The following is a 141,501-nucleotide window of genomic DNA, read 5'->3' as shown; positions in this document are numbered from 1 at the left end:
AGAGGAGAGGAATATGGTAGAAGATCGAGAAGTCTTTAGCTACGAAGAAAGGTACAACTAGTTCTTTAATTCTGCTGCGTAATTAGTTAGTTTTCTTTGTATCATTTTTGGAATACCAATACAAGAGGCCAACGATCTTGTACTTCGATCAAGGTATGCTTTGATCCGTCAAGAACTTGCTTGATTGATCAAACACATGTTTGATCGAACATGCGGGTTGCTAGGAAAAGTTCTGTATTTGTACAATTTTTGTATAGGGAAATTTAAACAGAATGAAATTCCAGCGCCTTCATTTGGCTGGTAGGCCTCTTGAGCTGCTAGCTAGAATATGGACTTTTCGGGAAGCTCATTTATGTATATGGCCTAACTGGGCCGTAGCGATATCCTCAAAGGAAGCCAAGTATTATAGGCGATCTAGCAAGTCAACATTGACTTTTTTAGGGCTCGTCGGATCGGTAAGGCCAATCAGGAGAGTAGGAACAAAGAATCAAGCAAATTCGATCCAAGCCAAGAATGAGGCTCAAGGATAGCATTTTCGACAGGGCCTATCGGGAGAGAGGGGAGCTGAGTCCCAAGTGAGTCCGGTCCACGCCAGGAGTGGGGTTCACATGGAACCTATCCGATTGGCAGGGGCAAACGAGAGTGAAGAGAACTGAGTCCCGAGCGAGTCCAGTGAGTGCTAGGAGTGAGGTCCACAGAGAACATGTCCGATCGGCAAGGCCGATCAAGAGTGAGGGGGAGCTGAGTCCTGAGTGAGTCCGGTTCGCACTAGGAGTGAGGTCCACAGAAAACCTATCCGATCAACAGGGTCGATCCAGAGTGAGGGGAGATGAGTCACGAGTGAGTCCGGTCCATGCTAGGAGTGAGGTCCGCAGGAACCATTTCGATCGACAGGGTCGATCGAGAGTGTGGGGTCCTACTAGTCCAGCTATTCGGCTTTCTGACCTACCATGGACTTTGATCGCCACCTATGTAAGCTGATTGATCCTTTTTCTTATTCACAGTGTCACAAGTCACCCCTTCAAATCTAGTCGAACGAGGTTCACGCCAACTGACTAGACATTATTTTAATTTTGTCTATCCGATTGGCAATTTGATACCTTTTAATCAAGCTTACTTTTGCCGCCATCTTCCTCGAAAAATAGGATATTAGGCCTCATAAATGCTTTGGTAATGGGAAATAATTGCTTTGCAGGTGTCATAAATGCACAGTAAAATGTGACGATATGCGTAAGGGTGTATCATGGTTTTGATGCGTCCGTCACATCCATCATAAATGCTAATTCTTATAGTGCTATCACATGACTCACCCACCTTGCTAGTCATGATAGGTTTGTTGAAGAGACGTTTAATGGTTTGAATTTCTTTGTCTCCCTAATCAAACAATGGTGATCTTTTAGTCCGCTTTTTGTCTACGCAATCGAATGGTGAGTTTAGGAAAATCCTAGGGGGTTTATAAGCCATGGCGGCTTAGAGTAAGGGCTTATGCATACATCTTCTCTAGTTTCCCTTGCTGTCTCTCATCGGTTATTTTTTCTTCATCCTTATTCTTCATTCCACTCTAGCTTTCCTTCGTAAGTTCTCATCATTTTTCTTGTTCCTTGTTTGAATTCTATGGTCCTCATGATTCTACTTCACATCCCCTCCCTCTAGTACACTGTCATCCTCTCAGATATTAATGGTGAGGAGGTGGATCAGCATAGACTAACTTATGATTTTCCAGCGAACTTTCATATCATCATTCCCAACACACTCGGTCGTCCTCATCTTCCTCCTCCAGGATATGTCACATTCTTTAGGGATCAGTTCATAGGTGACCTTCGTTTTCTTGCCCCTAGCTTTTTCACTGAGATTTTTCAATATTTTCACATCCCCTTTAACAATTGGCCCCAAACTCAATTCGATTACCGTATGGGGTAGTTATTTTTTTAAGCTGTGACGAATCCCCCTGTCTCCTAGCATGTTTTTTTATTATTATTATTATCCAAAAAAAAAGCACAGGCAAAGGTTTTTATTTTCCAAACTCGACCGAAGGCTATATTTTTTGACAAGATGTCTTCTTCTAATAAGCAATGGAAATCCTACTATTTCTTTGTTCGACCAGACTCTCTCTTTCAATGGTTGATCGGCTGACAGATGGATCTTCCTCCTCCGAAATTGGGTGTTTTTCGTTGAGAGCCCAATTATCTACTTGTTCAACATTGTCAAATTGCTCCAAGAGGGCATTATGTATATATTTGGACTGAGTCTAATCGAAGTTGGATTGCCCTTTTCTTTTGGTAAGAAAAATACAAACTCCTCACTATTGTTGCTAACTGAAGTTCTCTTTTTCTTTTGCAGGTAGAACCATGTGAAAGGCGATCGTTAGTAGCATAATGAGGCTTGATGAAGCCAAGTTGAATATGCGTGGCGAAGCCATACTGGGTGAGCAAGAAATCCAACTAACTAGCTTTGGCAACCAGGGAGCCAACGACGAGGTCGTGGCTAGTAGGGCAGCTAGTGATGCAGTTGCCGGTATAGGAGAAATGTTGTTGCCCAACCTTCCATGGTGCCTGTCAGAGTCTCCTCCAAGTCCATATAATTCAATGAGATGTTGAGGGTTTATCGTAAAAGATGTCAACTGACGACTCCTATCAACCGGATCTCTTCGATCCTTCCCCTGTCCATTCGAGGAGAATCCTCTGTGGTTGTTCCAGGAAAACAACAGGTGGATGAGACAAATCTAACTCTGGTGAATTCCCCAGCGGCCAACTTTTAATTGACCCTCCTCAACCGACCGACCCTATAGCCGCTCGACCAATCTCTGCTCTCCCACCACCTCCAATTGACACAGTACAAGGGCTATCCTCTTCCAGGATCAATTCCTCTCAGGCGACAAGAACTCACTTCAAAATCAATGCTACTTTTGCAATTCCCTCCCAAAGGGGTCTGCCCCGCTCCCTTTCAAATCCACCCTGCTCAACCATATTGTGCGACTGAAGGGCAAATTGGCTAAGGCCTGGGAGCAAGGCTTGGATCGGCCCATTAACCAGATGTCGACCATATTCATAAATGTATTTGCCTAGGACGTAACTATAGTAAGTGTTTTTGTAACATTTTATACTTTTTAAAGAGATTTTGACGTTTTATCATTTTTTTTACTAATTTTTGTCCTCGAGGTTATCCCTCTGCCAGATTCTATCAGACTTGGATCACATGAATCCGACATTGAAGAAAAAGGTTGAGGAGTTATAATTTGCTCAGGCACCTGAATCATAGGAGGTTCAAGGGGAGGTGGTCAAGTTGAAGGCGGAAGTGGTGATCCAGTCAGAACTTACTATTGAAAGTTGAGAAGGCTCTTTTAGAGGAGAGAGAAAGAGAGAGCAGACAGCTATCGATCGTGCAAAAATTACAAACTATAAGACCCTCGACGACCAGCTAGACAGGGGTGAATAGCCCTGTAAAATAAAACAAACATTCCTTCAACTTTACAGCTTAATAAGAGTAACACTTGCATAAAATAAATAAAAAACTAAAATGAAAAGGCACAAATGATTTACTTGGTTACAACCGGTGGCGTTGTTAATCCAAGAAAATTAAAGCTCACTAAACTCTCCTTCAGACGGATAAACCTCTTTACAACAATTAAAGCACTAGATCGGAAAGCTAAATCGAAAGAGAAATGATTAGTAGTTGATCCGGCAGTGAGGATGGGGGACCCCCCTTTAAGCAAAGTCAACGCCACGTGGAGGTTGAAAGGTAAAAGGTCAACCAGAGGTTTGGCCGAGCGGATAAAGATTGGGGCGACTGATCGAAAGTTCTGAACGGAAGCAAAGACACCCCGACGGGGAGTCGGGGTTCCGACGCTCATGTTGAACAGGGTCGTATGGCCGAGCGGGTAGCCCGCTCGGCCGAAGGCATAAAGCAGCAATACTGTGAACAGCCTTCGCCGAGCGCACGACCGGGAGTCGATCCGGTCAGACCAAAGGTACCTGCCGAGCGGCCGGACGCTCGGCACAAGAACAGAAAAGACAAGGATTAAGGGACATCGGGAAACATCTTCTGACAGCAGGCATGTTCGACGACTAGGCCATACGCAGAATCGTACGATGGAAGGTTCTGTTGTCCCATCAAAGAGGTGCTCAGACTGTAGCAGTATGGGGTCAGGCAAGCTTCTCTGACAAGGCCATACCGAGGTATGGTAAGAGGACACGTATTCACCTCGGTATGTGTGCATGAGCCTCTCCACAGCTCTATATAAGGGTCCTCATACTTCGCCGGAGGTACGCATTCTCTGGGATTCGAAGCCACTTCTGCATTTCCTCTTGCCTGACTTGAGCATCAGAGGGTCGTCGCCGGGAACCCCTTCCCGGCCTGACTTCCTTGCAGGTTCGCCGGAGATCTGTACGGCCGGCCGGAGATCCACGTCATCAGTTCATAGAGAGCCACGTGCCCAGCGTCCGTTGATTCAGCGTTCGGACAGGATCAATTTGACGCCGTCTGTGGGAACGCACCTGCATCCGAGCGGAAGCAATGGACAAAGCTGGACGACCGCACACGGTGATGCTCTCCACGGAGGAGCTCGACGCTCTGATCGAGGCAAGAGCCACTAAGCTTGTGGAGTAAAAACAGAAGGCACAAGCCGAGCGGATGGAGCAACAAGCGACGTCCGCATCGGGAGGCCGAGCGGAAGCACTACCGACCACGGTTCCATTTCATCGGGCCTTATTTCGTACGCCTCCTGAAGCCGCAACAGTTAATCGTGACCGAGGATCTTCATCCGACGAGGCGCTTATGCGAGACAACAGAAAGGGCAAGGCCCCCCGAATGGACGCCTCCCCCGAGCGGATCAACCGGCAATTTTCAGAGGCCATCCTGCGGGACCCTCTGCCAAAACATTATGTGCCCTCGGCGATCGGGGAATACAACGGAACCACCGATCCGGACGACCATCTTGGTAAGTTCGACAACACGGCTACCCTACATCAATACACAGATGGAGTAAAGTGCCGGGTGTTCCTTACCACCCTCTCGGGATCGGCGCAACAGTGGTTTTGGAGGTTGCCGGACGGATCCATTACAAGTTTTAAGGAGTTCCGCACGGCCTTCCTCCACCATTTTGCAAGCAGTCGGCGTTACTAAAAGACTAGTGTCAGCTTATTCGCCATCAAGCAAGAGCCTAGGGAGTCGCTCAGAGCATACATCCAACGATTCAACCGAGTGGCCATGGATATTCCAACGGCCACCTCAAAAACGATGATGAATGCATTCACGCAAGGCCTCGTGGACGGTGATTTCTTCCGGTCACTCATTCGGAAACTACCTCGAGATTACGATCATATGTTACACCGGGCTAACGAATACATTAATGTGGAGGAAGCCCAGGCGGCCCGGAGAAAAGAAGTTCCAACTGAGCGGCTAGCCCCTGCCGAGCGGAAGCCTGTCAATCGCTAGGAGCTGCCTAGAGGACCGAGGGCCGAAGCAGTCCACCCTCACCATGCGAGGTCCCAAGCAGTTCAAGAGGTATCTGCCGAGCGGCCCAAACCAAAGAAGAAGGTATGGACCCCTATGTTTTGCTCCTTCCACCGGACCGATATGCATAACACGCGGGATTGCCGAAGCCTTCCCCTGATCGCCCACCCCGCTCCTCGGAGTAACCGGCGTCGATCACCATCATCCGACGGGAGACAACGACATCATGAGGCCGATCGGCGGATACCCGACAGGCGACAACATCAGTCTCCCGAACGGCATTACCCACAGAGGCACGAGGACAATCCTCGGGTGTCTAGGGAGCGGCCTAGGCCGTCCGCTCGGGAAGAAGAAAATAGAAGTAACACTTCCTGAGGCGAAATCAACATCATCGCTGGCGGGCCGACCGGAGGCGACTCCAACAGAGCAAGGAAGGCGAGCGTCAGGCAGCTTCAGATCCATGCGATCGGCTGCAACCAAGAACGGGCGAGCGGTCCCGAAATTAGTTTCGGGCCCAGGGACTTGGAAGGAGTCGAAGTGCCACATGACGCCGCTCTCCTCATCAAAGCGGTAATAGCTAACTATACTATTCACCGCATTTTCATTGATACAGGAAGCTCGGTTAATATTATATTCAAAAAGGCCTTCGACCAACTGTAAATTGATCGAGCCGAGCTGCTGCCCATGACAACCCCCCTCTACGGGTTTACGGGCAATGAAGTTCTGCCGGTCGGATAGGTCCGACTGGCTATTTCGCTGGGAGAGGAGCCGCTCAGAAGGACGAGGACTGCCAACTTCATCGTGGTCGACTCTCCTTCAGCATACAATGTTATCTTGGGGCGACCGGCGCTCAGTGAGTTCCGAGCGGCTGTCTCCACCTTCCACCAGAAAATCAAGTTCCCGGTGGAGGATAAAGTGGGAGAAGTACGAGAAGACCAGCTGGCGGCTCGGCGATGCTACGTCGAGATGGTCCGAGCTGAAGCTAACTCCGCTCGGAAGACGTCATGGATCTAGGTGAATGCCATAACCGAAAAACCACCCTCTTTGGTTTATGAAGAAAAAGAGGAAGTATAGATTCACCCGACCTGATCGGAGGCTAACACATTCATTGCGGCCAATCTGGAGGCAAGCCAGAAAAAGGAAGTGATCAAATGTCTCCAGAAAAACTGCGATGTCTTCGTTTGGTCGACGCACGAGCTGCCGGGAATCTCGCCAAGTATCGCGCAGCATGAGCTCCACGTCCGACCGGACGCTCGGCCGGTGAAGCAGAGGAAGAGGGACTTCAACGCCGAACAAAATGCCATCATCCGAGCGGAGGTCGAGAAGCTCCTGGAGGCCGGCCACATACGCGAGGTCCAGTTCCCGAGCTGGCTGGCGAATGTGGTACTAGTCTCCAAGCCGGGCAACAAGTGGAGGGTTTGCATCGATTTCCGGGATCTCAACAAAGCATGCCCAAAGGATTTTTATCCTCTGCCCCGGATCGATCAACTGGTGGACTCTACAGCCGGCTGCGAGCTAATATGCATGCTCGACGCCTATCAGGGCTACCATCAAGTGCCGCTCGCCCGAGAAGATCAAGAGAAGGTCAGCTTCGTTACAGCCGACGGCACTTACTGCTACAATGTGATGTCGTTCGGACTGAAGAACGCGGGGGCAACCTACCAGCGATTGATGAACAAAGTGTTCAAGGAGCAGATCGGACGAAATTTGGAAGTGTACGTGGATGATATTCTCATCAAGTCCGTCCGAGCGGCCGATCTCTTTAAAGACATGGAGGAGACTTTCCGAACGCTGAGAAAGTATGGAGTTAAGCTGAACCCTCAGAAGTGTCTGTTCAGGGCAAAAGGCGGGCGTTTCTTGGGCTATATAGTGATCGAGAGGGGCATCAAGGCAAATCCCAGCAAGGTGAAAGCATTTCAAGATATGTCGCCCCTAAGAAATCTAAGGGAAGTACAGCGCTGGACCGGTCGGATAATAGCATTGTCAAGATTCATCTCGAAGACGGCTGATCGAAGCCTCCCGTTTTTCGAAATCTTGCGCAAAGCTACTAAGTTTCATTGGGATGAAGAATGCTATCGGGCGTTTGAAGAACTGAAGACATATCTGAACTCTTTGCCCGTGCTAGCCAAGCCAGCTGTAGGTGAGCCGCTCTGTATTTATTTATCTTCAACCGAGCAGGCAGTAGGCTCAGCATTAGTGAGGACGAGCGGAGAGGAACAACCAGTGTACTTCTTGAGCCATATTTTAAAAGACGCTGAATCTCGCTACACTGGGCTTGAGAGGTTGGCTTTTGCTTTGGTCCTCGCCACTCGGCGACTTCGTCCTTATTTCTTGGCACATACAATCATCGTCCGGACAAATAGCCCATTGGGAAGAGTACTGTTGAACCCAGAAGCGTCCGGACGGCTCATCAAATGGACAACGGAGTTGAGCGAATTTGACATTCAGTATCAACCCCGTTCGGCGATAAAGGCGCAGTCCTTGGCAGATTTTGTCACCGAAGTGCAAAAGTCAGAGCCCGAAGCTATGTGGAAAATATTTGTGGACGGATCGTCCACTCGGCTTGGGAGCGGGATTGGCGTGCTATTACTCTCTCCTCAAGAAGAAAGGATGCACCTATCCGTCCGGCTGGACTACAAAGCCACCAATGATGAAGCGGAGTACGAGGCGCTCATAGCCGGCTTACAGGCCGCCCAGCATGTTGGGGCCGATCGGGTGATGCTCCATTCCGACTCTCAGCTGGCTGCCCAACAGCTCTTGGGCACTTTTGAGATTAACAACGCTCGGCTCAAACTCTATGCTGAAGCCTTCGAAAAGCTCAAGGCCAACTTCAGAGAAGTCATTATCCAGAAGATACCCCGAGCGGAAAACCAGGCGGCAGATGAGTTAGCCAAACTCGCAAGTTCAATATCATCGGTCGTCATCCAGCAGCCAATTGAACAAGTATCTTTGGTGGCGCACGTCGACCGGATGGAGGGCCTCACGTTTCTGAGCGATTGGAGGACAACCATCATGGAGTTTCTTCGATCGGGGGCAACACCATCCGATCGGGAAGCAGCCCAGCTATTAAGGAGGAGAGCCGGTCGGTTCACGCTCATTGGAGACCAGCTCTACAAGAAGGTTTTCTCCCGCCCACTGTTGAAGTGTGTGAACTCGGAGGATGCGGAGTACATCCTCCACGAAGTGCACCAAGGATCGTGCGGGGGACATCCGGGTGGACGATCGCTGGCCAGGAAGATCTTGCTGGCCGGATACTTCTGGCCAACCCTGCAAACAGACGCCGCTCGGACCGTCGCGACGTGCCTTTCCTGCCAGAAGTATCACAACATCTCCCACCAACAGGCGGAGGAAATGAAAGCATCTTCAGTATCATGTCCGTTCGATCAGTGGGGAATAGATATCGTGGGTCCGTTCCCTATGGCGACCGGTCAACGGAAGTTTCTGCTGGTGGCGGTCGACTATTTTTCCAAATGGGTGGAGGCCGAGCCACTAGCCAAGATCACTGAGCAGATGGTCAAGAAGTTTATCTGGCAGCATATAATCTGTCGGTTGGGCATTCCGCGCCGACTCATATCTGATAACGGACGACAGTTCGTCGGGAAGCAGCTCGAAGAATGGTGCAAAAGTTATGGCATTGAACAACACTTCACTTCCGTGGCGTATCCCCAGAGTAACGGCCAAGCGGAAGTAACCAACAGAGAAATACTCAGAATTTTTCGAGCTCGACTTGACCACATAGGAGGAAGTTGGGTGGACAAGCTGTCAGGCGTCTTATGGGTCATCCGCACGACTCCAAAGGAGGGAACGGGCGTCACGCCGTTCCATTTAGTGTACGGCGGTGAAGCGGTTATCCCGGTTGAAGTCGGCGTCGAGTCCGTCCGGATCCAGAATTATGATGATGATAACGCCGAGCGGAGGAACATGGAGTTAGACTTGATCGATGAAGAGCGAGCCAAAGCGTCCGTCCGGCTGATGGCGTACCGGCAGAGGATGAAGTAGAATTACAACCGGCGCGTGATCCCCAGAGCGTTCAGGTCGGCGACCTAGTGTGGAAGAAAGTAAAGCCGGCCGGGGATGTTGGCAAGCTGGAGGCTCCTTGGGCGGGTTCCTTCAAAGTCATCGAAATGCTCCGCTCGGGTGCTTATTATTTGGAAGATGAAGACGGACGGTGGCTGGATCGACCATGGAGCGCAAATCATCTCCAGCCGTACCGAGCTGGGTGAGAGGTGTGCTGATGTAATTCATTTTGTGTATCTCTTGGTCACCTGTGTTCTTTTAATGCAGGAAGCAAAATAATAAGAAACGCATTTGGCAATCTTCGCCGAACGACAGTGTTGAAATTAGCCTTAAAGGCCGTCGAGCTCCGACGTTAAAAATCGAGAGTCGAGCCGGCGACTATAAACCCTCCGAGCGGAAGACCGTCGAGCTCCGACGTTAAAAATCGAGAGTCGAGCTGGCGACTATAAACCCTCCGAGCGGAAGACCGTCAAGCTCCGACGTTAAAAATTGAGAGTCGAGCCGGCGACTATAAACCCTCCGAGCGGAAGACTGTCGAGCTCCGACGTTAAAAATCGAGAGTCAAGCCGGTGACTATAAACCCTCCGAGCGGAAGACCGTCGAGCTCCGACGTTAAAAATCGAGAGTCGAGCCGGCGACTATAAACCCTCCGAGCGGAAGACTGTCGAGCTCCGACGTTAAAAATCGAGAGTCGCGCCGGCGACTATAAATCCTCCGGCCGGAAGACCGTCGAGCTCCGACGTTAAAAATTGAGTCGTGCCGGCGACTATAAACCCTCCGGCCGGAAGAAGACAACAAAGAGGTCATCAAATGGATTGGCCGATCGTACAAGTAACCAAAAGTACTTTGTGAACATCTGGAGAAAATCCCGTTTGTGAAACAGGATATATTCCGCCGAGCGGACTAGCTACGCAAAATACTTCGTAAAAAACCCCTTTCGAACACGAGAAAGGCGGGATGAGAGGCGAATAACGAGGAGAAGCAAAGGAACATGAACGGTAGTTGGCGAGCCGAGCGGACAACACTTATATTGATTAGCAAACGCAAAAGCAAGTAAGAGGATAACATTAAAGAAATTAAGGCCGAGTGGCCGAATTACAAAAATGGATAAGTGTTTTGCCGAGCGGCCGAGTTACATAAAAATTTCTACTCGAGGAAATCATAAATGTCTTGGGGGATGGTGCCGAGGAGCGTCACCTGGTCTTGAGCCGGGATGAGGACGGAGTCGGCGAGATGACCCTTGGACTTTAAATAAGTTGTGGTGGCCGTCATAGCGAGCTCGAAGGCAGTGTACATCCGTTCGCAGACTTTCTCTGAGAACACTTCCGAACGGATGTAATTCGGCCTTAGGGCTGCGACTCGGCCAGGCTCAGCGTCTTGATATTCTTTAAAGGCCGCTTGGGAGGCTACGAGGGATTCCTGCAAAGTCTTCAATTCTTCTTTATATTTGATCACCTCGGCCGAGCGGCTCGCCTTCTCGCCGTCGAGCTGCTCCATTAGCTCCTTAACCTTTTGCTCCAGGCCCCGAGCCTCGACATTCTTCTTCTCCAGGTCGGAGATAGCCGTCTTCTTCCGCTCGGTCGCCAGGCTTATTTTTCGGTCAAGTGATTTGACCTGTCAATCGAGCTCGGATAAAGTATGCGCCTGGTCGGCCGTCTTCTTCAGTTCGGCCTCCAACAGATTTTGGGTCTTTTTGAGCTCCTTCTGCAGCTCGGCATAAGATGGGCCTTGGGAAGGGGCGCCGCCCGAACTCTGTAACCTCTTGAGCTCCTCGTCCACCATCGCCAGACGATTGGAGACAGCTATCTCCTCCACCCATCTCTGACAAAAGAAAGATTGTTAATGGCCGATCGGAAAAAATGCGTAAAGGACTTAAAAGAAAATAAACTTACCCCCGTGGCCTGCTGCATGTGGCTGTTGGCCAGATTGCTGAGGGGGATCATTGCGACGCGCGCCCGAACGTCGGCCCATATCTCGGCTAAGGGCCCCTTCATTGTGATCATGTGCTCGGGCGCGGTTGGCCGATCGGCCTCGGGCATTAATTCCTCGGTGGGGAGGTGCAAAGAGACCCGGATGGTGCGGCGCCGACCGGGGGTCGTCTGGGCAGAAGCCGGGGAAGGATCGGAGGCCGACGCAGACATCTGGGACAAAATTGCTGAACGTTGAACTTGGCGGGCAGCAGGCAGAAGGACGCTGAATGGAACGGCCTCGAGAGGGTCTGCGGGCGCGTCCAATTGCGAGGGGGTCCGATCGGATGAGATCGCCTCCACCTCCGGCGCTTTGCCGCGAGAATCGACGGTGGTCCGCTCGGATGGTTGGACCGCAGATGTAGCCGAGCGGAGTAGTGTCTCCGTGCGGCGCCTCTTTTGACGGAGGGGGGGCTCTTCCTCCTGAGCCGAGCCTTCCTCCCGGACGGAAAGCTCTCGACTAGCAGTTGCGTCAGCCGCTGGCTCCGGGAGAGAAGCCTGAGCGGCCGACTCCCCAGCATTTGTGTCTCTCTCCCCTTCATTAGAGCCGACCGGCTGAATGTCAAGCGTCTCCATTTCTTTGGCCGCCATGGCCTCGAGCGCTGCCGCCTTCCTCTTCAAAATTCCAGCCTTCACCGACTCCATGACAATGTTTGCTGCAAAGGAAAAAGGAGAAAATCAGTTAGCAATCAAGGCAAATGTACAAGCAAGATTTTTACCGAAGCCGCTCGGGAGGGGGGTCCTGATCGGACTCAGGCCGAATATATACATCACCCCTTCAGGCAGGAACTTATTGATGTCAAACCTCAGACCGGCTAGCATGTTGGCGGCATGAAGATAGTCCGGTCGGGTTTTGAACCTTTTGAGCTTTGGTGAGGTTGGTGGTCCGATCTGCCACTGCGTCCGGAAGGAGGCTCGCTCGGGCATACGAAGATAGAAATAAAATTCTTTCCAATGCTTATTAGAAGAGGGTAGTTTATTGAAGAAAACTAACCCGGGCCGAGCTTGGAACATGTAAGTGCCTAGCTCGGACTGTTTGGGGTAATAGAAATAGTAAAAGACCTCTGGTCGGAGGGGGATATTGTGGATTTTGAACAGGACGACAACGCCGCATAAAAGGCGGAAAGTGTTGGGGACTAGGCTTCCGAGCGGAATGCCGAAAAAGTTGCAAACTTCAATGATGAAGGGATGAATGGGAAATCGCAGACCTGCTGTGAACTGGCCGCGGAAAACGCAAAAAGCTCCGCGCGGCGGTTTGTGTGGCCGAGTGGAAGGAGAGGGTAAGATAATTTCGAAGTCAGATGGGATGTCAAAATTATCCATCAGAATATCGGCGTCGCGCCGATCGAAGCGCGACTCCATGGTAGTATACCATGGGCCGAGGGTTTGATCTTGAGGCTGAGAGGAACTAGCCATTGGCCGAGCGAATGAAACCAAAAAAAAAAGGCGAAGAAAGGCAGAGGATAGAAGAGAGAAGATGGCAAACGAAATAGTGCCCCGAGGACCAAAACTCGGGAAAAGAAGGGCAAAGAAAACACAAGAAACAGAGATAGAACAGAAAAAGAGCCTTACAGAGAAGAAGGAGGATCGACGAAGAACGCGGGATCACCGAAAAAAGAGAACCGAAGTTGCCGGAGCAATGAAACGCCGAAGCTTCTGGGCACGCGAGAGCAGAAATGCGGCGAAGGCGGAGAAAGCGAAGGCTTTATAGTGTTGAGCCTGAGCGGCCTCCACCGTTGGATTCAGGTCGTGAGAATCGGAGCACGCATCGCGCCGTCCATTTCAAACCGCCTCGATCTCATCACCCGAGGCACCACCACCGTACGATGACGGCAGCAATGCCACGTGGCGTTCCACCGCAGGAGAGCATTTAATGAGTGCCTTAACGAGGCGCAGAGCGCATGCTCGCCCTTAATGACGGAGATTGGCGCAAATTCCGAGGAGATCCGAGGGAAGGTGGCGTTGACTGAGGCCGTAGCAACCTCCACACGTGCCGAGCGAGGGATGGTTTCTTGGAGACGCCGCTCAGTGTAACTGGTGGTCCAGTCAGTCAGATTAATCACCTCCTTCGACTAGACTTGAAGGGGAGGCAAGTGATCCGGCAATGAGGATGGGGGACCCCCCTTTAAGCAGAGTCAATGCCACGTGGAGGTTGAAAGGTAAAAGGTTAACCAGAGGTTTGGCCGAGCGGATAAAGATTGGGGCGACCTGCCGAAAGTTCCGAACGGAAGCAAAGACACCCCGACGGGGAGTCGGGGTTCCGACGCTCATGTTGAACAGGGTCGTATGGCCGAGCGGGTAGCCCGCTCGGCCGAAGGCATAAAGCAGCAATACTGTGAACAGCCTCCGCCGAGCGCACGACCGGGAGTCGATCCGGTCAAACCAAAGGTACCTGCCGAGAGGCCGGACGCTCGGCGCAGGAACTGAAAAGACAAGGATTAAGGGACATCGGGAAACATCTTCTGATAGCAGGCATGTTCGACGACTAGGCCATACGCAGAATCGTACGATGGAAGGTTCTGTTGTCCCATCAAAGAAGTGCTCAGACTGTAGCAGTATGGGGTCAGGCAAGCTCCTTTGACAAGCCCATACCGAGGTATGGTAAGAGGACACGTATTCACCTCAGTATGTGTGTATGAGCCTCTCCATAGCTCTATATAAGGGTCTTCATACTTCACCGGAGGTACGCATTCTCTGGGATTCGAAGCCACTTCTGCATTTCCGCTTGCCTGACTTGAGCGTCGGAGGGTCGTCGCCGGGAACCCCTTCCCGGCCCGACTTCCTTGCAGGTTCGCCGGAGATCCGTACGGCTGGCCGGAGATCCATGTCATCAGTTCATAGAGAGCCACGTGCCCAGCGTCTGTTGATTCAGCGTTCGGACATGATCAGTAGTGTTCTATATAAGCTTCTGGGATCAGGGCTGTATTTACAGCCTTGGTCGGGGCGTCTAGAAAGGGTCCAAGTGCTTGGAAGGGGATAAACTTGTAGGTCCAAGTAGGTCGGCTAGAAGGGGGGTTGAATAGTCTGAAAAAATAAATCAAGGCCTTTCTCGTTCTTTGGACTCAGGTTAGCATCAATAGTATAATAAAAATAAACAATACAAAAATAGAAAGAAGAGACTCGAAATTTTACTTGGTTACAATCGAGGTGGTTGTTAATCCAAGACAATGACAGCACTAAAAAAACTCTTTCGTGTAGATGGAGAAACCTCTTACAATCTTTCAATGCTCAGACTATTGCTAGGAATTAAATGCTTGAGTTGATTGATTATTTCCTAGCTCCAGGGGCCTTTTTATAGTTTTTGAAAATTTTATCTACAGCTTGAGGGCGCCTCCCAAGGGTATGGAAGGCGCCTCCAGCGAGGCGGCACAGATAAAACTTTATCCACTGCGAACAACCACTTTGACTAGGTCTAGGGCACCCTCAATGTTATGGAGGGTCGGCTAGAAAGGGGTGAATAGCCATGTAAAATAAAATGAACATTCCTTGAACTTTACAGCTTAATATGAGTCAATACTTGCATAAAATAAATAAAAAAACTAAAAAGAAGAGGCACAAATGATTTACTTGGTTACAACCGAGAAAGTTGTTAATCCAAGGAAGTTAAAGCTCACTAAACTCTCCTTCAGATGGATAAACCTCTTTACAACAATTAAAGCACTAGATCGGAAAGCTAAATCAAAAGAGAAATGATTACTAGTGTTCTATATAAGCTTCTGGGATTAGGGATGTATTTATAGCCCTGGTCGGGACGTTTGAAAAGGATCCAGGTGCCTGGAAGGGGATAAACTTGTAGGTCTGGGTAGGCCGGCTAGAAGGGGGGTTGAATAACCTGAAAAAATAAATCAAGACCTTTCTCGTTCTTTGGACTCGAGTTAGCAGCAATAGTATACTAAAAATAAAAAATACAAAAACTAAAAGAAGAGACTCGGAATTTTACTTGGTTACAATCGGGGTAGTTGTTAATCCAAGACAATGACAGCACTAAAAAACTCCTTCGTGTAGACGGAGAAGCCTCTTACAATCTTTGAACACTCAGACTATTGCAAGGAATTGAATGATTGATTCTTTCCTAGCTCCAGGGTCCTTTTTATAGCTTCTGGAAATTCTATCTACAGCTTGAGAGCGCCTCCTAAAGGTATGGAAGACGCGTCCAACGAGGCGACATGGAAAAAACTTTATCCGCTGCGAACGACCACTTTGGCCAGGTCTAGGGCGCCCTCAATGCTATGGAGGGCACGCTCCGCCTGAAGGCTGCGAAGGCGCTGGTTCGCTTCGGAGGCGCCTTCAACACCTTGTTGAGGGCGCCTCCATCAGTGTTCTCCAGGTCCTTTCATGCTGCTCCGATCGCCTGGGTGATTGCGGCCAATCGAAATAGGGCTCACTCAAATCTAATTTTCGGCCTTCTCCTCGAGCAAGCTTCCGCTATAGCTTCTTGTCCCTTGAACGTCGCGTATATTCTTTTCGTCCTCCGGTGTAGTATTTCGTGGCACCTCGTCCCTCAGACGCACCAAGCCTGTCGGCTCTCTCCCGTGTCGTTCTTTTCTCTAGTCGTGTATTCCGCTTGACTTCCTGTGCTCCTAAGCTCCTGCACACTTAGACACAGGAATTAAACCAAAATAGGACCTAACCTAACTTAGTTGATCACACCAAAAATACCTTGGGGTTCCAACAATCTCTTCCTTTTTTGATGTGAGCAACCCAAGTTAGGTTAGAGTAAAACAATCATAAGGTAAAGATAATAAAATAAATAAAGTTGTAATTATGCAATAAGGTGCAAAGATTTTCAAATTTTAAATTTTGAACTACCTCCCCCTAGACTTAATCTTCACTTCTCCCCCTTTGATCACACAAAAAAATTGGGGTACTCAATGAAAATCTAAGGGTAAAAATGTTTTAATAGAAAAATTTGTAATAATAACAAAAACTAAGTGAAATTTTGAAAAAAAAATTCTAAGTGAAGTTTGCAAGTTAAGTAAAAAATATTTTAAATGTTAAACTATTGACAAAAATTGAAATCATTTAATTAACAATTTTATGCTTATCAGTTTGTCAATTAAATATTTAAATAAAAAATTGGCTTCCAGGCTATAACGAGACACTAGACCTTCTTGGTTAGATCATCAACCACTTCTAGACAAAGTCACTTAATGAACTTAAACATTTAATCTACTATCTGAAAGCCTAACAAAATTTTAATTCAAATATTCTTTAGGAACCTAATATAGGTTCCTTCCTACTGGGTTAATTAGAAATTTGTGGGGTACATAATTTTTCAAAATTTTCTAATTTGACTTTTATGAAATATAAGATACCAGTTTAGATTTCTATATTTCCTAATACTTTCAGTGTATGAACATGCATGATTTTTTAGATTTTCTATCTCTGTTTTTAATATATCATTTTCTATTTGCAGATTATCATATAAATCTAGTGGACATGCTTTGGACAATTGTATTTTCATATCTGTGTTTTCTTTTTCTAACTTGTAACATTCTTTAGTTAATAACTTCACAAATTTAAATAATTTGTCAGGTGGGAGAGATCATACCTTATTTACCTTGTCGATCTCGTTGTCCGTTGTTCCCCCTAAACTACTGCTTCTTTTGTTGACACTCCCCTTTTATCGATGCTCTCGATGCTTATTTCGAACGAGCTTGCTTCATGTTCAACTTCTTGGTGACTTGCCATCAACGCAAGTCCAGAGAAAGCTTCGACCTCTGACTCGGACGACGTATCATCCCACATCGCCTTTAGGGTTTTATGTTTGTTCGTTTGGACAGGCTTCTTGTCTTTGCCTTTGTCCTTCTTCTTCAATTTAGGGCAGTTGTCTTTTACATGCGATCATCACAGTGATAGCATTTTGTTTTTCTTCTTCTACCCTGCACTTGATTAAATTGCTTAGATTTAAATAATTTTTTAAACTTACGTACCATTAGCGTTGTTTCATCATCATCGAAGGAGGATTCTGAATCTTATTCATCCATTTTTGCTTTTGAGAGCAATATTGTGCTTTGGCTCCTTCTTTGAATCTGCACATCTTGTTTCATGAACTTCAAATGTAGAGAATAATTCATCTAAAGTAACAGATTCTAGGTCCTTAGAGATGTAATAGGCATCAACTAATGATGCCCATTCTTTATTTCTAGGGAAAACATTAAGTGCGTACCTTAGCGAATTTCGGTTCACTACAACAAAAATATTAAAAGACAAAGGTTAAAAATCGTTGTCGTGGACCCTTTAAAATCGTTGTAATTGGTAGTGTTGTTAAAAGTAGGGGCTACGACAACGGTTTTAAACCGTTGTCTTTGAATGAAAATACAACAGTTTTGCAACGGTTTTAAACCGTTGTCTTTGAATGAAAAGACAACGGTTTAAAACCGTTGTTATTTAGAGCATTTTACTGCCAGTTATAATCGTTTTTGGGGCTACGACAACGGTTTTTAACCATTGTCTTTGAGGGTGATAGACAACAATAACAGTTTTAAATCGTTGTCTTTTAAATTATTATCTTTTAATACCAATATATCAGATTTCAATTTAAATATATAATAAAGAATCATAATCAAGAAAGAATATTTCCCACATCAATATCATTCAAAATGTTAATTATACAAGAATTACAATCACAAAAGAAGAAACATATCTCATGTTCAAAAAAAATTTATCCCAATAGTATGAAAAGACAATAGTTACTTCCTCGAGTTGACTTGGTCCTGTGCTTGTTGTAAACCTTGCGTTGAAGGACTCAGTCTTATAGCTGGTTAGGCTCCTATTTGCAGTTCTTCTATCATTGTTACTTCCTCAAGCTGACTTGGTCCTATGCTTGTTGTAATGATTTTTTCTTGCTTTGGGAAGTTGATGGTGATTCTTCTTCATAGTGTGTAATAGTAAGGTGCATGGTGGATCATAGACATCAGGAGCCCATTGTTGGGACCGAAGAGTAGCTAGAGGGGGGGGGGGGGGGGAATAGCTCTTCGCGCGCTTGATGCTTGACGTTGCTTGTTTCTTCAAAGATGTGCAGCGGAAATGTACAAGAAACAACAATAACAATGCTAACAAATGGATTTTACTTGGTATCCACCTCACAAGAGGTGACTAGTCCAAGTATCCACGCACACACACACACCTCCACTAATAAACACTCCTTTTCGGTAACTACCAAAAGCGGAGAAGCCCTACAAGTTCACACTACAAGAAGAAAGGGAAAGGGAAACAAAATACAGCCCAAGCTTACAAGGAACCCTAACCCTAGCTTTCTTCTTCAGCTATAGATCCGCCTCTTGACTTGGAAAACCTCCAAGAACCTTCAAGAACTGGCGATCTGAACTTTGTGGAGAAGTTGTGGAGTCGCTGAGATGAATCGTATGAAGTCTTCGAAGTTCTGCAGAAAAAGACGCACGCCAACGACCTTTATCTGCGCCAACGGTCGGATCATGATCGATTGAATTGATCCCAATCGATCGGGGAGGTTTTGGATCGATCAGTGGATCGATCTAGAGTGCCTCTGTGCTCTGGGAATTTGCCTGGATCGATCGGCTGATCGATCCAGGGCTTATCGCGACAAAATGCACCTTCCCAATCGATCCACTGATCGATTGGGACCTCTGGATTGATCTACTGATCGATCCAGCAGGCTTCTGTGTGCTCGCGACTTTCTCCCAATCGATCCACTGATCGATTGGGATGAAGGCTTCTCACGGGGACACCCCATTCGATCGGCCGATCGATTGGTCTCTAGCCAATCGATCGGATGATCGATCCAGCTTCTGGTTTTTGCCCAAAACCAAGTCCCAACGCCCCCAAACCAACATCCGGTTAATCCATGACCTGTTGGTTCATCATTCCTAGCATCCGGTCACCCTTGACCAGCTAGGACTCCCTCACCAAGTGTCCGGTCAATCCCTTTGACCCACTTGGACTTTTCTTCATCATGCCAAGTATCCGGTCACTTCCTTGACCTACTTGGACTTTCACCAGATGTCTAGTCAACCTTGACCCATCTAGATTTCTCCGATGCCTGGCTTCACTCACCAGGACTTTCACCTAGCTTCACTCACTAGGATTTCTCTTCTGCCTGGCTTCACTCACCAGGACTTTCACCTAGCTTCACTCACTAGGGTTTTCATTCTGCCTGGCTTCACTCACCAGGACTTTCACAGTCAAGTATCCAGTCAAGCTTGACCTACTTGACTCTTCTTCAATCAACCTGATCAGATCCTGATCAGAGGGGAATTGCTCCAAACAATCTCCCTAAATGAACAACTGCACCTGCACTTGTCCATATCATCGAAGTCTTGTATTGTCAAACATCGAAACCCAAACCAAGACTCAAGCTTGGTCAACTAGGTCAACCTTGACCTGAGGGATATTGCACCAACAATCTCCCCCTTTTTGATGTTTGACAATACCACATGTAAGTTAGACTAATCCCATAGCCCAAACCTCCTTCATGCCACTAGGTAATGAAGGCATAAGTTAAACCCTTCATTCTCCTCCTAAGAGGGCAAACTCCCTCTAGGTAATGAAATCCTAACTTAAACCCTTCATTCTCCCCCTATTGGCACACATCAACAACATGCCCCATCCTTGGGCACACATCAACAAATTCACTTGTTGAAAACTCTCCCCTTTGAAACTCTCCCCCTGAAGAGTTGTTCATCGTTGTTCACAACTGCACTCGTTGTGTTCAACACGATAATGAAAGTCCCATACCCTTCATTATCCTTAACCCTATATTCTTCCATTAATGTAGTCAAATGCCAATCCTAGAGCATTTCAAACTTAAACCACTTGAACAATGAGGATATCAACTCCCCATTAAAGTTCAAACGCTCAACCTTGAGCATTTTCTGAAAAGAAGGTTAACCACCTTCCAAGGTTCATGAAAAAATAGTGTTCATATCTTTAAAGAGTCCCTCCCCCTAAAGACATGGTGGTAACTTCTGTCATTGCACCAACAATGACTTGGAATCCCTAGACCTTTAGGAAACCCAAATTTAGAAGTTTTGAGGTTCAAAAATTTAATATTGAAACAAACCTCAACCTAAACTTCAATTTAGTCTTCCTTAACCAATCCATCCTTGTTTTCAACACGAAAACACCCTTTATATGTATACAAATGTATTTTTAAGGGTTTGGAATGGTTACCTAGACTAACCATGGTTCAAAAATGCTGAAATCAGGCTTTACCAGCCAAAATCAGCAACTTCGATTGATTGGAGTTGGGTTCCAATCGATTGAACCCTGCTGAATCGATCCACTGATCGATTCAGTCTTCTTGGATCAATCGGCTGATCGATCCAGTGAGCTTCTGCTCGCGAGAAATTCCTTCTCAATCAATCGGCTGATCGATTGAGGCACTCCAATCGATCCACTGATCGATTGAAGACCTGAAATTGCTGAAATTCAATTTCAGCCAATTTTAGAAACCCCTAGAAAATTCTACAAAATTAAAAAAATCGTAAAAATTTGTGTAGACATTATTTAGGGTATAATTTATCATGGAAAAATAGTTTTCTATGAAAATACATCATATTTTCAAAGATTGACACAAACTTGAGAACTTGCAAAAACTTTAGTGTTTTCTTCAAGTTTGTGTCTAACTATTCAATGGTGATTACTATCAAAAGATAGCCTTCACCAAGGTTTTCCAAAATCATTTTAAAAACATTTTCAAAACCAATATCCCACCATGTTCCTTGGGCTTAATGCACATGACTTGTACATTAGCTTTCCCAATGATGGGAAAACACATAAGTATGTGTTTTGATGAATTTAAAACTCAAATGAATGCACTAAATCAACATCTTGAATTTTGTTCATCATCCTTACATCTCACTTGTATCTAATGTGCACTAAAACACATACAAGTCATCTTATAGGTCTTTGTGAGATGTAAATTTTGGTTTCGCCCTAATCTAGGGATCATGCATATCTATCTAAGCATTTTGTGGATATTGAACATCCACCTAGGATGTCACTTGTTGACTTGTTGATTAATGTCATTTGTCCTTAATTTTAAGGAAATGAACATAATGCATGATAATGTTATGACATACATCAGAATGAAATAGCTTTCAAAAGAAAGATTCCTATAACTACATGATGTATGTATGACATGACATGATATTTTTGTATTTTTCATAGTAAGTCATGAATGCAAAATACAAAACTAAATATGATGTCATGGCATATAGTGAGCAAACAATCATGGCAAGGTTTAGCATAAATAAAATACCTAGATTACCTATCTAAGTGTCCTTAAACCTTAGCTAAGTTAAAACTTAACCCTAGATTGCCCTCTAAATGCTCCAAGAAAATGCCAAAGCCTAAATTGGCATTTCTAGTTCTCTTGATTAACTTATGCCAATTGAAATTAAGCTTATTCCTCAAATGTTGGCATATTTTGTTCTTCCACAAGAGTAGCACTCTAAATTAAGGCTTAGATTGGCCTTAAATTTTCTAAGACCATACAAAAATCCCAACTTGGTAGTTCTTATGATTTTCCCCAATTTGTGTCACTTAAAATATCATCCAATTTATCAAATTGTGACACATTTTACTCTTCCCAAGAGTAAACATAAATACATTTCATTTTCAAAGGTTAATAATAACCTTGAAAATGCTCCTTGAGTGTCAATTTCTTCAAAGTTGGGTTAACTACCCTTCTTCTTAGAGTTGACACTCTCTAACCCTTCTATGGGGTAGAGAAAATGCTCCTAGGAACCCAAAACCTATTGGTGCTCCTTGGATGCTCCAGGTATTCACTAGGGATAACTTCCCTAGATACCTTCCTAGTGACCTTGTTTGGCTTCTTAGAAGCCTTGGTCACTTTTTCTAGGTCAACTCTAGGGATAGCCTCCCTTGTGACCTTGTTAGTGACTTTCTTAGACTTCTTAGAAGTCTTAGTCACATTTGTTGTTGCAAAGATACTTCTAGGGATGACTTCCCTTGTATCCTTGACTTGACTTCTAGACTTAGGGTTGGTTCCATAGCTATATGGAACCCTATGATAAGTAGGTACATCCTTTTTGATTTTAGTTTTGTATCCCAAACCTCTATGGCCCTTGGATGACCCTTGTTGTCCTAAACCTAGATTTTGCTCATTTTGCCCTTTAAGGATATTTTTCATCCTTTTTAGGGTCTTTTCTAGTTTGTCAAGTCTTGACCTCAAGACTTGATTTTCCATCACTAAGTCCTTAGTTTTTGGTTTTCCATTAAATCCATAAGCATTTTTATTTCTAGGCTTATAGTTATTGACCTTAGTGTTCTTGCCTAGTTTTTTATCTACATTTCTAGCCCTAGGTTGAGAGGTTTTAGCATGATAAGCTACATGATTTTTCTTAATTTTATCATGCCTCCTATTTTCATGGTAAATAGCATTAAAATGATATAAGTTAGTACTAGCATGCTCTTTACCATAATTTAAAAGGGTAGGCTCAATAAAAGATACCTTCTTTTTTACCTTGGAGGCTCCCCCTTGAGTTGAGCTTCCTCCAAGAGCCTTGACCACCTTCTTCTTCCCCTTAGGGCATTGACTTCGGTAATGCCCCTTTTGATTGCAAGAGAAACACACAATGTGCTCTTTGCTCTTCTTTGTATTTGGGATGGTCTCCTTGGGCTTCTCCTTGCCCTTTTGTGCCACTTGGCCCTTCTTCTTGGCCAATTTAGGGCATTTACTTTTGTAATGCCCTTTTCCCCTACATTCAAAGCATATAATATGATTTTTATTAGTAATTGAAATTGTTATACCTTTGCTTGTAGGGGTGGCATCTTCTCCTTTTGATCCTGAGGTAGAAGCTTCCTCTTGATCCGAAGATGATACTCCTCCAATAGATTTGACTTGATTCGTGGAGGTGGAAGCTTCTTCATCCTCTTCTTCTCTTGACCCGGATGTGGAGGATTCTTCTTACTCTTGATCCGGTGTCAATGAAGATTGCTCCCCCTCAATCCTAGAGGTGGAGGCTTCACCTTCATCTTTATCCTCTTGTACATGAAACAAGGAATATACTCCTTCCTTGCTCTTTTGATTGCTCTCCTTTGAGGATTGATCCTGTCCGAATGCTGAATCAACGGACGCTGGGCACGTGGCGCTCTCCGCGTTGTTGACGTAGATCCCCGACCGGTCATACGGAGCTCTGGCGAACCTACAAAGAAGTCGGGCCGGGAAGGGGTTCCCGGCGACGACCCTCCGACGCTCAAGTCAGGTAAGTGGACAACAAAGAAGTGGCTCCCAATATCGTAGAATGCGTACCTCCGGTGAAGTGTGAGGCCCTTTATATAGAGCTGGGAAGGGGCTCACGCACACATATCGAGGCAAATACGTGTCCTCAGCCCATACCTCAATATGGGCTTGTCAGAAGAGCTTACCTGACCCCTTACTGCTACAGTCCGAGCACGTCTCTGATGGGACAGCGGACCCCTCTGTCATAAGATCCTGCGTATGGCCTGCTCATCGAACATACCCGCTGTCAGAAGATGTTCCCTTGTCCTTTTGTCTCCTTACTCCATGCCTAGTGTCCGGCCGGTCGGCAGTCCCCTTTCGTTCGGACGGTCATATGTGCTGGTCCACTTGGGAGATTCCCGGTAGTGTGCTCTGTGGAGACTGTTCGCAGTATTGCTACTTTATGCCTTCGGCCGAGCGGGCCACCCGCTCGGCCATGTGACCCTGTTCAACATGAGCGTCGGACCCTGACTCCTCGCCGGGTGCCTTTGACTCCGTTTAGAACTCGGTCGACCGGTCGGTCCATCCACGTCCGATCGGCCAATTGACCCTTTGACTTCCACGTGGCGATGACTTCCCCCGGATGGGGGTCCCTATTCTTACCGCCAGATCACTTGCCTCCCCTTCAAGTCTAGTCGAGGGAGGCGATTAGTTCGACTGACTGGACCATCGGTTGAGCCGGGCGGCGTCCTGCAACTACCATCCGCTCGAAAACAAGGGGGCAGCTAAAACGCCAGTCAACGCCAACCTTCCTCAGCGTCTCTTCGAATTTTCCGCCAATCTCCATCATTAAGGTCTAGCACGCGCTCATTAAATGCGTTCCAGTGGTCAAATGCCACGTGGCGGTGCTGCCGACATCGTACGGCGGCGGCGTGGTGTTCTGATGGGATCGAGGCGGTTTGAAATGAACGGTGCGATGTGTGCTCCGATTCTCGCGACCTGGATCCAACGGTGGAGGCCGCTCGGGCTCCACCCTATAAAAGCTTCATTTTCTTTCCTTCGCCTCACATCTGCTGTCGCGTGCCTCCCGATTCCTCTTGTGTTCCAGACTTCCGGCGATCTTGCGCTTCTGTTTCCGGAAGATTTATAGACGCCGGCTCGTCTCTCGATTTTTAACGTCGGAGCTCGACGGCCTTCCGCTTGGAAGATTTATAGACGCCGGCTCGTCTCTCGATTTTTAACGTCGGAGCTCGACGGCCTTCCGCTCGGAAGATTTATAGACGCCGGCCCATCTCTCGATTTTTAACGTCGGAGCTCGACGGTCTTCCGCTCGGAAGATTTATAGACGCCGGCTCATCTCTCGATTTTTAACGTCGGAGCTCGACGGTCTTCCGCTCGGAAGATTTATAGACGCCGGCTCGTCTCTCGATTTTTAACGTCGGAGCTCGACGGCCTTCCGCTCGGAAGATTTATAGATGCCGGCTCGTCTCTCAATTTTTAACGTCGGAGCTTGACGGTCTTCCACTCGGAAGATTTATAGACGCCGGCTCGTCTCTCGATTTTTAACGTCGGAGCTCGACGGTCTTCCGCTCGGAAGATTTATAGACGCCGGCTCGTCTCTCGATTTTTAACGTCGGAGCTCGACGGTCTTCCGCTCGGAAGATTTATAGACGCCGGCTCGTCTCTCGATTTTTAACGTCGGAGCTCGACGGCCTTCCGCTCGGAAGATTTATAGACGCCGGCTCGTCTCTCAATTTTTAACGTCGGAGCTCGACGGTCTTCCGCTCGGAAGATTTATAGACGCCGGCTCGTCTCTCGATTTTTAACGTCGGAGCTCGACGGTCTTCCGCTCGGAAGATTTATAGACGCCGACTCGTCTCTCGATTTTTAACGTCGGAGCTCGACGGTCTTCCGCTCAGAAGATTTATAGACACCGGCTCGTCTCTCGATTTTTAACGTCGGAGCTCGACGGCCTTCCGCTCGAAAGATTTATAGACGTCGGCTCGTCTCTCGATTTTTAACGTCGGAGCTCGACGGCCTTCCGCTCGGAAGATTTATAGACGCCGGCTCGTCTCTCGATTTTTAACGTCGGAGCTCGACGGTCTTCCGCTCGGATGATGGCATTTTGTTCGGCGCTGAAGTCCCTCTTTCTTTGCTTCACCGGCCGAGCGTCCGGTCGGACGTGGAGCTCATGCTGCGCTATACTCGGCGAAATTTCGGGCAGCTCATGCGTCGACCAGACGAAGACATCGCAGTTTCTCTAGAGGCATTTGATCACTTCCTCTTTTTGGGTCGCCTCCAGATCGGCCGCAACGAACGTGGTGGCCTCCGATCGGGTCGGGTGAATCTGCACTTCCTCTTTTTCTTCATAAACCAAAGTAGGCAGTTTTTCGGTTATAGCGTTCACCTCGATCCGTGGCGTCTTCCGAGCGGAATTAGCTTCTGCCCGGACCATCTCAACGTAGCATCGCCGAGCTGCCAGCTGGTCTCCACATACTTCTCCCACTTTATCTTCCACCGGGAACTTGATTTTCTGGTGGAAGGTGGAGACTGCCGCTCAGAACTCGCTGAGCACCGGTCGCCCCAAATTGACGTTGTATGCTGAAGGAGAGTCAACCACAACGAAGTTTGCAGTCCGCGTCCTTCTGAGCGGCTCCTCTCCCAGCGAAATAGCCAGTCGGACTTGTTCGACCGGCAGAACTTCGTTGCCCGTAAACCCATAGAGGGGGGTAGTCATGGGCTGCAGCTCGGCTTGATCAATTTGTAGTTGGTCGAAGGCCTTTTTGAATATGATATTGACCGAGCTTCCTGTATCAATGAAACCACGGTGAATAGTGTAGTTGGCTATTACCGCTTTGATGAGGAGAGCGTCGTCATGCGGCACTTCAACTCCCTCCAAGTCCCTGGGCCCGAAGCTGATTTCGGGGCCGCTCGCCCGTTCTTGGCTACATCCGACCGCATGGATCTGAAGCTGCCTGACGCTCGCCTTCCTTGCTCTGTTGGAGTCGCCTCCGGTCGGCCCGCCAGCGATGATGTTGATTTCGCCTCAGGAAGTGTTACTTCTATTTTCTTCTTCCCAAGCGGATGGCCTAGGCTGCTCCCTAGACCTCCGGGGATTGTCCTCACGCCTCGGAGTATGGTGCCGCTCGGGAGTCTGTCTCTGCCACCTGTCGGATATCATCCGATCGGCTTCACGAAGACGCTGTCGCCTGTCGGATGATGGCGATCGACGGTGGCCCCCTCGGGGTACGGGGTGGGCGATCAAGGGAAGGCTTCGACAGTCTATTGTATTATGCGTGTCTGTCCGGTGAAATGAGCAAAACATTGGGGTCCATACCTTCTTTTTAGGTTTGGGTCGCTCGGCGGACACTTCTTGAATGGCGGGGGATCTTGCGTGTTGCTGGGGGCGGGATGCTTCAGCTCGCGGTCCTCTAGGCGGCTGATGAGCAGTGTGCGGCCTCCGCTCGGCAGGGGGCGCCCGCTCGGTTGGTGCTTCCTTCCCTCGGGCTGCTTGGGCTTCCTCCACATTGATGTATTTATTGGCCCGGTGTAGCATATGATCGTAGTCTCGGGCCAGCTTCCGAATGAGCGAGCGGAAGAAGTCCCCGTCCACGAGGCCTTGCGTAAATGCGTTCATCATTGTCTCGGAGGTGGCCGTTGGAATGTCCATGTCCACCCGGTTGAATCGCTGGATATAAGCTCTGAGCGGCTCTCTGGGCTCTTGCTTGATGGCGAATAAGCTCACGCTAGTCTTCTGGTAGCGCCGACTGCTTGCAAAATGGTGGAGGAAGGCCGTGCGGAAGTCTTTGAAACTTGAGATAGATCCGTCCGGCAGTCTCCGAAACCACCGTTGAGCCGATCCCGAGAGGGTGGTTAGAAAAACCCGACACTTCACCCCATCTGTGTATTGATGAAGGGTAGCCGTGTTGTCGAACTTACCCAAATGATCGTCCGGGTCGGTGGTTCCATTGTATTCACCGATCGCCGGGGGCATATAGTGCTTTGGTAGAGGGTCTCGTAGAATGACCTCCGAGAATTACCGATTGATCCTCTCGGGAGAAGCGTCCGATCGGGGGGCCTTGCCTTTTCTGTTGTCTCGTATTGGTATTTCATCTGACGAAGACCCTCGATCACGATTCACTGCTGCGGCTTCAGGAGGCGTGCGGAATAAGGCCCGATGAAATGGAACCGTGGCATGAGGTGCTTCCGCTCGGCCCCCTGATGCTGATGTTGCTTGCTGTTCAATCCGCTCGGCTTGCGACTTTTGTTTCTGTTCCACAAGCTTAGCGGCTCTTGTCTCGATCAAAGCATCGAGCTCCTCTATGGAGAGCATCACCGAGTGCGGTCGTCCAGCCTCGTCCATTGCTTCCGATCGGATGCAGGAGCGTTCCCACAGACGGCGCCAAATTGATCCTGTCCAAACGCTGAATCAACGGACGCTGGGCACGTGGCGCTCTCCGCGTTGCTGACGTAGATCCTTGACCGGTCACACGGAGCTCCGGCGAACCTACAAAGAAGTCGGGCCGGGAAGGGGTTTCCGGCGACGACCCTCCGACGTTCAAGTCAGGTAAGTGGACAACAAAGAAGTGGCTCCCAATATCGTAGAATGCGTACCTCCGGTGAAGTGTGAGGCCCTTTATATAGAGCTGGGAAGGGGCTCACGCACACATATCGAGGCAAATACGTGTCCTCAGCCCATACCTCAATATGGGCTTGTCAGAAGAGCTTACTTGACCCCTTACTGCTACAGTCCGAGCACGTCTCTGATGGGACAGCGGACCCCTCTATCATAAGATCCTGCGTATGGTCTGCTCATCGAACATACCCGCTGTCAGAAGATGTTCCCTTGTCCTTTTGTCTCCTTACTCCATGCCTAGTGTCCGGCCGGTCGGCAGTCCCCTTTCATTCGGACGGTCATATGTGCTGGTCCACTTGGGAGATTCCCGGTAGTGTGCTCTGTGGAGACTGTTCGCAGTATTGCTACTTTATGCCTTCGGCCGAGCGGGTCACCCGCTCGGCCATGTGACCCTGTTCAACATGAGCGTCGGACCCTGACTCCTCGTCGGGTGCCTTTGACTCCGTTTAGAACTCGGTCGACCGGTCGGTCCATCCACGTCCGATCGGCCAATTGACCCTTTGACTTCCACGTGGCGATGACTTCCCCCGGATGGGGGTCCCTATTCTTACCGCCGGATCAAGGATGAAGCTTCTTCTTGGACTTCTTCTTCGGAAGTTGAGCATCTCTCAACTTCAGAGTCCTCTTCCTCTAATGAGTCGCCCTCTTTGGATTCCTCTTGATTTGGTATAGTGGAGGGGATCTCATGAATTGATGCCAACTTGCTCCAAAGCTCCTTGGCATCCTCGAATTCTCCAACTTGAGCCAAAATGTGTCTAGGCAATAAGTTGACCAAAAGCTTGGTCACTTTATCTTGTGCCTCGCTCCTTTGAATATGCTCTTTACTCCATTTGCTTTTCTTGAGAGGCTTGCCTTTGGAGTTTGTTGGAGCTTCGAAACCTTCCATAAGAGCAAACCATTGCTCTATCTCCATCATCAAGAAATTTTCGATTCTTGATCTCCAAGAATCGAAGCTTGTAGATGTGTACGGTGGAGCCACCCTTGTGTCAAATCCAAGTCCATCTTGGAATCGCATCTTGAAGTTGAGCCTTTTGATGAAGTCTTCGACTTGTAGGATTTCTTCAACTTCTTCACCCTCTAGCTTTGCTTGTTTTGTTTGCCCCTTCCGGCGACGATTCCGGTGAAGAGCGACCTCGCTCTGATACCACTTTTTGGGACCGAAAAGTAGCTAGAGGGGGGGGGGGGGGGGAGAATAGCTCTTCGCGTGCTCGATGCTTGACGTTGCTTGTTTCTTCAAAGATGTGCAGCGGAAATGTACAAGAAACAACAATAACAATGCTAACAAATGGATTTTACTTGGTATCCACCTCACAAGAGGTGACTAGTCCAAGTATCCACGCACACACACACACCTCCACTAATAAACACTCCTTTTCGGTAACTACCGAAGGCGGAGAAGCCCTACAAGTTCACACTACAAGAAGAAAGGGAAAGGAAAACAAAATACAGCCCAAGCTTACAAGGAACCCTAACCCTAGCTTTCTTCTTCAGTTATAGATCCGCCTCTTGACTTGGAAAACCTCTAAGAACCTTCAAGAACTGGCGATCTGAACTTTGTGGAGAAGCTGTGGAGTCGCTGAGATGAATCGTATGAAGTCTTCGAAGTTCTGCAGAAAAAGACGCACACCAACGACCTTTATCTGCGTCAACGGTCGGATCCCGATCGATTGAATTAATCCCAATCGATCGGGGAGGCTTTGGATCGATCAGTGGATCGATCTAGAGTGCCTCTGTGCTCTGGGAATTTGCCTGGATCGATCGGCTGATCGATCCAGGGCTTATCGCGACAAAACGCACCTTCCCAATCGATCCACTGATCGATTGGGACCTCTGGATTGATCCACTGATCGATCCAGCAGGCTTCTGTGTGATCGCGACTTTCTCCCAATCGATCCACTGATCGATTGGGACGAAGGCTTCTCGCGGGGACACCCCAATCGATCGGCCGATCGATTGGGCTCCAGCCAATCGATCGGCTGATCGATCCAGCTTCTGGTTTTTGCCCAAAACCAAGTCCCAACGCCCCCAAACCAACATCCGGTCAATCCATGACCTGTTGGTTCATCATGCCTAGCATCCGGTCACCCTTGACCAGCTAGGACTCCCTCACCAAGTGTCCGGTCAATCCCTTTGACCCACATGGACTTTTCTTCATCATGCCAAGCATCTGGTCACTTCCTTGACCTACTTGGACTTTCACCAGATGTCTAGTCAACCTTGACCCATCTAGATTTCTCCGATGCCTGGCTTCACTCACCAGGACTTTCACCTAGCTTCACTCACTAGGATTTCTCTTCTGCCTAGCTTCACTCACCAGGACTTTCACCTAGCTTCACTCACTAGGGTTTTCATTCTGCCTGGCTTCACTCACCAGGACTTTCACAGTCAAGTATCCAGTCAATCTTGACATACTTGACTCTTCTTCAATCAACCTGATCAGATTCTGATCAGAGGGGAATTGCTCCAAACAATCTCCCCAAATGAACAACTGCACCTGCACTTGTCCATATCATCGAAGTCTTGTATTGTCAAACATTGAAACCCAAACCAAAACTCAAGCTTGGTCAACCAGGTCAACCTTGACCTGAGGGATATTGCACCAACACCCATTTCACATGTAACTTGAAGTTCGATGGTGAACCATGCTGTGCGCGACTTCCCTTTATGGCAGAAATAAGCTTTGGAAGCATTTGGAGTAGCAGTCCAATAAATACATTAAGGAGAAGTATGAAATTTGCAAACATGAACGTGTATCACATATGACCAATCCCACTAAAGAAATTATAATCCAATGAAAGTAGAATCAATTCTTGCGAGTTGCAACTAACATGATCCTATTTTCTATAAATAGGAGCAAATTATTTTTGTAGACATGAATTTGCTGCATTTATGTAGAGAATGTAAATATGTCTTTTTTGGAGTAATACTAATTAAGGAAGTTCAATCCGTATGAAAAATTATAACGAGCTTATTTTCATATTAAAATTTTACAACAAGTGCATGTATAAACCTTATACAGCAAGTGCGTGTACCTTTGAGGATGATACTATTCCATGTAGTCTTGATTGTCAGTTGTCACACTATTTTGCAATGTTAGTGCTTGACAACACTAGTAACAAGGATCAACATGCGCATAAGAATTTCTGCTTCAAATAAAAGTGCAATTCATACGGGAACATAGACCAACATGTTCCATATAAGTCTATTTTAATTGTTATGTTCAACTAATGCATTTAATTAATTATGAAAAAAAATAGATAAAGAAATATAGAATGTTGAGTGAATATTACTTGTAATTGTCAAATCCTAGACAACATTTGATGTTACTTGGAACGTTGGTGGCACGCTAGGAAACTTTGTCAATAGAACTTGCAAAATATAAACATATATTAGAAGATAAAAATATCCAAAACAAGGTCATTATCCCCTCAACTAGTTAGGTTTTTTATTCTACTATGAAGCATTACAATACAAACATGTCTGAACTTTAAACAATGTAAACTAACCCTCATTTAAGTAATTATATTTGATAAAAAAGAGAAAGGATAATAAATCATGCAATTAAATTTGAATATAAAGAACAAACTTTACATTAAGCTAACAGAATTTTATATTGATTCTAGCAATCTCTTGTCTAAATGAAATATTAATACATTGCATGTGATAGTAATGATACATCAAGGCAACTATACATAGACTAAGAAATGAAGATTGACAAAATTACTTACAACTACGATAGAAGGACTAGAATCTTCCCAAGGATGAGAATGTGTTACGTCAACACCAAATATTATAGTCGGGCGGTCGCTAACAAGAGGAATGCGCCTTGACAATACATCAACAAGAATTGTGTCCCTTCCTCCAACCTATGAATCAAGCCTTAGTAACACAAAACAGAACAAGAAAAATAGATCCACCTTCCACGTACTCACCTTTCCATTGATCTAGAGACCAACATTGGCAAGGTACTATTTACTCATCCTGAAAACATGCTTTGTCAAGCAATATTGTGAAACTAAACCAAGGTCAGTCTCACATATCTGCTTTTGATCACTTGTAATAACTATGACATATAATAATAAAGCGAACAAGGAAAGGGAAAAAATTAAAGCTAAAAGGTTCAACCAATTGATATTTGTCAACAAACAAAAATATCAAGTTGTGACGAACAAGATCAAGTGCAAGAAAGACATCATACCATAAAGAGAACCATCATTATCATGCAATATTACAATGAGCAAATCAAGTTCCTTTCCCTGAGGTTGGAGTATAGTCATTGCATCATAAAGAATCATGAGTTCGGGATGAGAAATTGGTTGTTTTTAGAGTTGCACAACAGAGAAAGTAACATGGAGACAATCTGAGACTTAAAAACCTATTTAGAAGGTTAGAGGAAATGAGCAATCTGTACTTTCACTCTTAGTCAAAATTAGACAGCTGTAAGAAAAATCTCCATTGAACAAATATCAAAGTCTAATCCTCACAAGCATCCAATTGAAATGCAGCATGGTTGAAAAATTTTATAATTGGCATGGAAAGAGAATATGCATCTATAGCTTGTGACCACCATGCCAAGAGAATGAAATATTTTTACAGAAGTCAACAAACCACCACTATCGATACCAAATCATGGTCACAATTATAACATATCTCAAACTATCTGAATCTAAAGCAGGAAATATGGGTTAATCAGTTCCATGATTACATACATACATACAAGCAGATCCCATATGAAGAGAAATTTAGCTAAGAAAAAGTTACCTCCTACACTATGCATTCCCCCACCAGTAATAATGGAGAAAATTCTAGCTGCACAGATGTATCTCCACTAAGCAAACATGAACTCGACGTTAACCTGTAGATTTCATTTCCAGATTAAATACTCTTGAAATATTATTAGACTATAAGATTGTGCTGCAGAATATGATTTCTCAGTTACTGGTAAAAATCATGGGGCGTTAGTTATTTCTAAGGCAATAATAAACTTAATAAAGAATCATGAGTTCGAGATAAGATTATATTAAATGAAAATCTATTGGAATTTTTTGAAACATTCTACTTTTGGATAAACTGTTTCAAATTCTTCAACCACAGCAAATACTCACGACTGTCTTTATTTATCATGTACTCATGCAGGAAATTGGTTGTCAAAGGGGAAATTCCTCTTATCTCTAGATACTTGTGAAAGGATTTCTGCAGATTCTCATCCAAATCATTGCACAAAAAAAATGTTGTATTGTTGTTCCTTAGCATAATCATAAAAAATAACAAAATGAAGGAAAAGAATACAAACCTGAAATCAGATCCTTCATAGGCAAGCCATGATAGTTTCTCTTCATAGGCTAGGCATGGCAAGTATGACCTCGACACTCTCTCTCCATGATAGTTTCTCTTCAAAGTAACAGTGTTCATTCCCTTCTCATCTTGGATCTCAAAAAGAAAGCCACCTGGTATCTCCTCCACCTGCTAAACCCATGCGTATATCAAGAACAACATGAATTAATTGGCTAGAAAAGTATTTTTGTTTTCTAGCAAAAACAAAAATTATTCGATAACGATCACCAAAGAATCATTACTAAACTCATCACCAAAGAATCGTCGATAACGATCATTGTAGCAAAAAAAAAAAATCCATTCGGTATCAGCCAAGTGTCATGAAGTGGTTGCATACCCATAAATTATTCGATTTAACCGGAAAATATCTCATGAGAAAAGTGATCGGACAATAATGAAGGAGGAATCGATATACCAGAAAGGAGTTTCCTTCTCTATGGGAGACGTCGGGCTAGGGATGATTGGAGGATGCGACAGTCTTCCAAGGTCGTCGAGGTCGTCGTTGGTACGATCTGTGGTTGCAGATCAGAGGTACGCGATGAGATTTAGGATGCCTCGATAAAGATCGTCGAGCATTGAAAACCTCTAAGCCTTCTTCTATCCTTCCATTCTACTCCAATCCCACAGCCGCGAGCTCACCATCACCATAGAAAACGAGAGAGCAAGTGAGAGGTTTTAGGGATCGAGAAGGTAAAGGGGCAGAATGCAGCGACAAAAAATTTCAGAGAGAGGGAAAGACAAAACGCAACGGCAAAAAATTGTGAAGGGGAAAAAGCGGCGAAAGAAAAAAAAATAATGGTATTCAACAACACTTAATAGACAACGGTTTTCAAAAATCGTTGTCGTAATACCAAAAAAGCGCACATAGACAACAGTTTTCAAAAAATATTGTCGTAGCCTTTAAAAACCGTTGTCGTAGCTCCAAAAAAGCATAAATAGACAACGATTTTTAAAAACGTTGTCGTAGGCAAAAAAAATGATAAAAGACAAAGGTTTTTGTTAAAACCGTTGTTAAAAGGAAAAAACAGCGGTTTGGTATAAAACCGTTGTCATTTGAGTGTTGTTGAATGAGGATTTTCTTGTAGTGGTTGCTTACCTTTTCTCCGAGATTCGAAAGTCCGGTGATTAACTCCTTGATTCTTGAGTGAAGATGTGTTACAGTCTCGTCTTCTTCTAATCGGAGGTTGCTAATCTGGTTGTGAAGTAAGTCCTACTTCGCAAGTTTTGCCTCCGAGGTTCCTTCGTGAAGTTCCAAGAATTTTTTCCAGAGCTCCTTGGCAGACTCGTAAGCTCTGATCCGGTTGACTTCTTGTGGTAGTAGGATGCGTAGCAGATAAAATTCTGCTTTGCCGTTTGCCATGAAGTCGGCTTGTTCCTTCTTCGTCCAATGGAATTTATCTTTACCTTCGGGTGCTGAAAAACCAACCTCCATTATCAAAAATAAATCAAAATCAGTCTCGAAAATACCTACATCTTCTTTTTTCAATTGGTGAAGTGTTGGTCCCTTTGGAGGCCGGCAAGAGGGGAGGAGTGAATACCTTTTCTCGACTTATAGCTAAATTAAGAATACTTGTAATTAAAAAAAATAACGAGACTAATTTAAATAGGAAATAGATACAAAGGAGTTACTTGATTTGCAATCAGAAGATTGCTAATCTAAGGAGAATAAAGCGCACTATCTAAAGATCTCCTTCGGGCGGAGTAACCTCTTACAGTGTTAACAGTAGACAAAGAGAAATAGAGCAAACAGAAATGGATTACAAGTTGTTGTTCAGCTTCTTGGAACAAGGCTATATTTATAGCCTTGGTCGGGGGGCCTGGAAGAGTTCCAGGCACCTAGGAGGGGATAAAACTTTATCCCTTTTCGCATAGATCGCGTTTGACCATGATCTGGTTAGAATTCCGGTCCGGGTACCCGGAATGGTTCCAACCGCCCGGACTAAGAAATTCAATAGAGTTGACTTTTTCGGTCCGGACCCTCTGCTCCAGTTCAGCTCGCCTCGGTCCGGGTCTTCCGCTCCGGCTCCGCTAGCTTGGGTGATCTCGGCTATCCGGAATATGGCTCACTCAAACTCAAGTTTCGGCCTTCTCCTCGAGTAGCCTTCCTCCCCGATTTCTCATCCCTCGAACATCGCGTATGTTCTTCTCATCCACCGGTGTACTCTTCTGCAGCACCTCGTCCCTCGGACGCACCGAGCCCATCGACTTTCTCCCCGTGTCGTCCTTCTCGCTAACCGCGTCTTCCTCTCGACTTCCTATGCTCCTAAGCTCCTGCACACTTAGACACAAGGGTTAAACCAAACAGGACCTAACTTAACTTGTTTGATCACATCAAAACACCTTGGGGTTCCAACATGAAGTACCCCTCGAACTTTTGTGGGTGAATGCTTGATCCGACCATTTTGTATGCTTCGTTCGGTGGTTAGTCCTCCTAAAGCATCCTTGGCTCTAATACCACTTGTAGGTCTAGGTAGGACGACTTGAAGGGGGGTTGAATAGCCTAAAAAAAATAAATCAAGACCTTTCTCGTTCTTTGGACTTGGGTTAGCAGCAATAGTATAATAAAAATAAACAATACAAAAATAGAAAGAAGAGACTCAAAATTTTACTTGGTTACAACCGGGGTGGTTGTTAATCCAAGACAATGACAACGCTAAAAAACTCCTTCGTGTAGGCGGAGAAGCTTGTTACAGTCTTTGAACGCTCAAACTATTGCCTGGAATTGAATGCTTGAGTTGATTGATTATTTCCTAACTCCAGGGGCCTTTTTATAGCTCTTGAAAGTTCTATCTACAGCTTGAGGGCTCCTCCCAAGGGTATAGAGGGTGCCTCTAGCGAGGCGACACAGATAAAACTTTATCCGCTGCGTACGACCACTTTGGCCAGGTCTAGGGCGCCCTTCGCTTGAAGGCTGCGAAGGCGCTGGTTCGCTTTGGAGGCACCTTCAACACCTTGTTGAGGGGGCCTTCAGCAGTGTTCTCCAACTCCTTTCCTGCTTCTCCAATCACCTGGGTGATTGTAGCCAACCGAAATAGGGCTCACCCGAACCCAATTTCTACCCTTCTCCTCGAGCAGGCTTCCGCTTCGACTTCTCATCTCTTTAACGTCGTATACGTTCTTCTCGTCCACCGGTGTACTCTTCCATGGCACTTCGTCCCTCAGGCGCATCAAGCCCGTCGGTTCTCTCTCGTACCATCCTTCTCGCTAGCCGCGTCTTCCGCTCGACTTCCTGTGCTCCTAAGCTCCTGCACACTTAGATACAGGGATTAAACCAAAATAGGACATAACCTAACTTAGTTGATCACACCAAAAACACCTTGGGGTTCCAACAAAACTTTTATCCCCGTCGCAATGGGAGGCGCCACATTACGTTATGGATAATTTTTGGTTCTGATTGCCCAGGTTCTGATTGCCCAGACCAAAAAGTCAACTTTCAGTTGACTTTTTGGTCCGGGTCTTCCGCTCCAGTCTCGCTTGCTTGGTTCGGATCTTCTGCTTTGGATTTTCTCGCTTCGATGATCTCAACCATCCGAAATGGGGCTCACCCAAACTTAATTTTCGGCTTTCGAGTAATCTTCTGCTCCGGCTTCTCGTCCCTCGGAAACGTCGCACGCCTCCTTCTCGTCCACCCGTATACTCTGTTAGGACCTTCGGATGCGGCTAGAGAGGGGGGTGTGAATAGCCGACCCCAAATTCTCGTTTCTTCCTACAATTTGAGTTAGCGCAGCGAAAATAAAAGATAGAAACGAAACGGAAGAATATCAAACCTCAAACGCGGCGATATAACGAGGTTCGGAGATGATACTCCTACTCCTCGGTGTGTCCGTAAGGTGGACGAATCCTATCAATCCGTCGGTGGATGAGACCCCGGAAACCCGGCTAATAAAAAATCTTTCTGGGTGGAGAAACCTCGCCACAATCTCTCTTGCAACAGCAAGATCAGAGTACAAGAAATACAGCAAGAATGTAAAACACTGGTTTGCTTGCCTTCTCGTCGACTGTTGATGAAGCAGCAACTTCACGGATGTCAACCACAGCAGCAACTGATCAGTTGGAAACCCAGCCGAGGGAAGCTCACACAAAGCTTCAGTAATGGAGAGCTCAGCAAAGGGAAATCTAGTCGTTGTGTCTCAACGGCTAGGCCTGGACCGATCAGGCCATAGCCTGATCGGTCCAGGAAATCCCTGATCGGTCTGTGGACCGATCATGCCCTAGTCTGATCGGTCCCTAGACCGATCCCAACTCTTCACAGTGAGGTGGTTGCAGAGCCCTGATCGGTCTGTGGACCGATCAGGCCATAGGTGGATCGGTCCACAGACCGATCCCCCTATTGATCCCCCTATTGTTCTCTTCTTACTGATCGGTCACCAGACCGATCGGATAACCCTCAGAGAGCTACTGTGTGGTTACTGATCGGTCACGAGACCGATCAGATAACTAATGTATCACTGGATCGGTCGACAGACTGATCCAGATAGCCAAAGTATCACTGGATCGGTCAACAGATCGATCCAATGCCTCTGTTGGTTTTAGAGCTTCCCAGCCCTAAACCCTAATGTCTTCCTGGTCCAGAGAACGAGCTACCGAGCCCTCTCCGACTCCAACCAGTCCAGAGAACGAGCTACCGAGCCCTCTCTGACCTAGTCCGGAGAACGAGCTACCGAGCCCTCTCCGACTCCATCCAGTCCAGAGAACGAGCTACCGAGCCCTCTCTGACCTAGTTCGGAGAATGAGCTACCGAGCCCTCTCCGACTCCATCCAGTCCAGAGAACGAGCTACCGAGCCCTCTCTGACCTCCCATGCCAAGCTTCCATACTTGGACTTTTCCCGTGCCAAGCTCCCTGCTTGGACTTTTCCGTGCCAAGTCTCCATACTTGGACTTTTCCCGTGCCAAGCTCCCTGCTTGTACCTTTCCGTGCCAAGTCTCCATACTTGGACTTTTCCGTGTCAAGTCTCTATACTTGGACTTTTCCCGTGCCAAGCTCCCTGCTTGGACCTTTCCGTGCCAAGTCTCCATACTTGGACTTTTCCCGAATCAGGTCAACTCAAGTCGGGTCAACCAGGTCAACCTTGACCTAAGGTTGCACCCACAATCCCCCAAGTTCCTATTCTTGTCAAACATCAAAATATAACTTCTCTATTCTTGTCAAATATCAAAATATACCTCGAGTCAGGTCAACTCGAGTCGGGTCACCCAAGTCAACCTTGACCTAAGGTTGCACCAACATACTCTTCTACAGCACTTCGTCCCTCAGACGCACTGAGTCTGTCAACACTCTTCCGTGTCATCCTTCTCGTTAACTGCATCTTTCGTTCTATTTTCTGTGCTCCTAAATTCTTACACACTTAGACACATGGGTTAAATATCAATAGGATCTAACCTGACTTAGTTGATCATATCAAAACTACCTTGTGGTACTTACATAAACTGCGCACCTTGCAAACTTATGAGTCTTGGTTCAAATCTGAAAGGATGAGGAGATAGAGGACTATATCCAATCTAGACAAGAAAACGGATAAAGCCAAGGTCGTCACTCTAAGTTTAAAAGAGGCCAGTAGTCAGATCTCTGAGTTGACAAGGTAGCTGAGCAAGGAAGGTAGTTGAGCTGATGGCTAAGGTTGTATTAATTGAAAATCAATAGCAGGACCTAGATGCCCATATGGCTAAGCTAGAGGCAGTGAAGGCTGAGCTGGAAACAACAAAAGTGGAGCTTGCATCTTATAAGGTCAGAGAAGCAGGGCGGATGGAGGCTCATAGACTTGATTACTTCAGCTCTCCTAATTTTGACAGAAGGATTATGGAAATATTCTCCTATGGAGCTGATGGGGCCATCAAGCAACTAAGGGAGGTTGGATATCTGACTACGAAATTTCTTGAATGACTTATTGACCATTAGAAGATTCTTGATGATGTTCTTGATTATGCTTTCCTATATCCTACCTATGTTGTCTCCTTTTCTTGTTTTTTACTGGGATCGACCCTTGTTAAATAGGTTCTTTTTGTTATGGTACAAGGCCTTTTGTTTTTTCATATTTTTCCAGTTAACTTCAAATCTTAAGTGCCAATCTCCACTTTATTTTGAGCAACCAAATGTAAGCTGCAAAGATGACAGTAATAAAATGGGTGTTGTTTGAGCAGTGTGTGAGTGAGGTGAGTGCCGAGCTGAGCGAGTGAGGTGAGTGTCGGATGGTCATTGGAGCATGTGAGGAACCACACTTATAACTTAGTCAAGGACCAATAGTCTGAGAATATAGCCCACCGGATGGTCATTGGAATGTGTGGGGACCACACTTATAACTTGGTCGGGGATCAAGAGTCTAGAGTTTTGGTTGGGGCATATGGGGAACTACACTTATAACTCTGTCTTAGGGATGCGAGAGTTTGGATTTTTGTCGATCGGATGGTTATTGAGGTGTGTGAGGAACTATATTTATAACTTGGTCAATGACCAAGAGTCTGAGATTTTGATCGCAAGGCCGAGCAAGCATGTTTTTGCACTTTTCACTAAGAGATGGAAAAGGTACATTTTACAATCCACATCCTTTCAAGCAATCAAAAAAGTATTCTTAGGTACTGTAAGATTGCAAATAACTTGCATTCCAAGGTCTACTTAGCGTTTTACCATTTGCATCTTGTAAGTAATATGCTCCCGAAGCCAGCTTTTGCACCACTGTGAAGGGGCCCCCATTGGGGTTATAATTTACTGACATCTCTAACTGGCTTAATCCTCTTCCAAACAAGATCGCCTTCTTGAAAGGAATGGGGGACGACTTGCCAGTCATGGTTCTGTTTCATCCTTTGTCAGTATGCAGTTAGCAGAGTGACTATCTAATCGTAGGTTTCACAGATGAAATCTAGCTCTAGGAGATGCCGATCGACATTATTTTGATCATAGAGCAGCCATCGAGTGGACTCTTCGCCGACTTCGACCGAGACCACTGCTTTACTACCATAGACTAAATGAAATAGCTCCATTTCCGTGCTTTCTTGAGGGGTGGTTCGCTAGACCCACAATATGTTGATGAGTTCTTCTACCCAATTCCCGCCCATGTGGTTAAGTTTGGTTTTGAGTCCCCTAATAATTTTTTATTGGTAACTTTTGTCTGACCATTGCTATGTGGGTATGCCATAGAAGTGAAGGCTCAGGGAATACCGAACCTTTCACACCATTCTCTAATCTTGTGTCTTTGGAACTGTCACTTATTATCTGAGATCAGTTTGTGAGGAATTCTAAATCGACACAAGGTGTTGACCCACAAAAATTTAATGATTGCTTGCTCCATGATCTTGGCTAGGGATTCAGCCTCCACACACTTGGAGAAATAATCCATTGTTACAAATATGATTTTCTTCTAAGCTGGTACAATCAGGAAAGGACCCATGATGTTGTAGGGATTTTCGGACTGCAAAAACCGCCTTTTTACATTGCGAAAACCCCGAATCTCATGCCACCGGATTCGTGCGAAGTTTAAAATTCATGTACAAGTTTCTCTACTCCTAGATCTACATTAGATCTATAAGATCAGAAGGTATACCTTTGAAGCGATGTCCTTCGATTAATCCCGTTCGTCCAAATGATGTCGGATCTTGAGAATGTCAAAGTAGACACTCCTCTATGTGTATCCACACGAACAAGGAGATGGAGAAAAGACACTAGAGTGTGCTAGCACCCTTTGTGGCTCTCGACAATGGAGGAAGAGAGGGAGAGAAGAGAGCTTGAGGAAGAAGATGAGAGTTACACACAAAATGAAAAACTCCTCTCTTGAATAAATTGTGGCCGGCCACATTAAGAGGTTAATAACCTCCATGGAATACCAAGAGTCACAACTCTTGGTAACTCCTATGAGGTGACATCCCACTTAAGCAACCATGATGATGTGGAGCATCATCATTGGTCCACTCTTTGCCAACTCACCAATGAGGTGGCAAATAGTCAAGTCAAACTTGACTCTTCATCTTCCTCTCAAGTCAAGTCAAACTTGACCACTTCTCTCCCATGGTTGATCAAATCTAACCATTGGTTCAAGTCAATTTTAATTTAATGAATCTCTATTCATTGAATTAAATTGACTCAATGAGTCTAAGTCCAAATTAGACTCATCTAACACATGAACCAAATTGAGTCCAACTCAATTAGCCTAATTTGGATTACTCTTAATCCAATTTGGTTCATCACATGGACCTAATCCTTTAGGTTCATCAAATGAACCTAAACTCCATCTAATTACCCTTTGTGTATGACCCTATAGGTTCTTATAACATTGGCAATGCTCCTAAACCCATTTAGAAGCATAAGTAATTAGCGGTATTTAGCAACACATCATTACTACCCAAGTTATAAGAATGTTGAGATCCAACATCACCTTGTGACTACTAATTGTGACTCTTCACAATATATGACAAGTGTCCTTCTATCCTTGACATCTAGATTGACCAATGTGAGGCATAGACCGTGTCATCCTCTAATCAATCTAAATCTTGAATCCCAAGTAGACTCACTTAATCAAATGAGCTCAGCATCTCATATTGACTCATTTGGGCATGGTCATGCACTTAGTGGTCTCACTCTATCAAGAATATCGATGTCTCTCCCGTCATATAGGAGGGATAGATCCCATCTACATCACTCACATCCCTCCGCATAATTTGTTACATACCGAGTAATCGCATTTATAGTCCACCCAGTTACGGATGACGTTTGACGAAGCCAAAGTATGTAACTCCTTATGTAGGAAACCATGGTGACTTCAGGTCCAAGGACTAATATTCATACTAATAGTCACATGAGAAAGTATATGACACTCATATAACGATCCATGATACTTTCTCATGGCGGGTCATTCAGTATACATTCTCCAATGCATACCCATGTGTCAACTTGATATCTCCATATCCATGACTTGTGAGATCAAGTTATCGAGTTGACCTACATGCTAGTCTCGTCGCATTAAAATTGTCCCTGAATGTTAATACTTGACTAGGAATGATTAAGAGTAGTGTTCCCTATATCATCTCACTATCGATTCAACTAACCGATTGATATAGGTAAGAACCTTCTACTCAAGGACGCTATTATACTTAGTTATTTGGCACCAATACAAGTAAGCATAATAACCATAAACAAATGCCTTTATATATATAAGAATATGATACAACGAGTCCATACAACAATCATCAAATGATTGGCTCTAGGGCTCTAACTAACAGATGTCTATTCCCTATTGATCAAAAGGATAGGAGACTTGCGATGTCTTTAGGAATTCGGTTGACTGGTGGGGGGATATTTCGATGCTTTTGACAAGAAGTATAGGTAGCTACCAGCTGAGCGACATTGATCTGCAGGGTGGGCCAAAAGTATCTTTCCAATAATATTTTTTGGGCTAGTATTCGACCACTGGCGTGATTACCATAACAACCTTGATAAAATTCTTGAAGGATGTAGTTAACTTCATCGGGCGCAATGCATTTTAACAACGACTGAGAGAAAGTATGTTTATAACGATGATCACCTATCATGATGAATCGACTGGCTCTTCTTTTGACATCCCGAGTTTGTTCAACGTTGATAGGCAAAATGGTAAGCATAATTTCCTACTATAGATATGAAATTAATGGAGTTCTTTAATAGATAGGTTCTTTAGCATTGGCCTATAATTCTATCTGGGCCATCAGTATGGTTTGTGTAACGGACTTATCCAATACCTAGGTAGAGAGTGAATTGGTTATTTTAGCTAATTCTTCTGCTTTCTGATTGTCTGCTCGGGCGATTTTGCAAAGGGTAACCTCTAAGAAATTAGTCTTCAATATTTTATAGTCTTTTTGTACATTCTGAGCCACTCACTGTTGACTTCAAAGTTTCCTGCTAGCTGTTGGGCAACCAACTGCGAGTCCGAGTGGATAATGACTCGATTTGCTCCAATATGTTTAGCTACTTGGAGTTCGGCCAACAAAGCTTCATATTCTACTTTATTATTGAATGCCCAGAAATTTAGCCAGACAGACAATTGCATTACATCTTCTTGTGGCGATATTAGTAAAATTCCTACCCCACTTCCTTGCCGAGTCGAGGATCCATTCACATAAATTTTTCAAGTGCTCTCCTGTTAGGGATATTGCGGCCGGCTAGAACGGGTTGGAATAGGTGGTGCTCCCAATTTGATAACTTCCTACATATGTTAGCTTGCACAGCGGAATAATACAAATACTAATATGAATACGAAAGCTAAAGATAATGAAAAAGAACAAGAAAACCAATGCACGTCGATGTAACATGGTTCGAAGATTAGAGTTCCTACTCCACGACTGTCCTTGAGGTGGATGATCCCGATCCTTCGATGGATTAGCCCCCGGTAAACTCCGGCTACTCAAGCAACTCCTAGTGGGTGGAGAAACCTCACCACAACACCAACCAAGAACACTTGGATACAAGAGAACCTTGAGCACTTTGGTGAATACTAATTAGGCTTTAATCAAGTCTAATTTTGTCACCATGGCTAGCCATCCCAAGCTCCTTCTTATAGAGCTTGGAAGAAAACAACCCTGTTGTTTTACCGTTACCAGTCAACTGGTCCTTGCACAGTCGACTGGTGTCAGCCTAATGACTCTCTCAATGGTTCTCTACCAGTCGATTGGCGCCATGTACCAGTCGACTGATCCCGGCCATTTTAGGCATAGAAGCTCTCTGTGCTCTCCCCCAGTTGACTAATTCCAGTACCAGTCGACTGGTACAACCCTAAACCTAGGGTTCCCTTTTCCCGAGTACATTTCTTTCACACTCGGACACTCACAACTCACTTGACTCTTCTTGTTCGCAGCTTTGACCTCTTGCCTTCAACCTTACTTCCTTTGTCTCTCGTGCCTCGAATGCATCCAAGTCCATGGCTTGTCCAAATGTCATCCTTCGTGTATGCCTCGAAGTCGCTTCCATTGGCTCTTGCCTTCAAGCCTTCTTCCTTTGGGTCTCGTCCCTCGGATACATTCAAGCTCATGGCTTTTCTCAATGTCATCCTTCGTGTATGCCTCGAAGTGTGCTTCCCTCGGATTTTGTCCTTGCTGCCTTGTACACGGTCCCTCAAATGCTCCATCCTTCACCGGACCCGAAGCCATCAAATTGAGTCATATGTGTATCCTGTAAACCTGCACACTCACATACACATATCAAATAACGAGGGTAATCCTAACTTAAACTCTTTGCCCAACAACCAAAACACATGGTCGCACGGACCATTGAGATTGCTCCAACATCTTCAACACTGGATTATGAACTTCTGTTAGAAAATCGACTAAAACCTGAGATTTAATACTTATGTCATATTTTACCATGGAAAAATAATTTTCTAATAAAATACATCTCATTTTCAAAGAATGGCATAAAACTCGAACCCATTGAAAACTTCAATATTTTTTTCAAGTTTGTATCTAACTATTCAACGGTGATTACTTTCAACAAATAGCTTTCACTAAGATTTTTCAAAGTATATTTAAAATCATTTTCAAAATCAATTTCCAACCATGATCTTTAGGCTAAATGCACATGACTTGTACACTTGCTTTCCCCATGATTGGACAACACATAATCTATGTATTTTGATGAAATTAAAAATAAAAAAGATACACTAAATTAACATCTTGAGTTTTATTCATCCTCCTAGCATCTCGCTTATATCTAATGTATATTCAAATACATACAAGTCAACTTATAATCCTTGTGAGATGTAGATATTGATTTTTCTTAATATAAAGGATCATGTATATATATATAGGTATAGGTATTTTAAGTTTTGATTATCTACCTATGATGTCATTTGATAATTAATGTCATTGTCCTTAATTGTAAAAGATTTAAAATAATGCATGATAATTTTTAGCATAAATTAAAATGAATAATTAAAAAAATACTATAACTAGAAGATGTATGTATGATATGACATATGATATTTTCATAACAATAAGAATGTAAAATATGATGTCATGATATATGATAGGCAAGCAACACAAAGCATGACAACTTTAGCATAAAGAAAATACCTAGATTATCTTCTAAGTGTTTCTATCGTTAAACCATTTGCTAAGCCAAAAATAATCTTAGATTATCCTCATCTCATAAGAAAATATCAAAATCATAACTTGACATTTCTTTGATTTATCCTATTTTTTCTAATTTTAATTAAGTCTAAATCTTCAAATTTTGACACATTTTACTCTTCCAAAAAGTAAACATTAACTTCTCATTTTCAAGGAGTAACAATACCTTTAAAATGCTCTCAAAGTGTCAACTTCATTAATAATTGGGTTAACTACCATTCCGATTAGAGTTGACACTCTTTAAACATATCTGGGGTGCAGAGAACATACTCTTAGGAACCCAAAACCTATCGGTGTTCCTCTAGTGCTCTAGGTACTCATTAGGAATAACTTTTCTTAATCCCTTTCTAATGACTTTCTTAGACTTATTAGAAGCTTTGGTCACACTAGACTCCTCATGGTCAACTTTAGGGATGACTTCCCTTGTGATCTTCTTAGTGACTTTCTTAGTCTTCTTAGAAGCCTTAGTCACACTAGTCTTTTCAAGATTAATTTTAAGGATGGCCTATATTGTAATCTTGGCTTGACTCCTAGACCTAGGATCGATTTAATAACTATATGGAACCCTATGATATGAAGTCACATCCTTCTTAGCTTTAGGCTTGCATCTCAAAGCTCTACTACCATGTGATGGCTCTTGTCTTCCTAAATCTAAGTTTGAATTCTTTGACCCTTTGACACTAATTGTCATTTTCTCTAGGGTCCTCTCCAATTTTTCATGTCTTTATCTCAAGACTTATTTTTCACTCCTTAAGTCCTCAAATTTTGATTTTTCATTAAATCCTTCATATTTCCTTTTCTTAGACATATATCTAATTACCTTAGAATTCTTGTCTAAATTATTTTCTACCTTTATAATCCTAGGTGAGGTAGTTCTAGCATGAAATGAAACATATTTTTATTTAAACTTATCATGCTTATTTTTATGATAAATGACATTAAAATGATAGATATTAGACCTAGCATGCTTTTTATTATAAACAAAAGAAATGTCATTAACTAATGGTACCTTAAGGTTCTTCTTGGAAGTTCCCCCTTGACTTGAGCTTCCTCCTTTGACCTTATTCGATTTCTTCCTCTTAAGATATTGACTCCGATAATACCCTTTTTGGTTGCAAGAAAAGTACATAATGCGCACATTGCCTTTTCGTACAACAAGGGCGACTTCCTTGGGTTTTTCCTTACCCTTAGGTGTCAATTAACCCTTCTTCTTGATCAAATTAATGCACTTGCTTTTATAGTATCCACTTTTCCTACACTCAAAGCGAATGATGTGATCTTTATTTTTACAAATTAAAATTTGTATACCTTTACTTGTAGGGATGACACTTTCTATTTTTTATTCGGATGTAGAGACTTCTCCTTGATTTGACATCAATGATCTATACCACCTCAATCCTTTAGGTGGATGCCTCTTCATCTTAATCCTCAGATGTTGAGCATGTGTCAACCTTTGAATCCACATGCACATCAAACAAGGAGTATTCCCCTTTGTCTTTGTCTTTGCAATCTTTTGAGGATGAATCTTCTTAAATTTTCTCCTCGGATGTTGAGCACCTCTCAACCTCCGAATTCTCTTCCTCTTGGTCCATTGAATTTCCCTCTTTGGATTTTTCTTGATTTGGTATAGTGAAGGGATCTTCATGAATCTTTGCTAATTTACTCTAAAGCTCCTTGGCATCTTCATACTCTCCAATTTGACTCAATATGTTGCTAGGCACTAGATTGACTAATAATTTGGTCACTTTGTCATTGGCCTCGCTTCTCTTGATTTGTTCCTCACTCCATTCGCTCTTCTTTATGAGCTTACCTTTGTCATTTGTTGGAGCTTGAAAGCTTTCTATTAGAAAAAATCATTGCTCTATCATGAGAAAATTTTTTATCCTTGATTTTCAAAGATCGAAACTCCCAAATCCATATGGTGGAGGTGCTCGTGTATCAAATATGAGTCTATCTCAAAAATCCATCTTGAAGTTGAGCTTTTAATAAAGTCTTTGACTTTGTTGACTTTAGGCTTCAACTTATTTTTCTTCCTCTTGCTTTTACCCTTATTTATGATGAGTCAGGTGAAGAATAACCTTGCTCTGATACCACTTGTTGGAACAATTCAGGAGCTAGAGGGAGAGGGTGAATAGCTCACTCGCTTCGTCGATGATGATCTTGGAGTGAAAAATTGAAGAGAATACCCACCAATGCTAACACAAAGGTTTACTTGGTATCCACTTCAACAAGATAACTAATCCAATGATCCACATATAAGAACGCTCTCTATTATCAAAAATACTCCTTCTTGAAAACACTCTGGAGATAAAGAAATTTCGTACAACACTCTCAACACACTCGATAAGAATACAATACAATGCAAGAAGCAAATACAAGATTACAAATGAAAAATCTCTTCTTGCTTAGTCTCTTGTTGATGTAGAAGCCTTTTGTAAGTTTGGAAATATAGCAGCACTTTCACCCTAAGCTCACAAGAACTGGTGATGAGTTGTCGTGAAAAAATGGAGAGAAGAGCTCCTTAAGAATGGTCACAAAAAATCTTTTTCTAGGGCTTCTTCAAGCGCCATAATCGATTATGCACTCCTAATCGCTTACCACGTTAGTATCACAATATGAACCTGCAGAACGACTATGTTTTCGAACCTTAAATGATTACCTCAATCGCTTAAGCAGGGGGTAATCGATTACGCCTCTTTTTGTTCTATTGCTAAAGAGTCATAAGCGATTAAACTTTCCTACTTAATCGCTTACCAACCTTTTTATTTCTTATAAAAAGGGCCTTAAGCGATCAAGATGGTTGCTTAAGACATCCTGAATCGCTTAGCGTAAGCGATTCATGTTGCTTTTGTGGTCATGATTTTTGAGCCTTAAGCGATTAAGTTGGAGTTTAATTGCTTAAGCTCGACTAAATCAATTGTCCTAATTGATTTGGAAATCCTAGCTCTTAAACCTGAGCCCTAGGGTTACTTACCCAACATCCGGTCAACCATGACCTATTCAGACTCCTCATTGCCTAGCATCTGATCATCCTTGACCTGCTAGGATTTTTATCAATTCTTTGACTCACTTGGACTTTTCTTCTTGTGCCAAGTGTCAGGTCAATCTTGATCCACTTGGACTTACCGTCTCATGCCAAGTGTCCGGTCCTCCATGACCCACTTGGACTTACACTCATCAGATGTCCGGTCAGTCCTTTAACCCACCTGGATTTCCACTGATGTATCCAATCCTCTATGACCCACTTAGACTTCCAAACACTAGGTGTCCGATCAGTCCTTTAACCCACCTGGATTTTCACTATCTAACTTTACTTACTAGGACTTTCCATCACCTTCCTTTACTCACTAAGATTTTTCACCTGACTTCACTTACTAAAACTTTTCATCAGCTAGCTTCATTCACTAGGATTTTCCACTTGACTTCACTCACCAGGACTTCCATTTCCCTAGCTTCACTCATAAAGACTTTTCAATTGTCTAGCTTCACTCATCAGAACTTTCTTACTACCTACACTCACTATGACTTTCCTACTGTCTGATTTCACTCACTAGGACTTTTTATACCAAGTGTCCTGTCAACACTAATCCACTTAGATTTTCTTCTTATGCCAACCTTCCCATTGGTCTTGTCCTTACCTAACCTCCAGTTAAAAATTTTCTAGTCAAGTATCATGTCAACCTTGACCTACTTGACATTTGGTCAACCTTTGACCTTCAATCTCCCAAATGGACAATTGCACTAACAACCTCCATATATTGTCAAACATCAAAACTCAAATGTCAAGACTCAAGCTTGAGTCAACCTAGTCAACTTTGATCCAGGAAAAAATGCACCAATAAGCTAGTTTTATGGTGTCGTCCATCTTCACGTTCCTGATCAAGTAGAGAGGTTTCCATAAACGACGTCAAATTTGATCTTGTTTGGAAGCAATGAGACTGGATCACTAGTGATGTGGCGTGCAGATTGACTGGCTCTGAGAACTCCTGAGAAGAGAAGAAAATCATCAGTAAGAAGGTCGGGAGGTCCTTGGAGTAGCTACTCTGACAATTAAGTCAAAAAATAATGGTGGCTCAAAGAAAAGCAAAGATCAACAAAGAGGAAGAGATGTGTGTTGATGCAGTTAGCATTAATAGTCAAACTCAAGTTTTGATAAATAACAAATAGATTAAGTTAAGTGTTATATTATCTAATCTTATTACCAAGTGTGCATGAAATGATGGGTCTAGAGGATCTGATACTAAACTGAAGTCCAGTTAGGTCTGAGGACTTGATAACTGACACGAAGTCTAGATAGGTCAATGAGTGACCTGATATCTGGCAGGAAGTCTAGCTGTGTTTGTAGGATCTGACATCTAGCATAAGTCAGTTGGGTTTGCGAACCTGACAATTAGTGAGAAGACCTGATGAGTCAAAAGGTAAGTCAATTGACTGTAAATGGCAAGTGAGATAAGTTACTAGAGTAGAGAGATCTAGTGAGGACAAATCCCGGTGGGACTATAGGCGCGACCCAGTTTAAAGTCATTTTGGAAGTCTAAGATGAGACCATGACAAGATCCTGGTCTTGGGGAAACAAGATCTAATTAATAATTTTATCTCTATATTGTGATAATTTTATCTTGCATGTTATATTTTGTTATGCTAACCTTGTGATGTAAAAAATCATGTGGTTGAAAAAGAGGCTCCAAACACCCGGAGGTTTAGGTGCTCGGAGCTGGTCCAGGGACCCGTAAAGGGGTCGAATGGGCAATTAGTCGAGTTCAGTTGGCACACGTTGATTAGCTAGCCTATGTCACAATATGAGCACCCAGACAGGTCCAAGCGCTAGGAGATGGATAAATTTTTAGAGATATAGTTTCGTCGAGGTGCAACCTTGTCAGCGATCCAGGCGCCAGGACCAAAGGTGGTCCTGGCGCCTGGAGGAGGATAAGTCAGCGAACTCCCAGGCCTCGTTGGAGATGCCCAAGGGTGGTCTAGACACCCAGAAAGGGTCTATATAAAGGAATTCAACCAGAGGCTTCAGTAGATCATTTGCTTCGACTTTCATACTCGCGTGCTGTTTCGAGAAGACTCCGCCGACACCGAAAGGCTACTCCGACAGCCAATGCTTAAGCAATTACTTCTTTTGTTGTCAATATTTTTATTTAACAATTCTTTTACTTAAATTTTGTAAATATTTTTAAATTGATAGTGATTACCCAACGAAAGAACTCCATGAGTGCGAGCCTTGGAGTAAGAATCGTCGAATGCACCAAACTAAATAAAAAAACTTATGCTAGCGATTGTCTGTGTGTTCTCGTTTCTTTCTTTTCCACTGCATTGTTTTAACTCATTATTCTAGAAAAAGTGGCAAACGTTTTTCACCCCCCTCTAACATCTTTTTGATTCTATAATGTGTAGGTGTGTGTGCGTGTACCTATGCCAACGGAGAAAAATCCTCTTTTATAATGTCCCTCACAATCTCCATATTAATGAGGCATTATCCTGCAGCCAATCAATCTGTCCCATTGTTATGCTTATACTACATTCATCAATCACATCGGTTTGTAGGTGGTGTAAGTATCTATACATAGATATGATTCTCTGACAAACTCACGTGTTATATTAATGATAGTAACTAGACTTTTAGGCTAGGAGGTCTCTTGGGTTGCTAGCTAGAAAATGGGCTTCTCAGAGAGCCCATTTATGTATATGTCTTAATTGGACCGTAACGATATCCTCAAAGGAAGTAGTGGTTTATGGGTCATCTAACAAGTCAACATTGACTCTTTTAGGGCCCGTCCGATTGGCAAGGCCGATCGGGAGAGTGGGAACAAATAACCGAGCAAATCCGATCCAAGCCGGGAATGTGACTCACGGATAGCATTTCCGATCGGCAGGGCTGATCAGGAGAGAGGGGAGCTGAGTCTCGAGTGACTTCGATCCGCGCCGAGAGTGGGGTCCCCATGGAATCTGTATGATCAGCAGGGTCAATCGGGAGTGAAGAGAGCTGAGTCCTGAGCGAGTCCAATGCATGTCGTGAGTGGGATCTGTAGAGGATCTGTTTGATCGACAGGACTAATCGAGAGTGAGGGGAGCTGAGTTCCGAGTGAGCCCGGTCCGCACCAGGAGTGGAGTCGACAGAGAACCTGTCCGATCGACAGGGTCGATCGAGAGTGAGGACTAAGTCTTGAGTGAGTCTGATCTGCACCAAGAGTGAGGTTCACATGAACCTTTCCGATCGACAAGGTCGATTGGGAGTGTGGGGCCCTACTAGGTCAGCTATTCGACTTTCTAATCTATCGTGGACTTTGACTACCATCTATGCAAGTTCATTGACCCTTTTTCATTCGGGCCGATCCTTTCCCTATTCACCGTATCAATTTTTAATGAACTTGTTCATTTTAACCGGTTGTCCTTAGTAAAAGTTAAATAGGGATCATGTTGTAGGAGATATTTAATAGAGATAATAAAAATTATAAAATTTGAAATCTCTGAATGCAAACGATTTAGTCTTACATGATATGTTGAGATTGTTGACTTACATAACTCAAGCCGGGAAGGCTGGATGATTGTGCTGTCTACGAAGGCTCGCCCGTGAGAGAGAGAGTACATCTCTCCTCATACACGTTCATGACTTTAATGGTTAATTTACTTAGGAGAACGAAAATTAAGATTAAGAAAAAATATCTATGAAAAAGTTTTTATGATTTATTTAATAAAAGTTTTTAGATGGAAGAAAAATGTAATTCATCAATGGATGATTTTAAAGTCAAAATCGATCACTTTAAAATAGGATGAAAAATAACGGAGGGAAAAAAATGATGCATGTATCCCTTTCATTCACAAAATTATACCATATACTAAAAAAATAACGATAAAGTAGATAAAAATCCCTAATCATAATCACAACTTTACATGCAGTCCCTAATCACAAAAAACTTTGTTTCCACTCCCTGCATACAAAGTATTACTTGTTTCAACTCCCTTATGCAAATATTGTTACTAAATTGCCCCTTAGATTTTTTTAGGTATAAAAAGTCTAAAAACGAGTATATTTCTAGTTAAATTCAGCACTTTTCCGGTTAAATTCAGCACTTTATACTAGAATCCAGTACTTTATACTTGAATCGAGTATATTTTCTATCAAAATTAATCCTCATATTTTTTCGGTACAAATAGTCTAAAAATGAGTATAATTTCTATTAAATTCAGCATATTAAATTAGAATTGAGTATATTTTTTATTAAATTGAGCATTTCCTGCTTAATATAATTCCTTATAAATTCAGCATCATTTACTATTTAAATAAAATCTAGTATATTTTCCATCCAATTGAGTACCATTTAAATAAAAATTAGTATATTTTCCATCCAATTAAGGTGAAAAAAGGATCGTACTCAATTTGATAGAAAATATACTAGATTCTAATTTAATGTACTGAATTTAAGATAAATTATACTGATTTTTGGACTTTTTATACATAAAAGTATCATGGACAATTAGGTAAATATATTTGACTAGGTAGTGGAAACAAAGATTTTTATGGATGGGGAATGCATGTAAAGATTTGTTTACCAATAGGGAATGCATGCAATTTTTCCCAAAAAATAGCACATGTACCCTTTTTAACTCATAAAATTTCACCATATATCTAAAAAAAATGACGCTTACATCTTTTTTTATTTACAAAATTACGTTGCATGTATCCACCTTCCTCTATCAAGATAAATAAACATGTAAAAGAAGAGACTTCTTCACCCTTTCTCTTCTCTTTCTCCATGGATAATTTTCCACTATAAAATCTTTTTCCTTCCTCACTTTAGAGTAAATATAGTATAAATGTTACAATTCAATATAAACTTACCTCATACCACTCGTCCCTCAACGTGGGACTAAATTCCCTTGCAAATGTAAGTCCATTTTCATCCCTCTCTCTTATTTTCCATCAACCATATTGCACCTTTCCTAATTTGTTTATTATTCATCCACTTCAAATAATAGTGGTGATGGTGGATGAAGTGCATACTCCTATCCTATCCATTATCCTTACAATTGTTTTTAAACAAAACCAGGTGCTCATCTATTCAGCAATCCATGTGCCAACATGTGTTTTAATATGTATAATTGAGGAAGAAGATATGGCAAGGTTTATTTGGTACATGTAGAAATGGAGCTTAAAGACATCTAAAAGAAAGGGAAATGGACATCTTAAGAGGGAATATACTACTGCATTATTGGTAGATGTTGATAGTGCTCTCGAAAGAAGAAAAAACTATTAAACTGTCTTTTAGAGTTCTTTTGGGTACCCTTTTACATCTGTTGTAGAAACTTGTCATTTCTTCGTGAATAAGTGAGGTCTCAAGTAGGCATTTCTTGTGCCATGTTTGTGCAAGTATTCCTTAATTTCTTAATATACCATTTTGCATGTTTGTTCTAGTGTTTTTTGTCGTTAGCCATTTTGTGTTGAACCTAGAGGAAAATTTAAAGTATACGCTTGATTATAATATAATGTAATTAATAGCATGGAAGCCTCAAAAACTTCTTGCCTACTTTCTCTGGAGTGATGGAAACAGACAACATTTCAGTCAGAGTGCAATTTTTTTTTTAAAAAAAAAATGCATATTGTTACAGAGGCTATAATTGTTTGTTGTCGTCCTTCATTAATAGATTTCTTTGCCTTCTGGCAATTCACTTCTATTTTTTTGAATTTTTATTGTTAGAATTTAATCAAAATCTTATATTATGAAAGATTTAATAAAAATTATGGATTAAAAGGATATATGATATTTTTACTGGCATAAGGTCTTTTGAGAAAAACCTAATAGAAAAGTCATGAAACTTAGATCTAAAATAGACAATATCATATCATTATAATACTACAAAATTTCCTACAAATAATGACAGGATTACCAACTGAAGTTAAAACAGTCGGAAACATCCGACTGATTTAACTTCAGTCGAAAATTATCGATTGAATTTAAATCCGTCGGTAATTACCGACGAAATTGGTTATTCCGTCGGTAATTACCGACTGATTTTTAAACTCATGTGGGAGGGTCAGGGTCCAGACCAGATATCATGTGGGAGGGCCTTGAACGAAGTTGAGAGTGGATCCGGAGTAGGTCAAGATGATCGTATGTTCACGGGAAACTCGAAATAGGTCAAAGTGACCAGATGCTTGCGGAGAGGTTCGAAACAAGTCAGGGTGACCGGATACTCGTCGGGAGACCTGGAGTAGGTTAGGATGACCGAATGCTTGTGAGGAGGCACTGAAGCAAGTCAGGGTGACCGGATACTTACGGGGAGGCTTGGAGCAGGTCAAGATGACTGGATTCTTGTGAGAAGACCTGGAGCAGGTCAGGGTGACCAGATACTCGCGGGGAGATGAATAGGTCAGGAGCCCCGAAGCAGGTCAAGGTGACCGAATGCTCGCGGAAAGACCCGCCGTAGCTTAAGGTGACCAGGTGCGAATGCTTGTGAGGAGGCCCAAGCATGTCAGGGTGACCAGATGCTCACGAGAAGACCCGAACCATAAGAGTAAGTGTGGTCCTTCGTTTGAGGGGAAGATTATTGGGATTCAATCAAAATCTCATATTGGAAAGATTGTGTAAAAATCATAGAGTTAAAAGGATACATGATATTTCCATTGGTATGTGGTCTTTTTCAAAAAGTCCAAAAATAAAACCATGAGCATCTAGTTCTAAAATGAATAATATCATGTCATTGTAAAAATACATGACATCCTTTGACACAACAACCCTCTTATTTTTCACCATGGAATTAGGTCATGGGCAATGGTTCAGCTAGCTGTTTCTGATGCTGCGTGGAAGATGTTCGATAAAAAGGCCCAATGAGGCCTAACTAAATTACGGAATACTCCACTTAGTGGCGCCACCACCATGGTCGATCGATCACTATCTCGATGACGACCGGAGAATGACTATAAAGAGACCGCCGCACGGCGTGTGTCTTCCACACTGCTTCCCTGCTACTGCCTCCCCTGTCTCCACGCGGCAAAATTAATCCATGGCCAGCGTTGATGGAAGCGGCATTAAGCTTTCTTTTGAAAGTCTCGAGGAGGGGGCGGTCGTCGCTCCAGCCGGCGCCGTCGTCGAGGTCCGGGACGACTGCTCCCGGCGCGCACAGTGGCTGCGCGCGGCGGTGCTCGGCGCCAACGACGGGCTCGTCTCCACCGCGTCGCTCATGATGGGCGTCGGCGCCGTGAAGGACGACGCGAAGGCGATGGTCCTCTCGGGCTTCGCGGGGCTCGTGGCCGGCGCGTGCAGCATGGCCATCGGCGAGTTCGTGTCGGTGTACTCGCAGGTGGACATTGAGGTGGCGGCGCAGCGGAGGAGGGAGAAGCGGAGGGAGGCGAGCGAGGAGGGGAAGATGGAAGAGGAGGGGCCGGAGCAGCTTCCGAGCCCGCTGCAGGCGGCGGCTGCGTCGGCGATGGCGTTCGCGGTGGGGGCGCTGGTGCCGCTGCTGGCGGCGGGGTTTATAGGGAGTTACAGGGTGAGGCTGGGCGTGGTGGCGGCGGCGGCGAGCGCGGCTCTGGTGGCGTTCGGGTGCGTGGGTGCTTTGCTGGGGAAGGCGCCGGTGGCGAGGTCGTGCGCTAGAGTGGTGGCGGGCGGGTGGGCGGCCATGGCGGTTACGTTTGGGCTCATGAGGCTCGTGGGCGCTAAAGCGCTTTGAGCGTTACAATCACTAATCATCGTTATTATGAAGTAATAAGGCAGATCTTAATATAAAATAATACTAAAATTATATTTAAAAATGGAGTTCCATAATTATATATGTAGAAAAATCAATGCTCCCATGAACGTCTCAACTGAGAAATTGTAGTTTTAATTACTATTGCATCACTGGAGATGGAATTATGAAAGCATAATAAAATGAAATCATATTTATATTTTCTTTAATAAAAAGCAATTATGAAAGCATAATAAAATATAGCTTTAATTAACAAAATGAAATTTTCACTGTGCTATAGCATTAATTAGCAATCCAATCGTATGTTAGATGAAATGATAAAAAAAATAACAATTCAACGCCAAAAACTTCAAGACTGACAAGTAGTACAAAAGCTTCAAGACTGATAAGTAGTGCAATATCGTCGTTGCAACTCTTGATTCCAAAATAGAATATGGTGGCTTTGATTTGGGCTTTCACTGCCTCAGAGTTTGTAAGATGTATTCAGCGTAGAGATCCCTGAATAATTGCACATAGAATCATTCGATATCACTGTCAATGCTTCAATTCATTCGGTAGTTAGAAATTCAAGCAAGGCACGGAGAGTAACTCACATTGAGTGATGGATGGCTTCACGAGCACTTTGCCCCGGTAAGAAATCATTGACCGCAACCTCTTTGTTCTCATTCTTTTTGTCTGAACAGTTTCGTCAAGGTTGTTATCTGTTTTTGTTTTATTCTTGTGTATGTTCTTTTTTTTTCAAAAAAAATAAAAATTAAATCATGCATTGAACCTCAAGAATATGAAATCTAATATAACATCTCTTCGATAGGATACAGTCTTCAAAGAAGCGTCGGATCTCCGCGAGCCGATGAGGAGGTAGCTCACTGATATCATTGTAGTGACGGTATTCAGGATCGTCAGCACAAACTGCAATGATCTTATCATCTTTCTCTCCCTTTTAGAAAAAACAATAAGCATTAGTTGCACAACTTGAGGATTGGCATTGCATGTAAATTACTAATTATCTGCATTCTTGCCTGATCAATCATAGGCATAAGTCCAATGGCCTTGGCACGAAGGAAGCATCCTGGAATAACTGGTTCCTGTACAATCATTTGATTGGCAAAAGTTCAGTTATCTCTGTGATTATATTTCGTCCTTGATGGCACCAGGATGGAAAAAATATGATATCAAAAATTTCAGGCAAAGCAATCATAATGAGAAGCATCACCAATTTTATGAATCAAAGAGAAACATATAAGGTTTCAGTCAACCTGCATAAGAACCAAAACATCCATGGGGTCATTATCTTCACATAGTGTGCGAGGAATGAAACCGTAGTTCTGTGGATAAACAACTGACGAGTACAAGATCCGATCGACCTGTGAGTGAAGCCACAAAATGACATTAGAATGATAAGTTTACAGAAAATCAAAATTTTCTTGCATGCATTGTACAGGTTGTTTCAATTTTAGAATTAATAAGACAATAGGAAAACACACCTTAATCAATCCTGTCTTCTTGTCAAGTTCATATTTCACTTTGCTCCCTTTGGATATCTCGACAACCTTTGATGATTACCAATGAAAATAGCATCAATAATATTTAAAAGAAAATGTTTTTTATTTGTCATTACTCAAACTTATTATTAAGGTACAAATTCACATAATTATATTAAAATTAATCATTTACCAAATGAAAATTACATCAGAGAAACACTCATCTCTTTTTGCTAGAATGATTAACACTGATGGTGATTGGGATAGTTGCAGATGCAATTGATCTTATAGTTTGCAAATGATTAACACTAATGTTTCTTACTAATACATTTTTGCTAATCAAAGGATGATTGTCCAGAGAATACTTACAACATTGAAGATTGCAGGAGCAGCAGGACCTGCATGAAGCATCATGATATGGTTAATCCTTTGGTAATTTCAGTTGCAAAGAAATGAGTTTTGTAATATTAAATCACAGTACCTATTTCAAGATCATGCCATGGATGTGCAGCTACAGATCTCTTCGACAGTGAGGATAGGATTCTTTGATTCAGCCGTGGAATCAGGCTTTTGTGTGTTCCATTCGTTCCCTCTTGTGGATTCATAATTCTACAACAGGCCAATTAATGTCATTACTATGCACAGGGCTCTTGAGAAATCATAGTTAATTCAGTTAATGCTTGGCATTGAGTAATTTATATTAATGAACCCACAATTCCACATAGTATCATCATATTCATCACATAATGAAAATGTATTTCCATGTTCTCCCAAAAATTTGGGATCTCCTACATTAATCTTGTCCTCCATTGGGCTATAGAGTAGGTCAAATTGCTAATAATATTCAGAACAATTAATCTTTTTTATTACATTATTTTCTTTTAAAACTTTCTCTGAACCATGTATATATTTCACTCCAATCAACTCAATTTTTACTAATTAGATTTCAGATAGTAGAAGGTCGGGAAAGCAATGAAAACGGTAGAGAACCTAAATATTTAGACAAATCAACCTATACGTCTTTTACCATCCATTTATTTTCTTCATTTGTGTATTTGGTTACTTCCTTCAACCAGTTTGAAAAAAAGAAATCAGGAAGCAAAACTCGGGATTTCTCATTCAACGTGAAGAAGAATAACTGATAGTAATTCAACCTCTTGTCTCTTCAAACACAAAATTGAAGCACGCACCCTTTAAAATTAAATCCTATCATCAAATGGGATCTTTTTCCACAGTTAAAAATTGCTTCCAAACGAATTAATGCGGTATCCCCTTCGCTGAATCGGCTACTTGTTACCATCAAAAGTAACGAACAACTCGTGTGGATCATTGGATTCGATCAAAAAGTGCTTCCAAACGAGTCAGCGTGAGATCCTTTTCGTTGAAACATCTAGCATTTTATCAGACAACTGGTATTCCATTTCCCACTCAATACGATCAAATGAGAAGCAGATGTTTCTGTAGTCCGCAGAAACAGAAAGATAAAATATCTCGAGGAAAACGGATACAAATCCCCTCCCAAAAAAAACCATGACCGAGAATCTTCAATAAAATCCAGAGAAACTAATCAAATGGGAGGATGAATCGAATGCAATCACGAGAAGAGAAGAGAGAAGCACACCTCAAGTAAAAAGGCGACGGCGGCGGCCGGATCGGTGCACTGCGAACTGGAAGAAAGCCCTCGGCCGGGTACACGATGAGATGGGAGGCACGATCCTTCTTCTTCCTTTAAATAGAGAGCACAGATCGAGGTAGGGGTTTTCGGAGTGGACCCATCGCCAAGGGATTGACTCGGCCGACTCGTTCGGATATCCGAGTCAGTGACAGCACGAGGCGTGGAATATTCGGCAACACGTTGGTAGGAGATCGCCCCGTTTCTGATCTGGAACGAGACTCGACTACGGCCGAGTCTGGATGGCGATCGTGCTTGAGACACGTGGATCTTCGTTGGCGTGGACGGATACGATTCCCTGACGGTGGACTTTAAATTAAAGGCGATGAGTTGTTTCCAACGTCGTCGCATGTCGCAGTTGACGAAGAAAAGTAGCGGCAGGACGCGGGATTTCCTGTTCAAAAGAGCATAAATCAAATTGGAAGAAAATCAAGGTGACATCTGTTTTTTATTTGTAATAAAAAAACGTCCAACTTTTGGGACAAGAAGATCGTGTCTTCGTGTATCAACGTAGTTGATACTAGTATAAATTTTTTATTTTAATAAATTTTAAAATTAAATTTTAACTGATATAAATATTAAATGAACAATTATGAAGATGGGAACCCCGCATACACAGCACCAATGGAACAGACAGCAAAAAAGAAACGAGTGGCAATGAGTTGGGTTCCGTGATTTGCTGAAGGAAACGAACTGAAAATTGTTTATTTAATTCGTCTTTAAGCAAGGACTCTCAAAAAAAAAAAATAGTGATTTCTAATTGTTAAAATTTAAAATCGAACTTATTAATTCATCCCCTTTATTAAGATCAATAAAAATAGTTTATAGTCGACCAACAATTTAATCAATGGAACTAAACTAGAAGAGAAGTTGCTGAGCTATAACAATAACACAGAGGTATATTTCTCTGTTAAATTTTGCCAACCACAGTTAGAGTTTCCTTAAAATCCTTCAGTCTATAAATTAAGTAGCACTGCACTTGCTTATCTGTCTTCATTCCCTGGATGCACCATCCACAAGTTTATTCATGAATCCATGAAGCTGTAGAGGAAGTACAGAGGACTCTGCTCTGTCATCTAGCAACCTCTTACTTATGGACGTCGCCAACTCGTGAGCAATTCTGACTTCATTAATGGAGAGTAACTAGATACAGTGCTCGAACATGGAAGAAGAAAGGCAACGCCATAAAGGTCTGGCACCATTCAGTTCCATATTTAATTCACTGTTTTAACTCACAGAGCAATTGACAGGTCAGTGTCTGAACTCGATGAGTTCTCGAAGCACACGTACTTTTCACTTAACAGAGGGAGGATAAGATAAGCTTGAAAAACCTATTGCGACTTGTCCATCATTCTAAAGCTGATGATGACTTGAAAGCTGCACATAAATTTTTATATATCAGCTCGTTGAAAGACGTGCAAGAAAGCGATTTTCTTCCCCGAATTGAATAGCATCTGCGTCTCTCATGCATCGATCTGCTCCATTACTTTATCTGCAAGCATTTTTATATCTATTGATTGAGAGATTAACTTAGGTAGATTTGGCCCTAAAGTTGGCTCTTTTTCTGCGTTACAGAGTTTAGTAGAAGCCCTTTCCTTTTTGTTTTTGCCTGAGTTTCACTTCGCTAATATAGACGTGCCTGTTCTGACAAGGATAGTTGGCGTTAATTATGGGGTTTCCAGCAGGGCATGGTGTCTTATCAACAGGCTCGTGTGGTGGATTGTTTGTCAATTGATGGACTAAACCGCTCTTTAAAGCAATGGAGGAAGAACAATCAAATTATTCATCTGTATCTTGCGTTCTTCGCAACAACCCACAACATGAGTTCTGACCGTTGGATGCGTGTCACGGTAGCAACGACCGACATAAACTCGATCGTTCCGACACGCCGTATCGGAAGCCAATAACGCTCGCTTTTTCCCCAAAAATCCGCCATCTTTTGCTCCCGAAATCTGATGCGAGTGATTAGGGTAATTTTTTATTTTCCTTTTTAATTTAGTATTATTGGAGGTAAGTCCGAAATTGGACTATTACGAATTTTTAATTTTAGACCATCATATTAGATTATAGAATTAAAATTTAACATATTTGAATATGGCCATTATATAAAAAAATCATACATATACCAAGTACGGTATGATGAATTTTAATGTAATTAAATTTAGTGTGATATGACAATTGGAATATTCTTCCTCTTGCCAAACTGTTCCGGAGGAACTTTCGCTGACGAAAGATGACGTCGACACCGCTCCACTCTCCGAGTGGCTTCAAGTTCACGCGGCACGAGAGCGCAAACGGAGCCGTTATGAACAAACGGAGAGCCACGCAGAAAGCACAAGAAGGGCTAGCTCCGCCGTGATGGAACGGTAGGGACGCAAACCTTTTCATAGCACGATATCGTACCTGCCTTGTTATTGGGCAACGGTTCGTTCCCCTTGATGAGGTACATCGATGGGTGGGAGCCTCTGCTCGCTTCCTCTTTGCTGGATTTATGCTTTTTGGCCTTCGACCTTTGAGTTACGCCTTTGCTGTGCGCGTGCGGGTTCGAGAAGAGGGAAGCGAGAAGCGGCAGCGAGAAGGAAGGGATCTGCGGATACAGAGAGGGGGTTGGTCTGGGGATTCGTTGCTTGTGGGCGAATCAAGGATTGAAGGTTGAAGTGCGGAGGTGGGTTTTGCTTCTGGATTCGGACACTCAAGGTAAATCATCGATTCCGCTCCTTTCTTTGCTGTCGAGCAAGGAAGCTCTGCGCGTTTTCATTTGCTTGCACGGAGTGGTTTTAGAGGAGACTAGACTGGCAATTCTAGTTTCGACTAACGTAGTTTGTTTTTGGAGCGTAAGGGGATTCGATTTTGGGGGTACAAGCTCCAAAAAACAGTTTTTTTTAATGGTAAAGGTTTATGCTTGGAGCTCCTTCCCATGTTTTCCGATGGAATTGTTTGTGGCTTCTCCGATATTCCTCCGATGTATCATGACTTTGGATGTTGTAAATTTGATATTTTTATGATTTTATCCCCCGTTTTATGCGGTGAAGCCAGAAATCTGTCAATTCTCCCTAATCCATCTTAGTGTGATCGATTTACTGCTTGTTTTATGGACGGTTTATTTCTGGTCAAGAGTGGGTACGTACATATCTCTGTCTTTGCTTCTTTGTTCAAATTAGCAGGTTCAAACTCGGTGTCATTGTGGCTGGGGGATGAGACATTTACGTTTAAGCCAATTATTGCGAAAGTATACTTGTAATTCACTTGTTTACTGAGATGTTCATTTAGTTTTACCAACATTGTTTTTTTTGTTTGATTCCACGGAAAATTAAAGAAGAAGCACTGTGAGAAGAATTCTCTTTCTTTCCTTTTTAGTTTTGATCTTATGCTTTACATATCTATGCAATTCGTGAATTCTGGTATTTTAAAATAAATTTCAGGGAAAGGAACCCATATTGCGGGAATGTTTCTATAGTGTTCATTTATAAGTATTGGGAGAATATTTTTTTTTATGTTTCCTTTTGAGTTGTGCATGCTATTATATCTTAGCACTTTATGACTTCAGATGTCGTTGATGAGTTTCACGGAACTTTAAAGAAAAAGACTCCATCTCGTTGGAATATATTAAAGCAGTTTACTTTAATTGATATTGGGCGAATATGTTCTTTTGGTTTCTTTTTAGGTTGCACCAACTCATGTTTGTAGTTTTATGTATTTATTGGTTGAGATGAACTATTTCATACCAGTAGTATCTTTTAAAATAATATTATTGTGTTAGTTTATTTAATGGTTATAAAAAGACTAGCTAACTAGCTTAAGCTTTTGAACTGTATGTGTTTAAAGAAGCCCATTTGTCTTTTGATGTATAGAAGATCTATTATACGTGTTTAAGTCCATTAAAAGTTGATGTGTCAAGGACTTCTCATTGGTGATCTATAAATTTTTCTTGAAGTCATATAGTTTTTTCAGATTTATATTTCATAGTCAGGGGCAAATCCATGAATAGAGCCGAGAGGGAGGTCAATAAATATACTTCAAAAAAAATTTACACTGAAATTATAATTGTTTACGACGAGAAGTCATGATCTTGCATAATAGCTTCATTTCCAATTCCATTAAAAATATCTTTCTCAATGTACGGAACCATACAAGCATTAAGCCAAAAATATATAAAATTATTGTAGCAAAGGTGATTACGCTCACTCTAGACACCCCTCACAATTTGTCCTCAGGTTGTAGGAAAGGAGGTAAATCACGGGATCAGTTTATAGCAGACCGCCACGTGGCTAGAGGGCAAGAGGAATTTTTTTTCCTTGAGGACATGCGTCCGCCGGGAATTGACCCCTTAAAAAAACTATAATAAGGGGCAAAATGTGTAAATAGGAGGGGCAACATTATAAACTATAATGATACCAATAAAAAAAAATTGATTTGAGGGGGACGGCTGAAATTATAAACTATAATGATTTTAATAAAAAAATTTTTGAAGGGGGGCAGATTCGCTCTTGTTCATAGTTGTTCATTTTATTCAGGATTTCTTGTCAATTTATACAGTTAGTTGATTTTATGTGCACTGGCTTTCTGCTATCATTTATTTACTTCTTGAGTAGCATTCTTTCTTGCTTCTATCATGGTTCAGCTAAGCCAGATGTCATTTGACTCATTCCGGAGCATTGTTCGTGATGTGAGGGATAGCTTTGGTAGTTTGTCAAGGCGGAGTTTTGAAGTGAGGCTTTCAGGCTTTTCTGGCCATCATAAAGGGAAATCTCAAGGTTCTGTTTATGATGCCCATGAACCCCTTCAAGTTGTTCAGCAAAGTCGCTGGGCTACTCTTCCTTCGGAGCTACTTTTTGATGTGATTAAAAGGTTAGAAGAAAATGAAGCTACATGGCCATCGCGCAAGCATGTTGTGTCATGTGCAGCTGTGTGCAAATCATGGAGGGAGATGTGTAAAGAGGTAGTAAGAAGTCCAGAGTTTTCTGGGAAGCTCACTTTTCCTGTATCTTTAAAACAGGTAATCTTTATATTCTCACTTAACAACGAAGATATTATAGTTGGAACATTTATAGCACATTAAGAAGTCGATGCATTACCTTTATTTCCTCCTAAAGTTTGATTCATTACTGACTTTTAGATTTTTGTTTGATTTTGTATATAGCCTGGAGCTCGAGATGGGGTAATCCAATGTTTCATCAAGAGGGATAAGTCAAAATCAACTTATCATCTCTATTTATGTCTTAGTTCTGGTAAGTTGTCTTATTCCTGGTAAGCATGCTCTTTGTTTGCTAAATTTGGCCAACAAATATCACCAATATGAAGTTTTTGTATTGTGTCCATATTTTCCATTCTTGATGTGCAAAAGGCATGTTGGATTGTCTTAATAATTTTGTCATGGAACACATATAACACTGCACTACAGTAAATTTTCTTGCTTTTAAACTGACTTTTGAAATTGCAATACTAATTTTTCATTCAAGTTTTCTCAAGTCACACAGTTGATCAAGGTCCAAATTGAGCAACCATGGAAGTTGAATTGTTTTATTTCATCTGTTTAATCTTGTGCATCAGCGTAGGTTCTGTATTGAATCACAAGTTTATGTGATTATCCGTATGCATTCTGACTTAAATATCGGAATTGTTTACATACCCAAATAACTCTACTTCGGTTTATTTTCTATCAAAGTGTTCGAAGAACAAACTATTTGCAAGATTGTTTGTGTGTTCATGGTACATTTAGTAGTTATTGCTATGCTCGTGTATGCTAGGATTAACAATGCTGAAGCAAATCAGGAATTTAGTTTTATTTTGGTTAATTGGTCTTTTCTTTGAATAGCATTTTGAATTTCTTTGAACAAACAGTCAGATGTATATTTCTATTAGTTAACAACTCAACATTTCTGGATGTTCCCATGTAGCTGTGCTTGTTGAGAATGGTAAATTTCTCTTATCAGCTAAGAGAAATCGGAAACCAACTTGTACCGAATACACCATTTCGATGGATGCTGGCAACATATCACGCTCGAGCAGCACCTACATCGGGAAATTGAGGTGTTTCATCTTTTGTTTGTACATCTTTTATATAAATTTTAAATAAAACCGAGTAAACTGAATACTGCTACTTCTTTCCCTGGCATTTTAGGTCAAATTTTGTAGGGACAAAGTTCAGGATCAATGATACTCAGCCTCCATACAACAGGGCTGCTATTTGCCCTACTGGTCGAACCAGCCATAGATTCTACTCAAAGAAAGTTTCACCCAAGGTGCCATCAAGCAGCTATCCCATAGCTCAGGTGACATATGAATTGAATGTTCTCGGAACTCGAGGACCACGACGGATGCACTGTGTCATCCACTCTATCCCAGCATCCTCCCTTGAGCCCGGTGGCGCGGTCCCTGGACAACCTGACAGTCTAGTTACTCGCAACTTTAATTCTTTCCGCAGCCTTTCCTCCACGTCCTCTTACATGGACCGCTCCTTCGATTTTAGCAGTTCGCGGTTCTCTGATATTTCTGGAGGAGCTGAAGAGACCGATGCAAAGGAGAGACCGTTAGTACTCCGAAACAAACCACCTCGTTGGCACGAGCAGCTACAATGTTGGTGCCTCAACTTCCGGGGCCGTGTGACGATTGCCTCTGTGAAGAACTTCCAGCTGATTGCCGCTCCACAACCCGCTGCTCCCAACCTAGCAACCGCCACACAGCCAGCTGCACCGGGTCATGATAAGATCATACTTCAGTTTGGCAAGGTTGCGAAAGATATGTTCACCATGGACTACCGGTACCCGCTTTCGACATTCCAAGCTTTTGCTATCTGTTTGAGTAGCTTCGATACGAAATTGGCCTGTGAATAGAATGAAGAGAAAACAGGAAACGATAAGCAATCACCCTGGTGCCGTTTTGTTGCTATTCTTGCTGGATATTGTAAAACTGCAGCATCTAATTCTTAAGTACTAGTTTGTCATAGTTTTACAGTTCACCATTAAGATAGTATTAGAATTTGAATCTTAATCCTCACTGAAATCTATTTTTAATTTATATCTTTGTATAAGTAATAAAAGGAACATTTAAATCAAAATAAACAATTAGTATTTGATTTGATTTAAGGTGACGTTTGGTTTAGAGAATTGGAAATGAGGGAATATATTTGGGAATGAGGGAATAGATTTATTTTTAAATTTTGTGTTTAGTTGATGAGAACAGAATTAAAATTTTAAAATAAAATTAGAAATTTGGGTATTAATGAAACTCGTTTTTTTTTTTGGGTTTTGATGAAAATGGGAATGATAATTAAGTTTTGGATTAAAATATTTTTAATATATTTGTTTAAATTTTCTTTCATATCATTTTCTCTCTCTTGTTCTTTCTTATTATATATTTTTTTTCTCGGTCTTCTCAAGACGATCTAGTGGTTAGTTAAAATCGAGATAAATGTCTCCTTTATATGTTAGCCACTATTCTAAAGGTTAGTAGTCATCCGTAATTTACCTCTTTTATGTTGGCCCTAGGACGGGTTGGCGGAGGCGCTGGGGACAAACTTATTTACTTTTTTGTCACCATACTTTTTCTCTCTCTTTCTATCATTATATTTTTCTAACCTCAATTTCTTCCATCATGTACTCTATCTCCTTATTTTTTTATCATACTTTTTTCTCTCTTCATTTTCTCTATCACACTATCTTATCGCAGTCTTATTTTTTATTTTTTTCTCATCACATTCTCTCTCATCATATTTTCTCTCCTTAATCTCTCTCACCACACATCCTCTGTCATCATGTTTTTCTCTTCATTCTCTCTTCGTCCCCTCTCATCATATTTTCTCTTTCTTCATCTTCTCTCATCATGCGTTCATCATCACACTTTTTTTTTTCTTATTTTCTTTTATCACACTCTCTTTATTCATTATTTCTTATCACATTTTCTCTTTCGTCATACTTTCTCTCTTATCATTTTCTCTCATCATTTTTTCCTTTCACATTGAACTTTCTCTTACATCTAATTTTTTTCTTTTATTTTTCTCTAAGGGTAAAAAAGAAAATTTTAATTTATTCTAATAAAAAATATTCAACTAATCAAATATTATATTTAAGAGTGATATTTATAATCACATCTATTTCTATTTTACAATACTATAATTCATATTCCCATTTAGATTTTTTAAAAAAGAACAAAACACCTCTAAATTCCTTATCATCGGTAAATCAAGGAGTGTATATAACGCAGCTCATCCAATCTGGGTTGGATCTTACGTCGGCCCAATTAGAGCCCAACTTCTGCCGTCTCACACTCTCACCTGGACCCGGGTTCCCTCACCCTGTAATTCTCAAAGATAACAAGGACATTTTGGTAATAATGGTTTTCGACGCACATTATAAGCGCTGGCCATTCGTTAGGGTTTCGTGTGGTGTGGTCCTCCGGCGGCCTGCAGGCACTCTGGTGCGGGAAACGAGAGGCTACTTCAAGGTTCTACCTCCGGCATTCCTTCTGCGCGCTTGAGTTGTCTCACTATTGCGTTTTGCTAGTACTTTTACTACTTTCGAACTTGTTTTAGAATTAAAGGGCAGGATGATTGCTTAACGTAGAAAGAATTGCTTTGTTTTGATTTTTAATTTGTCGAGAATCATGCGTGATTCAGAGTTTTTGTTGTTGTTGTTTTTAGGCGCAAGATTTATTTTAAGTTTTTTTTTGCCATTGTTAAATTGTATAAAATTTCATGTTTTAATTTTGTTTCCTCTTTTCCTTTTTTCTCTTATTAATGGCTAAAGTCATCTTTTTTGCGCATTGTATGCTGAAGGTAGGTAGGAAAGATGTCTCATCGGAAATTTGAGCACCCAAGGCATGGGTCGCTAGGGTTTCTCCCGAGGAAACGAGCTTCTCGTCATCGTGGAAAAGGTATCATGGAAACATTGTCAGCTTGCTTTGTGCATTCTCTGATATTTTCCCATATATTATGTGCATTCTAATATCCTTGTTATCAATTCACTTTTATTGCTAGATTCATTTGTGGTATTGTCTATGCCGTTGTGTAACTTCAAATTTTGCTCTTATATTTCTTTTGCATTTGTTTGAAAGCCATGGCTAACCATAGTCTCTGCCAGACATCATTCTTATGTGGTTCCTTAGTGGAGTCTGTGGCGTTTTGGCATCTAGAAACATTGAATATGTTGTTATTTGCATGGTGAAACTTGAATTGTGTGTAAGACTGATGATTAACAATAGGCTACTTTATTCTATTCTCTGAATTCTAATATATTCAACATTTATTATTAGAATAAACGAAGCTTAGAAGCTTGTATTTTATACACAGTAATGCACATTCACTGTTATCAGGCCTGCATTATTGGATGCTTGTGCAATTTGAATGTTTTTAGTCATCTTAATATTTTACTAGTGCCCCTGTGTAATGGCAACTCTCTTAATATTTTTTTTTTGTTACTAGATTAATTTGGCTTTTTTTTCAATACATTGCTTCTCCAATCTTCTTGTTTTGATTGAAAATTCAATGAATTCCAGAAGTAAATTCTTTGTTTTAACTTAACAATGTTATATTTTTTTGGTTATTTTTAAATGCAGTGAAGTCCTTCCCCAAGGATGACCCTACCAAACCTTGCAAGTTAACTGCATTCCTTGGATACAAGTCTGGTATGACCCACATTGTACGTGAGGTCGAGAAACCAGGATCAAGTATGTGTTCATTTGTCTGGTTTCTACACTCAGATTGAAATTTTGATAATTTATTCCTTTCTGTTGTCATCCATAAAGGTAGATCTGTAAACAAGTTGCTGATTAAAACTGACACTTTAGTAATTGTTATATCCTTTGAATTTGTTCTTTTGTTCCTTCTATATTGATGATCATTTGTGCAACTTAAAAAAATATTAATTTGTGTAGATATATAGCTAAAATTGTAACCAATGGCACCTTATCGTCGAACACTGTAAAATGGAGCAAAAAACTTATTTCAGAGACCATCAATTTCTTGCTTTCTCTGTCTTATGATATTATTGTATGCTTATTTTAACAACTGTGGAAATGTCATATTAATTACAATTCATTGTATGGATAGCATCAGTTGCTTTTGTATTCCAATTTCTTCTTTAGATTCCTTTCACATTTTTTGCCAGCTTGCTTATGTTGTTGCCTACCATTCAACATCTCCATACTTGTTAATTTGAAATGTGAAACTCATATGAAGCATGTGACATCTCTTCTTCTTCTCAGAGCTTCATAAGAAGGAGACTTGTGAAGCTGTTACTATCATAGAAACTCCACCAATGGTGGTTGTTGGACTTGTTGCCTATGTGAAGACACCACATGGTCTTCGTTCTCTCAACACTGTGTGGGCTCAGCATTTAAGTGAGGAAGTGAGACGAAGATTCTACAAGAACTGGTACAAGAGCAAGAAGACGGCTTTTGCAAAATACTCTAAGAAATATGAAAGTGAGGAGGGAAAGAAAGAAATTCAGTCACAACTAGAAAAGATGAAGAAGTATGCCTCTGTCATTCGTGTTCTGGCTCACACTCAGGTGCATATAAAGGATTCACTTGTTATAAAAGATGACCATCAACATCATAATTCTTTACAAACAGTGTTATTTTTATAAATGTTACCAGAATTAGCTCATGTTCCTTTGTGTTTTGATGTCCCAGATTAGGAAGATGAAGGGCCTCAAACAGAAAAAAGCCCATCTGATGGAGATCCAAGTTAATGGTGGGACTGTGGCACAAAAGGTGGATTTTGCTTACGGCTTCTTTGAGAAGCAAGTACCCATGGATGCTGTCTTCCAGAAAGACGAGATGATTGATATTATTGGTGTTACAAAAGGTAAAGGTTATGAAGGTGTTGTCACTCGTTGGGGTGTCACCCGCCTTCCACGTAAGACGCACAGGGGTCTCCGCAAGGTTGCCTGTATTGGGGCGTGGCATCCTGCCAGAGTATCCTACACTGTTGCTCGTGCTGGACAGAATGGTTACCACCACCGCACTGAAATGAACAAGAAGATTTACAAGATTGGCAAATCTGGAGATGAATCCCACACTGCTATGACTGAGTTTGATAGGTAACTTATCCATCTTTTATTGCTATCACTGATTTTGATATGTAATTTAACTCCTTTATCTTTTATTTCGTCAATTTTTACTCGTGCTTTCACAAAATATTCCATTCCAATAATCTCATTCGAACTGTTTAGTTCACTTGCCAAATGCAAGCTTGAATTGTATCCCATCACACCAGAAAGAACACACAGCAATCTGACCTGTTATTTCCTGCTTTTTGGCAGGACTGAGAAAGACATCACACCCATGGGTGGCTTCCCACACTATGGTATTGTGAAGGAAGACTATATTATGATTAAGGGGTGTTGTGTGGGGCCAAAGAAAAGGGTCGTCACTCTTCGTCAATCCCTACTAAAGCAAACTTCTCGCGTTGCCCTCGAGGAGATCAAGCTCAAGTTCATTGATACTTCTTCCAAGTTTGGTCATGGACGTTTCCAAACAACTCAAGAGAAGCGAAAGTTCTATGGCAAGCTGAAGGCATGATTTTAGCAACAATTTGTGCAAGCGCTGAGTCTGAAAATTTCTGTTAAAGAGATCTGTTTAGAAGGATTTTCTCTGCGTGATTTGAACTTTGAGATTCCTTAATTGTTAGTACTTTTCAATTTTCTAAAATTGTTATGGCTATGACAATGCTTTTTTGTCACTTCAAACAATTTGGTTTTTATGGGTTTCTTTTCGTCTGAATTGCAATGTTGCTTCTCGATATCATTTTACTACTTTCTTACATGATTTACCATCAATTCTATAATCATTTTTTGTTTTTCAGCGGGTCCTCGTTGATACATTTTACACGATGAGTTGCATGGTATGAAATTTGGCATTTTACCAAATTAGACAGTTTTGTAAATTTATGGAAAACACCCTACTGTCCTATTTATTTGGAAAGAGAGGAAGGGGAAGGAAAAGAAGGGGAATGACCAACAAGTTGCATTGGCTTTCCTCCCTCCTATTTCCTCTCGATCCTCCAGTTAAATTTTTTTTTTCTTTTATATATGTCTCACGTACTTTGAGAACCTAAAATAAATAATAGAGTGTATTTTTAGATTCCTTACCATCTCATAAATCTATCAGATTTGAAATAGATATAATCTTAACTTTCTAAGATTTACTTACACTCATTCAGTAGGATTGAGTCAAAGAAGATAAAAATTGAGTCAAAGAAGATAAAAATATAAATTCTGGTCAAAAGAACAATGTGGGTATGGTGTGGGAAGACTAATACCATGTTGGGTTTGATATGAGAGGATCAGACCCAACATAGGCCTTCTTTTATATGTCTCACATACCTTGGGAGCCTAAAATAAGTAATAGAGTGTACTTTTGGATTCCTTACAATCTCATAAATCCATTAGACCTGAAATGGATACAATCTAAGATTTCTAAGTCAATCAGTTAGTTTTGAATTTATACAAACTTACACCCCATTCGGTAGGATTGAGTCATAAGAAGATAAATATGATATCAAATCGTGATTCTTGTCAAAAGAACACTGACACACTGTGAGCATAGTGTGGAAAGATTAGTACCACATTGGACATAATATGAGAGGATCAGACCCAATGTAGGCCTAATCTAAGTAAATCAGGCCCATGTTAGTAGGAGACTAGGCCCAAGTATTCTTGCTAAAAGTTAGGATAATACTAAAGCACCTATAGGAGCCCGAAATAAGTAATGAAGGATAACTTTGCACTCTTTGCAACGTCAGAAAATCACATGACTTGAAATGGAAACAATCCAACCTCTCTAAATTGATCAGTGAATTTTGACCAACTTAGGCTATTTGAATTTTTACAAACTTGCATCATCCCGTAGGGTTGAATGAGAGAAAAGTAAATATGTTGTTAAATTATGATTATGATCAAAAGAACACTGTGAGCATGGTGTGAAAAGATCAGGACCATATTGGGCATGATCCTCTCGTATTAGGTCCAACGTGGTCCTGGTCTTCCCACAACATGTCTACAGTGTTCCTTAACCAGAATCAAGGTTTGATATTATATCTATTTTTCTTTCACTCAACTCTACTGAATGAGTACATGTTTATAAAAATTCAAATAATCTAGGTCTATTAATGGATTTCGATCAAAATCTATTGATCGACTTAAATAACTTAGATTATACATATTTTAAGTCATGTAGATTTTTAAAATTATAAAATATCGAAATGTATCCTTTATTACTTATTTCAGATTACTCATTGGTATGTCAAGACCTATAAAGGATGAAAAAAATAAAAGTCTAAGGGAGGTAAAAAAGAGAGTTGCGTGTAACTAAGGGAATAAAAAAATTAGATTTTAAAAGAGTGATAGGAAAGGAAACCAGAGAAATTAATAGTTTCTTTGATAATTATCAAAATAATTTTATTCAATTCTCAGCTCTACGAAAAGAATTTGAATATTTTACTCTCTACCTTCCTTTTAAAAGGAAAGAATTAAAAGGCAAATATCTATTTTTTTAATTGTTTAATTTTTTTTCTTTTCACTTACAGTCGGATAAAACAATAAAAAACTAACACGACCGCATAAAAAATATAGAATAATTTTCTCTGTTTATATACTTACAACTTAAAATTATATATTTCACTTGACTTAAAACGAACAAAAATCAAAATAAAATATTTAAATATTTAAAAATCGAAACTTATCCATTAGGTTTGTTAATTTATGTTTTTGACTTTGAGGTTCATATAACATAAAAATTGTATTTTTTTTTATAATCTGAATCATTCTAATTAGTTTTTTCTTATAACGATGCCTCACCGCTTCAACTATAGATTGTCCTAAAACAACTCGACAAAAAACTTTTATCTTTAATGGCTTTTAATGGTTTTGTTTGTGAGAAAGATTATGTGAGTTTCTCCTATCCACAACTTTATCTATGGGGCAAAAAAAAGAAGTTTAGGAATAAAAAAAAAAAGGTTGAACGATATTAATATTTAGGATAACTTTAATGTTATTAAAAATAATAATTTAGCTAAATAAAAACAATTTCGCCCTTTTTTCTTTAATTTTGATAAAAGAACATTTACAACAAAATCATATTCGCCCAACGTTATTTTGTTGAAGTAGAAGAAATAAAATATGTTTTTTCACTGAGAATTGCTCTTATTTAATTTTATTCCTTTCAATTGACCTCCGGGTTTCGAAGTTAGCTTGTACTTAAATTACTCATTTCGGTTGAAAATTGTTTCAAAAATCAATTTGCTTGAAGTGAATTTGCGATCATTTAAATATTCGTGATTTCATATCCATTTACGGCGACAATTTCATTTAAAAACCCATGGGAATTCACAACCGTCTCAACCATACATTCCAGGAATATTCTTATCCTAATGGAATGGTTACTTAAACAACACAAAGTTGTCTGGAACAAATTTGGACAAAGTAAACAACCATACATTCGAAATGTTGTGCGAACTTGTTTCCATTTAAATGACATTTTAAAGATACTTGAAAATTTCATTTTCGCCCAATAAGCTAATTTTGAAATCAAACAGTGTCAACTTTATTGGAAGGAAATTTGAAAAGAGTACAAGGGGAAAAAGGCATTTTGCAAAGCCAGAAGCCTGTATAAACAGTAAGATAAAAGAAGCTTATTTGTGCTTACATAATGGTACTTGGTAATTATTTGATCTGGAGAGTCTTGAGTATATTATTATATATAACAAAAAAAATTCAAACTGATTGGTTGGTCTCATCCAATATTATTAAATGTTATTATGTTAAAATGATAGTTAAATTATTAATTAATTTAAATTTATATATGTAATAATATTAAATGTATTGTGGATTGTATATTTGTATATATAATTATTAATCTATTTATGTCAATATTCCGACTCATCTGATTTTGATACCAAATCAATTTTGCGCGGCATAGGACCATGATTTTTCAAACTACGGTGTCAATAAAATTCCCAAGCCATTTGATGAGATAAGACCTGCAGTTGGAAGAATCACATATATACATGAGACCGTTGAGAAATGATCTTAATTAGAAATGAATTTATTCAATTCATTTCGGACAAATTTCCTCTCAAGACCAAGCCCAATTCTGTTTTTTGCTTTACACCCACAACCAAAGGAACAAAATACACATTCAAGACAACGTCCAGTCAGTGTCCGTAGGATGAATTATTTGACACGGTTTGCACATGATGGATATTATATATTGTAAAATATGATCATATGACAATGTCTTCAACATGGGTATAGAAAGAGTTACCAAAGCTATATGAATGAGTCGTTGCTCAACTGGTGCATATAAATAGAGTTAATACTATAACGAGGATTTAGAGTAGAGATTGACTAATAGCTATAGAAACACTTGTTCGATAAGAAAATCTCGCATTCTAATCATTCAATCATTGAAGAAAGCAATCAAAATCTTTTTGTTTTTGCTGCAAAGTATAGTTTTTGCGGCAACCGAAAACTTACAGAGCCAACAAAGATTACAAGCTTGTAAGTTCAAATTATTGAGCATTTAATGAGTCCGCCTGACTCTTATCTGTAGCAAAAGTTAAATAAATAAATTACATTGTAACAACAAAAGATAGCGCAAAAAAATGGACCATCTCCTGCAGTTCTTTAATCTGCTCGAGATTGACCAGCTCGAGAGGAAAGGATGATGCCGACAATAAGGCCATAGAGGGCAAGAGCTTCGGCGAAGATGAGTATCAGAATCATTCCCACAAAGAGCTTTGGCTGCTGGGCGTTGGCCCTACAACAAATGGAATAACACAGCACTAAGATCAGACTGAAATTTACACAGACCTGTTATTTTGTTTGAACTTCATATATATAACCCTATACACGATTTTCATGTTCGTTGAGTGCCGTGATCCACAACATGCACAGATCTCTCAATTTCAAAAATTCTAAGATGCTTGGTCTATGTACATAAAGCTAGCCCAGATAAAAAAAAGATAGATCATAATATCTCATTTACAAAGGTTTTCACATGGATTAAAAGGTAAATACTAGGTACATAAACTGATGCCTATGCCTGGAAGTTGTTTAAGCCTAGAGATGCCCACAGTTAATGGGCTGCTTTTAGGGCATGCCTGCTTGGAAGCAGCTTAAGTAGGGCGAAGGAGGGCAAAAAGTAGTCAATTTCTTTCTTTATCTATTTCAGTAGAAGAAGAAAATTAAGGAGAAGGATCGGAAGGGGGCAATTTGAAGTTCCTTTACCCATTTTTAGTTCCATCCAAAAGTGAACAGAAGATGAGAGAAAATGAGAAGTGGCGGAAAGATTAGTTTATCCTTGCATGTCTAGGAACAACAAATCAGAGTTTAAAATTTTCTCAATTTATCTTCTTTCCTTTTTTTTCCTAGTAGGCAAAACAAATGAAACTCCTCCCCTCTCCCTTCCTTCCCCTCTTCCCTTTCTGGACACTCTTCTTTTCTTTTCACTCTCCTCTCAAATAAACATGCTTTTAAGGCCAAAACCACCTCCAAAATTAAAAGTCGGCGATAGCTAGAGAGTTCATATACCACCAGACAACTAAAAAAACAGAATACCAAGGATCCAGACATCATATTATCAAAGCATATATACAGCTAGAAGATAGTGAGACATATCAAAATATTAAGATGGTAGATGTTCAAAACATATTCATTGTTTGTAGGTATTGACGGAATGGACCAGGGTTCTACTTTCTAACTACGGAAAATAAGCAAATTCAGGCCTCGATGTGCATGCTTATTCTGCTGCAGGTAGTAGAGGACTGAAAGACAATAAGTTCTTTCTAGAAAAGGCAGATAAATGTAGATTCAAATTTTGAAGTTACATCTGTCTTTGGTCTCTAAAGAGATTCTGTTTCAACTAAATTGTTTGTCTTATATTGTCAACAACATCAGAAGTCAATCCCATAATTATCATATGTTTGTTGGAACTAATACTGGTTCCTTTCCATGACTGAAATATTTTTACTCATTACAAAGATACCATGCATAGCATAAAAGCAGATTTTCATTCATTACAAAAACTAAAGGCAAAAACTATGGGGTACACTACTATTTTTATAGTTGCATAGAAGAAGAAAGCATTGTATCAGATCCCGTGCATAGTTCGTTTGACGCATGTTTGCATAGAAAAAATGATTTGATTATGATATACATGTGATCAGGAACTCGAGCCAAGGAGATAATTATGATGGAGGTCAAGAGTGTCGGATTGGTCAGATTAGAGAATCCACAACAAGACTGAATATTTCTCCCAAATATTTGTGTTCCCTACATCCACATCATCAATTAAATATTTCACTCCTCAAATATCCCAAATCCCACAATCAAATATCCCACAAACCAAATACATACGGGCCCAACTATCAAATATCTCTCTCCAAATATCCCAAATTCCATCATTAAATATTTTGCTTAAATTTTTTTTGTTAAGAAGAGAGAGAGAGAGAGAGAGAGAGAGAGAGAGAGACTATGCCCGATGATTTCAAATCCCCTCAACAATATCCCCTTCCAATGGGGGATATTTGAGATTGAGGGATATATGGAGAAACATCCCCTCCAAATATCCCCCCGTGGATGCCCTTAGGGATAGCCAGAGGAGCACAAAGCATCTCGAGTCATGTCGCAAAAATGAGACAGAATATGATATCACAGTTTTGCTTTGGGAACCTAGGGAAGTCATGGATAACAGAGAACAATAGGAGAAATGGATTTTTGTTCTTGTGCAATTTTCTTGATGTATGGAGGTTTTAGTGCATTTTTCTCTGGTTGAATTTTCTATTCTACCATGTAGGTACTCATATTGAAGGGAAGATTTATTAGAAGAATTAGATGTCCTTGGTATGTAGTAAAACAGAATCTCGTTTCACCCCTCCTTTCTTATTTTTACTGACGCATCAAACTTTCATAGTGTTACTTTCCTTGTTGACGAAACTAACCAGACTGATCTTGTCCGCTATTCCAATATTTCCAATATCAATAAAAAAAAACTTTAAGAGTTATCTGGTTCAGATGACAATGCTTGATAATTAGCAAAAAACATCCTTAATCAAAGTTAAGGACAACAATATAAACGACATATGTGCAATTGATCAATCATATGCTTTAACCGGGGGGAAAGTTTCTCAACTATCCTACGGGCATCTCAAAATCAATTAAGCAAATTTACGAGAATAGAAGACAAGATAAGAGAATAGGTCTCCGACAATTCAGCCGGAACAACAGAATTCAGATCATTCTCAGATCTAGAGAGGGTCTCAAACAGATACCTGACTCCAGCATCTCCTACGATTCCAATCGCCATGCCAGCTGAAAGTCCTGCGAGGCCACAAGCCAGCCCGGAAGAGAGGTGCGCGTACCCATCGAAGAGGTAGTACGACTTGGCCTTGGGGTTGATCCCGGTGCTTATTATCACCGCAATGATGAGACCGTAGATCCCCAAAACTCCGGCCATGACAACGGGAACTATCGACTTCATCACGAGCTCCGGGCGCATCACACCCATGGAAGCAACACCAACGCCGCTCTTCGCAGTTCCGTACGCCGCCCCCATGCCTGAAAGGAACAAACATCAACCCGAAACATTTCAAACACGAAACCTTCACATCGAATCCAGCTCGACGCCAAGATGAAGACCCGGAAAGGGCGCGGCGCATGAGTTGGGAGAAATTACAAGAGAAGACGAGCGCCGCGGCCGCGCCGAGGAATCCGAAGAAAGGGGCAGTTTCATCGCCGCTGAAGCTAGACATCGGGGCAGGGCAGCGGCGTCGAGGAAACCCTAGTTTGCTTCGGAGGAGGTAGGGAAGGGCGGAGGGAGAAAAAAGAGCGAGAGGCGGTCAGATCCAAAGAGTCGTGGTGACCGAAATTTATTTCTCGGACACAGCAGACATTATAATACCAAAACTACCCTTATTATACATAACAATTGTAGCAGCATTTTGCGATTTCGTCATGGGGTCTTTGGTCATTGAACATTTGCTTTCTTCTTTACCGGCCAATTCTCCAAAGGTTCTTTCTTACCTGCAAGCTTTAGTTCAATCCTTTAACTATACAGTAGGTGTACGTACACGTGGCAACATAGATGATCTTCGAGGAATACCGTATATACCTGCGCACTGCGCTGCGGCATGAACAGAGCGACAAACAAAGAGATTGTGATGGAGACATCATTGGCTCACAACCAAATTCCACAGTGTTCCTTAATGTTGTGATCCTGAGCCCATGGCGCACGCGTGGACTGGCTCTGCTTCACAAGTTCTCAGTCTGGCTTTTGCCTCCCATGAACACTTTTTCATCGATCTCTAATATGGATCAAGAACTGTGCACGTTATCTCCAAGCAGAGCCGGTGAGACGTGGTCTCTCCACTGCCAACAGACCTCCTCAAACCCTATCTCTGGCTCCTAGTGATCGCCTCATTTCATAAAGATAAGGCCTCGAGCCCAGCAGATTAGGCAGAGGTCGAGAAGGCTCAGGTTCGCTATGGCCACAGCTCAGTCCATGCTCGTGTCCAGCATTAATGGAGGCAGAGAGACGACGGCGCTTCTTCAGTCTCAAATTCGCCGGCTCCGACCGACACCGTTCTCCCACTTCCTCCTCCCTCCTCGGCCGTCGCCTTCTACTTCTTCCACTTCTTACAGGCCAGTTCTGGCCGTATTCAAGTCTAAGGCCAAAGCTCCGCCCAAGAAGGTTAGTAACAAAGTTTGAAGCATGCAGAAATTAAGAAAGAGCTTAAGCTTGACGGTGTTTTGAATAAATAGGTGGAGAAGGTCAAGGGAAAGGTGGAAGATGGCATTTTTGGCACTTCAGGGGGAATTGGATTCACCAAGCAGAATGAGCTATTCGTTGGCCGGGTTGCTATGCTTGGATTTGCAGTGAGTAGATCGATCCTTTCATTCACTCTTACAAAACTCTACTTAATTGCTTGCGAATATATCAACAAGAGCAAGCTAAGCAAACTGAATTCATGTGTGGATCTGAATCTGATTGAGTGCGCCTTCACTAACGACTGCAGGCATCAATACTAGGAGAAGCAATCACAGGGAAAGGAATCCTGGCACAACTTAACCTGGAAACAGGAATACCAATCTACGAAGCCGAGCCTCTCCTCCTCTTCTTCATCCTCTTCACCCTTCTTGGAGCCATCGGAGCTCTCGGGGATCGTGGCAAGTTCGTCGACGACGAACCCATAGGCTTGGAAAAGGCTGTCATCCCCCCTGGCAAGGGAGTCCGATCAGCTCTAGGACTCAAAGAAGGAGGTATAACAGGATCATAAGATCATATCACATATATATATATATATCACTGACTATGTGTTTGTTTCCATTGAAGGCCCCCTCTTTGGGTTCACGAAGGCAAATGAGCTCTTTGTTGGGAGATTAGCTCAGCTTGGTTTTGCAATCTCGATAATTGGGGAGATCATCACAGGGAAGGGAGCTCTCGCTCAACTGAACATCGAGACTGGTGTGCCGATCAATGAGATTGAGCCACTGGTTTTGTTCAACGTGCTCTTCTTCTTCATTGCCGCAATCAATCCAGGAACCGGCAAATTTGTCGTCACTGATGAAGAAGAGTAAATGAGAGCGGGAAGCTCTGTGTTTGTTTTCTTGTCTTAGTACTAGTTCTTGTTGTATCAGTATTTTGTTTGGGTAGCCAAGTGATATACGTTTGTATTCTAATGAAAGGTGGATAGTCCTCTTTTGCAACCTGAAAATTTGGTATAAATTCATCTGAAATGCTATGTTCGATTCCGCATTGTTCTTTTGGGGAAACTTATCTTCCCCATTTTTATTATTTACTTGAAAATGATCTTACAATTTCTTGTTCTTGGATTGATCCGGTTCGAGATCAAGAGATGGGTTGACTAGCAAAGTAACCATGACTCGACCGAGTACTTCCGGACGGATCAATCAAGAAAGAATAAGACAAACCTTTAAATAGTAAATGGAGCAAAGAGTAATGAAAAATATTTATCTTGTCGCTGCTATCCGTTACCTTTAAATAGAGAGTGAAAGTCCTATCTCAACTTGAGCTTCAATAATTGTTGTGTCGAATCCGAGTTCCAAATTGGAGCATGCCAAACTCGGATGAGACTTAGATGGACTCGACTTGAGCTTTTCCAAGAGTGGCCAACTTAATTTGAGCTCGGTTTGACTTTAGTCTAGCTGGATTTGACTAGACTCAAACACGGCTTCACAATTTCCCAAAAATTAAAATTAAAACCAACACCAATTCAGTAGTGAAAAGCTCAATTGTGTTTCAAATTATTGGTTTATCGCCGTGTCATCAACTTAACTGAGGAAAACAAATGATATATTTCACACTTTTTATAAAGATCGTGACAATTGAAAAAAAGAAATAAAACGTTGGGATAGATTTACAATTTCAGAGACACAGATTCTTATAAATTTATCAAAAGTTTTAAGGGCATTTGAAACAAAGGGTCAATTTCAGTGGTCAAAGTGAAAACACCTGTTTAGCGCACGTTTTTTTTTTTTTTTTTTTGCCTATTTCTGTAACGAAGCCCTAATATTATGTCGTTGTAACGCCTTCCGGCGCCGGATTTCACGACGTCGGCCAGTTCTCTCAGGATCCTAGCCGGCGATTGACTTACTTTTCCACCGCCTCTCTTTGCTCATTGTCGCCTGAATCGATCACACATCCACGCCGCCCTCGCTCCCCTCCTCTCCCCCGCCCATTTCTCCCCCTTAGAAGCGCTTCAAGCCACTGATCGCCTCATCCACTCATCCGAGCACATCTTTCTCGTCAGTGCCCCTCCACCTCGAATACTCTTTGCGTCACGTTTGCTGCAATTCCTGCACTCTTACCATCACATATTCACAGTTCTGCCTTCCAACTTAGTCATTAGGTATGATAATCGATAACTATGATATATTAATGAAGGCGTGTCATTATTAACTTTTTTTGTAGATATATTGCGCTCGTGTGCAGCATAATTCAATTTAATTTCCGGGTAAGACTCAAGGAGTGGAGAGCCTTCACTTACTTGGAGGATTTATCTGCGTTACTTGGTGATTTTTTGCGTTTTACTCGGTGAATATGCAGGTTTTAATGAATATTTCTGTTAATAGCTGTGAATATTTTTAGTAGGCGTCTGTGTTATAATTGTTGATTATGATACTTATAAAAAGTTTGAATGAAGAATTCATGACAGCTGAACTATTTGTGATATGTGACTTTTGAAGCTTGTTTATCTATTTTGTGTATTGTTGATGCCGTCTTTCGACTTAGATCAATGAAATGGTGAATTGGTGATCTCACCGGGTTTAAAATTATTGGTACTTGTGGGCAAGCAATAACTGCAAGTAGTAAATTATTCTATGCATGACAGGGTCGTGTTGTTTGGAAGAAGAATCTAAGCCTAACGAAGAACAAAGTGAAGACTAGAGGTTTCCATGACCTCCACCACCTGTGTCATCCCCTCTTCGCCCATCACTCAACATCTTACCTCCAACCATGTTGATTTCCCTTCGGTAGGTAGGAAGTGTCCGATCAAACACCTTCCTCTTGTCCTCCCTGTTAAAACTTTGTATTTTTCTTTTTCAACTGCTTGATGCATATTCTAACACATGCAACTATTTATAGGAGTTGAGGTCTTGGAATTTGAGTAGAAGCTTAGGTTTATCCTCTAGGAGGAGCTCAATGCCTTTACCGAAGATGTCATTGAGAACAAACACAAATCTTGGTGGCGGTGATGTAGACAAGGAGACTGAAACTTCAGCTATGGTGGATGGTTTTATTGACCATTCAGATGATTTATCTTCAGATTTGGGTCTGTTTAACCTTCTTGACTACTGCTTTTGTTTTCTTAATCGAGAATCTATTTTCCATGCATTAGAGACTCATTTATTTAACCAGAGTTGGAGAAGGAACCGGGCATTGCAACACTGTTGACTTCTTTTGGGAATTCTTTTGATCCATATGGAGCTCTGAGCACACCATTGTACCAAACATCCACGTTTAAGCAGGTAAAGATGGTTCTTTTCTCCTTTCCAGAAATATAAATGCATGATTCTTTTATTAATTTCTATAAAAGATCTTTCTTACTATCAATATAGCCTTGCATAAAGCTCAATAAAGGAATAAAATTCATCTAGACAACTGCAAATAGTTGGGACATGATAAAAAAAATTTTATTGAAAAAAAGGCTATATGTTATAAAAATTGTTATTTTATTTATTTAATATAAAACAAGTATAATACATAATTCTAGAATCGTATTCTCCTTTGAAAAAAAAATACTGATTTTATTGCTTGGAGGTACCTTTCAGTCAAGGCCATTTATTTCAAAGCAAAAAAAAAAAAAATGCGTGTCACAACTGATCCTATGAGAAAGGTAACCTGTCACTTGAGAAGCCAGAAATCCTGCGACTGAGAATGCTTCAAGCCCATATAACAAACTTGATTGGCTTGATACCATCCGGCTCTATATACTTCAAGCTGAACCTTACTAATAGAATAAGAGCATCCACATCAGATACCCTATTCAAACATTTTACCTTAAATTTTGGATAGGGTAGTTAAAAAACCTTTGCATCAGTTACACTATTCCTTCCCTAAATTATGCATTTATGAACAGTACTTCTCTAAATTTAGGGAATGGATTTCATTCCCTAAACATGATAAAGGAGAGAGAAGAAATAGGGAAGCTGATATATGGTGTATTGAAAAGTGGATATCTAAATTTAATAAAGTAACTTTTTTACCCTAAATTATGCATTTTGGATAGGGAAGCTGGTGTAGATGCTCTTATATTTCTTTATATCTCTACAAATTTACAGTGCTAACCTTTGATTAAACTATCATATCATAGTCTCCCTCTGTAAGCTGGACTTCTTCAATAGAACTGAAGACTCATAACCTAGAATCCAAAACTTGTCAGTGGTATGTAAGCTCTAGCCTAGTGGGCCATAGTACTATGAACTATCCACTTGTAGCCCTTTCGTACTTAGGTCCCTTCACTATGGGTAGAATCAGATCTGCTATGGTACAATTGTCAAAAGTTACCAAATCAGAAAACTGATGAATTATTAACTCAGTAGACCGAAGTTCTTGTCACCTAAAATATGCATGTCCAATTTAACAGAACTGCTGTAATAGACCCATCTAAGTTATGAACACAAGTAACCTCCACATCTGATGTGGGATTACACTATGGTGTTACATAATGTTATCATTCTAAACAAGATACATTTAGTGCTATCTATTTTTAACACAACTTGTTTCAATTAGAGTGGTAATTGGCACATTAAGTGTTTAATTGTAGGATTGACTGGCATATATGTATATGCATATTTTCTCAGTGAAGAATATTGAACGAATGTTAAAAACAATTTTCTTTTATTTTTCAATTTTCTTGTTTAAGGAAGAGAAAGAGCTGTTGAAGCTCATTATTTTAGAAATATCAGGCTTTACCATTAAAGTGAATCTTATGGTTTTTTAATCACAAGACTTTAATGCACTTTTGAAATAATAGGAGGATGGTGCTCAAATATGATAAGAACAAACTGGGTTATGACTAAAATAGGCATATTGCTTTGAAGAAAACTTTATACTTCTTTCTAACTACCTATGTTTAAAGATTCAAATCTATTGACAATTTAATATATATTGACCACTGTAATATGTTTTAAGAAGCAACCTAGGTGAGATATGTAGTATCTCGTATCACATATCACATGTCCGTATATCACATACGCGACCTGCATATGCAAACACCCAAAATTTAAAGGCTTGGTTCATTCTAACCAGTTCGGTTGAATCAAATCAACTAAAAGATCCTAATTATCTCTTTATTTCTTTATTACTTGCCCCTATTCTTTCCAATAATAAACATTCAATAATTCCATTCTCTTTATCAGTTCTTGTGATTATGTAGCACTTTTACGGCCTAAGTTTTTGTGTGTTAACTTGTAAGTATTAACCTGTTAATTCAAACAGTTTTTTGGGCAAAAGTTTAATTATATGCATGTTTTCTATATGACATTTATAGAACTCCAGGAGTATTTATCTTAGAACTCAGAGCATTTTTTTAAAAAACAGGTTGCATTTGGTATTTATGTTGAAATGTAGCCACTCCACATTTTTAGACTATGTCATTGTCCTAAAATCTTGTTTGCTCATTTTCATCTTATCCAGCCTTCAGCAACTACTTTTGGCCCGTATGACTATACTAGAAGTGGTAACCCTACGCGAGATGTGCTGGAAAGGTTTGTTGATTGGTCCTTTTCTGCAAAGTTCAAAAGAATTATGATATTATTTGAAAAATTAATTTTACTATTTATAATATGATAAAATGTAATCTTTCATATAAATTCCAGTCTTATGGCTAAGCTTGAGAAGGCTGACAAGGCATTTTGCTTCACCAGTGGCATGGCCGCCCTCACTACAGTCACACATCTTGTTGAATCTGGTGAATTTCCACCTTTATTCATCCTAACACTTACAATTTTACATAATTTATTGATTAAACTTCTTTTATAGGTCATGAAATTATTGCTGGTGATGATATATATGGTGGCTCTGACCGGTTGCTCTCTCAAGTGGCTCCAAGACAAGGGATCATTGTGAAGTTAGTTTGGTTCCTTCTCATCTTTATAGATGTATATGCCATTCTTCTCTAATATTCAAATGGTACATCTTCCACGGTGCAGAAGAGTTAACACGTCTAATATTGAAGAGGTGGCATCTGCAATCAGTCCTCTGACAAAGCTTGTGTGGCTTGAAAGTCCAACAAATCCTCGTCAACAGATCACCAACATACGAGTATGCTCTTTTGTTATCTTTGTTGAATGTATTGTAGGAGGTGTTTTGCATAAGTCTGAAGGTTACTTGCTGCCTCTGTTTTATCTAATGCTGAAACATAGGACGTGCACTGTGATGCTTGTATTGTGCTGAGTAATCACTAATTGACCATATGCAGCATAATCCTACTATCCACTTATTATTAGAGTTATCCTCCCGCTCCCTATCCTTCATTAGGTACTCTCTTTCCTATCTTTAGTAATGATGCTTTATGCTTGCAAAATTATCCTCTAGCCGATAGATTCATCCTGGCACTATTTGAAAATGGCAAGTCTGCAAAAGAAAGCTTGTCAGTTGTCACTGTCAATGTGAACTTGGATGATGAATCTAGATAAATCTGCTATTTTGTCTACTTCGGATGGTAGTAATATTACCACTATGTACTCCCAATGGACTGGTAATTATCAAAAGGGCAACACATTTGTGCTTCTTGTATTTCCACCTGTACCTATGAAGTGAGCTAAGTGTTGATCTGAGTTTCTTAACCCATGTAGTCTTGAACAGCCATCAAATGTTGACTGGGTTAAGGTATATATAACATAAGGATAAGGGGGATAGGACCTTCCTTTAATGACACTTTAGAGTAGGTGTCCGACTTATGTTGTGAGTTAATCATTTGATCAACCTATTTAATTGTCATCACTTCCTATGGTCCTTTGCACTTATCTATCATTGAGAGTGGGCTCTTGTGGTGGTTGGCTTTGTTTGAGCCTTTTAAACTTTCATCAACTTTAATTGAACTTGACAATCCCTTCATCTTTATATCTTTGTCTCTGTTAGCAACAACCTTTATATTTTTGACTTGGCCAATGTCAATCAGCCGAATGATGAACTTGTGTTAGACTATATCTTTAGGTGGTGGTGAAATTTCAATATCAAGTGCAATCAACTACTTGGTTAGAAGCAAGCTGTTAAACTGGATGACGCCTAGTTTGAGGAAGTGAACACTTCCCATGTTCTGATTACTCTGTTGTCAAAGATGAAGCAACTCAAATTCCAAAAACCAAAAGAGGATTCAAGGCCACTTGCACAGGTGCAATAAACTTGGGAAAGAAGGTAGGGTCATTCACATGAAAGGAAACAAAAAGACTAACTTGCCAACCATGGGAGGAACACAGCAAATTTGGGAAAACTATCACTCAAAAAAGAAAAATTATGTTATTCCTTTGGAAAACAATGGATAAATTATTGAAATATTTCAACATGCAATGAAGATTTATCTGCAACTACTAGGAGTGATGTGCCTGAAAGAAGTCACTACTCGCTGGACTGATGACTTCATCTATTGGGCATATCACATTTGTTTGTCATACCATTGTAGATTCATACATTTTATTGAGTTGAGAAAATAATAGAAGCTCGCTAAGATTCTGTTCGTCCAAGCAAGTACCAAGAAAGCAAGCCAATATCAAGATTCAGATAACTATAGTTCATAAATGTTAAAAGGGTGTTCAGGTGGAGAAATGTTGTTTCATTTCTGTGATCGTATTTTGAATGACAACCTAAACCTAGAAATCATAAGTCACATGTGCAGCGCACTCAACTTGGACAGTAATTAGTAAGAAGAAATACTTCTTACCTGAAAGCTTTTTGTGATGAAATTGAGAAATAGGCTATCTAGGTTGTAGAAATCCCCATATAAACTAAGGAGTGAAAGACATAATCTGAAAATCTATGTAGTAATAACAAAGAAAAGTAGAAGACTGAAAATAGAAATATGAGAGGAGCAAACATAGCCTAAGTCACAACACAATACTAATGAGTATAATAAAATTATAAAGTTTCATCGAGATTGATAGATTGGGTATCAGTTCAAATTTTTACAAGAATTGTTTTCAAAATATGATAGATTTTGACATCAAGTAAAGTGAAGTCATTGTCCAAAGAATTCAATATTTGAGTCCTAAGGTAATATAAATTATAAATGAACAATAAAAAAGGTTGTAAGCGACCTGTGAAAAATATAACATTATGCAAACACTGGTGGATTAGCAGACCCCACTTAGTGGGATAAGACTTATTGTTATATGCAAACACCGTTGGATTAAAAAAAAAACCAAGTGCCCAATTAGGACTTGCATACTAGCTGTGAACTGCATGTTTTAAATGTTTCAATACAATCGCCAAATTGAATAAGAAGTCTCTGATTGAAAGAGATCACACAAAAAGAGATCTATGTTGACCTTTTTTATACCATTTGATGCAGACTAGAGGAAGGGAGGAAAGGAGTAGAGAGAACTCGTTTAGGAAAAAGGAATATTCTTTAAATATTTGAAACTTATCCCAAACAAAAATCACCAGAGCCTCATGAAGGCTTTAACCAAAATAAAATAGATTCACTCTAAGTAAGATTTAAAATGGAATGAAATCCTAGCTAGATCTGGTAATGGTCTAGACCGTAACAGAAATGGTAGACCCTTTCCTACAATCTGTAAAGATCTAGATTTTGATAAGTTATGTTAATAGACTCACTAGATAATGAAATTTCTTAACTTCGACATCTGTTGCTAAATTTCTTTTCCTTTACTCTATTTGTTGGTGCTATAGCATTTGCAAATGATATCAGTGTTTCTAGTTAAAAGATACAAATTGGTTACTGCCGTTCTATTCTTTTTTGTTGCATATACTAGTTGTTTGTTGATAAGTTCTTTTCAAAAGTGTTTTGTTTGAGATAAACTGCTGACTAACTCCATTTGGCTTGAAGAAGATACATTAAGATTTAGTTATTTTGGTACATGTCAGATGCCGCCTTGTTCCTACTTTTCAAACCTATGATGTCTCCTTTATACTGCTCATGCTGCTTGTTGGCTGTTAATGATGGCTAAATACTCCTCTAGTTATATTGAGATGCCTTGGTTGATGCTTTAATTTTCTGGCAGGAAATTGCTGAAATAGCTCATTCATATGGTGCTTTAGTTATGGTAGATAATAGTATCATGTCACCTGTACTGTCCCAACCGTTGGAATGTGGTGCAGGTACCCAAGAATTATGAACCATTATTCGGAAAGGGTGTTTTGAATTTTTTGGCTGTTTCTGCTTCCTTCTAAGTAATAGCTTTTTATCTATTGGAAACTTGTCCTGCTTGCAGATATCGTGATGCACTCAGCTACTAAATTTATTTCTGGTCATAGTGATCTAATGGCTGGCATTCTTGCTGTAAAGGGTGATAGGTGGGCCATTTGTTGTTATTTATCATTTTTCTATGATCTTATTTCAGGATTTTGTCTGCTTTCATAAAGAATATACATATATAAATATATGATGATTCCAAAATAGTAAATATCAAAAGGACATAAGATAAGCTGTGTTGTTTCCCTGACAAGTCTTGCAGAAGATTGCATAGAAGATTTTTAAGGAATTCCATACTTTCATCTCATTGCATTTCAAATTGTGAGGGTTCACTCTATGAAGTTAAATATAGCATAATCGTAGATTAAATTTTCTCGTTGATGCAAGAAGTTTTATTTTAATGACATCCTTTTGACCATTGCCTATTTGAGCCACAGATAGTAGGCCTTCCAATTGTCTTTCTTTCAATTCCATGCCAAGCATTCTGTTTTACCATTTTATCTTTTTTTAAATGTTTTCATTGTTGTATGGCCAGGTTGGCCAAAGAGATTGCCTTCCTCCAAAATGCTGAAGGCTCGGGATTATCACCATTTGATTGTTGGCTTTGCTTAAGAGGTATCAAGACTATGGCTTTACGTGTCGAGAAACAACAGGTGCAACATGTTCTTGGCCTTGAGAAGCTAACCTGTATTTGGTCTCCTCTGGATGAAACTTTTACATCCCTGTGACGACGTTATTATTTGCAATAATTCTTGCACTGAATAATTAACTTTGACACGATTCTCATTACTGTATGTTTCATCAAGCTGCTGTATTATCCATCATAATAGTTAATTCTTCCAATAGGCTAATGCACAAAAGCTTGCTGAGTTCCTATCATCCCATCCACGGGTGACACAAGTGAATTATGCTGGACTTCCTGGACATCCTGGGCGCTCTCTACATTATTCTCAAGTGAGTTTACCAAATTTTTCTTGTTTGATCAAAAGTAATAAGATCAATAATGATTGGTATTGCTTGTTCTTTGTAGGCAAAAGGTGCTGGCTCAGTGCTGAGTTTTTTGACAGGGTCACTAGCTCTCTCAGAGCATATTGTGCAAAATACCAAGTACTTCAGTGTTACTGTTAGTTTTGGTAATTATACCTCCTTCTTGATAGCTTCTGATCTGAGGAATCAAAAATTTATCCTGTATGTTCTTGTATAAAAACTAGGTGACTTATTTGTTGACATAATTTAAGAAAGGTTATGCGTCTGTTCATTTAGGCAAGCAAAACATTGGTTTGCTTTGGGTAACATATCCTTTATTTAAATAATTGGAAATTTTGCATCATATGCTTCTATAAATAGACTTCATTCCTCATCTCTGCTATACATTCTTTTTTAAACCTTTCTTTCTCGTTATGTGATTCGAGTTTCAATGTATATTTCCATTGGATCCAGGTAGCGTGAAGTCACTTATAAGCTTGCCTTGCTTCATGTCACATGCAAGCATACCAGCTGCAGTTCGAGAGGTTAGGGGTCTTACGAATGACCTTGTTCGCATCTCTGTTGGCATTGAGGACATTGATGATCTTATAGCAGATCTAGATCATGCCATCAGATCTGGGCCAGCTTAAAGGCTATGCCCTTGGTAAATTAAGGGCGGAAGGTGTGTTATCACGTTGTGTTTGATATAACCTTCCATAAAATCAATTTATTTGAAGTAATTAATTGACAGATGTGTCAATTTGTCATTTTGTGCATTGTCTTTGTAATTCACTATCAGTGTTTTGCCTTTGTGTTCGTGTTTAAGAAGCCATATCATATAAATTTGTGACAACTGATTTATAGTTTGATGTCGATAAGGATGATGTTGTTTTTGCTTCAATATAATGTCACATATTTTGATGTATTAGATAGATAATTATGTTTGGATGTATTTAATGACCAATTCAAATATAAATGATCTGTGCATATTAATTAGGCACTATTTGGTTGTAGGATGACAGACTTTGTCCATTTTCTGCTACGTTTGGGCAATTTAGAAGAAACTCGTTGTGTCTCCAAAGAAATGGAGAGAACATTTACCTTGAAAAAGTGAATTGCATAGCTTGCCATCTGTGCTTTGTTTTAAATTTTTTATAATGTATGCTTTTCCATGTGGTCAGTCATCAAGGCACATTCATACATGTTTTGCCCATGTTTAAGTGTAGTTATGATAGATAATATGTGGAGAAAATTGGGTCATAATATTTGAGCATCAACATCTCTGATCTATACTAATGGCATTGGTATGCTTAGCTTTGGGAATATAGCCGTGGCAGGGAAGATGGAGCTTAGCATGCTGAGTTCTAACAGACCTATGTTTCCGTCACCATATATATCAAATTCTCCAATTGTGAGTATTTATATTTGTCTTCGAATAATTAAAATACAAAGTAATTATTTTATCTAACAGCGAAAACAAATATTGATTCTAACCTTATCCAATTTTGTATCATACACATTTATTTATATGTGCCAACAGGCTGGTAGCTTATGTTGCAATGGCTATTGGCTAAGTTGTCGATTGATTCTGGTTCGGATGGGTGGGAAGTTTTTAGTCTTAGTCCTATTATATCATTCAGTTCTACTACCACGACTTAAACAGTCTGATCTAGTCTAGTATGTTATAACAACCAGTATCGATTGCTTAATGGTCTAGCATATACCCGTGAACACAAACATTATTTCAAGCTTAACAAATTTTGGATTCAATGATAAAATGATCTACTGTGCCAGAGAAAAGAGAAGGAAAGTATTTGGAACTGATATGGAGCTATCCAAGATGTCCAAATTTTGTTGCTGGTAAGCTTAAGAGTTAATAATGACTAATCCTCCTTAGTCGTCAAAATCTATGGTCATTCTCACTGACTCTGTCACAATCAATATAATTGTGCAAAAAAAAAAACAATAGTTTAAGTCAAATATGATTAGATTAAGTTACAGTCCATCTTATCTTCAAACCGAGTTATAATTTCCTACCAATTTGGTTTCTTGCATCATTATCCATTCATAATTGAAGTCATTTCAACACCAAAACGTGATTCTGATTCTTTTATGAAAATAGTGTGAGTAAAATAAAGTAATTGTTTCCCTATAATTTGCAATCCAACTTAGAAGAATAGAATACACACGTATTGCGTATATTTATGGAGTTTATTCATTTAATGTATTATTTGATATTATTTAGGCATTCAATTTGAAATATTATGTTATGGATTAAATGGAAGTAAATCAAATCATTCTGTTGTTTTATTTAGAAACAGAGTAATTTATCGGAGTAATTGCTCCTATATTATTATTATCATTATTATTTATGAAAAAAATATACAACTAAAATTGAACTGCTTCTATAGAACTGGCTTTTTCTTGTTTAATTGCCTTCTATTCTATTTATTCCTTTTCTACTTTTTCTTTCCTTTTTTTTGTTCTTCATTGTATTTATTATTTCACTTTCTCCGTCCGTTGCTTTTGCCCCGTCCCTCGCTCTGTCGCCATGGCGGAAGAATCCCAAAGCAAAGCGACCGATGCGACCCCCGCCACTGAAGTCGTCGTCTCCGAGCCTGCCGCCGAGGAGAGGGCGTCGCAGACAGAGACGCCTCCCCCCGAGGCCGCCGCTGAAGCCGCTGCGGAAGGGGAGGAGACTAAGAAGCCTGCCGAGGCTGTGGCCGAGGCGGAAGCACCCGAGGCTGAGGAAAAGAAGCCCGAGGGCGTAGAAGGTGAATCCTCTGCTGAGAGAAGCGTCGTCACTGAGGCGATCGATCCCGAGAAGAAGGCGCTCGATGAGCTCAAGTTGCTCGTCCAAGCCGCCGTCGCCAACAACGAATTCGCGCCTCCGCCACTTCCCGCTTCTATTCCGGCCAAAGAGGAAGAAACTAAGTCTGAAGAGCCTGCGGCCCCTGCGCCGGAGGTGGCCTCTGAGGAACCTACGAAGCCGGAGGGAGTCCCGGAGGAGCCGACAAAATCGGAGGTCGAGAAGGAGACTGCTCCGCCATTAAAAGATGTGCCTTTATCCACCACGACGCCAACTGGCGAGGAGAAGTCGGTTACGATCGAGGATGACAACGCGAAGACGGTCGAAGCCATCGAGGAGACCGCCATCCCAGTCGCGCCCCCTCCTCCGGAGACCGATGAGGAGGCAGCAAAGGAGGCACCAGTTGAGCCGCCGGAGGAGGTTTTCATCTGGGGCGTTCCTCTACTTGGCGACGAGAAGAGCGATACTGTCCTCCTCAAGTTCCTCCGTGCTAGGGACTTGAAGGTTACCGATGCCCTGACGATGCTCAAGAACGCCGTCATCTGGAGAAAGCAATTTGGCATCGAGGCTCTCCTCGAGGATGACCTCGGCCTGCCGGAACTGGAGAAGGCCGTGTTCATGCACGGCGTCGACAGGGAGGGCCACCCGGTGTGCTACAACGTCTATGGGGAGTTCCAAGACAAGGAGCTCTACGAGAAGGCCTTCGGCGACGAGGAGAAGAGGCAGAAGTTCCTCAAGTGGAGGATCCAGTACCTGGAAAAGGGTATCCGAGAGCTCTTGGACTTCACTCCCGGTGGTATCTCCTCCATGGTTCAGGTGACCGATCTCAAGAACGCTCCTAGGCTTGGGAAGCATCGCCAGGCCACCAACAAGGCCGTCACCTTGTTGCAGGACAACTACCCTGAGTTCATAGCCAAGAAGGTAATTTTAGCTCAATGATCCAACTTTAATTATATCTTTCGATCATAAAAATTGCATCTTTTTGATAATCCTCTCAGTTTGCTTGGTTGATGTTGCTAACTGTTAAAGAAAATTATGGTCGAAGGAATTAATTGACAATTTCTGCTTCTTCGAGTTTAACTCATCTGTAACTGTCATGATAGGTGTTCATCAATGTTCCCTGGTGGTATCTGGCTTTCAACAGGATGATGAGCCCCTTCTTAACCCAGAGGACCAAGAGCAAGTTTGTTTTCGCCGGGCCATCTAAATCAGCAGACACTCTATTCAAGTGGGTGTTGATCCATCAAGTTTCTTTTCTTCGATTTAGCTTTTTTATTTAGGTGATTTAGTTATTGATTTTTCCCTCTGGGTTCATGATCTTGGTACAGATACATAGCACCTGAGCAAGTTCCAGTTGCATTTGGAGGCCTAAGCAAGGAAAATGATCCAGATTTCACTAGCAGCGATGCTGTTACTGAGCTTAGCATCAAGCCCTCATCCAAACAATCCATCGAAATACCGACTATTGAGGTTGTGGCTCGATCCCATTCACATTTTCCCTTATTTCTTCTTTGTTTCAGAATATTCAATGCTCGTTGTTTCATAAAATCTTTGTTTGGGTATTGGATGATTGATGCTGTTTTATCAGGCAACCGTCTTGGTTTGGGAACTCCGGGTCTTGGGATGGGAAGTGAGTTATAGTGCTGAATTCGTGCCTAGCGCAGAGGACGGATACACAGTGCTCGTGCAAAAAAACAGGAAGCTTATTGCCGCTGATGAACCTGTAATCAAGACCTCTTTCAAGATCGGTGAACCTGGAAAGGTGGTTCTTAACATCGAAAACCTGACATCCAAGAAAAAGAAACTCCTCTACAGATCCAAGGCCACATGTTCTGTTGAGTCCACATAAGTAGTTCATCTGCCCTTCATTCCATATTTGTTGAAATTTGAGAAATAAAAAAGGAAGAATTCAGAGAAATGGGTTTTAATCAGTTGATCAAAGTTTCCTTTTTCTCCTCTTTAATGTTGGTGTATTTGGTTTGATCATTGAGTTGAGTCATGCTTGTTGAATTATGGGTTGCTGCTCTGTTTTTATTTGTATATTCTATGTAAATTGGTTCAGAACTTGTCTCTTGGAATATGGTTTGACTTCGTCAGAAATTTTTGATTTAAAAAAGAACAAATCTGCCTCATGTTGATTTCGTATCTCTACATATTTGTTGCGTTGCCATGACTTAAATTACTTTGTAACTTCTGTGCTTCTACCTGTTTGTTTTGGTGTAAAATATAAAAGGATCCACAAACTATAAATATAACCTTGATCCTTAATTGCATGTAGATCCCATGATATATATATATTGTTTAACTGTAACTCCAAATTCCATGCAAAAAATTTCTATGAAACAAGAACCTACACAGCATACGAGTAATGATGATGAGCATGTGCAATAGGCATCTTCTCAAACATGATGATAGCATCAGTCAGTCCCTTGTGTTCATCAGATCTCTCCAAATATTTTAACTCTATGTTTTCAGCATTGAGTCCATTAAACTAAACTGGAATAGGGTGGCTTTGTATAGACCAGCCATGTGCACAAGAGCCACTACATTTATTTGGTCTAGTGGAATGTACACTATGAATGCTCCTCTGTCTTGGTTTCTTTCAGCATTACACTTTCACTTGTAAGTTGTAACTGTATTCTTGGCAATGGCCTCATTAAATTCCATTTCTGAAACCTAAATCAAACAGTAGGTTAGTTGGGTGGATAACTGTCTTCTTTTAATATCCAGTCCAAGTCAAAATTAACTTAGATAACGTTGATATATTTTGTTGTAATGAATGAGAGTTAAATAGAAGGTCTGAGTAGAGAATTCTTCATTGGCATGAAGCACATCTGAATGATTGCCCTTATTCTTTTTGTCTTTCAGAAACATGTAATTCATTGATGTTGGGCAACAATGAGATGTGCAATAACTTTTTGTAATCTCAAAGATCTTCTAATTTCCAACTCTTAGAAAAATAAATATAAAAAATATTGAAACATTGGGAGTGGGCATGGCACAACCTGGATCGTCTCAGCCTTTGGCTGTAGCTGGCCCCCACCAAGTGCAACCTGTACCATCTAAGTGTTTGGCTGTCCCAGGCCCACCAGGCACCTTGATTGGGCATTGTAGGCTATAGATGAGTGGGCAGGGAGAGTTAACTAAGTTGAGCCTATCATGACAAAGTGGAGAGGGAATTATCTTTTCCACGTTAAAAAAAAGAAAAGAAAAGAAAAAGACAGTACCAGGATATCAAGCACAGCTCATGGACACACATCTTGTTATCACTCAAGCATCAGCTACAGCTCAAGTATTTCCATTTTTTATTCCAGCTATTTAATTTTATAGTGATCAACATCTCAACGCTTTTGTTCTTGACCAGCAACACCCTGAGCCAATTTGACATTTAAGCTAAAAGATTATAGTCAAATGAAAAGTAAACAATCATTTTGATAGTTTCTGTTCAGTATGATACTTGGATTTAGTAGATTAATTATAGTAATTTATTTTTGGTGTTTTACATTTAACACAATCAAAATTAAGTATGATGCTAAAATCGATCACTATTCTGAGGTGAGTGCTAAGGAGATTAAATCCGACTTGCACACACGAACATAGTTATTCCCCGCGAGACCCTACTAATGAGTAAGTCATCAAGGTGAAGTGAAAGCAAAAGCACACAGTAAAAATATGAGAATGAAAGATTCTGAACCTATCAATGATATCCATATCTAGGTATTTACAGGCGAAAGGAGAAAGAAATCTATGGAGATTATGACCATGCTCTTTGAGAAAAGAGGGGTCATTGTGTTATTTCGATCGTTTCAATCAGTAGATTTGACGGTTGAGCCGTTATTGGCGAGGAAGTTTGGGTCATCTCAGCTTAAAGGGACAAAGAACTGAGAAACTAGTTGGATGGAAAGCTATCAATGCAGGAAGAGAGAGTATCATAGTTGCAAAAGGTGCCATATAGTACACTCTGTTTATGCTACAACAGAAGGCAATGACTGAGTAATGGTCAGCCCAAAGAAAAGTTGCACAATACACTGTTTCTTAAATTTTGCAAATCAAACAATTTTGAGACAGTTTTGTCTGTAATTGTATCACCATTCGTGTAGAACAAACTTGAAAAATAGGCCAAACAAAACAAATCCACCAGCTTTAGTATAAGTTGCATGAGGTGAAATCTCCAATGTTTGGAACTGGTTAAAATTTGTGGCATTTCCATATGATGTAAGCTAAATCCAATTCTCCCCTTTATTTAGCATTTTTGAGACATGGATTTCTCTATAGATAAAATGCCCACAGATGATACTTGGAACAAGCGATGGAGTGTAGTTGTTGCTGAATGAAAATTAAATTCAATGATTTGATCGCATAACTGAAACATTTATAATTAGAATTTCACAATATAATTCAGAAAACAATAGTCACTTTTAGTAGAAACCTTCAGCAGAAAGAAAATATCCAGGGAAAGCCTACAGTATTTATCTTTAAAATCTGGCTATCAGGGTGACACTGCATTAACTACAAAAAGATCAAGTACCTGTAATAAGCTGCTTGTGGTTACATTCATATAGAATATCATAACACACTAAAATATAGAGGCCCAAATCAAAGGCTGGAACCAAGAATATCGATGGTGCTAGAAGAGCAAAGGAGTAAGGAGTAACAGAAACAGGCTCAACTCTAGACCTTCATCTACAACTCCTCAGTACTGCTAGAGTCAATGTTGAAATCTCTATTGAGGAAGACAGAGTAAAAAAATTGATGGAGGATACTCTAGACTGAAAGATTAAAAGATGTGAGAAAAATATTTCTTGCCATTGCCACTTCTTAAAGATTAAATACATACTACAACTTGAGTTATTATTGTAACACAATAATCATCAATGAGGTAACAATATTTGAAACCAAGCGATGAGCATACTGTATACACAACTTAGGCCCCAAGTATTAGAGCATCCCGAGAAAAAAAAAAGTGCAGAACACTAATGATACTTGAAGGAAATGATGATCACATCTATTTTCCTAATAACTCTGAAAATTGGCCCGATAATTGATCATCTTTTGTAAGTTCTAGCTACTAATTAAGAGCCCCGAGGGCAAGGTTGAGTTGATTAGTGCGGAACAAAGTTGCTACCATAAGATAAGGGTTCGAATCTCGGCAAAGTTGAGGAAAAAAAACTCTCCTCCACACTGGCCAACTATAACTTTCCAATTTACCTCCTCACATATGGTCGTGAGGCCGATCGTGTGGAGCTGTTGGGGTGACGGATTCCAATTATAGCTTCCCAATTTACCTCCTCACAAATACAGTAACAGTAGATGAACCCATATTGATGAGAAATGTTGATATTAAGAAGATATAAGTTCCAATCAACTTTAATTTGATTTATGGTAGCAAAAACTGAAGCTACAAGAAAGAAACTAGTGAACTGGAGAAGGAATCTATATAGGAGAAAGGGAAGAAACTGTGCACAATCTGGTCTAAAAGTGAAGATCTACAAAACTGAAGAAAGAGAACCAACAACAATACCTAATTGTTTGAAGAAATCTATAGAAGGAGAAAGGGAAGAAACTGTGCACAATCTGGTATAGAAATGAAGATCTAGAAAACTAAAGAAAGAGACCCAACAGCATGCAATACCTAATTGTTTACTTTTAAAGGTGTGCATTTTGAGATTTGATTTATTCTACACCATTTAACCAAAACTTTTGTACTGAGAGAAGGTTTAATTTTGCTATCACAATATTTAACTTGACTAACAACTTATGTTATCTTTTACTTTTGATAATTTTTAATTTTTTTAAGGATTGTTAAAGTTTTTATGAAACCTCAAAAAATCTCTTATTTATTTTTAATTCCAAAATTAGATTTAAAAATGTTTTATAATGAGCCTATAAGTTTCTAGAGAATATTATTGATAAATCTAGCATAGACTTTTTATGCTTTAACAAATCTAGCATAGACTTTTAATTTAGACAAATATATCTATGTGCATTATTAATATAATGCACTATATAAAAAATTTAGAAAAAAAAATCAATAATAAAGATATTATTTGATTTAAAATATTATTTATTTTTAAATAAAAAATAAAAAATACACATAACAGAATTTTTAGAAGAATTATTAGTTAATATATATAGTTGTTTGGCTTAATTTTTTTTCTCTCTAACAATCAAATAAGTCTTAAAGCAATATGTCAAATCATTGAAAAAAAATATTACAAAAATTATATAATGTGTTAATTTGATAATATACTAAATTTGTTATAAAATTAAAAGTATGTGTTTATGTTGGTGAAAATTCGTAGTAGATTTGTCAAGCATTAAAAAAATTATGCTAGATTTAGCAATTATTCTAAATTTTTTTTATCTAATTTAATTGGATATGCATCATATAATCCAAATCATAGATTCTAGCACTAACATATTTAAGTAATAATTTTTAATTATTAAAGCATAAGCATAACTTTTTTCTTACTCAGTGAGAGGTCAGAATCTCTCCTTTGGATAGAGATTACGCACCTTCGGATTTAATTACCTTTTCAATCTTTCTCCAATTTTTTCCGTTCTTTAAAGAAACAATATATATGTTGAAGTCATCACAGGATATGTATAAAATTATTTCTAAATAGAATTATTTTTATGTAACAGATCAAGCGGAATTGAAAAAACCTAGAATTTGACAAGGCCATTCGATCTTCTTACAAAACCACCAGATCTAGAGAGATGAGGCAGTCATATATCAGTTCCAGTTAACACTCGCTTTCTAACTACGGAACAATGTAGTTCTATATAGCCATTGAATCAGGAGCTTATAAGTTCATAAATTCCAAATGATGCGGCGATAAAAGGGAGTCATCTGTCATGCATAGGTCAATTGATACGGTGTCGGTCAAAGTCAAGACGGTCAACGTCGGAGCTTACGAAAAGAGTCTCGGCCAAAGGTGCTATCTGGTTATCCCGGTCGGCAAAAGAGTGGCCGAGTGGATCACCAGGTCGGTCAGACAAATGGACATCATGAGTTGATCGAACGAATGAACAACCCATAATTGGTTGTTTCGGTCGGTGGGAAAATGAGCCGCTCATCCGATAGGAAAACGAGCAACTCGGACTACCCGCCCGACACAAGAATAACATTACACAGGAGGAGACGAGAAAACAAAAGAGAACACTCTGCCTATCATCATTAAATATGAAGAAGCTAAGACCAAAAAAAACACTCCATTTATTATTAATGCACAGGAGTCAAGACAAAGAAATAAGGATAGATGAATTATCACAGAGAAAGTATAAAAGAATACGCTAAATATAAAAAAAGTAAGAATTACTCATTCTCACTTTCTCTTTCTGATTTTGACTTTAGTGTCAGACGACCAACACAAAAAATCTTATCCTGGTTTGATTTGATTTTACAGGATTAAAATCTTCATCCCGTCTTCCTTCATTCAAGCAAACAGGATCACCAAACTTTAAACAAAATACAATCTTAACGCACAAAGTGAAGGAATGCTTCCGATCACAGACGAAGAATGACCACAACAATAAAGAGAGAACTAAAAAATCGACCTCCTTACGATCTAGATAGATTAAAAAAAATACACTATAAAACAATCAGGGAAAAAAAATAATGGGGCGAAGAGACGAAAATAAAGTAAGGAACGGAATCACACCTGAAAGATCAACTTATTCGTGATGATGACCGTGACACTGAACCTCCACCACTGCAGAATGGACAGCGCCGAAAGTCTCCCGATGCGACATCTTGGTCTCCTCCATCCTGCCACCTCCTACACGGAAAAGCCCTCAATTCGATCCTCCCCGCCACCGCCGAGATGGCCGACGAATCTGAGGGAATAAGGACGGCGACGGGCCCTCGTGCCCATAAATCAACTGGCTAAATATTCAATTATTTTATTTTTTTATCAAATTAATTAAATTCAGTCGGTGTAGTTTGTAAAAAAAAAAAACAAACCATTTATTAGATTTTGATTTAATTGATTTGATGGATTCCATTATTCATCAACCCTAGGCAGTTGAGCATCCCGCAGCGTTAGCCTGGGGTCGGGCTGGTCAGAACTGGATTGCCCCTGCCCCTGCCCCTGCCCCTAGCTTAGGAGGCCAGATTAATCCGATCCGCAATTTTTTATTTTTTCTGATCCTTTTTATAATTTGAACTTCAAATTCAATTAAAATTAGTTACTATACAATTCAATTGCGAAAGGGAATAGAGAATTACGAATCAGATGATCTAGACTCCTTAATTTAGTGTAAGGCTACAAATGAACCGAGTCGAGTTTTAATTTGGGTCGACTCCAGTTCGAGCTCGAGAAAATTAAAAAAGCTCAGGTTGAGCAGTTTCTGAATTTGAACTTAAGCTCGACTCAGCCATTTAATCATCGGCTGAAGTTCAACTTGAAAACAATAAATTTAAATATAAAAATAAATACACACAAGTGATTTGAACCTTAAATCTCTAACAACCAAACACTCTAACCACAAACACTTCAATTTATTTTTTAACCTTAAAATAATAATTATTTTAAATATTAAAATATTAAATTAGCTGAGCTCGAACAGACTCGACGAACCTTCGAGCCAGTATTAAATGAGCTCAAGATCGACTCGAATATTAAACGAGCCGGATCAAGCTCGGTCAACACTGAGCTCCGGCTCGAGCTCGATCAACTCCGAACTCTAGTTCGAGCTCAATCAACTCTGAGTTCGAGTCGTTCGCGAACGATCGACAAATGATTTAACTTATTTACATCCCTAATTTAATGGCAACTTGCAATCGCTGCGTGCCTGCCCTAAACCCCTCCTAAGCCAGCTGCCAATCATGGCTCAGTCTGGCGGGCCGCATCGAATTTGCATTAGTTAATAAGACGTTTACATCAAATAGCACAGCGTAACAAATTAAACTATAAATCTTGACTACCAATCATTATTCGAGTATGTGTTCTTCCTATTTTAATTATTATATTAATATTTATTTTTTTATATTAATTAAAAATAAATTTATAAAAATATTAGGACGAATGAATGATCGTTTATAGTTATTACTCACAGTTGGGAGAAAAGGCACTTTCGTGTCATCACGCATAAAAGACAAGTCACGGCACCGCACTAGTTTATCCACATAAATCCTACTGCCGAGTAGCCTGATCCTCCCTCTCCTGGCTAGCTGGCTAGCTCACTGTCTGTTAGGGTACGCTAACAAACCTAAAAGACATTCAGGCCTAATATTTTATAGTTGGACCACACAAGCATGCCCCTCTTTTCCTCCGTGTAGATATTCTAAAATACATATTCACGTTATAATAAGGCAGTAATGTCATGTCGATATAAAGTTGCATGTGCATGAACTTGGTCCATCGAATTCAATTGCACGCATGAAGTGGGATACGTTTGAATTTAAAGGAAGATCCCGGCCGTTTAAATAAGCAGTCGAGTGTCATTTTCGCTTGCTCAGATTTCTCCTCTCACAAAGCTACGATCGCCTCGTCTGTGCAATCATTCCGATACTCAAATCAATATCGAATGGAAAAAAAATAAAAATCGCACAGAGATGCAGGAAATAGAGTAAAAAAAAAGACTGGGAGAAGAGATAGAAGCTTAACGAAGAAGAGTGGTCTCCGCACATGAAAAGAAAATTATATTTCTATACCCTCTATGGTGCTTATATCACTTGATCGTCGATAGATGAGATCTCCACATAGGCTGCCGGGAGTCGAAGGCAAGTATATACCTGATTGCTTTGGTGTTCAGGAATGTCTGAAGACTGTATTCGGTGCTCGAAAATGCTAATCTCAAAACTACATTTGGTGCTCGAGAATGACTATCTTCAGACACCCCTTGTGCTCGGGATTGTCCATCTAAACGCTACATTTGTTGCTTGAGAATGACTATTTGTAGAAGCCCCTTGCTGCTCTGAAGACTACATTTGATGCTTGAGAATGGACATGTGCAGATGCCCCTTGATGCGCGAGACTATTAATTATTCTTAGTCTTGAGGTACAATTAAATTCTATATTAAAAATATGAGACGTTTTTGATAGAATCTAAAATTAGATTTATGGGACTTTAGATTTAAAATGGATAATATCATATCATTATAAATATATATTATTTTTTTTTTCTTAACAAATGGTATCAAAAACAGTCTAGATTGGATATCATATAGGGTGATCTTAAACGAAGTTGAGGAAAGACTCAGAGTAGGTCAAAAGTGACTGAATACTTGAGGGAATACTAGGTCAAGAGTGATCAAATACTTGAGGGGAAGTCTGGAGCAAGTCAAGAGTAACTAGATGCTTGTTGAGAAGTTCGAAGCAGGTCAAGAGTAACCTGATATTTGAGGCGATGTCTAGAGTAAGTCAAGAGTAACTGAATATTTGATGAGAGGTCCAGAGCAGTATGAGTGTAAATGAACCAAGTCACTCATAAGCTATTCGAAACTCGATTCGATAAAATCTCGCTTGAGCTTATTTAATGAGGCTCGTTAAGATAAACAAATCAAACTCAAGCTTCACAGTATTTGGCTCGTTAGCTCGTGAACACATTTGTTAAGTTCATGAATCAACTTTTAAATAAAAAAATAATAGTTTTGATATTAAATTTATAGATTTTACACACTAGTTATGAAACTTATAGATAAATATATTAAATTTATTTATTAAAATAAAATTATAAATTTTAATAAGAATATTATAATTTTCACTAACTATATAAGTTAGTTTTTAATGAATATTTAAATTTATAAGTTATATTTATTAAGTTCGTTTATGCTCGATAAAAGTTCGAATAAGTTCATGAGATATGAATATATTCGTTAAATAAATTTCGAGCTCGATTCGATTATAAACGACTCGATTAGAAACGAGTCCAACTCAAATATTCAAGAGTTCAGCTCGATTCGACTCAATTACACCCCTACGAGCAAGTAAAAAATGATCGAATATTTAAGAGGAGGTCCAAGGCAAATCCAGAAGTCATATATTTGAAGGAAAGTTTTGACCATGAAAATAATGATGATCCTTCATTTCATTTGAGAAGAGGATTATTATACATTATATAGTCTCGATCCGAATTATGAAAGTAATAATATTCTTAGTCCGAGGAAAAAATTATTAAGAATACGATCAAAATTCTATATTAAAAATTATAAATTTAAAAGATAAAAAATATCTTATTTGAATTATAGTAAAAAACAATTAAGGACTTAGGTGTTCGGGAGCCCCTTCCCACCTATGAGCTGGTTTTTCCGCAGCCTGCCTTTCACTCTACATCAGTTATCATAACAGTTATAACAAACATTAATAAAACAAAAAGGAATATATATGTGGATGTATATTAGTAATCTACTAAATGTAAATATATTATGCTATTTTTTGTAAAACAAACCTTTAAAATAATAAAAGATGATTTAGGTAAGAACTAAAATCAAGCCAATTGCATGAACATATTGTTAAATAATATTTTTTTTTTATATCCCTTCCATAGTCCCACATTTATTTGTTCCAGTTACACCATTCCTCCTGTCCCCCTCTCAAACCTCAATTAAAAATTATTGAAATAAAAATTATTAATCCGGACCAAACAATTAGAAAAATATGTTAGTTATTTATTTATTATTTGATCTAAAGAAAAAAAAAAAAAAAAAAAGGGTAAAACCGAGTGACCACCAGCCGCACCATTTAAAACCACCCAACCCAGTTAGCGTTTTCTCCAAGCGACGGCGGCGAGCGGGTACGGGCAGCAGAGGAACCGCACTTGGCAGTCGTTGCTTTGCAGAATCTGTGAACCGATGGCGGCAAGGAAGCACGAGGAGGAGGAGGACGGCGTCGGGGGAGGAGGAGGGCTGGGGAGTCAGGTGACTTCGGAGCTCAAGGAACTTTGGGCCATGGCGGCGCCAATCACCGCGATGAACTGCCTAGTCTACCTGCGAGCGATGGTGTCGGTAGTCTGCTTGGGTCGCCTCGGTCCTCTCGAGCTCGCCGGCGGAGCGCTCTCCATCGGCTTCACCAACATCACCGGTTACTCTGTTCTCTTCGGGCTCGCCTCCGGCCTCGAGCCTCTCTGTTCGCAGGCGTACGGGACGCGCAACTGGGACTTGATATCGCTCTCGCTACAACGCGCCATCTTGCTCCTCCTCTTCGCCGCCGTCCCCATCGCCTTCCTCTGGGTCAACCTCGGCCCCATCCTGGTGGCGCTGGGGCAGGACCCTGCTATCACCGCCGTTGCCGCGACCTACTGCCTCCACTCCCTGCCGGACCTCCTCACCAACGCGCTCCTTCAGCCGCTTCGCGTCTTCCTGCGCTCGCAGGGCATCACCCGCCCCATGGCCGCTTGCACCGCCGCCGCCGTCGTCCTCCACATTCCTCTCAACCTCCTCCTCGTCTTCGTCCTCCGCCTCGGCATCACCGGCGTCGCCCTCGCCGCCGTCATCACCAACCTCAACATGGCTGTATTCCTCCTCGTCTACCTCCGCGTCTCCCGCGCCTGCGAGCTAACATGGCGCGGCTGGTCCCCCCGGGCGGCCCTAAGCGGTCTCGCTCCGGTACTCCGCCTGGCTCTCCCCAGCTGTCTCGGCGTCTGCCTCGAGTGGTGGTGGTACGAGATCATGACCGTGCTCGCCGGCTACCTCCCTGACCCCACCACCGCCGTCGCTGCCACCGCCGTCCTCATACAGACTACCAGCCTCATGTACACCGTACCCATGTCTCTCGCTGCCTGCGTCTCCACCAGGGTAACATCACCTTCCTTCGTATATTTCAGAATCCCCTGCTCGTTGGGTGCTCCGGCGGTCCGCCGCCGCCTTTGTTCTTCCTCTTGCTAAATCTAGCAACATTTGCCTCGTATTCTCGTGATACTACGCATCCAACGCGCACGTGGGACAATCCTAGCCCCTGTTTCATGAGCCGAATCCACCACCTTCTTGTCGAACTGTTGTACTTCGCTTTACCTTACTTTTTTTTTCTCAAAATTTATTTGCAATTAATGGCATTTAGTAATCGATGCATCAGGTGGGGAACGAGCTCGGCGCAGGGCGGCCGAAACGGGCGAAGACGGCGGCGCTGGTGGCGCTCGGATGCGGCGCGGTCATCGGCGTGGTGAACGTGGCGTGGACGACCCTGTTCCGCGAGCAATGGGCGCGGCTCTTCACGGCGGACGCCGCGGTGCTGCGCCTCTCCGCCGCCGTGCTGCCGCTCGTGGGGCTGTGCGAGCTGGGCAACTGCCCGCAGACCACCGGCTGCGGCGTGCTCCGCGGGACCGCGCGGCCGGCCGTCGGCGCCCGCATCAACCTGCTCTCCTTCTACCTGGTGGGCACGCCGGTGGCCGTCGGGCTCGCCTTCCGCCTCGGCGCGGGCTTCGGCGGGCTCTGGTACGGCCTCCTCACCGCCCAAATCGTCTGCGTCGTGCTTGTCCTCGCCGTCATCCTCCTCCGTACCGACTGGGACGTCGAGGCGCTGCGCGCCAAGAAGCTCACCGCCTCCTCCAACGCCGAAGTCGCCATCGCAGCTCGACCGAATGACGAGAGGCGGCAGTTAATAGTAGAAGAAGACGACGACCACGACGAGGATGAAGCCGCCGCCGATCCGGTATAGAAGTCAACGTCAAATCTTGACTGACACACCATGCATCTTTAGGTTTGGCCGAGATTTCATTTAATAGTCGAGTACAAACATTTTCTACGTTGCTTTTGGGCAGTGGGGGATATAGTTACTTCCTTTTGGCTGTAAAGGCTCTGCACTTAAATGCAATGTTTCATAAACCCGGTTCACTCCTTTTCCTAATAATAATAATAATAATAATAATATTATTATTATTATTATTATAACTAAGATCGGCTTCATTCTCAAATCTCAAGCTGAACCAATTCAATTCAATTCAATTCCCATTTCCAAGTGGCTGTATCTCGTGAGGCTTCTTAAAGTTGGAAACTTGGAATCCGGTCCAGGCAAAAGAGGTGTACACTGGAGTAAGCTAACTTTTGCTTTCTGTTCTTTCTTTCAGGATCACCCACATTTAAAAGGCTCGCTCTGTGGCTTGTGATTTTTCAGCCATTAACGTTGTTGTCAACCACGTACTCTGTCATACCTCCACTATGGTTTCGTCTGTATTATTCGGTGAATAAGATTGGGTGCCTGAAATGAGGTCGAAGTCAATAAAATTAGCTAATATATCGGTCAAATCGAGGGTCAACGTTCAAGACCATACGAAGTCAATAAAATTAGCTAATATATCGGTTAAAATCAAAGGTCAACGTTCAAGGCAATATGGAGATACTGTTGGTACCATTTATATTTATATTAATGATCTAATTTAAATTTTAATAAATGATAAGCAAATAAAGTTAGAATATTTTATGATATAATTTATCAAGTATGTAGGAGTTGATGAGTCTGAAAGACCTGACATGAGTCTAAAATTTAGCTAGGTCTCTTGGATCCGATAGTTAGTGGGAAGTCCAGATAGCTCCGCAAGATCTGATATTTGGTAGAAAGTCCGGTTGGATCTGTTGGACCCCGTGGTAGTTTTGATGTGATCAACCAAGTTGGTTAGGTCCTGCTTTGTGTTTGATCCCTGTGTCTGAGTGTGCAGGAGCTTAGGAGCGCAGGAAGTTGAGCGGAAGACGCAGCTAGCGAGAAGGACGGCACGGGAAAGGAGCCGACGGGCTCGGTGCGTCCGAAGGACGAGAGAGTTGCGGAAGAGTACACCGGTGGGCGAGAAGAACGTGCGCGGCGTTCGAGGGATGTTAAGCCGGGGAGGAAGGTTGCTCGAGGAAGGCCGAAAATTGGGTTCGGGTGAGCCCTATTTCAGTTGGCGAAATCACCCAAAAGAACAGATCATCGAAAGCCGAAGCAAAAGAAGCAAAAAGCTGGAAATACAGCTTAAGGCGCCTCAGCCAGTGCTGGAGGCGCCTCCACCTTGGAGGCGCCTCAAACAACACTGGAGGCGCCTCCACATTAGAGGCGCCTCCAGTCCTGTTGGAGGCTCCTCCAACTGGTCAAAGTGATCATTTTGAGCTGGGGATAAAGTTTTATCCGCTCACCCCTTGGAGGCGCCTTGGACCTCTGTTGGAGGCGCCCTGGACCTCCGAAATAGAATTTCCAAGGACTATAAAAGGACCCCTGGAGCTAGGAATTAAACACAACGTCTACATTCAACTCTGTAAGCAATTCCTAGCAATAGTTCTGAGCCGTTAGAGTGTAAAAGGTTTCTCCGCCTTCAGTAAAGGAGACTCTTGTTAGTGTGCTTGCCATTGTCCTGGATTAACAACTCCCTTGGTTGTAACCAGGTTAAATTTATGTGTCTCTTTCATTTTTGCCTTTAATTATTTTATTATTGCTATCTGTTTGATTTGAAAGACGAGGAGGGTATAGTTTTAATTTTTTAGGAGCAATTTGTTGGGGCAATATCCCTCAGGTCAAAGCTGACCTGGTTGACCAAGCTGAGTCTTGGTTTGAGTTTCGATATTTGACAATACAAGGTTGATTGAAGAAGAGTCAAGTAGGTCAAGGTTGACCGGATACTTGACTGGGAAGTCCTAATTAGGATGTCAGGCAGAAGGAAAATCCTGGTGAGTGAAGCCAGGTGAAAGACCTAGTGAGTGAAGCTAGGCAGTGAGAAAATCCTGGTGAGTGAAGCCAAGTGAAAGACCTAGTGAGTGAAGCTAGGCAGGAGAAAATCCTAGTGAGTGAAGCTAGGTGAAAGTCCTGGTGAGTGAAGCCAGGCAGAAGAGAAGTCCTAGTTGTTGGTGCGGTTAGCACTAACGATTTAACCCAGGTTTTGATGAATGACAAATAGGTTAAGTTAGGTTTATTGTTGATCTAACACTCTGATCGAGTGTGCAGGATAAGTCCAGACAGGTCGACGAGCTAACCGGATGTCTGGCACGAAGCCCAGCTAGGTCGACGGGCTGACCAGATAGCTGGCACGAAGTCCAAGCGGGTCGACGGGTTGACCGGACGCTTGGAAAGAAGTCCAGCTAGGTCAACGGGCTGACCGGATAGCTGACGAGAAGTCCAGACGGGTCGAAGGGCTGACCGGACGTCTGGCAGGTAAGTAAGGTAAGTCACTGGAGGGGAGTGATTGCGAGGACGCGTTCCCGGGAAGGGAACATTAGGCGTCGATCCGGCTTAGATCCATTTCGGATATCTAAGTCGAGATCGTGACTAGATTCCGGTCTCGGAAAGACGGAATCTAACTCATACTTTTTCTGTTAATTCATTGTGCTAACAATCTGTGTTGCAGGGTGATCCGGCGGTTAGAACAGGGGACCCCCATTCTGAGGGGTCAATGCCACGCGGGAGTCAAAAGGCCAGGTGACCGACCGGAGAAGGATGGGCCGACCTTCCGACCGGCCGACCGTGAATAGCCGATGGCAAAAGTCGCCCCGACAGAAGTCGGGGTTCCGACGCTCAATTGAACAGTAGCAAAGAGCCGAGCGGAAGGCCTAAGAGAAGGTGACATACTGCTAAACAGTCCCTACATAGCACCCTACCGAAAATATCCCCAGCATATCGATGCCAACGGCAAGCCGGACGTGATGTGAGTGCCGTCCGGCCGGCGCGTAAGATGAGGGCTGGCCGGACGGACTCCCCGTCCAGCCGGCCTGCCAGACGCCCCGACCTGTGGTCGGTAGAGAAGGACAAGAACATCTTATGACAGCTGTCAAGTCCTATGGCTAGGCCATACTCCAAGTCTGACAACGAGGTATTCTGTTGTTTCATCGAAGACGTGCTTGGACTGTAGCAGTATGGCGTCAGGTAAGCTTTCTGACAGACACATACCGAGGTATGGGCTACGGACACGTATGCGCCTCGGTGGACGTGCAGGAGCTCTTTCACCGCTCTATATAAAGAGCCTCATACTTCGCCGGAGGTACGCGTGGGACACCTTTGGAGCCACTTTTTTCACTACTTGCTTGCCTGACTTGAGCGTCGGAGGGTCGCCGTCGGGAACCCCTTCCCGGCCCGACTTCTGTGCAGGTTCGCCGGAGGTTCGTGCAACCAGTCGAAGATCCACGTCAGCAGCCGGGGAGCGCCACGTGCCCAGCGTCCGTTGATTCAGCTTTCGGACAGGATCAATTTGGCGCCGTCTGTGGGAACGCTCCTGCATCCGATCGGAAGAGACGGATGAAGCTGGACGACCACACATGGTGATGCTCTCCGTGGAGAAACTCGACGCTCTGATAGAGGTAAGAGTAGCTAGGCTCGTGGAGCAACAGGAGCAGAAGGCTCAATTAAAAGGATAACGCAGCAGGCCGCCTCCACCTCTGGGGGGGCCGAGCGGCCATGGAGGACCGACCGAAAAGTTTTGCCATCCTCCTGGCCTTGATAAATTTCGACGAGTACATTGTATCCACCTCACTCCACGGGTATTCGGGAGTTGAGAAATTGAGTCAGATCTTATGCTGATCGACAGGTTAGTCTTTCAGATATAGTTTCTTTCGGGCATAGAATTCATCGTAATTTTTCGAAAGAAGGCCTGTGCCGATCGGCCGGGCGTATATCATCGGAGCCAAAGGCTTGACAACGAAGGCCCCGAGCCGTTCGGCCGGAGGTATAATAACCGAGCCAAGCTCTCGACGAAGAAGGCCCCGAGCCGTTCGACCGGAGGTATAATAACCGAGCCAAGCGCTCGATGACGAAGGCCCCGAGCCATTCGACCGGAGGTATAATATCCGAGCCAAGCGCTCGACGAAGAAGGCCCCGAGCCGTTCGGCCAGAGGTATAGTAACCGAGCCAAGCGCTCGATGACGAAGGCCCCGAGCCATTCGGCCGGAGGTATAATATCCGAGCCAAGCGCTCGACGAAGAAGGCCCCGAGCCGTTCGTGCGGAGGTATAATAACCGAGCTAAGCTCTCGACGAAGAAGGCCCCGAGCCGTTCGGCCGGAGGTATAATAACCGAGCCAAGCTCTCGACGAAGGAGGCCCCGAGCCATTTGGCCGGAGGTATAATATCCGAGCCAAGCGCTCGATAATGAAGGCCCTGAGCCGTTCGACCGGAGGTATAATATCCGAGCCAAGCGCTCGATGCCGAAGGCCCCGAGTCGTTCGGCCGGAGGTATAATATTCGAGCCAAACGCTTGACGAGGAAGACCCCGCGCCGTTCGGCCAGGAGTACAGTATCTGAGCCCAGCGCTCGACAAAGAAGACCCTGAGCCGTTCGGTCGGGAGTATGTTATCCGAGCCAAGCGCTCGACGAAGAAGACCCCGAGGCGTTCGGCCGGGAGTACGTTATCCGAGCTGGGTGAAAGGTGCGCTAAATGTAAATTTATATACATTTCGGTCGCCTATGTCCTTGTAATGCAGGAAGCAAAATTATAAAGATGGCAAATATCTTCGCCGATCGGCTGTGTTAAAAGTAGCCTTAAAGGTCGTCGAGCTCCGACGTTAAATATCGAGAGACGAGCCGACTGTTGGAGCAATCTAGGTGCCCTAAGTTTTGATGTTTGGGCAAAGGTTTAAGTTAGGTTTATTGTTGTACTTGATATGCATTGTGAGTGTGCAGGATACAGGTACAACAAGGAAAGTCCAAGTGTGATCTTGGCAAAGGAGGAAAGTCCAAGGATGAGTCTTGGCGGTGTAAGTCCAAGTATGTAGTCTTGGCAACGTAAGTCCAAGTGTGGCTTGGCAATGGATGAAATCCCGGAGGTGAGGAGCCTCTTGGCAAAGGAAGACCCGACAACAATGACAAGGCCGATGGAAGCTCCAGAAGGCAAGACGTGAAGGATGGGGAGGCATCCGAGGGACGCAAGGCTGATGGAGGAGGCTAGAAGGCTAGGTCTAGGTTGGTCGGGCGAGAACGAGTGCTGAGTGAATGTACTCGGGGTAAAATCCTAGAATTAGGGGTTACTGTAGCAGTACTGTAGCGTTACTGTAGCAGCACTGTAGCAGTCGACTGGTGCACTGTAGAGAGTCGTTGGGCTGACACCAGTCGACTGGTAACGGGCAAATCAGCTTACTAATTTATTCCAAGCTCTATAAGAAGGAGCTTGGGATGGCCGGCCAAGGTGACGAAATTAGACTTGGTTAAAGCCTAATTAGTAGTCACCAAACGTGCTCAAGGTTCTCTTGTGTCCAAGTGTTCTTGGTTGGTGTTGTGGTGAGGTTTCTCCACCCACAAGGAGTTGCGTGAGTAGCCGGAGTTTGCCGGGGGTTAATCCACCGAAGGATCGGGATCGTCCACCTTACGGACAGCCGTGGAGTAGGAGCAAGTTATCTCCGAACCACGTTACATTGACGTGCATTGGTTTGCATTTCCTTTCTTTGTCTTTTAGCTTTCATATTCATATTTAGTTTCGTATTATTCCGCTGTGCAACTAACGAATACGTAGGAAGCCATCGATTTTGGTGAGACGCTATTCACCCCCCTCTAGCGGGCACATCGGTCCCAACACCGGCGTCTATAAACGTCCGAACGGAAGACCGTCGAGCTCCGACGTTAAATATCGAGAGACGAGCCAGCGTCTATAAACGTCCGAGCGGAAGACCGTCGAGCTCCGACGTTAAATATCGAAAGACGAGCCGGCGTCTATAAACGTCCGAGCGGAAGACCGTCGAGCTCCGACGTTAAATATCGAGAGACGAGCCGGCGTCTATAAACGTCTGAGCGGAAGACCGTCGAGCTCCGACGTTAAATATCGAGAGACGAACCGGCGTCTATAAACTTCCGAGCAGAAGACCGTCGAGCTCCGACGTTAAAAATCGAGAGACGAGCCGGCGTCTATAAAACCTCCGAGCGGATAGCCATCCACGTGATACATTCCGGCGGTAAGAGCCGACCGACGACAGAGCTTGTTCTTTAAGGCCAACATACGGCCGAGCGGCTCACTTAGCAAAAATATATGGAAAACCCCTTTGAGGTAAGGTGCAAAGCAAAAGATGGCTAATAAGAATTAAAGATGTGAGCACGTGAACGAGTGACGTTCGCGCGCCGAGCGGCTACACAGTCGCATGGCGAAAGACGTTTTTTGAAGACAATCGGCTTGAGTCCATGTTAGAGTATGAAGCCGAGCGGAAGAGTTTTAAAGAACACTTTAAACATGACGAAAGAAAAATTTCTTGCCAAAACAAAAGTTACAGGAACGGAAAGATGATCTATGTACGCCAAACGCTGGGCAAACAAAAGAAGTTACAGCAAAAATAAGTTTTGCCGAACGGCGAGGATACAAAAAAGTTGATAAAAAACACTCCTCACGCGTCAAAATCAAAAAGAGCATCAGGAATGACGCACATCACGGTAGCCAGATCCTCTGGGGGGATGGTCAGCTCGGCGGGAAGGTGGCCTTTAGTCTTCAAGTAATCCACTGCCGCCTTAATCGCCTCTTTGAAAGTGAGGGAAATCTTGTCGGTGAATTTCTCTCCGAAATCATCCGAGCGGAGAAATGCCTTCCTCACTTCGTCAGAGCGGGCCGACTCCCCATCCTGATACCCTTGGAGCGCGGCTCGGGAAGCATCGTTGGCGGCATGGAGATCCTTCAAGTCTCCTTCAAATTTGAGCAGATCGGCCGAGCGGCCCTCCTTCTCGGTGGCCAGGAGGGCATCTAGCTCCTTGACGCGTTGCTCTAGCCCTCTGATCTCCACCTTCATTAGATCCATGTCGTCAATGGCCTTCCGCTTCCGAGAGGTCGTCGTCTTGATCTCTTTATCCCGTTGTTTGACCACAACTTCAAGTCGAGCGACCTCGCTCGCCAGATCGGAAGCTCGTTTCCGCTCGGCTTCCAAAAGCTTTTTGCTTTTCTCCAGAGCAACAGTGGATTGCCCTTGGTTCGCCTCCGAAAGTTTGAGTTTTTTCATTTCGTCCTCCAGCTCAGCCAGTCGATTGCTGACTGCAATCTGCTCTACCCAACTCTGCGAACAAAGGCAGTTAAGTTAAAAGCTAAAATAAAAAGTATCAGTAAAGCAGAAAGGCATACCCCGGTCGCCTGCTGCAGGTTGCTGTCCCCTAGCTGACTGGGGGACATGAGCGCGACGCGTACACGCGCGTCTTCCCAAACTTTGGCGAGCGGACCGGTGAGGGTGATATGTTGTTCGGGAACCGATGGCCGATCGGCGGACAGTAGGTATTCCTCCGAGGGAAATCTTAGGACAGTTTTAATCACCCTCGGGCCGCTCGAGTCATCTTGAGATGTAGCAGCATGGCCAGAGGACTCGCCGATCGGGACCGGACGGTCGCCCAGTCGTCTAAGACGACGTAGAGTCCTAGAGGGGGAAGGTCGCGCCTCAGATATAGTCGGCGGCAACTCAAGCTGAGTCAGAGTGTGCTCCGAGGAGACCGCCTCAAAAACCACATGAGCATCATCGCTCCGCTCGGAAAGCTGCTCTCCTGGTGGAGGCTGTTGAGCGGCTTGTTCTAGCCTACGTCATTTATGAGTCACCAGAGGGATTTCGTCAGCCGATCGGCCCTCCTCCTCGGCATGATCAGTAGTAGTAGGATCGAGTGCGGCGTCATCAGCGGAGATAGGGGCGGCCGGATCAGTGGGAACCATCTGAGTCCCCCCATCCCCTTCAGTTGTCGAGACAGCCAGAACCAAATCCCGTTCGGCTACCTCTTTGTCCTTCATCGCCTCAATATTGGTGGCTTTCAGCTTGAGCTTTTCGGTTGCCTTAGCACGCCACATAACTTCAGCTGCAGAAACAAAGAATAAATCAGTTAGAACAAAAGAAAAAGGGAGATAAGAATCGCTTACTCATGCTACAAGGCAGATCGGCTTGGATGGGAGACAAGCCAAATATGTACATTACTCCAGGAAGGAGCAACTTGTCGATATCGTAACGTTGGCCGACCAGCTGGTTGGCCGCATGAAGATACGCCGGATGGCTCTTGAATTTGCCAAGACCCGGTTGATTCGGCACCGCTGTCTGCCACTTCGTTCGGAAGGCCGACCGTTCGGGGAGACGCATAAAAAAGAAATGCTCCTTCCAATGCTTATTGGAGCTCGGCATGTTGGTAAATAGGACGAAACCCGACCTAGATTAAAATATGAAGGTCCCCCACTCGGATTGTTTGGGGTAGAAGAAATAGTGGAAGACTTGGGGGTCCAAGGGGATATCATTCAATTTGAAAAGGACTATCACCCCGCTCAGCAACCTAATCGAGTTCGGGACTAATTGGCCGAGCGGGAGGCGAAAGTGGTTGCATTTTTTGATGATGAACGGATGTGGAGGAAAGCGCAGCCCGGCCAAAAATTGGTCACGGAAGAAGCAAATGGTGCCGGGCGGCGGGTCATTAGGCCGATCGGAAGGACTAGCCACAACTATCTCATGGTCAGCCGAAATTTTATACGTTCGAATGAGACGCAGTGCGTCTTCTTCATCGAATCGGCTCTCCATAGTCGTATACCAGAGACTAGGAGCGCCGACTGTAGGCGTAGAAGTACTCGCCATGGTCGAAACAGAAGAGATATTGACAGAAAAACTAAAAGAAAATGCCGACAGAATGAAAAAGAAAGCAATACAGGAGGAGGGAAGCTGAAAAGGAAGGCTTACGGGTACGAGAAAGATCGAGGAAAGGAAGAAGATGGCGAGCGCACCAAACAGGCGGGGAATAAGGATCGCCGGAGCAGAAACAACAGCGGGGGGTCGAAGGTCGATGAAGAAGAAGGCGGCGGAGAGAGGGGGCCGCGAGATTTATAACGTTTGCCCCGTACGACCTTAGCCGTCCGATTCAGGTCGTGAAGAACGAGGTCATCATCCAGCCATTCATTTCAAATGGCGGCTGTCCCATCGGAGGTGACGCCACTGCCATACCCTGACAAAAGTAAGATTGCCACGTGTCAGCAAGATACGGGTTACATTTAATGAGTGCCCTGTATCGCACGCAGCGCACGTTGTTGGCAGTAGAGAAGAGGATTCGGCATGAATTCCAAGGCAATACAAGGCACGGGAAAGATACCGCCGAACGGATGAGCATCCCTGAGCCTGGCCGAGCGGACTAATGTATCGGTCGTTACTCAGTCAGATCGGCAGTCCAGTCAGTCGGACTTCGCCTCCTTCGACTAGACTTGAGGGGGAGGCAAGTGATCCGGCGGTTAGAACAGGGGACCCCCATTCTGAGGGGTCAATGCCACGCGGGAGTCAAAAGGCCAGGTGGCCGACCGGAGAAGGATGGGCCGACTTTCCGGCCGGCCGATCGGTGAATAGCCGATGGCAAAAGTCGCCCCGACAGAAGTCGGGGTTCCGACGCTCAATTGAATAGTAGCAAAGAGCCGAGCGGAAGGCCTAAGAGAAGGTGACATACTGCTAAACAATCCCTACATAGCACCCTACCGAAAATATCCCCAGCATATCGATGCCAACGGCAAGCCGGACATGATGTGGGTGTCGTCCGGCCGGCGCGTAAGATGAGGGCTGGCCGGACGGACTCCCCGTCCAGCCGGCCTGCCAGACGCCCCGGCCTGTGGTCGGTAGAGAAGGACAAGAACATCTTATGACATTTATCAAGTCCTATGGCTAGGCCATACTCCAAGTCTGACAACGAGGTGTTCTGTTGTCCCATCGAAGACGTGCTTGGACTGTAGCAGTATGGCTTCAGGTAAGCTTTCTGACAGACACATACCGAGGTATGGGCTACGGACACGTATGCGCCTCGGTGGACGTGCAGGAGCTCTTTCACCGCTCTATATAAAGAGCCTCATACTTCGCCGGAGGTACGCGTGGGACACCTTTGGAGCTACTTTTTTCACTACTTACTTGCCTGACTTGAGTGTCGGAGGGTCGCCGCCGGGAACCCCTTCCCGGTCCGACTTCTGTGTAGGTTCGCCGGAGGTTCGTGCAACCAGTCAAAGATCCACGTCAGCAGCCGGGGAGCGCCACGTGCCCAGTGTCCGTTGATTCAGCTTTCGGACAGGATCGCAGGGTATATTTTGCCTCGGACTAACCTTGTTTTGCAGGAGAAGGAATCTCTGGAAAAAGGTGGTCCGGGCGCCCGGAGGGGATCCGGGCGCCCGGAGGGGATCCGGGCGCTCGGAGGTCCGGGCGCCCGGAGGTCCTGGCGCCCGGAGGTCCTGGCGCTCGGAGGGAAGTTTTATCCTCTGCGTCACCTCACCACGTGGAGCATCCTGACTGGACTTGCCACGTCGCACCAGGGCGCCCGGAAGGGATCCAGGCGCCCGGAGTAGCATATAAAAGAAGCCCCAGGGGTGGAGCTTCAAAACACACATCTCTCAGAATTCCCAGATTGCTTTGCTCCTCTGTGCTCCAGTGACGCCAACAAAGCTCCGACAACGCGCCCTTGCTCTTTAAGTTTTCTTTTCTGTCGGTACAGCTTTGTGTTTTGTTTTATTAGCATTTCTTATACTCTTTTTGTAATCACATTCGAATTGCTAGTGATTGCCCAACGAAAGTGGTCAAGGACCACGGGCCTTCGAGTAGGAGTCGTCACAGGCTCTGAACGAAGTAAAATCAATTGTGTTCATTTACTTTTCCGCTGCGTACTTTCACTCTCGAGTTTTCGAATCGATATTCACCCCCCCTCTATCGAACGATCACGGTCCTACAAGTGGTATCAGAGCAGGTATCACTCTGATTTGGTGTAACCACCAATCAGACAGGGGGTGAAAAATTATTTTTTTTTTGTTTTCAATTTTATGTTTAATTTCAAACTGGTATTATTACCTACTTTGAATTTTTTTTCGTTGCAATTACATCTAAATTGTGGCAACACCAATTTAGATATTTCTATTATTTTTCTTCTTCCGCACTACTAATCCAAGACCAAGTCTTGGGATTTTTGTTTTTCTTTTCTTTTTTCTGTGCGCGGGACTAAAATGTCTCAGACAGAAGGATTCAACACAGTACGACCTCCACTCTTCAACGGGGACGATTTTCTGAACTGGAAGAAGCGCATGGAGGTTTACCTCAAAACAGACTTCGACCAGTGGATGAGCGTTACGAGACCCTATAAAATTCCAGTGGACAGCTCCGGGAATATACTGGATCCTGAAGACTGGACAGCAGATTTGAAGAAAAAGGCGTCAACAGAAAATAAAGCGATCAACACTCTACAGTACGGATTAACAAGAGAAGAACTGAACAGAGTCGGTCCACACAAAAACGCTAAAGAGCTGTGGGACAAATTGATCGAGCTGCACGAGGGAACGAGCAATGCCAAGGTAACAAAACGGGACCTGCTTTTAAATAAAATTCTTAACATAAAAATGCAGGAAGGTGAAACGACGAATCAGCTCCACGCGAGGATCAAGGAAATCCTCAACGGGCTTCATGCGATAGGCCACCAGATGGAAAATAGAGACTTAATAAGGTACGCATTAAATGCTTTTCCACGTAATAGTTTGTGGGCATCAATCGTAGATGCCTACAAAATTTCTAAAAATCTTTCTAAGTTAAAATTAGACGAGCTTTTCTGTGAATTAGAATTACATGAACAAACTAATGCTGGAGCCGAGAAAGGTATAGCTTTATTTGCAGGTTCCTCCAAAGAAAAGAAGAGCAAGCCTGAATATGAAGAAGATTCCGACCAAGACTCCGAAGACGAAGAACACCTGGTGAACTTGGTAAGAAAAATGTTCACCAGGAGAAAAAGGAGTTTCAGCAAAAAGGACCTTCAAAAGATCAGTTCTCCCTCAGAACAAAAGAACGTGACTTGCTTCGGCTGCAATAAAAAGGGACACTACAAGAACGAATGCCCAAAACTGAAGTTCGACAAACCGAAGCCAACCAAAAAGAAGGCCCTCAAAGCAACGTGGGACGACTCCTCGGACGAATCAGAGGAAGAAGAGCAGAAACATCAGAGCCACCTCGCACTGATGGCCCGCGAAGCTGAAATAGAAGACGAGACGGAAGATGAAGACGGGTCTGAACCCGAAACAAGCCACGAGTCCGTACTCGTTTCCGAAGGCCCGAATGAGGTATATTTTAATTTAAAAAAAAAAATTTTTAGAATCATTTCCTGTTTAAATAGTAAATTAATAAAAATAGAAAATGAAAATAAATCACTTCTTGAGGAAAATCAAAACCTCAAGGAACAAATCAAAAATTCAAATCCAACTCAAGATCTAACACTTGAGGAGGAGAATTTATCATTAAAAAATGATATTAACAATTTAAAAGAAATGCTAGAAAAATTTACAACAAGATCAAAAAATCTTGACTTAATCCTGAACAATCAAAAAACATGTTATAATAAAACCGGACTCGGATACAAGTTGAACTCAAATAAAACTTTTAAGTCATTAATAACTCAATACAAATCAACTAATCAAGCTTGGGTTCCAAAAGCGTGTCTGACCACGCAAGTAGGACTTAATCAATATTATATACCTAAAGAAAAATTATATTATATAAACTCGATTAAACCAAATAAAAAACCAAAATACAAACCTAAATCGAAAAATTCAAAATTTAAAACTCAACAAAATATAAACTATCACCAAGTTAATTATAACTATAAAAGAAACAGACACAAACCTAAAACGAAAATTTAAATTAAAGGTCAATAATTCAGGGGGAGACTCCAGAATAGCTGGCACCTCCAAAATTAACTGACCCGGCAGGGTAATTAGGATTAGTTAAAAAGAGACCAAGTTTAACTTGAATCATGGTACTGGTGAAGTTTTTGGATGATAGTACGTTAGGGAAGCTTGGGCATCGCATGTCTAGAAAGATATGGTTTCGATCTGGTGCATTTGGCCAAGTGGAACTGACCGAAGCTACCCTTAAATGAATCCTAACCAGTTAGACCAAGATTTAGTACTAAGCTCCGTGGATAGGACTATTCGGAAAACCTCGAAAGGTTGGTTACTACTAATGACGTCCATGTGACTCACCAAGCTTAGAAGTTTATCCGAAGATTGCCTATTTGTGGAGACCAAACCTAAACAGCAAACAACCTTGGCTTCAGCAGGATCAATTTGGTCCAAGCTGCTCGGTGACTAAGCTCCGTGTGTAGTATTTTGGTAACGGATCCCGATGTATGGCTTCAGAGAACTGTCGGTGAACCTGCTCGGGCGGTGCGTTCGCTCGGGGAGCTTTGCCCTTCCTATGATCCCGAACGGGAGGCTCATCAGATTAAGATCCTTGCTCCCCGTGAGCGGACGCGATTTCTAGGGGAGTACGGAAGAGTGCCGGAGGGAACCCTCCTGTTGAAACATATTCCGGGCGGTCTGCTTGCGCCGCCCGGCCTGCTGAAGCCGAGGTTGTTTACTGTTGCGCTCGCTCAGCTTGTGCTTTCTCCTTTTGCTGCGCCACTATCTTGGCTGCCCTCACCTCGACTATAGCGTCCAACTCTTCTTGTGAGAGTACCACGGTATGTAGTCTTCCAGCTTCGTCCATTGCCTCTGCTCGGATGCAGGTGCGTTCCCACAGACGGCGCCAAATTGATCCTGTCCGAACCAGGAGTCAACGGACGCTGGGGATGTGGCGCTCCCTGCTGGATCCTCGAATGCTCCGGCGAGGTGTCCCGGCGACGACCCTCCGACGCTCAAGTCAGGCGAGGAATAACAAAGAGGTGGCTTCAGAGATTCAGACCAGCGTACCTCCAGTGAAGAAATGGAGACCTTATATAGACCTCTCGAAGGAGCCTGGGCGCGCCAATCAAAGCAATCACCTGCTTTCGACCATGCCCAGGTATGGGTCTGTCAGAAGGGCATCCATAAGGCCATACCGCTACTGTATCGACCTCTCCATAATGTGACGACACGACCCTCTATCGTGAAATCTTGTGTACGGCATAATCATCAGACATGCCTTTGCTGACATCGAAGGGGAGGCAAGTGATCCGGCGGTAAGAATGGGGGACCCACTTCCTAAAGGGTCCCAGCCTGAGGACGGATGGAGGGCTGACTAAGCGGGTAATGGCCGCGTCAAGCAGTTGAGCAGGTCCGAGCGCAGCCAGAGATAACCTAGCCATAGGCTTGGGTTTCCGACGCCAAGGCGGGAGGACTGAATGGCCGAGCGGGTGTCTGCCCGGCTGGAACCGAAGGGCCGAGCGGGTGGTCCGTTTGGCCAGGATAAGGGCGAGGATACAAAGGTTAGCCGAGCGGCCTATTCGTTCGGCTCGGGATATGGGATGTCAGCAAAGGCATGTCTGATGATTATGCCGTACACAAGATTTCACGATAGAGGGTCGTGCCGTCACATCATGGAGAGGTCGATACAGTAGCGGTATGGCCTTATGGATGCCCTTCTGACAGACCCATACATGGGCATGGTCGAAAGCAGGTGATTGTTTTGATTGGCGCGCCCAGGCTCCTTCGAGAGGTCTATATAAGGTCTCCATTTCTTCACCGGAGGTACGCTGGTCTGAATCTCTGAAGCCACCTCTTTGTTATTCCTCGCCTGACTTGAGCGTCGGAGGGCCGTCGCCGGGACACCCCTCCCGGCTCGGTTTTGTTGCAGGTTCGCCGGAGCACTCGAGGATCCAGCAGGGAGCGCCACATCCCCAGCGCTCGTTGACTCCTGGTTCGGACAGGAGCCAAATTGATCCTGTGGACACAAGCTGAGCGAGCGCAACAGCAAACAACCTCGGCTTCAGCAGGCCAGGCGGCGCAAGCAGACCGCCCGGAATATGTTTCAACAGGAGGGTTCACTCCGGCACTCTTTCGTACTCCCCTAGAAATCGCGTCCGCTCACGGGGAGCAAGGATCTTAATCTGATGAGCCTCCCGTTCGGGATCATAGGAAGGGCAAAGCTCCCCGAGCGAACGCACCGCCCGAGCAGGTTCACCGACAGTTCTCTGAAGCCATACATCGGGATCCGTTACCAAAATACTACACACCACCGCCGATCGGAGCTTACAATGGGACGACCGACCCCGACGATCATTTGGGGAAGTTCGACAGCATCGCCACCTTGCATCAGTACTCCGATGGCGTAAAGTGCCAGGTATTTCTCACCACTCTATCGGAATCTGCACATAGGTGGTTTCGGAGGTTGCCGGATGGCTCTATCACTAGTTTCCAGGAGTTCCGAACGGCATTTCTTCATCACTTTGCGAGTAGCCGACGTTATCAAAGGACAAGCGTCAGTCTGTTCACCATCAAACAAGAACCAAGAGAATCTCTCCAGGCGTATATACAGCGATTTAATCAGGTAGCGGTGGACATCCCCACAGCCACCTCGAAGATAATGGTAAACGCCTTCACGCAAGGCCTCGTGGAAGGGGACTTCTTCCGCGCGCTCATTCGCAAACCGCCCAGAGACTACGACCACATGCTACACCGGGCGAATGAGTATATAAACGTGGAAGAGGTGGAAGCTGCCCGACGGAAGGGAACTCATGCCGAACGTCCGGCCCATGCCGAACGGAAGCAGCCCGCTGCCCATCAGCCACCAAGAGGACCAAGAGTTGAGGCATCCCGGGCACATCATGCGAAGTCCCCGGTGGTCCAAGAGGTAGCGGCCGAGCGGTCAAAGACGAAGAAAAAGAGGGTATGGACCCCAATGTTTTGCTCTTTCCATAATACTGACTCCCACAACACCCGAGACTGTCGGGGCCTGCCTTCAATCACCCATCCCGTACGACGGGGTGGCCCGCGCCGACCGCCTTCGCCCGACCGCCGGCAGCGGCATCAAGAGTCCGGTCGGCGAACATATAGGAGATCTCCCGAACAGCACTTCCCTCCAAGGCATGAAGATCGTTCTCGGTCCAATGAGCGACCTAGGCAGTCGCTCGGGAAGAGGAGAACAGAAACAACACCTCCCGGGGAGAAATCAATATTATTGCGGGTGGGCCGACCGGAGGAGATTCACACAGGGCAAGAAAGGCAAGCGCCCGGCAACTCAGAATCCATGAGGTGGGTTGCAGTCAAGAAAAGGCGAGCGGGCCCGAGATCAGTTTCGGGCCCAAGGATCTTGAGGGAGTTGAAGTGCCGCATGATGATGCCCTTATCATCAAAGCGGTGATAGCCAACTACACCATCCATCGTATCTTCATTGATACTGGCAGCTCGGTCAACATCATCTTCAGAAAGGCCTTTGATCAACTACAAATCGATCAAGCCGAGCTGCTGCCCATGACAACCCCCCTCTACGGGTTTACGGGCAACGAGGTTCTCCCGGTCGGACAGGTAAGACTGGCTATCTCCTTAGGGGAAGAACCGCTCCGGAGAACAAGGACAACAAACTTTGTGGTAGTCGACTCCCCTTCATCCTACAACGTGATACTGGGGCGACCGGCGTTAAGCGAATTCCGAGCTGTTGTGTCGACGTTCTACCAGAAGATCAAATTCCCGGTCGAGGACAAGATCGGTGAAGTACGAGGAGATCAGTTGGCCGCTCGGAAATGCTATGTGGAAATGGTCCGAGCCGAATCCAGCGCAGCGCGAAAGGCTCCACGGATCGAGGTACACGCCATAACCAAGAAACCTCCTGCTTTAATTTGTGATGAAAAGGAGGAGGTTCAGATCCATCCGAGCCGATCGGAGGCTACAACCTTTATTGTCGCCGACCTGGAGGACGAACAGAAAGAAGAAGTGGTCAAATGCCTCCGGATGAATCATGACGTCTTCGCCTGGTCGACGCATGAGCTGCCCGGTGTCTCCCCCAGCATAGCCCAACATAAGCTTCACGTCCGGCCGGACGCTCGGCTAGTAAAACAAAGGAGAAGAGATTTCAGCGCCGAGCAGAATATTATCATTCGAGCGGAGGTAAAAAGACTCTTAGAGGCCGGCCACATACGGGAGGTTCAATTCCCAAGCTGGTTAGCAAATGTGGTGCTCGTCTCCAAGCCGGGCAACAAATGGAGGGTGTGCATCGACTTCAGAGATCTGAACAAAGCTTGCCCGAAGGATTTCTACCCTTTGTCCCGAATCGACCAGCTCGTAGATTCTACAGTCGGATGCGAGCTTATATGTATGCTGGACGCCTACCAAGGCTATCATCAAGTGTCGCTCGCCCCGAAGGATTAGGAAAAAGTTAGCTTCGTTACACCGGACGGGACGTATTGCTATACGGTGATGCCGTTTGGGCTGAAGAATGCCGGAGCAACATATCAACGATTGATGAATAGGGTCTTCCGCGAGCAAATCGGACACAACCTGGAGGTCTATGTAGATGACATCCTCATCAAATCCTTCAGAGCGGCCACTTTATGCAAAGACATGGAAGAAACCTTCCGTACACTCAGAAAATATGGGGTCAAGCTAAATCTTCATAAGTGTTTGTTCGGCGCCAAAGGAGGGTGTTTCTTGGGCTATATTGTGACCGAACGGGGTATTGAAGCTAATCCTAGCAAGGTGAAGGCTCTTCAGGACATGCCACCGCTCAGAAACACAAGGGAAGTACAAAGGCTGACCGGTCGGATTACAGCGCTATCACGCTTCATCTCCAAGACTGCCGACCGGAGCCTTCCGTTCTTCAAAATCCTCCGCAAAGCAGCAAAGTTCCAATGGAATGAAGACTGCGATCGGGCCTTTGAAGAACTGAAGACGTACTTAAATTCCCTACCTGTGCTGGCCAAGCCAGCTGTCGGCGAATCGTTGCACATTTATTTATCCTCGACCAAGCAGGCTGTGGGATCAGCGTTAGTCCGGTCGGGAGGTGAGGAGCAACCTGTATATTTCCTTAGTCATATCTTGAAAGATGTTGAAACCCGCTACACCGGACTCGAGAAGTTGGCCTTTGCTCTGATCCTTGCCGCTCGAAGATTTCGTCCTTATTTCCTGGCGCACACGATTATCGTCAAGACCAATAGCCCGTTGGGACGAGTGCTTTTAAATCCAGAAGCTTCCGGACGGCTCATCAAATGGACAACCGAGCTAAGCAAATTTGATATCCAATATCAGCCCCGCTCGGCTATCAAGGCACAAGCCTTAGCCGATTTTGTTACGGAGGTGCAGGACCCGGAACCCGAAGCTGTGTGGAAAGTGTTCGTGGATGGATCGTCCACTAGACACGGGAGCGGAATTGGCATAGTTTTGCTGTCCCCACAAGGAGAGCGGATGCAGCTCTCCGTCCGGCTAGATTACCGAGCGACCAACAACGAAGCAGAATATGAAGCCCTTATTGCTGGATTGCAGGCCGCTCGGCACGTTGGAGCCGTCCGGGTCATCCTCTATTCAGATTCCCAGTTGGCTGCTCAGCAAATCTCAGGGATTTTCGAGATAAATAGTACAAGGCTCAAGCTCTACGTGGAGGCCATTGAAAAACTTAAGCTCAACTTTAGGGAGGTGATTATTCAGAAGATCCCCCGGGCGGAGAATCAAGTGGCGGATGAATTGGCCAAGCTGGCAAGCGCGTTATCCCCGGTCGGCTCTCAGAAGCCGATCGAGCAAGTATCTTTAGTAGCACATGTCGATCGGATGGAAGGCATCACATACCCGAGCGACTGGAGGACAACTATTGTGGAGTTTTTGCGCTCGGGAGCTACCCCATCCGACCGGGAAGAAGCTCATTTATTGAAGAGAAGGGCTAGTCGGTTCACCCTCGTGGGAGATCAACTCTACAAGAAGGCCTTCTCCCGCCCGCTCCTAAAATGCGTCAGCTGGGAAGATGCCGAGTACATCCTTCAAGAAGTGCACCAAGGTTCGTGCGGTGGGCATCCAGGCGGACGGTCGTTAACCAAGAAGATTTTGCTAGCCGGGTATTTTTGGCCAACCCTTCAAAAGGATGCTGCCCGGACCGTTGCAAATTGTCTATCCTGTCAGAAGTATCACAGCATGTCCCACCGACCGGCAGATGAGATGAAAGCATCAACTGTGGCCTGCCCGTTCGACCAATGGGGGATGGACATCGTGGGACCCTTCCCCATGGCTACCGGGCAGCGGAAGTTCTTATTGGTGGCGGTCGACTACTTCTCAAAATGGGTAGAAGCTGAGCCACTTGCAAAAATATCCGAGCAGATGGTTAAAAAGTTCATATGGCAAAATATCATCTGCCGCTTTGGCATCCCAAGACGACTCGTCTCCGACAACGGACGTCAATTCACTGGGAAGCTGCTCGGGAAATGGTGCGAAAGTTATGGCATCGAGCAGCACTTCACATCGGTGGCATACCCTCAAAGTAACGGTCAAGCCGAAGTAACCAACCGAGATATTCTCAAATTTTACGGGCTCGGCTCGACCATGAAGGAGGCAGCTGGGTAGACGAGCTGCCAGGCGTCCTATGGGCTCTCCGCACGACACCAAAGGAGGGAACGGGCGTCACTCCATTTCACTTGGTATATGGAGGCGAAGCAGTCATCCCGATTGAAGTTGGGGTGGAGTCCGTTCGGGTACAAAATTATGATGAAAATAACGCCGAACGGAGGAACATGGAGCTGGACTTCGTCGAAGAGGAAAGAGCTAAAGCGTCCGTCCGGCTGATGGCGTACCGGCAACGTATGAAACAGAACTACAACCGGCGCGTGATCCCCAGAGCCTTTCAGGTAGGCGACCTAGTTTGGAAGAAAGTCAAGTCAGTCGGAGATGTCGGCAAGTTGGAAGCTCCCTGGGCAGGACCCTTTGAAGTGGTCGAGAAGCTCCGTTCGGGCGCTTATTACCTCAAGGATGCGGAAGGTCGGATGCTGGATCGACCATGGAGTGCAAATCACCTTCAGCCATATAGAGCTGGGTGAGAGGTGCACTTTTGCTCTATTTTGTGTAAATTCAAAATAGCTGTACTCCTTTTATCGCAGGAAACAAATTATTCCCAAGGCATTCTGTGTTCATAGCCAAACGGTTAGTTCTTCGAAGGCCCCGTGCCGCTCGGCCGGAGGTAAATTATCGGAGCCAAGCACTCGACGACGAAGGCCCCGAGCTGCTCAGCCGGAGGTATATTGTACGAGCCCAAGGCTCGATTCCGAAGACCCTATGCCGATCGGCCAGGTAAACGTTGTCCAAATTAGGCTTAAAAGCCCGACGAGCTCCGTCGTTAAAGATCGAGAGCCGCGCCGACCGGCTATAAATATCCGCGCCGACGAGCTCCGTCGTTAAAGATCGAGAGCCGCGCCGACCGGCTATAAATATCCGCGCCGACGAGCTCCGTCGTTAAAGATCGAGAACCGCGTCGACTGGATATAAATATCCACGCCGACGAGCTCCGTCGTTAAAGATCGAGAGCCGCGCCGACCGGCTATAAAAACCGAGCGGAAAACCGACAAGCTCCGTCATTAAAGATCGAGAGCCGCGTCGACCGGCTATAAATATCCGCGCCGACGAGCTCCGTCGTTAAAGATCGAGAGACGGTCCGGCGTCTATAAACCCTCCGTCCGGGAAACCGGGAGACGAGCCGGCGTCTATAAATCCCCGAGCCGAAGACCGACGAGCTCCGTCGTTAAAGATCGAGAGACGGTCCGGCGTCTATAAACCCTCCGGCCGGGAAACCGGGAGACGAGCCGGCGTCTATAAATCCCCGAGCCGAAGACCGACGAGCTCCGTCGTTAAAGATCGAGAGCCGCGCCGACGAGCTCCGTCGTTAAAGATCGAGAGACGGTCCGGCGTCTATAAACCCTCCGGCCGGGAAACCGGGAGACGAGCCGGCGTCTATAAATCCCCGAGCAGAAGACCGACGAGCTCCGTCGTTAAAGATCGAGAGCCGCGCCGACCGGCTATAAATATCCGCGCCGACGAGCTCCGTCGTTAAAGATCGAGAGCCGCGCCGACCGGCTATAAATATCCGCGCCGACGAGCTCCGTCGTTAAAGATCGAGAACCACGCCGACCGGCTATAAATATCCGCGCCGACGAGCTCCGTCGTTAAAGATCGAGAGCCGCGCCGACCGGCTATAAATATCCGCCCCGGCGAGCTCCGTCGTTAAAGATCGAGAGTCGAACCCGTGACTGTGAGCTTACTGGACGAAACTAAGGACGCCAAATAACAAGCGTTCGCGAGTACTAAATTGATTAAGTCCGATCGGCCATCAGTTTGCCAATACTTCGCATTCACTGAATGCAAACAGCATAGCCAAGCGCTAAACGATTTCGAGGAAAACAAGTCAACTGATTAACCTGATCGGTCGCCTAGTGGGGAACACGTGGAGCTTAACTGACTCTACGGATAAGCACCAAACAGACAAAAAAAAAGGGGCAATGAAGGGCAAACAAAAATACAAGCAAAGGAACACAACTATGCCGAACGGCGCGTACAAAAATTTCACATCCGCAAAGCGGATGAAATACAGAAAGTACTTGGAAGAACTCGCCTCACTCCGGGTCCTCAAAATTAAAAAAGGCGTCCGGGATATCGTCAATCATAGCCGCCAGATCTGAAGAGGGAATGCTCAGGTCAGCAGGAAGGTGCCCTCCCTTCTTCCAGTACGCCGTGGTGACCTTGACCGCCTCGGCGAAAGTTGAGGAGACGTTGCCACCAAATTTTGCGCCGAACCGCTCCGAGCGGAGGTATTCTTGGCGCGCTGCTGCTAGGCGACTCGGCTCTCCCTCCTTGTACTTTCTGAGCGCCGCTCGGGAGGCAATTAATGAATCTTGGAGAACTTTTTGGTCCACCTCCGCTTTAGTGCGTTCAGCTGAGCGCTCATCCCGTTCGGCAGTTAATTGGGCTTCCAGATCCTTAGATTGCTGATTTAGGGCTCGGACTTCAACTTTCATCTTGTCCAGATCAGCGATCGCCCGCTTCTTCCGGCTACTGGCGCGCTTCACGTCTGCGTCGCGTTTCTTCACCAATCCTTCAAGTCGAGCCACCTCTGTAGCCAGGTCGGCGGCCTTCTTCTGTTCGGCCTCGCGGGCTTGTTTCTCCCGCTCGGCCGATGGACCCCCCGAGACTTGGAGTTTTTCCATGAGATCCTCCAGCTCGGCCAGCCGATGGCTAGTGGCGATTTGCTCCGCCCAATGCTGTAAGTGAAATAATAAAATCAGAAACCAAACAGTAGCATGGCGCAGGAAGAAAAATGAACCTACCTGAGTGGCCTGCTGCATGTGGTTATCGCCGAGCTGCTTTGGCGTCATGAGGGCCACTCGAATCTGGGCATCCTCGAAAAGTTTGGCGAGCGGGCCCGTCAAGGTTATTTCATGAACGGGGCTTGATGGCCGATCGGCAGACAATAAATATTCCTCCGATGGGAATCGAAGGGTAGTCTTGATGGTCGGGTGGCCGGCCGGCACTTCCTCAGCCACAGTCGCCTGGCCCGAGGACTCCCCTATGGTTGAAGTCTCGCCCATCCGTCGTAAGCGACGACGAGTCCGTGGAGGAGAGCCAGAGGACTGTGCGGTGGGTGAGGCCACGGGGGTCCTGATCTGCGACGGCGTGCGATCTGGCGAAGCGATCTCGATCGGCGCTTGTGGTTCGCCCTCTGGGGTCGGCGGAAGGCTGGAGTCCCTTCGACGTTTCCGCCGAACTTCGAATCCGGCACAGGGGACTCCGGCTCTGGGAGCAGGAGGAAGCAGGATCCGCCTCAACCTCCGTTGAGGCGGTGGAGTAACTGTGTCCCTTCCTCCCCCGAGCTGGCTGGGATAAGACCCCGCTCAGCGAGTTCTTTTTAGTAGCCGCCTCAATTTCACGGCTTTCAATTTCGGATGATCAGTAGCCTTGGAGCGCCACATGACTTCATTGCAGTAGAAAAATAAAATCAGTTAGACAAAAGGCAAAGTGAGTAAAGAGTCCTTACCCATGCGGTAGGGAAGATTGGAACAGGAGATAATCCAAAATGTACAACACCCCTTGAGAAGCAATCGGTCGATTTTGTACGTGGCCGGACAATCGGTTTGCCGCATGAAGGTAGGTGGATTGTACGAATTTGTCGAGCTCACTTGGTCGGAACAATGATGCCGCCATTTGGTTACGAATCTTGGCCGCTCGGAAGTCGTATATAAAAGAAGAACTCCTTCCATGCTTGTTGGAGGTCGGCATATTCTCAAAAATTTGAAGCCTATTCTACTTTGGAAAATAAAAGTACCCAACTCGGATTGTTTGGGGTAGAAGAAGTAGTGGAATATTTTGGGGTCGAGGGGAATGCTTAAAGAGGACGACCACCCCGCTCACCTAAAGGAATTCGACACAAGTTGGCCGAGGATGCGAAAATAATTACAAACTTCCAAAACAAAGCGATGGGTAGGAAATCTAAGGCAGCCCCCAGAAAAAAACAAATGGTACCGATCGGCGGGTTATGGGGCCGGTCGGTCGGGTCGGCTACAATTATTTCATGGTCGTCCGGGATCCCGTACGTCCGAACAAGACGCCGAGCGCCCTCCTCGTCAAATTTACTCTCCATGGTCATATACCAGGGACCATGAACATCAACAGCGGGTACGGAAGTGCTCGCCATGACTAAAGTACCAAGAAAAAGAAAGAAGGAAGCCGAAAGAAACTCGGAAACGGAGGACAGATAAAAGTTCGCAAGCAAGGGGACGAAAGGAGTTCCCCGCGAAAGGGAAAGGCCGAACGAAAGGAAGGGAGAGGCTTATTGAGGGAAGATGAACGGAGAGGATCACCAGAAAGCCGAAAACCACCAAGAGGCAAGAACTAGGATAGCCGGAACGATGCAGCCGTGGGCACCTTCGACGGAGGACGCGCAATTAAACAGAGAATGCAGCGTAAGGGCGAAGACGAAGGCTTTATGCGAACGAGGCTGGTCGGCCTCGTCCGTCGGATGCAGGTCACGAGAGACGAGGTCATCATCTAACCGTCCATTTCAAAACAATCGGCGTCCCATCGTACGGATCATCACCGCCACGCGAAAAGAGCCACGTGGCGCTCTGTCACCAGGCGCAATTAATGCGCCCATACCGCGCATGCTTCGACTTAATGAAAAGGATTTGCGTGATTTCGAGAAGATTTAGACAAGCAAACATCCACGTTGAGCGCCAAGACATCCAAAATGAAGAGCCGAGTGGCATAAAGCCGAGCGGCTCAAGGGATATTATAAGCGGCGGTAAGGCGGACGCCCGCTCGGACACATAGTCGAGTCAGTGGACTCACGCCTCCTTGACTAGACTTGAAGGGGAGGCAAGTGATCCGGCAGAAGAATGGGGACCCACTTCAAGGGTCCCACCGAGGACGGATGGAGGGCGACTAAGCGTAATGGCCGTCAGCTTGGCGGTCCGGCGGAGCCGAGATAACCTAGCCATAGGCTTGGGTTTCAACGCCAAGGCAGGAGGACTAAATGGCTCTCGGCTGGAACCGAAGGGCCGAGCGGGTGGTCCGTTTGGCCAGGATAAGGGCGAGGATACAAAGGTTAGCCGAGCGGCCTATTCGTTCGGCTCGGGATATGGGATGTCAGCAAAGGCATGTCTGATGATTATGCCGTACACAAGATTTCACGATAGAGGGTCGTGCCGTCACATCATGGAGAGGTCGATACAGTAGCGGTATGGTCTTATGGATGCCCTTCTGACAGACCCATACCTGGGCATGGTCGAAAGCAGGTGATTGCTTTGATTGGCGCGCCCAGGCTCCTTCGAGAGGTCTATATAAGGTCTCCATTTCTTCACTGGAGGTACGCTGGTCTGAATCTCTGAAGCCACCTCTTTGTTATTCCTCGCCTGACTTGAGCGTCGGAGGGCCGTCGCCGGGACACCCCTCCCGGCTCGGTTTTGTTGCAGGTTCGCCGGAGCACTCGAGGATCCAGCAGGGAGCGCCACATCCCCAGCGTCCGTTGACTCCTGGTTCGGACAGGATCAACTACTATAGAACATATCGTTTAAATAGACAGAACAACATTTGTTCTTTATTATAAACGAGAATTCTTTCTTGTCCAAACAAGAAACTGATATAATGTTCTTAGTCAATGCAGGCACATAACAACAATCGTCTAACTCTAGTATAAGCTCAGAGGGCAGAGATAGAAAATAAGTCCCTACAGCAACAGCAACAACCCGTGCTCCATTGCCTACTTGTAGGTCTATCTCGCCCTTTGTCAATGCTCTGCTATTTCTCAGTGTTTGTACATTAGTACAAATGTGCGAAGCACATCCGGTATCTAATACCCACGACAAAGAAATAGAGAGGTTGACTTCTATAACATTTATACCTGAAGTAGAAATCTTATTTCTCTTCTTGTTAAGATCTTCCAGGTATCCTGTGAAGTTCCTCTTCCAGTACCCTGCTTGTCCTTGATATAGTTGATGAAGATGTTCAACCATATCGTAAGCACACATCAACTCATGTTGCTTCTGAAGCTCAGAGTTCATGGTTGCGAGCATTAGACAGGATACATCTAATGCGTCATCTTGATGCTTCTTGTAAGCATCCCGGTCCAGCCGTGGCGATGGCGGGAGGAGCCTCGGAATGGGCTGCTCGAGCGTCTTTCGCTGAGTGAGAACTATTCTCGGTTCCTGTGCATCCCCAGAAATTTGCTCCGTTGAGCTTGTCCTTCTTAAGGACAGAACGCAGGGAGAAAGAGTTCGTATTCGACGTCATGGTTATCTACAACAGAAAATTTACAGAAATAAATATCATATTCTTTTAAAATCATTTAATTAGGCCTTTAATTAAATGATGCTCCCACTGAATTCTATAATTCTTGTGGGACAAGATCCACATCATACTAACCCTTGAGTTAGCTTTGGCTAATACGCCCAAGGCTTAGTATGATCGGTAGGTAACGATTACTAATTACATCTCTATGCAACTCTTGTTTATAAAATCAATATCCGCATTTATATTAAAACTCGAGTTAGCTTTGGCTAATACGCCCGAGAGTTAATATAGATGTGATTTTTGTTGGAGCAATCCCAATGGTCCACGGGACCATGTGTTTTGGTGTTTGGGCAAAGAGTTTAAGTTAGGATTACCCTCGTTATTTGATATGTGTACTTGAGTTGTGCAGGACTGCAGGTGACACATGTGACTCAGGTTGACGGCTTCGGGTCCGGTGAAGGATGGAGCATCCGAGGGACCGTGGACAAGGCAGCGAGGACAAGGGCTGAGGGAAGTGACTTCGAGGCATACGCGAAGGATGGCATTGGAGACAAGCCGCGGGCTTGGATGCATCCGAGGGACGAGAGCCAAAGGAAGTAGGCTTGAAGGAAAGAGGTCAAAGCTGCAAAGAAAGCGTCAAATGAGTCATAAGGGTGAGGGTACGAGTGCATGAGAGATTGTACTCGAAGTAAAATCCTAGTTTTAGGATTTCACTGTAGCGCTACTATTGCAGCTTCTGTAGCGTACTGTAGCAGTTACTGTAGCGCACTGTAGCAGTTACTGTAGCGCACTGTAGCAGTCGACTGGTGATGGATCAGTTGATTGATGCACTGTAGCATAACCGTTGAGAGAGTCGTTGGGCTGACACCAGTCGACTGGTGGAAGGACCACTCGACTGGTAACGGGCAAATCAGGTTCTGATTTGTTCCAAGCTCTATAAGAAGGAGCTTGGTATGACCGGCCAAGACGACGAAATTAGACTTGGTTAAAGCCTAATTAGTAGTCACCAAAGTGCTCAAGGATCTCTTGTGTCCAAGTGTTCTTGGTTGAAGTTGTGGTGAGGTTTCTCCACCCACAAGGAGCGGTTTGAGCTAGCCGGAGTTTCCGGGGACTAATCCACCGACGGATTGAGGGATCGTCCACCTTACGGACAGCCGTGGAGTAGGAGCATCATCTCCGAACCATGTTACATCGACGTGCATTGGTTTGCTTGTTCTTTTCTTTATCTTTAGCTTTCGTATTCGTAATTTGTATTGTATTATTCCGCTTGCGCACTAACGAATACGTAGGAAGCCATCAATTTGGGTGAGACGCTATTCACCCCCCCTCTAGCGGCCACCGATCCTCCAACAATTTTGACCTATCTTTTCCAACCGTTGGAAGAATGCCTATAGTTGACTCGATCTAACCGAGCAACTAGGAATACTCAATCTAATTGAGTTTGTATTTACCCATGCGTTGAAAGGCGGGACCAAGATTGTCCCTCCGTACCCTACCAAGATAATATGTATTGCTCTGCTTTGACAGATTCAACAATACATGTGATTGAGGTAGTGATAGGTATCACGGCACGGTTAGGCATTTAGAGTTGGTTCGATCGAGATCTAATCTAATCGAAAAGGATGAATCTTGTGCACGACTTAGATCTAATCTAATCGTAAGTCACTAATTAATTAATTACTTATTAAACATGCATCATATACATAAGCAATTAACTAATTAATCTATTTGTGATTTAGTCATGGCCCCACTATGATCTTCTCAAGCCAATGAGAAGATCGAATGGTCAACCTAGGGTCAACAGCTTCTCCAAGCTCCTCCCTTTGACCACCTTGTGTTGCTCGTGCCCGCCTTGGAACTCCGTCTCGTGTGGACCCTCCACCGCTCCAATTTGTACATTACAATTTGAAACTCGAGTTACATTCGAGTCTAAATCTAATTTACAACCAGAATATATGAGAAAGGCACGACGCGCAGGTCGCGGAAAAATAAAAACATACAACACGCGCAAACACATAACGGCACGCAGGCCGTATTATGAAGTACAACACAATCCAATCATATTGGGTTTTTGGGCCATGAATATCACAAAATTAATATATAATTCAAAATTATATATTTTCATAATTTTATATAATTTTAAAATTAATTTTTTACAATTTTTACGAGTAAAATATCCCGGCGGTCCCGTTTAGCAGTTTCGGGCGCAATCGCGGAACGGATCCCCTTGCGGGGCCAGGGGCAGCGCCCCTACCCGCGATCTAACCATCGCGAGGGTTCCTTTGCGATCCAACAGCGCCTAAACTCGCTGTCCCAAAACGATTTGGGTCGAGACATTGCCGTTTCGGAAAAATCTTCCCGGCAGGTTCGTTTTTAGCGATTTCGGGTGCAATCGCGGAGCAAATCCCCTTGCGGGGTTAGGGGCAGTACCCCTACCCACGATCTAACCATCGTGAGTTGCTCCTTTTCGATCTAATGGCACCCAAGCCCGCTATCCCAAATGGATTTGCAGCAAAACGAAGCCGTTTAAGGAAAAACTTCCCGGTAGCCGAAGCCTACAAGTGTCGAGATACTTGTGCTTCGCTTCTACGGAAAAATTACTCATAAAAACATAAAAAACTAAATTTTACAGAAAATCACAGAAGGTTTAGTTTTCATAAAATCAAAAAATTAAACTCGTACAAGCCTTGCACGTGGCTCTGATACCACTGTTGGGTTTTTCGGGCCGCGAAAACCGCTTTTCGCGTCGCGGAAACCCCGAATATCCCAAAGTCGTAGATCCGTGCAAGGAAAAAACCGAATGAAATACAAGTACGAGTTTCAAAAACTTTAGATCTACTCCTAGATCTATGTGTTGAGAGCTTTTACCTTTGAAGCGTGCCCTCGCAAAATTCCCGCTCGTCCAAGGTACATGTCGGATCTTCAAAGTATCAAGGTAGATACTTCTCTAGTGATATCCACACGAACAAGGAGTGCTCTCTAGCACTCAAGGATGGAGAAGAGAGCCCCAAGTGTGCTAGCACTTTCTAGAGCTCTCGGATAGAATTTGAAAAGGGAGAAAAGAGAGAAAAACAAGAAGACTCTCACATACTCAACTAGTAGTATCCTCTTCTTGTGTCCTTCACACTCTCTTATCTTTTCTTGGATGAAACTCAACACCTTCTCACCTTCAAAAACTACACGGCAACAACAAGAGGGAGAGGAGGAAGAAGCATGGAGGAAGAAGAATGAAATTGAATGCACCATAATACCACACAACCAAAAACCTCCCCATTAATGTGTGGCAGGCCACATCTTGTAACCTCCCCATTAATGTGGTCGGCCACATTAAAGCCAAGGGGAGGGTGTAACCCCCATGAGGTGGCATGCCTCATGAGGTGGAGGTGATGTGGCAAGGATGAGTCATCCTTATGATGTGGCAATACATCAAGTCAAACTTGATGTTTCAACTTCTACTTGGTCAAGTCAAACTTGACCAATTGTCTTCCTTGTTGAGTTAAATCCAACCTTTGATTCAAGTCAATTTTAATTTAATGAATCTCAATTCATTAATATAAATTGACTCAATGAATCAAATCTAAATTAGACTCATTCAACAATTGAATCTAATTGAGTCTAACTCGATAAGTCTAGTTTGAATACAATCTTTGGTGCATCAGATGAACCCAATCCAATTGGTTCATCATATGAACCTAATCTCCATCCACATGTTCTTTGTGTGTGACCCAATAGGTTCTTGTAACATTGGCAATGCCCCTAAACTCATTTAGAAGCATAAGTAATGAGTGGTATCTAGAAACACATCATTACTACCCAAGTTACAAGAATGTTGAGATCCAACATCACCTTGTGACTACTAATTGTGACTCCTCACAATATGTGACATTGTCCTTCTATCCTAGACATCTAGATTGATCAATGTGAGGCATAGACCGTGTCATCCTCTAATCAATCTAAATCTTGAACTCCAAGTAGACTCACTCGATCAAATGAGCTCAACATCTAATGTTGACTCATTTGGGCATGGCCATGCACTTAGTGGTCTTACTCTATCAAGAATATTGATGTCGCTCCCGTCATATGGGAGGGATAGATCTCATCTACATCACTCACATCCCTCTGCATAATTTGTTACATACCCAGTAATCGCCTTTATAGTCCACCCAGTTACGGGTGACGTTTGACGAAACCAAAGTACATAACTCCTTATGTAGGGATCCATGGCGACTTCAGGTCTAAGGACTAATAGTCATACTAATAGCCACATGAGAAAGTATATGACACTCATATAACGATCCATGATACTCTCTCATGGCGGGTCATTCAGTATACATTCTCCAATGTATACCCATGTGTCAACTTGATATCTCTATATCCATGACTTGTGAGATCAAGTCATCGAGTTGACCTACATGCTAGTCTTATTGCATTAACATTGTCCCTGAATGTTAATACTCGACTAGGAATGATTAAGAGTAGTGTTCCCTATATCATCTCACTATCGGTTCAACTAACCGATTGATATAGGTGAGAACCGTCTACTCAGGGACATTATTATACTTAGTTTATTTGGCACCAATACAAGTAAGTATAATAACCAAAATCCAAATGTCTTTATTTATATAGAATATGATACAATAAGTCCAATATACAATCATCAAATGATTGGCTCTAGGGCTCTAGCTAACAAGTTAAACCAAAACTCCATAATTAAAAATCTAATTTCATCTCACAAAATCATAGGATTCCCTGATTGATAATATAGATCGGGTGAGATGAATAAAGCTTAAATTTGTTTAATTAAAAATTAATTTCAAAATTTTAATTTTACACTTAAAACTTAATTTCAAAATTTTAATTTTAAAACTTAAAAATTAATTTCAAAATTTTAATTTTAAACTTAAAAATTAATTTCAAAATTTTAATTTTAAACTTAAAAATTAATTTCAACATTTTAATTTTACACTTAAAAATTAATTTCAAAATTTTAATTTTAAAACTTAAAAATTAATTTCAAACCTAATCTCTAAATCTTAAAATAAAAATAAAAAAAAAATCATCACCTAGTATTCACTTCCGGGGCGCCCGGGAGGGAATCCGGGCGCCCCGCCTAAAATCAACTCCGGGCGTCCGGAATGGCTCCAGGCGCCCGGAGCTCCCTATAAATAAGGGGCAGCGGGCGCCCCCAACCCTTGCCCCACAAAATCTTCACTTTTGCCAAGGTTCACTCCGAACCTCAGTGCGAGAGTATTTTAAATCAAAATTTTCTTGCGGTGAAGACGCTGCTGCGATTCAACCGAGGTCGTCAAATCTATATTTGTCGATGGCTCCTCGGTAAAACTTCTTCCCCTATCTGAAAATTTATTAGAATTTGTCTTCTCATTTTTCTTCTTAGAATATCTTTTTTATATACAGTAGGAAACGAACAAATACTGGTGTTGGACCCTCTAATGCTAGCACTGACCCTAGGTTTCCCACAGATGAACTAAGGATTAAGTTTGAGTCAACCGTTTATAAGGCCATTAGGACTAACTGTATAGATAGATCGTTCTTTCTAGGTTCATGTGCCTCCGTTATAGAGGTTATAAACCACTATAACTTAAAGAACCTTGTCGAATGTACCAGTCCAGTAAACATAAGTCTATGTGCTGAATTTTGCAATAACCTAGTGAAAGTAGACGATCTCACCTATACCACTAGGGCAGCGGGTACTGATATCACATTTTCCCCTACGACTATCCGAGAGTTTTTAGAGTTACGTCCATCTACTTGTCCTTTCTTGTGCTATCATCCCAGGGATCTACCATTCGGAGATCCCTACTCACATATTACTCTCGATACGATTTATTCGTATTTTTTGGGGGGAGAGCGAGATCCCACTGTGACCCAGTTTAGGTCGGTAGAACTTTGAGTCCAGGACTACGCTCTTTATAGGGTCTTAGTCCTTTGCATTTTACCACTGACTACTCGGGACATCGCTGTGATGCGCCCATTCCATTCATTTTTACTCTATGCCCTGAGTCATAGGTTAGATATTGACATCAGCCTACATATCTTCTCCACCATTATCTACTCGGCTGGATACGTGACTGATAGACGAGTCCACATGCCGTTTTGTCACATTCTGACAGCCTATATGTCCTCGTTGCACATTGATGTCACTAGAGGAGTCATTGCCTATATGACCGAGTTCGATGTTATAGCAGCTAGGAACTTCTCCCTAGCTGGTATCCACGTAGATAGGGATGACGGGACTATGTCTTGGCGGAGGGGGGCACAACACCAGCCCGATCCAGACGCACAGGAGGATGAGTTCATGCTTGCACTGTTTCCAGAGGAAGTCGCACCGGCTCCACCACCGCCCCCAGCTCGAGCACCACATCACGCTCCCCGCACTCTAGCCGACCGTATGACCGGACTAGAGAGAGCTATGGCGAGTCTCCAGCAGGAGAACTCTGATTTTCATCGGGACATACGGCGAGAGGTTGCCGAGTTACGAGCTGCCGGGGAGACCCGACACACTGAGCTGATGGCGCTTCTCCGATCCTTGGGATCTGGACCACCCCCTTCATCATCTCAGTAGCTCTAGTTATGACTCACTTCTGTAGCTACACTACCTGTAAAATATTTTGGATCTATCTAGTGATATTTCAGACCTGCATTGATTATGTTCTATCTTGATAGCCTAGGAATTTTGAATTTCAGAAATATTTTCAAAGATGATTGTTTTCAACTCATAAGTTCAAACATGTGTCAGTTTTAAAAAAAAAACCTTCCTATTTTTAGATTTTTAAATAAACTTTTAGCCTTAGACTAGTTCAAAATCCTTAGAGAACATGCACCCATAGGACTAGTTTTGAGCATCTCACCAAAACCCTAGGTTTACCTTGCTTGTGTTTGCCGAACAATAGAATGGGGTGAGATGCATAGGCCACTTGCCTAAGACTTAAGATGCTTATTTCAGTGCATCGACATAAGTCTGGGCGTTAAAAACAAAATATATATTAATCAAGTTAAGATTGACCTTAACTTGACTAACCAAGTGAAAACTGCTATCTTTTGATAAGTCAGTCAGTAACTAACTGGTTAGACATTTGATTTAATGTCAGGTCCAGGGGGAGGAATCAATTAAAATTTTTTCAATTTTTTTAAAAACATTTTTATTAAAAATTTCTTAAACCTATTTTTGAAAACTAAGCTATTGAATTTCAAAATTAGATTTAACGTAGTTTTGAAAGTTGAATTTAAAAATCTAGCTCTGAGAACTTGACTTTACTTAATTCTACTTAATTCTACAAAAATTAATTGTTGTAAACTAAGCGTAAGTTTATAAACTAAGCCTTTTAAAATTTTTAATCTTTTACAAACTTAGTGTTGAAAATTAAACTTCAATCAATCTTGAAATATATTTTAAAACTTAGTTTTGAAATTTTTCTTATGTTTGAAAAGAGTTGAAACCTGTTTTAAAAAATTATTTTTCTTGAAATTTAGAACTTATTCTTAAACCTTAACCTTAGAAGCTATACTTGAAAAATTAGCTATTTTTCACAAAACTTAGCCTTTAAATCTGGATTTTTTTTTTTATACATATACACCTATTTTTTAAAACTAGCTTTAAAAAATCAAGTCTTTTATGTACTTAGGTAAAAAATCAATTTTACCTAGTTTTGAAAAATAGATTTTTTAAACTTGTCTCAAAACTTAGCTCTTTTACAAAAAGATAAATTACTAAGTTTAACTCCCCCAGAGTAACTTGACATGATTCCTTACTTTGTCTGAAGTCTATTTTTTTAATTACTTTAAACATGCTTATTTTTGATGAATGTCAAAGGGAGAGGGTTAGGTGGGTTAAGTTAGCCAAACCAATTGAAAATACAAACTAACTTAAAAAACCTCCACATAATGATGTTATCTGTTTTTTTCTTGCAAATGTCTTCACTAACTTAACCAGGTTGTCATTCCATCAAAAAGGGGGAGATTGTTGGTGCGGTTAGCACTAACGATTTAACCCAGGTTTTGATGAATGACAAATAGGTTAAGTTAGGTTTATTGTTGATCTAACACTCTGATCGAGTGTGCAGGATAAGTCCAGCAAGGCTGACCGGATGTCTGGACGAGCTGACCGGATAGCTGGCGAGAAGTCCAAACGGGTCGACGGGTTGACCGGACGCTTGGCAAGAAGTCCAGCTAGGTCAACGGGCTGACCGGATAGCTGGCGAGAAGTCCAGATGGGTCGAAGGGCTGACCGGACGTCTGGCAGGTAAGTAAGGTAAGTCACTGGAGGAGAGTGATTGCGAGGACGTGTTCCCGGGAAGGGAACATTAGGCGTCGATCCGGCTTAGATCCATTTCGGATATCTAAGTCGAGATCGTGACTAGATTCCGGTCTCGGAAAGACGGAATCTAAGTCATACTTTTTCTGTTAATTCATTGTGCTAACAATCTGTGTTGCAGGGTATATTTTGCCTCGGACTAATCTTGTTTTGCAGGAGAAGGAATCTCTGGAAAAAGGTGGTCCGGGCGCCCGGAGGGGATCTGGGCGCCCGAAGGCAAGTTTTATCCTCTGCGTCGCCTCGCCACATGGAGCATCCTGACTGGACTTGCCACGTCGCACCAGGGTGCCCGGAAGGGATCCAGGCGCCCGGAGCAGCATATAAAAGAAGCCCCAGGGGTAGAGCTTCAAAACACACATCTCTCAAAATTCCCAGATTGCTTTGCTGCTCTGTGCTCCAGCGACGCCAATAAAGCTCCGACAACGCGCCCTTGCTCTTTAAGTTTTCTTTTCTGTCGGTACAGCTTTGTGTTTTGTTTCATTAGCATTTCTTGTACTCTTTTTGTAATTACATTCGAATTGCTAGTGATTGCCCAACGAAAGTGGTCAAGGACCACAGGCCTTCGAGTAGGAGTCGTCACAGGCTCCGAACGAAGTAAAATCAATTGTGTTCATTTACTTTTCCGCTGCGTACATTCACTCTCGAGTTTTCGAATCGATATTCACCCCCCCCCCTCTATCGAACGATCACGGTCCTACACTAGTGAGTGAAGCTAGGCAAAATGGAAGTCTTGGTGAGTGAAGCCAGGCACGGGGGAAATCCAGATGGATCAAGGTTGATCAGACATCTGGTGAAAGTCCAAGTAGGTCAAGGGAGTGACCGGATACTTGGCAACATGAAGAAAAGTCTAAGTAGGTCAAGGGAGTGACCGGATACTTGGCAACATGAAGAAAAGTCTAAGTAGGTCAAGGGAGTGACCGGATACTTGGCAAGATGAAGAAAAGTCCAAGTGGGTCAAAGGGATTGACCGGACACTTGGTGAGGGAGTCCTAGTAGGTCAAGGGTGACCGGATGCTAGGCATGATGTTTCAACAGGTCAAGAATTGACCGGATGTTGGTTTGGGGGCTTTGGGACTTGGTTTTGGGCAAAAACCAGCATCTGGATCGATCAGCTGATCAATTGGATGCTTCCCAATCGATCAGCCGATCAATCGGGTGAGTCCCTGCAACAGAGCTCCTCCCAATCGATCGCCCGATCGATTGGGAAGAAATGTCGCGAGCACAGAATGCCTCTGGATCGATCAGGTGATCGATCCAGAGACCCCGATCGATCCAGAGGCATCGATCAGGTGATCGATCCAGAGACCCCGATCGATCAGTGGATCGATCGGGGTGGCGCGTTTTGTTGCGATAAGCCCTGGATCGATCAGCTGATCGATCCAGGCGAATTTCTAGAGCACAGAGGCGCTCTGGATCGATCCACCGATCGATCTAAAGCCTCCCCGATCAATTGGGAGCATTCCAATCAATCGGGATCCGACCGTTGGCGTCGATAAAGGCTGCAGGCGCTCGATTCTTTCGGGAGAGCTTTTCGCAGAACTTCACGATTCATCTCAGATCTTCACCAGCGACTCCACAGAGCTCTCCACGCCAGTTCTTGAAGATTCTTGGAGTTTCTTCCAAGTCAAGAGGCGAATCAAAAGCTACAACAAGAAGTTAGGGTTAGGGTTTTGATTGCACATCTTGTAAGTTGTTGCTTGTATCTTGCTACCCTTTCTTTCTTATTGTACTGAGAGTGTTGTAGGGCTTCTCCGC

At 43.1% G+C, this 141,501-nt stretch overlaps 9 protein-coding genes and 1 long non-coding RNA gene across 16 annotated transcripts; 7 read left to right on the top strand and 3 right to left on the bottom strand.

The window, feature by feature from the left end:
• Nucleotides 1-55,387: 55,387 nt before the first annotated feature.
• Nucleotides 55,388-56,365, top strand: LOC121969279 (vacuolar iron transporter homolog 1-like). Its single transcript, XM_042519278.1, has one exon. The coding sequence runs from the start codon at nt 55,665-55,667 to the stop codon at nt 56,328-56,330; it is 666 nt and encodes a 221-aa protein (XP_042375212.1). The 5' UTR covers nt 55,388-55,664; the 3' UTR covers nt 56,331-56,365.
• Nucleotides 56,366-56,570: 205 nt separating this feature from the next.
• LOC121969280 (soluble inorganic pyrophosphatase PPA1-like) lies at nt 56,571-59,602 on the bottom strand. Its single transcript, XM_042519280.1, has 9 exons — nt 59,451-59,602; nt 58,311-58,438; nt 58,199-58,227; nt 57,833-57,898; nt 57,605-57,712; nt 57,368-57,433; nt 57,165-57,285; nt 56,942-57,023; nt 56,571-56,846 (listed from the first exon to the last, which is right to left on the bottom strand). Exons 2-9 carry the CDS (start codon nt 58,432-58,434, stop codon nt 56,804-56,806), a joined length of 639 nt encoding a protein of 212 aa, XP_042375214.1. The 5' UTR covers nt 58,435-58,438; nt 59,451-59,602; the 3' UTR covers nt 56,571-56,803.
• Nucleotides 59,603-61,957: 2,355 nt separating this feature from the next.
• Nucleotides 61,958-66,446, top strand: LOC121969278 (tubby-like F-box protein 8). Of its 2 annotated transcripts, none has more exons than XM_042519277.1 (5): nt 61,958-62,198; nt 64,123-64,497; nt 64,642-64,729; nt 65,399-65,531; nt 65,623-66,446. In XM_042519277.1, the coding sequence occupies exons 2-5, from the start codon at nt 64,132-64,134 to the stop codon at nt 66,332-66,334; spliced, it is 1,299 nt and encodes a 432-aa protein (XP_042375211.1). In that variant the 5' UTR covers nt 61,958-62,198; nt 64,123-64,131; the 3' UTR covers nt 66,335-66,446. The 2 variants fall into 2 exon arrangements, with proteins under 2 accessions (XP_042375211.1, XP_042375210.1); XM_042519276.1 differs by lacking the exon at nt 61,958-62,198 and adding an exon at nt 62,205-62,389.
• A 1,395-nt stretch (nt 66,447-67,841) lies between these two features.
• Nucleotides 67,842-71,214, top strand: LOC121969276 (60S ribosomal protein L3-like). Of its 2 annotated transcripts, none has more exons than XM_042519274.1 (6): nt 67,842-67,943; nt 68,275-68,372; nt 69,054-69,164; nt 69,702-70,006; nt 70,131-70,540; nt 70,763-71,214. In XM_042519274.1, the coding sequence occupies exons 2-6, from the start codon at nt 68,288-68,290 to the stop codon at nt 71,019-71,021; spliced, it is 1,170 nt and encodes a 389-aa protein (XP_042375208.1). In that variant the 5' UTR covers nt 67,842-67,943; nt 68,275-68,287; the 3' UTR covers nt 71,022-71,214. The 2 variants fall into 2 exon arrangements, with proteins under 2 accessions (XP_042375208.1, XP_042375209.1); XM_042519275.1 differs by having other exon boundaries at nt 67,848-67,943; nt 68,279-68,372.
• Nucleotides 71,215-74,867: 3,653 nt separating this feature from the next.
• On the bottom strand, nt 74,868-78,348 carry LOC121969275 (V-type proton ATPase 16 kDa proteolipid subunit). Its single transcript, XM_042519273.1, has 3 exons — nt 78,174-78,348; nt 77,770-78,055; nt 74,868-75,257 (listed from the first exon to the last, which is right to left on the bottom strand). Exons 1-3 carry the CDS (start codon nt 78,247-78,249, stop codon nt 75,125-75,127), a joined length of 495 nt encoding a protein of 164 aa, XP_042375207.1. The 5' UTR covers nt 78,250-78,348; the 3' UTR covers nt 74,868-75,124.
• A 580-nt stretch (nt 78,349-78,928) lies between these two features.
• LOC121969274 (photosystem II 22 kDa protein 1, chloroplastic-like) lies at nt 78,929-80,248 on the top strand. Its single transcript, XM_042519272.1, has 4 exons — nt 78,929-79,187; nt 79,259-79,372; nt 79,513-79,756; nt 79,830-80,248. Exons 1-4 carry the CDS (start codon nt 78,981-78,983, stop codon nt 80,072-80,074), a joined length of 810 nt encoding a protein of 269 aa, XP_042375206.1. The 5' UTR covers nt 78,929-78,980; the 3' UTR covers nt 80,075-80,248.
• Nucleotides 80,249-81,014: 766 nt separating this feature from the next.
• LOC121969273 (cystathionine beta-lyase, chloroplastic-like) lies at nt 81,015-90,298 on the top strand. Of its 5 annotated transcripts, none has more exons than XM_042519268.1 (15): nt 81,015-81,366; nt 81,429-81,471; nt 81,850-81,991; nt 82,104-82,290; nt 82,377-82,486; nt 84,657-84,727; nt 84,839-84,930; nt 85,002-85,089; nt 85,172-85,283; nt 88,202-88,298; nt 88,412-88,493; nt 88,928-89,045; nt 89,239-89,346; nt 89,423-89,525; nt 89,833-90,298. In XM_042519268.1, exons 3-15 carry the CDS (start codon nt 81,914-81,916, stop codon nt 90,006-90,008), a joined length of 1,422 nt encoding a protein of 473 aa, XP_042375202.1. In that variant the 5' UTR covers nt 81,015-81,366; nt 81,429-81,471; nt 81,850-81,913; the 3' UTR covers nt 90,009-90,298. The 5 variants fall into 5 exon arrangements, with proteins under 5 accessions (XP_042375202.1, XP_042375204.1, XP_042375203.1 ...); XM_042519270.1 differs by having other exon boundaries at nt 81,429-81,529; XM_042519269.1 differs by having other exon boundaries at nt 81,429-81,563.
• A 1,535-nt stretch (nt 90,299-91,833) lies between these two features.
• Nucleotides 91,834-94,299, top strand: LOC121969272 (patellin-3-like). Its single transcript, XM_042519265.1, has 4 exons — nt 91,834-93,088; nt 93,271-93,395; nt 93,496-93,637; nt 93,756-94,299. The coding sequence occupies exons 1-4, from the start codon at nt 91,910-91,912 to the stop codon at nt 94,014-94,016; spliced, it is 1,707 nt and encodes a 568-aa protein (XP_042375199.1). The 5' UTR covers nt 91,834-91,909; the 3' UTR covers nt 94,017-94,299.
• A 300-nt stretch (nt 94,300-94,599) lies between these two features.
• LOC121973059 lies at nt 94,600-100,016 on the bottom strand. The gene is made up of 4 exons (XR_006109357.1): nt 99,832-100,016; nt 95,395-95,538; nt 95,173-95,321; nt 94,600-94,843 (listed from the first exon to the last, which is right to left on the bottom strand). It is a non-coding gene; the product is annotated as an uncharacterized LOC121973059 (long non-coding RNA).
• A 3,857-nt stretch (nt 100,017-103,873) lies between these two features.
• Nucleotides 103,874-105,932, top strand: LOC121969271 (protein DETOXIFICATION 54-like). The gene is made up of 2 exons (XM_042519264.1): nt 103,874-104,906; nt 105,184-105,932. The coding sequence occupies exons 1-2, from the start codon at nt 103,965-103,967 to the stop codon at nt 105,763-105,765; spliced, it is 1,524 nt and encodes a 507-aa protein (XP_042375198.1). The 5' UTR covers nt 103,874-103,964; the 3' UTR covers nt 105,766-105,932.
• Nucleotides 105,933-141,501: the final 35,569 nt, after the last annotated feature.

Source organism: Zingiber officinale, chromosome 4A (assembly GCF_018446385.1).
Source record: "Zingiber officinale cultivar Zhangliang chromosome 4A, Zo_v1.1, whole genome shotgun sequence".
NCBI classification, from domain to species: Eukaryota; Viridiplantae; Streptophyta; class Magnoliopsida; order Zingiberales; family Zingiberaceae; genus Zingiber; species Zingiber officinale.
Note: the sequence above shows the minus strand (reverse complement) of the source record. Positions and strands in the feature narration are given on the sequence as shown.

What these genes read in the sequence shown, in the direction of transcription:
- LOC121969279 (XM_042519278.1), top strand. Translation starts at nt 55,665, where the DNA reads ATGGCCAGCGTTGATGGAAGCGGCATTAAGCTTTCTTTTGAAAGTCTC.
- LOC121969280 (XM_042519280.1), bottom strand. Translation starts at nt 58,434, where the DNA reads ATGAATCCACAAGAGGGAACGAATGGAACACACAAAAGCCTGATTCCA. An exon ending in ATGGCATGATCTTGAAATAG is followed by an intron (nt 58,228 to 58,310) that starts GTACTGTGATTT and finishes TGCTTCATGCAG; the next exon opens with GTCCTGCTGCTCCTGCAATC. An exon ending in CTCCTGCAATCTTCAATGTT is followed by an intron (nt 57,899 to 58,198) that starts GTAAGTATTCTC and finishes TAATCATCAAAG; the next exon opens with GTTGTCGAGATATCCAAAGG.
- LOC121969278 (XM_042519276.1), top strand. An exon ending in CTATTTATGTCTTAGTTCTG is followed by an intron (nt 64,730 to 65,398) that starts GTAAGTTGTCTT and finishes GTTCCCATGTAG; the next exon opens with CTGTGCTTGTTGAGAATGGT. An exon ending in ACCTACATCGGGAAATTGAG is followed by an intron (nt 65,532 to 65,622) that starts GTGTTTCATCTT and finishes CTGGCATTTTAG; the next exon opens with GTCAAATTTTGTAGGGACAA.
- LOC121969276 (XM_042519274.1), top strand. Translation starts at nt 68,288, where the DNA reads ATGTCTCATCGGAAATTTGAGCACCCAAGGCATGGGTCGCTAGGGTTT. An exon ending in GTGTTCTGGCTCACACTCAG is followed by an intron (nt 70,007 to 70,130) that starts GTGCATATAAAG and finishes TTGATGTCCCAG; the next exon opens with ATTAGGAAGATGAAGGGCCT. An exon ending in GCTATGACTGAGTTTGATAG is followed by an intron (nt 70,541 to 70,762) that starts GTAACTTATCCA and finishes GCTTTTTGGCAG; the next exon opens with GACTGAGAAAGACATCACAC.
- LOC121969275 (XM_042519273.1), bottom strand. Translation starts at nt 78,249, where the DNA reads ATGTCTAGCTTCAGCGGCGATGAAACTGCCCCTTTCTTCGGATTCCTC. An exon ending in CGCGGCGCTCGTCTTCTCTT is followed by an intron (nt 78,056 to 78,173) that starts GTAATTTCTCCC and finishes TGTTCCTTTCAG; the next exon opens with GCATGGGGGCGGCGTACGGA. An exon ending in GTAGGAGATGCTGGAGTCAG is followed by an intron (nt 75,258 to 77,769) that starts GTATCTGTTTGA and finishes CATTTGTTGTAG; the next exon opens with GGCCAACGCCCAGCAGCCAA.
- LOC121969274 (XM_042519272.1), top strand. Translation starts at nt 78,981, where the DNA reads ATGGCCACAGCTCAGTCCATGCTCGTGTCCAGCATTAATGGAGGCAGA. An exon ending in CCAAAGCTCCGCCCAAGAAG is followed by an intron (nt 79,188 to 79,258) that starts GTTAGTAACAAA and finishes TTGAATAAATAG; the next exon opens with GTGGAGAAGGTCAAGGGAAA. An exon ending in TCTAGGACTCAAAGAAGGAG is followed by an intron (nt 79,757 to 79,829) that starts GTATAACAGGAT and finishes TTTCCATTGAAG; the next exon opens with GCCCCCTCTTTGGGTTCACG.
- LOC121969273 (XM_042519267.1), top strand. Translation starts at nt 81,914, where the DNA reads ATGACCTCCACCACCTGTGTCATCCCCTCTTCGCCCATCACTCAACAT. An exon ending in ACGCGAGATGTGCTGGAAAG is followed by an intron (nt 84,728 to 84,838) that starts GTTTGTTGATTG and finishes TATAAATTCCAG; the next exon opens with TCTTATGGCTAAGCTTGAGA. An exon ending in TACGTGTCGAGAAACAACAG is followed by an intron (nt 89,046 to 89,238) that starts GTGCAACATGTT and finishes TTCTTCCAATAG; the next exon opens with GCTAATGCACAAAAGCTTGC.
- LOC121969272 (XM_042519265.1), top strand. Translation starts at nt 91,910, where the DNA reads ATGGCGGAAGAATCCCAAAGCAAAGCGACCGATGCGACCCCCGCCACT. An exon ending in CTGAGTTCATAGCCAAGAAG is followed by an intron (nt 93,089 to 93,270) that starts GTAATTTTAGCT and finishes CTGTCATGATAG; the next exon opens with GTGTTCATCAATGTTCCCTG. An exon ending in TCGAAATACCGACTATTGAG is followed by an intron (nt 93,638 to 93,755) that starts GTTGTGGCTCGA and finishes CTGTTTTATCAG; the next exon opens with GCAACCGTCTTGGTTTGGGA.
- LOC121969271 (XM_042519264.1), top strand. Translation starts at nt 103,965, where the DNA reads ATGGCGGCAAGGAAGCACGAGGAGGAGGAGGACGGCGTCGGGGGAGGA. An exon ending in CTGCCTGCGTCTCCACCAGG is followed by an intron (nt 104,907 to 105,183) that starts GTAACATCACCT and finishes TCGATGCATCAG; the next exon opens with GTGGGGAACGAGCTCGGCGC.